Source organism: Sphaeramia orbicularis, chromosome 9 (genome assembly GCF_902148855.1).
Source record: "Sphaeramia orbicularis chromosome 9, fSphaOr1.1, whole genome shotgun sequence".
NCBI classification, from domain to species: Eukaryota; Metazoa; Chordata; class Actinopteri; order Kurtiformes; family Apogonidae; genus Sphaeramia; species Sphaeramia orbicularis.
In genome coordinates, this window is record NC_043965.1 from 18,524,799 (window position 1) to 18,668,977 (window position 144,179).

Here is a 144,179-nt window from a genome sequence, read left to right on the forward strand (position 1 = left end):
CATTTTCTGATAAGCTGGGCCACGGTCACCAAATGTCAGCCAAATGTCCAAATTTATTATGGGATTAAGATAAAGGTTTTCTGAATGAGCCTTTTGATCCTGGCACGTGATCATCATGATGCCTTGCAAAACAGGCGCTGCCAGGCTGATCGAGGCTTCACTTCATTATTTCATAGGGGTACCATATTTTGATTTCCAAATAAGAGGACACTTGGCTCCTCCTCGAGATACTTAAATGATCACACGCTACATAAGGACCATAGTATTCTGTGCAAAATACCTATAACCCTACAGAAAATATTTCAGTGACACAGGCTGCTTGGAATTATTTTATTATTGTAGCTGTAGAAGAGTCATAAAAGCTGTTGTATGTATGTACTCCTGTTCTTTTTTTCTGGACTACTTCTACACTCATGATCTGGGAAGATCGGGTTTTGCTTTACTGTGTGTTTTTATAGGTTTTTACTGAATAAAGCAATTTGGTTTTTATACATTGCATTACGGATCGAATCTGCAAAGGCACAAAACATTTAATAACAGGCAGAATATTGTTAAAATTACACTTTATTTCCTTTAGACGTTTCTGGTTATTCACATTTAATTGTTAAACAATTGTTTGTAGTTTAAATTCTTTCATCATTTAATTTTATTTTTTAGCATTATTTATACACACACACACACACAGATAGATAGATAGATAGATAGATAGATAGATAGATAGATAGATAGATAGATAGATAGATAGATAGATAGATAGATAGATAGATAGATAGATAGATAGATAGATAGATAGATAGATAGATAGATAGATAGATAGATAGATAGATAGATAGATAGATAGATATTAGTGCCGTCAAACGATTAAAATTTTTAATCAAATTAATCACAGGGTTGCTGTGGATTAACTTCAATTAATAACGATTAAATATCATTCATTTTAATCTATATTAATCACGTTTCATTTTGTAAGAGCAAACAGACTCAAGACAGAAGGGAATATACAGTATATGCACTTAACGTGTTTATTAAACAGATTCAACAATTTCAACCAAACAGCTTGAAACAATTGTTCCATCTTGGGTTTTTTGTCCTCATATTTCCATCTATAGGGCCAACTTGATGTTTAGTGTCTTCCATTTTTATGGGTTGGTTCTGCTGCTTGTCACTACCGGATCAACTGCCCATTTGTGAATGCGTGATGGTAACTCTACTTGGACAAACTGCCCAAAATGCGTTGGCAGAGATGTTCAGAGTCATTCTGTGCGGCAGATGGGTTAATTGCATTAAAATTTTTAATCAGATTAATCTTGGTGATTGATTAATCTGCGTTAATTTTGGCAGCCCTAATATATGATTTCTCACAGTAACACAAGAAGTAAATTTGCAATCATTATTTATGAGTTTCTATGCTGTTATTTTACCTAGATCACAGTTGGTCTGTTTGTGACAATCAGTTCATACTGTGGGCCAGATTGGAACCTTGGGTGGGCAGGTTTTGGCCCGCGGGCTGCATGTTTGACACCCCTGCTGTAGTGCATCTATGGACAGGTCTGTCCATCCCCACATCCACAGGCTGGTGTGAACCAGTGCCTTTCACTGCCCTAATGTCTCATATATCACTGGAAAGTGCAAAGTCTTTTCTTTCAGTAGGGTTTGGAACTTTTCTGAGTAAACGAACAGTGACACTGTTATAGTCACTGAAACCTGAGCATTTTCGCTAAAGTATAAACCCGCCCAGACACTCCAGACAGGACATGAAAAGAGGACATGTCAGGGCAAAAGAGGACATTTGGTCACCCTATTGTTACATAACACTGAATGCAGGACAGGTCACCCCATGGTTGACCCACTACAGAGAAAACCTCAAGTGCTCTGTTAAACTGTCTGACACTGTGTGCTTTGAAAAAACACATCAGTGATGAAATGTGGCCCATGACGTATTTCAGTTGTTTGACAGAACTATTGACTTTTGTCTGAGACCAAAAATCTCATCAGCAGACATTGAGGTGAGCATTTCTGTTCTCTCTTAACCAGTATATGCAACCTGACTCTGAATCCTCAACTTCTAATCACTGTACACTTCTTATTACTGAAAACACAAAGATATACCTGCAAGTGGATAAGGCTTATCTTGACAAAAAAATCCACGCAATTAAAAAAAAAAAGTCACAGATGGTACTGTTGATTTTATTCTTATCAGGTTTAAGATGATTTAAAAAAGAGTAATAAAAGTATCCTCAAAATGTGATGCATTGTCTACAGTTACAGCTTCAAGACTATGTTACCAGTAAATCTGCACCATTACAACATAAAGCAATGAATATAAAACACTGGCCAAATTTGCAAGTCTTATAGAGGGCAATGCAAAAAATGAATGTTCACTGTAATGAACTGGTATTCATTATGAATTGTTCAGGCCAGTTATCTTGGCCAGTGACCACATATACATGTTTCTGTCTCCTGATACAGTTAATGTTGATTTCTTGCCAAGGACGTGCCCATTGCTTGTAGACTTTAATACGGTTATCAGTGCACCATTTACTTAATCTATTTATTATTCAAGGCAATGACCAATCAATAGTTCTTTCTAAGCCAAGTGCACACAAATTTTGTGTTGGTTGCCAGGTTGGTGCCAGACAGATGTTATCTGCTTATAACCTGTTATAATAATAATAGTATAATTGCTGTATTGCACTTAGTACTGTTAGATTGCCAGTTAATGGGCCATCAGGGCGTGACAAGGTAATATTCTATACAACAGGATTCAGTGCTAAAACCTACTTCTCTTTTTTATTTTTACAATGATATATGGTGGAATTTAATCTGATGATTCACACTGTAGAGTTCAACAAAAGTCAGCAGTGACAAACCTGCTCTTGCAGGGATCAGTTTTTACATTGGGGGGGGGGTGCAGGAAGTGAAGCAGAGCAAGATTTTTATTATTACACACTAATAAAATGAATACAATTTAACCTCACTAATGTGACCACTTCTGGAATCGAAGCAGAGTCGGCTTTAATAAAGTTGTCCTCAGTTATGGCATTGAATTCCGTTGCATTTGAAATGATTTATAATTAGAAACAACAGGATACAGTAGAGGTATAGGCCTATGTTTGACAGCTCTGTGTGATTCATTCCATCACTGGTTGTGTTCCGCAGCAACTCAAAGATATTTAATATTCAGGCTATGCTGTTCTATAGTTCCCACTGTACAATAGTATATTGCATACCTTCTGTAGCTACGTGTTTATTTATCATGCAGACCCAAATGCTGCTTGAATAGACAGTCTCTTTATGGTTAGACTTTAGTGTAGTTTAGATTAAACTTCCTTTATCATATAGACTCTCGTCAAAAATAGCACCCCCTCTCTAATACAAGAGATAGAAGAGGCTTTGGTGGCATAAATTTGTCCTTCATGCTACATGTGGATGAATAGCTCAGTAAGTAGCACTACAGTCTGTGATGTGGGAGATCAGGGTTTGAATCCTGGCAAGAGCATTTGAACATGGTACAAGTAAATGTTGAGCAAAGCAGTGCACTGCATTTCATTGATGTACAGTAAACTCAAGACAACACAAAGTTTTGTTCTATGAAAGGGAACTGGTGTTTTATTGTCAGCAGTTACAGCAAGATTTACCATTTTCTGAATCACAGAAGAAGTCATGCGCGCATTTGACATTGCTATGTGTGTGGTGCTATACTGCAGAACTACATACGATATACATACAACTACGATTAAAATATGCCAAAATCCTGAGAAAAAAAGGAGTTTTATCTAAACATACTTCCTTCTTATAATACAAAATAATCTCTTTTCAAGGCTCTCTTTGTAAAAATGTTCGTAAGAATACATTATGGAGTAACAGGGCAGCTAGCTGATTAACAACATCTTGCGGTGGACAGAATACCCTGCAAATAAATTACAATCAACAACAAAACTCTAAAGCTTTACATTTTTTTCAAATGAAAATGGAACACATTTTTAATCTGACTGTACAAATAATGTTACACAATTTTCAACAGGTGTTAAGACAAATTTGAGTGGTACAAATCAACATTAAATACAGTTATAAAAGTGCTCCATTGACAAAAACACTATTGATTGCAGATCTGTATCCTTTTTCTTCCGGCATAAAATTTAAGAGAAACACTAAAAAAACAATATTTTTCCTTGCTTCTCTGCGACTATGGGCCATAACTTAACAAAAGTGTGGTGACACAGGTCACAGATAGACAGGAATGTTGTTATTGGAAAAGGGTCTCCTCAGGCCTAGCAAACAAAAGAGAGATTCAATCCATGTCCAAGCCTATTCATGCATTTGCACTGTGCTCATCAGTATTTGCCAAGCTCACACTGGGAAGCGATAAAGCCATTCTAATTACTGGGTTGTCCTTTTGAACCATCCCGCTCCTGATTTTAAATGGGTTGCTTAGTCATAGTACATCCACATTTCGCCTCCCCAGCAGTTTCCCCCTGATTAGTTTCCCAACATTAAATGCAAATGTCAATCATAATCTGGAGCCTCCTTTGGTCACCATTAGTTGTTTTCTTGTGACACTGTGGTTTCCTAGGAAAATAGAGAAAAAAGGAGAAATGCGTTAAGACTCCCCCACCACTGATTAATATCTGTTTGTTATGCAAACGCCTGGTTTTCTGAAGTAAAAACTGGGCATTTCTCTTGAGTAAAAGGGCCTAATCAGATATCCATCACAAAAACAAATGGAAAACAATGAGACAAAAGCATTTGTGCATGGTAAGCTAAGTTCATTGTGTACTCACACTCATGTACTTCTATTATCTTATCTCCTCCATTTGGTGTTGCAATCTAATGCAACTTCTTTGAGTTATGGTCAAGGTATGCTTACACAACCTGCAGATTTTAGATAAGACCACTGTTGTTGACAGGATGGTCAAAGCAGGTAGATGTCCCATCGTCTAGGCACTCATGTGATATTTTATCCATTTATCACCCTGTGTGTATTTTATTGAGCTGATTAAGAAAGCAAATATCCCCCTGCATCTCAATAAAGTTTATCTGTACGTTTATTCTAAATCATGCAGCACATTGTATTGTAATTAACAAATGAACTTAACTTGATCACCAAGGAACCAGACACTACTAGAACTGTTCTCCATCGTTTAATTAATCGCACTTGTTGCTTGTCAAAAGAGGAGGCAGATGCATTAATGGATATTAAGTGGAAAGTTTCTAATAAATTCCAACTCTACAAGGGGTGCTGCCTTTATTGCTTATAGGCACTAGGTAACAGGATTAACAAGGTGCTATAAAAATATTAGACTTCCTGCTCATTACTCTGGGAGCTGAGGAAGTCCATGTGTTTGTACTAATGAAAGAAAAATACCACATTAGCATGTTTGCACTATACAATGACCTAAAACTGTATTTCAATGTAGTTTTTCATTGAACAAATGCAAAATAATAACCATCCTCATCTTAATGGGAGTTAACACACTAATAAGAAATGCAATAGAATAAAAAACCCTTACAAATGGAGTCCTCTCGCCGTATTTGCTCCAAAAGGTCATCTTAACCGTGTTCTTGTGTCCAGTCCGCTGGTCAAAGGTCTGGCAGAGTTGGAATGGAGGGCTGTACAGGTGCAAGCTGACTGCTCCCTCAGTGTGGCTGACATTCTCAACACGATGCAGGCCAATGGAGTCTAAAATATGCACCCACACACATACGTACAAACAAAAAAACACACATTTAGACAGAGTACACCACTGGAATGCAGGGAAATGGGGCTCAAGGGTGTCACAGCAGTGCTTTAACTAACTACTGACCAAGCAGCCCGTCTTTGCCTTCAATTTGGGAGGAGACATGAATACTGTTCATTGTAAAATTACAGCTGGGTGTAACTCTTTGGTTATTTGACTGTTTGAGATTACGCAAGTGTGGGAGTTGCGAACTTCGCTGTGTTGATGTGTCAAAGATGTTTATTACACTCCGCTGAATGTTACATGATGACTTTTTAAGCTGCATCAACACAAAAATGTATAGCATCATAGTAAAACCCAGATTCACGCCTCATACCCACATCCAAATAAACACATATATTAACAGGACTAAGTAGCATAGCTACTGAATAATGGCTACCATTAAAAAATGCAAACATGTATACACCATCTCACCATTAATGTAAGCCACTTTGTTCTCCTCCAGAATCCTCTCTGACTTCTGGACCATATTGCCATGGGATTTTGCTTCGGGCCACTCAAACAGAGTCTCTTTGAGTTGACCCTGCAGCATCTTCATGAAGCAGTGTGAGTTTGTGTGGTCATGGATACTGCTGCAAAGTGGAAAAACACATACATGTCAGATTCTAACTGAATTCAAGACATTTGGACCAAAACAAAGATTATCTTAAAAGTATGAGTTGAATCTCTTTATTCAGTAAGAATAAATTTTACAAACAGATGTATGTATAATGCATCGATAACTTCATTGCCTTTATAATATACAAATTTTCAGACAAAATACTAAGATTTAGAGATGCGGTTGAGCTACTCTTGTGAGAAACAGCTCTTTTATAACTTGACCAGTTACATTTGTTAAAGTTAGACCAGGTTGACTGTCACCAGCACCTGATTCATGTGAATCAATAGCTCATAAAAGTTTTGGGTGGATAATGACCCACAGATGACATCAACAACTGGGTAGCTGTCAACTCCACTGCAGTTAAATAATTGTAACTTTCCACAGTCAGTCAATACAGAGGAAGCTGCTTGGATTAAAAGTGAAACAGCTTCAAGGGCCAATGCCGTTGACTTGTGGGGAGAGCAAATTTTTACATCTTTGCTTACTTAATACCTTAATAACTGTCACTGTAGCACTGTGGTTATGAGAACAGGACATTTTATCACTACAGTAAAGATAGTGTTTCACTAAGTATGTGGTAAACCCAGACAGTGTTCAATCCTGTGAAGTATTTCATCTGTTAGTGCCAACAATTGTCTCCTAATGTATAATCACATAAATACAATTGTTGGGATATTTTCAAACTGACTTTCACTATCCACTTTTACACAGAGGTCCCAGAAAAAAGGTGATATGGTGATGCCACCATCAACCAGTTTCCACAGCCAAGCCGAAGGAGTAACAGAGGTGAGACAGACTGGACTTTTACACAGCGGACCTGTGTTCCAGAATCAAAGGGGCGATGACGTGACGCAGTGTATAGTGTGACGTATAACTTGCACGTTGTAAATATCCCGAGCGTAGAGGTGTTGCTAACCTCTCCAGAGTTGGTCTTTCTTTCACTGTTCCACAAATGTTAACATGGATAGAGTTCTACACCTGAAGTAACAACAGCTTGCAGATCTCGGCGTCTCCCCAGTTTGAAATCTCTCTGTTCAGGTTGATATGTTTGTTTACTGTAGAAAGCCCACGCTCATTTTTAAATCCCCCTGGCGCAGGGATCACACATGCAATATGTCATCAAAACGTCACATCTTGGTTGCAGAACAAAAGGTGTTCCTTTAACATAGTGTTCTGGAATCCTGATTCCACTTTTATCACGGCTCTGTTTCTACCTCCAGAGGTGTTACAGAGCCGTGACAGAGGTGGGACCAAATGATCCCACTATTTCGTTTACATAGACGTCGTTCCAAAATAAAGGCGAAATATTCCCCAGAACAGGAGTGTTATGTAAAAGGGGCTAATGTTTTCTTTAGACAAATGCTAACCCAAGGACAGCTATGTTGTTACAGGTATGGTGAATGCCACTGAATGACATCTGTTTACTCAACCTTTCTGTCAGTCTGCAGACAGAACATTGTCTTCTCTTATAAACATTCACGTCATACTTTAGTTGCCAAAGATGACATGTCAGGTTTTTTTTTTTTTTTTTTGGGTTAACATCTTACCTGCCGTGCCCTTCTCCCCAACACAGGACTATGAGGTTGAACTTCCCATTGCCTTCATCAACCAGGTTCCTTGTGTATCTGCAAAGATGAGCAATGTATTCAGTATTTTGCATCCCAGGTGATTTTAACATGAAGAGGGGGCTGCAAGGTGTGAGAGAGAAGATCTGGAACACCAAAGAGAACTGACACAGTAGACAAATGGCTGGTGGATGACAATGTTGGATTAGTTTGTATAAAATTGACTAAAACTGAATCTTAAAGTACCTATGAATATCAGGTATTACTGATGATGATTACTGTTAATGAAAAAAGGTGGATTTTTCTGCTACTTTTGAAGCCTCTTGGTGACTTTCATGGATGGAGGATTATTTTTTTCTATATAAAATGTAGACTACAATCCTCTGTCCCTGGTTTTACTTGGGTCACCTTTTTCTGTTTTATGAGATTCCGTCAGTGCGCAAATATTTTTGAGGCAGCTGTAGCTCCCTGGTGGGAAGTGCGCCACACACAGGCTTTAAATCTGCGCAAAAACAGCGGGTGTGTATCCGTTCTTACCCGCGATTGGATGTCCCACTCACCCTCCCTCTCTGATCAAAACAGACACACACTGGACCCATTAAAGTCAAACACTGTAACACAGCACCCTAATTTTGCGGTTAAACATCCTTAGTCCTAATATTAAAGCTATAATGGTATTTTTACGCACAAGGCTGTCAGCGACCTCTGCAAAATCAGTTTAGTAAAAGTCCAAATTGACTGCATATATGCAAACAGTGTTTTTTTTTTTATTATTCAAACGAGGTGATTAAAGAGGTGTGAACACGACGGGTTTTCATTCATATTAATTTGTAAATTCCATGCCATTATAAGCATTAGCACTTTGAGTACTCTTATGAAAAAGTTGCAAACTTTAAAGAATAAGATTAATTTTATTCATTGGTTTTGAAAGAACAGCAAGTTTTTTGCACAGCATCTAAAGCAGCATCCAAGAACATTTACAGTACATTTAAAAGTAAAGACAACTACATAAATAAAACACCAAACACCAGTAGAGGCATGAATTGAAAACAGAATTTCAACTTTAAAAAACTAAAACCTAGAAGGCCAAGAGAGTGAAGCGCATCCACATAATTACTGGGTAATAATAATTACAGAAAAAAAAAAAAAAGAAAAAAAAAAGTTAAAGTAGTACATTTTATCAGGATTATAAAATGAAGCCTTTTACCTGAACTGGTCGAACTTTCCGTATTTCTTCCACTCGTGGGGTTTGCTCACATATGATTCCATGATATTTTGCACCTCTTCCACATTGACGTTGTCACTCTCGAAGACCTTGTGGAGAGTTTTTATCAGGTCATCCAGGGTTTCTGGCACCATCACTTCGGTATGTTCCATGATCTCTGTTGCAGCAGAAGTTGTCTAGCAGGTTTTTCTTCTTTGTCGAAGGATTGATTTCTATTCCCAACTTTGCAGTGTGTTTTATAGGCCTGCACCACAAATTGGGGGCGAGCGGGTGATGGACTGTACCATTATGGCACAGGGTGTACGCCCACTGCGCACGGTCCTGTTGAAATGAACTTTGAGCCGCGTGCATGGAGAAAATCAGCGCAAAATACATGGTTTCACCTTCATCAGTGTTATTCTGCAAGGAAATATTTGTTAGACACTGCCTAAAGTGCGGCTGTTTTGAAACTTTCTTTCATTTCACACATTATGAAGTTGGACTAATCCTCTTTGAGCCCAATTCTACCACGTTGTCACAAACACAACCGCCCCCTTTTCCCTTTTTCTTTCTCACTAAGGCATTCCTCCAACAATAGGTGTCCTGCCTCTCTTTGTTGGCCCTTTACCCAGACTCTCAATAATCAGCGCAGTGGCCAAGGTGCATGCACACACAAGGCTCACAAACAACTGAAGATGGACAGGAAAACGTGGGAAAAAAGGACTGGATTATAGGTTATCCAGTGTTTTGGCAGGAAACTACATGAGAACATAGTTTGTAATCCCACAAGTAGGATTAACCTAAGATGTTTACAATCAAAATGCACTTAAAACTCACCGTACTTATTCTATCTATATGTCTATTCTATTCTATTTGGCACTCTTTATTAGGGTGTATTTATATAGTGGCAGCATTTTAACAAAAAATATTAAAAACACAGTGAAAACAGATACACATCAGGTTTCTCTATTCAGCAATACTGGAGACATGTAAATTAACTTAAGGAACATGTCTAAACCAAGCCTAGAGAACATTTGTACTAATGGAGCCCATGAAAAATACGCATAGCTGTAAATGAGCACTGGGCAAATGTTTTGTTTGTTTGTTTGTTTGTTTTTTTCATGTTGGGAAGAAGAAAATAATAATAAGTCAGAGTAAAACTGAAGGATTGCTTTTCACTTTGGTAATTTAGATGTGACAATACATCTCAACAGTGATAAGACTGGTTGTGTTATTGCTTTGCTTCAACCTCTGGATGTGTACATTTTCATTTTGGCAAAAAATTGCACACAGAGTAATTTACAAAATGGGAAACAGACAGAGGACAAAAAGACATAGGGAGGGATAGTCCTGCTGTGTCTTTGATATCACAGCCAATTTACCTTCTACTTGCTTGATGCTCTTATAGCTGTTTTCCAGGCAGACTAGTGTTCACATGTTACAGTAAATCATACATCATTTGTAGGAATGCAATGCAGAAATGAGATCATTCACTCAGGCTGGAACATCTGTTTTCTTCAGTCAGATGAGAAAGCTCACTTACAAGAAGCTTGATGATATTGTGGAACATGTTTCCTATTTCATTGCAAGGGGGGGATAAAAGTGTTTGTCTGTGTATATATGTTTCTTTTTTGCAGATGCAACACCTATGCCTAAGCGAGAACAACATACGACGGCCTGTGCAGGAAATGCACATTTACGCAGAAAAAGTCAGGTTAGCATGGTCCCCTGATGTTGTAGATGCTTTCTACAGGCTGTCATGCACAGCTGAGCAGGGAAACTCCAGCAGGAATCCTGGTATTTGTCTGCAGTCCTGCAGCATGTGTCAGTATGTCAAAGGAAAATCCTCTCTGGCTGTGAGAGATATTCAGGCCTAAACGTTTACTGGCAGCATGAAAAGTAGAGAATGTTCTTTGATTCAGAGGTGGTGCCAAGTGTTCCTCTGAGCTGCCACATCATCAAGACCAGATGCGCCACCTTGTGGCTAAATCCGACATTAGCAGCTAAGATGTGGCAGTAGTGTGACAAATTAAAGGAAAATAAAGTTACGGTACTGAGTTTTATTGGGCTTCCATAACAGATTTGCTAGCTCTTAGCATTGATTCTCCAAGTCTGTGAACTCTGCTAGAAGGAAGAACACCATACTTCAAAAGACATTCACTTATTTGGTGAAGAGCACTGTCAAACATGTCAGTTCAAGTATAAGCCCTAACAAATATTTGTGATGGACTGCAAATATATACAATATGTACATTAAGTACATATTGGAGGTACTTGTTCTTGATTGTTTCTGCTCTTTTATACTAGGTCTTTTGTGCATTAACATACATCATCTAGTGCTTTAGTTACTACTTTGTCACTCCTTTTTATAAATTCTTATTAAAATATATAAAAAATCCACCAACAAATTATATTGTACTATATGGTTCAGTGTAACCAATAGTATACAGGGTGACCTTTATCTATTAAAACAAGCCCTGTTATTATAGCTGCAACACTGAAGATGAAAACATCAGTACATCAATAATTATGACCCAGTCATATACACTCAGTGGCCACTTTTTTGGATACCCCATGCTGGGACCAGGTTAGACCCCCATGTACCTCAGAGCTCCCTTATTTCCTTGTGGAATCAATTCAACAACATACTGGAAACATCCCTCAGAGGTTTTGGTCCATATTGACATGATAGTATCACACAGTTGTTACAGATGTTACGGGTTACACATCTGCAATGTGAGTCTCCTGTCCCACCACATCTGTGGTAGCATACTTGGAGATATTGAGATACTTTTACTTAAGTTAGACTTTGAATGCATGCAGAACATTCTACTTCTAACAGTAGTTTTAGATTGTGGTACTGCTGCTGTTAATAAAAGTCCTTCTTTCACCACTGGATTCACACCCTTTTTATCAAATCATTAAGTAGCCCTATGAATTGATGTTTTGTCATCCTGGAAAAGAGTGCATTCATCAGACTTTTCTTTTTCTTTTAAATCTAATCATTTGTACATTAAATTGAAACACAGGGCAACCGCCAAGACAAACTGGCCAAGTAGTAAGTTACATTTTTCACTAATCATCTGGAGTCAGCAAAGAAAACATCTACGTAACATGTAAATCAAACTTGGCAATGTCACGTGTAATCACATCAATACCTATCAATATCAGTACATATTAATATTATATGTGTGTATTTATCTCATCTAAACACATTCAGTTTCAAAGGGTTGTATTAACTCAACTTTACTCCTTCCAAAAGTATTCTCAGTTACGTTATTGCTATTTTTACTTACCTTACAAAAAGGAGGCAGAGCTGGAGGTGGCAGATCTGATGATGTTGAGATGTTGTATGTGAGTGACAAGGATGGACAGGATTAGGAATGAGCACATCAGAGGGACAGGTCAGATTAGACGCTTTGGGGACAAAGTGAGAGAGGCTGGAAATGAGATGGTTCAGACATGTGCAGAGGAGGGATAGTGAATACATTGCTAAAAGGATGGATGTAGATGGAACTACTAGGCAGTGGGCAAAGAGGAGATTTATGGATGTACTGAAGGACGACATGCAGGTAGAAGATGCAGGAGACAGGGTCAGATGGAAACAGATGATTTGCTGACGTGACCTCTAAAGGGAACAGTTGTAAGTTGTAGTAGTTTTAGTTTTTAGTTTGCAGCCTTATCTCTCATTGCCACATATGGCCCGTGGTCCATCTTAATCCAGGCTGCAGCACCCTCAAAGGAAATCAAAATCACTTCCCCAAAAAATCAATATAAAGCACAGCATTATTTTCCACCACAAGTGTTGTTTCACAGCCAATACGTTTGATTTGTCAAATTTGTGCTGAGGCGTTCACAGAATACAGCATGAAGAAACATTTTTCAGTTCAAAAACAACCACACAATTTCACAAACTTGTCACTGAAATAGCAGAAAAGGCTTTGAAATCAGTTCCCAACTGTACTGTCAGGAAGAGTGTATAAGAGCAGAGAACTGGCCATGAAGGTTGATGGACTGTCCACATTTATGCCAAAATGCATTGTGTGTTTCATCAGTCCATCCCAAGGACAAACTACCCAGGGAGAAGCAAAGCAACATGGTCTATGCCGTTCAGTGCAGTGACAAATGTACAGACGTATACATAGGAGAAAACAAACAACCCTCCATAAACGCATGGCTCAACACAGGAGAACCTCCACCTCAGGCCAAGTCTATCTGCACTTGGAAGAAAAAGGACAGTCTTTTGAGGATAGCAATGTCCAAATATTGGCCAGAGAAGGCAAATGGTTTGACAAAGAAGTCAAAAAAGCCATTTCTGTGAAAGTGGAAAATCCCTCCCTGAACAGAGGTGGTGGTCTGAGACACTACTTATCCAAATTTATAACACTATTTTAAATAACATTTCCAAACAGTTTTCAGCCAACAACCTTCCACACCTGGACTCACCTGAAACCAAGCAACACCCCCCGGAAAGATTTGGACAGTGAGGGACCCACCCATCTGATCAACGACCCTGAAACTCACACACAATACCCACTAACGACCCTACCCCCAGGGCCCCCCAACCCCACCCCTTACGACCCTAACATGTAAGTAGGGAGTAACACCCACACAAACCACTCTCCCTGCAGGTTTATAAATCCAGTTTCCCTGACCAGTTATAAGAACTGAAGAAGTCCCTTGGATGAGAGATGAAATGTTTTCAAAAGACCTACACCAGTCCAGTTGAACCCAGAAGAACTACCAAGAAACACACTAAAAGTAGTAAAACTTTAAGCCAAAAATGCTTGTTGGTTGTAGTTCCCAAGATTCAGTTTTAAGTTAAACTGTGAAATTCTGAGAATTAATGAGAGAATGGGTGTTACTGTTTGTCCCAGAGCTACCACATCTGCTTCAAAACACCTGTCAGCACATCGCAATACATTAACTTTTCATCTTTTTTCTAGTGAGAGATTTATAAATCTATTATGAAAATGTAAACCAATAAATATTTGTAATAGCGCTTTATCATATACATTAAAATCATCATCTAACCAGAACTTTTGTTGTTGTTTTTTTTAAATTGGCTAAAAGTATGTAAGACGTACCACATTTACTCTCTGAAGCAGATTATTTTGTAATAACCCCCTGAGACCCAGAAGGTAAATATTTTCCACAATTTACATTAAATAATTGCCATATTTGGAAACAGCATGATGCAACAGTTTTTTTCAGATACATTTTTAATTTAAAATTTTAAAAATATAAGAAGGTCCTGGGTTCGATTCCAACACCAGTCGACAGAGGGTGGGACCTTTCTGTGTGGAGTTTGCATGTTGGGTGGGTTCTGCGTGGGTTCTCTTCGGGTACTCCGGCGTCCTCCCACCATCCAAAGACATGCACTAATAGGTTAATTGGTTAATCTAAATTGCCCATAGGTGTGAATGTGAGAGTGATTGTTTGTCTGTATATGTTCAGCCCTGCAATGAACTGGCGACTTGTCCAGGGTGTACCCCGCCTTCACCCCTATGTAGCTGGGATAGGCTCCATGCGACCCCCGTGACCCTAGTGAGGATAAAGCAGGTTCAGAAAATGAATGAATGAATATGCTTTTCAATTGACTTTTTTTTTTTTTAAAGTAAAGCTGTGAAACTCTAAGACATTTATACATACATACAATTTTTAATTTAAAAAATTCTAACCTAATATTGTCTGTTCATTTATAAGGAATCAAAATATAAGTAGAGTATATGTACTTTTTAAGTAATATGCAGTTGAATTAAATGCAGGCATTTGAGTAAATCTGTGTGACTTTAGGGTTGAACCTGGACTATTTCTATAAAACAATAGAAATGAAAAAAGGACCATCCATCACACTTAAAGTTAGACGTGATTTAGTTTAATGACTGAGAAGTTGAAAATACATGTTCTACCATTTCTAAATAGAAATTAACGATATGTAATGATGGATAGCTTCATTTAAAATGTATTCCAGTTGGATTAAGTGATTCAACAACCAGCAAAACGTTAAACCCAAACTGTCCACTTAAAGTACTGTGTAATTTTATTGTGCTAGAGCTGAGTTTGTGAATGTACATGAACTGTACTGCAGTTTTGTTTTTTTTTTTACCGCTCCCCCATATATCATCAGCCTGATTTAGATAGATAGATAGATAGATAGATAGATAGATAGATAGATAGATAGATAGATAGATAGATAGATAGATAGATAGATAGATAGATAGATAGATAGATAGATAGATAGATAGATAGATAGATAGGTGTGTGTGTGTGTGTGTGCGCGCGTGCATGCGTGTATGTGTGTGTGTGTGTGTGGCGGATCAAGAAAAATGAAGGACAAAACTTTGTGTATAATTTTATATTCTATAGATAGAAACATTTTTCTCAATACTAAATAAATATATTTTGTAAATATGTTGTGTGCAATTGCTACTTTATTTGTTATTCATATCTGTACAGTTCAGTATGTATGTATGAATGGATGGATGTATGGATAGATAGATAGATAGATAGATAGATAGATAGATAGATAGATAGATAGATAGATAGATAGATAGATAGATAGATAGATAGATAGATAGATAGATAGATAGATAGATAGATAGATAGATAGATAGATAGATAGATACTTTATTCATCCTAGAGGGAAATTTACAGGTTCCAGCAGTATCCACAAACTTTAAGTAAACACTTAAACCACAATAGTAAAAACACTTTCAAACACAATAGTCACTGCAGGTGAAGGCTAACTCAGCCTTTGCTGCCCCACTCAGGAGAGGTGTACAGGTTAAGGGGCGAAACACCTGTGACCCTGAGATACCTGCTGAGGATGCAGAAGGGGTCCCTAGGAACACCGCTACACACCACCAGCTTGAACCACAACATCCTTAGTTGCTACTCCAGTCTCTGTTTGTAGCAAAGCACCTTCGATGTTTCCTTTATCGTAAAAACACTTCAAACACAATAGTAAAAACATGGACGGTGATGGAAACACAAAGTACATAGATTCCCCAAAGTTCCTGATATTTTGGTGGAAAAGGGCCTGTTGCTGGCCCTCAGGAGGATAATGTACATCAGTATTATTTGAGTGTTAGTTTGCGCGTTGAACGGCACATGTTTGAACCCTCTCGGCTACCGTAGGAAGAGGAGGTGGAGAGCATGACTGGTGTTTGACGTGGAATATTTCCGTAAAGAGACGATGGAGGAGTAGGGAGAGTCAGTGAGAGTGTGTGTATGTGTGGAAGCTATCCCGTATTAACCTTAAATCGAGACGGGATTTAGCCGTGGATCCCAGTCGGAGCTGGGTTCACGGGAGTTTGATATCCAACAGTCTGTAATAGACTGATCCCATTGTGCCCCCTCCTCCCTCCGCTCAGCTACAATCATGATAAAAGCCATCCTAATATTCAACAACCATGGGAAACCAAGGCTTTCTAAATTCTACGAGCATTATGTGAGTACATCTTTGTGTTTTTGTTGACATGTTTTCATTTGTGGTTAATAATCTGACGCTCAGTGGGACAAGATGGGAAAAGTAAATATAAATGCATCCATGTCTTTTAAGATACTTTCTTTTTCAATATAAAGCGCAATCATCGCAAACAGAAATACCCCAGTGTTGTGAATATAGTGAATGAGAAGGTGTGTGTACTCTAAAACCACACACACAGGTTCTTGAGGCTGTATTTTCCACGGATGTATAAGATGTCACCGTGTTCCAGACTGTCCCTTTAAAATGTGAATTATTAAACGCATGCAAGCCGAGCAGAGGCGATCGCGTTTCTGTGGAGCAGGAATTGTGACCGGTTTTCTTCCGATGTGGCGGTGCTGAGGAGTACAGTGAAGTGAGTTAACTGTGTTTGGGTCACATGACTTAATAACGCCCTTGTGAGTGACTCGTGCCTTTCACCAGTAGTGATGTAATGAGCTTTATTGTCATCAACTTCACACAAACAAACCTGTTCCTGCCTGAAAAACATTGCACCACTGTGCTTTAGGTAGCAAATGGCACCTTATGTAATATCCTTTGCAGGGCAAGCTGTGTTGGCTTGTTCTCATAATTGGATTTATTATATCTCAAGGTTGGAGAGCTGCCCCTGCTTTCATATTATTGGTACAACAATAGCAAGGTGACGCAGACAGTGGCCCCAGAGCCAGCAGCAACATCAGCTATCTCCTGGAGCTGCACCCATTTATCAGGACAAAAAAAAAAAAAAAAAAAAAATTCTACTTTGATTATCAGTTGTGGGTTTTTTTTTTTTTTTGTCTTTTAAAGCTCAAATGCCACTAGTTGGATTCACCTTATCATGTGGCTGCTTTAGTCTGTTACTTATGCTGTAAAACAGGTTTGGAGTTAAGCTGGATCAGATATCGAATTAACTTAAAGTGCCTGAATCGCTAAATCAGCACTACTGCTTCATCTGGAAACCTTCCTAGCTCAGCAAAAATGTGTGTTTGTTGTGATATGCTAATTTTGAATATGTTTTCCGTCAGGCATGGCCCACCAATATATTTATCAAAATGTTTATCTTCATTCTTTTCTTTTTTTTTAATATACTTTATCTTTATATGCAAATTTTACAGTATACAGAACAAACAAACAAACAAAACAACCACAACAGTTAGAGCATGTACGTTCAACATTTAGACAAATAAAATACAGACAGGTTCAGGACAAATTAGGCAAAAAAGTCAAAATAAGCATATACAGGGTGGGGAAGCAAAATGTACAATGAACATTTAGTTGTTTTTTTCTCAGCAGGCACTACGTCAATTGTTTTGAAACCAAACATATATTGATGTCATAATCATACCTAACATTATTATCCATACCTTTTCAGAAACTTTTGCCCATATGAGTAATCAGGAAAGCAAACGTCAAAGAGTGTGTGATTTGCTTAATGCACTCGTCACACCAAAGGAGATTTCAGAAATAGTTGGAGTGTCCATAAAGACTGTTTATAATGTAAAGAAGAGAATGACTATGAGCAAAACTATTACGAGAAAGTCTGGAAGATACTATTAAAGAAGAATGGGACAAGTTGTCACCCGAATATTTGAGGAACACTTGCGCAAGTTTCAGGAAGCGTGTGAATGCAGTTATTGAGAAAGAAGGAGGACACATAGAATAAAAACATTTTCTATTATGTCAATTTTCTCGTGGCAAATAAATTCTCATGACTTTCAATAAACTAATTGGTCATACACTGTCTTTCAATCCCTGCCTCAAAATATTGTAAATTTTGCTTCCCCACCCTGTATAAGTATAAAATTATACAGGTTCAAGGATTTCTTTGATTAACATAAACATCCCATTTTTCCTAATAGTTTTACATTTGTCAGTAGGGAGTTTTGTTCATTTTCATTTCTAATGAATATTTGACATTAACAATGTTGCAAATACTGCTTTTGGTATTATTTCTGTTTAGTGATATTGTACATGTACTACAGCATACACATTTAGTAAATAAAAATACTTTTGGATCATGTTTAATCCCAAATTCATGTGCAAACAAAACAAAAATTAGCCCTTCCATAAGACTGGAAAGAAATCATCCACTTTGATGGAGTTTGTGATTTTTTTTTTTAAGCTCAGATGCCACTAGTTGAATTCACCTTATCATGTGGCTGCTCTAATCTGTTATTTTTGCTGTAAGATTCTCTATTTGGAGGAAACCTGTGTTAGATATTGAATTAATATATTTGAAAATTATCAAAAATGCCTTAATCACAAAATCATCTTATTGCTTTTCTGGAAACTTTTCTTTCTCAGCAAAAATGTGTATTTGTTGTGATTTGGTAATTGTGAATATGTTTTCACACAATTTTAGTTAATTAAAACATGTATTTGGATTTTTAATGAATATTTCACATTTACAATGTTTCAAATACTGCTTTTGGTATTATTTCTGTTTTGTGATATTGTGCATATACACTGTATACATTTAGTAGATAAAATTAGTTTTGAATTGTTTAATTTTAAGTTCATGTGCAAAAAAAAACAAACAGTTTACATTCTGAATCATCCATAACACTGATAATATAAGAAAAAGAACAACCATAGTCATATTTCCCATCCCTATTTAGAATGGTGCAATGTCGCTGACTTTTTATGAAAATGAAAAAAAAAAAAAAAGATTAATTGAGAAATTAATAAGACCATGCTTCATAATGTATGTGCCATAATGGATGTATTTCATTCCAGGAGGATAAATCCAAATTAAAAATGATTGGATTATGTTAAGACGTCCATATACACCATCTGTTACATTAAAAGCCGAGGTGTCAGCTTACTGGCTGTGTAGGATTTCACACATACGGCTGCTAGCTGTGAAAACTGTTTAGTCCTCACAGGAAAGTCATTTAATTCCAAGGGATGGACTCTGGTTTGCTGTTTGTAAACTAATATTTGCATCGAGAGCTATTCAGACTGTATGGGCTTAGTGAGACGTATCCTATGCTGTTAGTTTAGAAGGCATTTAGAGGCAGAGGCACAGCAGGCTGTGGCCCTATTAGTTATAACCACTCTGCCAGCCTAGACATAAAGTCAAAGCATCTGTCCGAGCTGAGGATGACACGCTGGCAGAGCACGGTGAAATATGAACGCACACAAATGAAATTTACTAGCCATCAATTTGGCTCCAGGCCGACACTGGTGAGGAGCAGCTGTGTGTTCATGCTGTATCAACAGGGCCTGAGCGAGTGCTTCCACATTGTTTGATGGTTTTTAATAAAGAGGGCAGACACATGATGACGAGGGAAAAACTGTTAGTCGAGCAGTGGGAATTAGGGGTGGAATAAATACTGATATGGGATAATATTGTATGAAATTCACTTGTGATATGTCACCAATACCGATATTTGTATTAAAGCATACATCAGATATAGAAGATGTTGCATTTTTTCATTCATAATTTTACCTCAGTTGTCAAACTTTGTGAAACTGACAACACAATGCATCAAATATATGCATAATTCCTGCTTCTTTGGATCTTGAGGAGTAGGAGGAGTGATTGTCTTGAGATCTATCAACTATCTCAGGATCTGTGCTTTGTAATATCATTATTGTAGACAGTATATAGTGATTGTATCATATTGTAAGTTACTGTGATTCCACTGGTCTCAGTTAGCTGAACAGAAGACTGTAACAAAGGACTTGATTCATATATGACAGTTTTGGAAATGGATTAAATAATAATACTTTTTGCACAGTGACAAAGTAATAACAAGTCGATGTTTGTCATAGATGCTGACAGGTTTTGTTGTGTGCAAATATGGGGAAGAATCTGGCAAAAGCTTTTCCATAATAAAGCTGCACTGAAATCAATCACAACAAAACTTCAATTTTCTCAGTATCAAGCAACATATATATTTAAATCTGGAGTCAGGGAGAAGAACTGCAAAAATAAACCAAAATAACAACCCCCCGCCACCCCCCCATGTTACTACATCCATGTTTTCACGGATGAACCAGATCCAGACCTCATCTAAACCCCCGTCTGAGAGCAGACTTTAAAACACCCTGCTGTTACAGTCTCACTGCTGTGCTTATTCTGTATCATTTTAAGCTGTGACTCCCGTGTCTTGAGTCACATGACTGCTTTAGCCTTGTGGGCAGCTACGTTGTGGACACCCTCTCCTCTCCTTGTGCTCACTGACCTGTTATAGACCCCGAGAGGACATAAGCACCCTTTGGTGAGGCTGTTTCAGTGTTAGTTAAGTCTTTAAATATTCTACTCTTGTTTTGGGAGGATAAATGAGCTTATGTTAGATGTTTTACTACGGTCTGAAACATTTCCATCTGCGTTTTACCACCTTTACTCATAAAGCCCAGACAGCCACAGGCGACCAAAGCATCTACTGATCAAACTGTTAAATAACTTCTAAACCACTAATCCTATCAGTCCATGTAAATAATTGGTGTAAAATGCAGTTTGTCATCTTTTCATGGTCATCAGATATGACCCATTTGGACGTTCAGAGGCTTCGTAGTGAACGTGGAAACGAAATCATCTTCCACATTTATTCACCAGTAAAATCCATTGAGTTGGATCAATGACAGTGGATGGAAACACTTGTTCTTGTGTTCACTTACTGATATCTTTGCTTAAAAATAGTCACTTTTTCAGTCAGTTTTCTCTATTTCTGATTTAATAAACCTCAACTTTAATCTGAGCTTTTATGAACATCTTTACGATCAGTGAATTAAATATAAGGAAATGCCTGATTTTCATCTAAAAACCAAATAGACAGAGGATAAGATTATAATAAATGGAGATAAATCACTTAAGAAAAGTTAAATCTAGAGGAAAAAAAACATTTAGGAACTGACACAAAAGTAGCATTGGATCTTTATGTGTTAAATACACACAATTGTCAATAAGTTAGCACTGGTTTTAAAAGGGCTTCTTATTAGTTCAGGAAATCTTTTCCACCCTAAGGCTTTTAGTGAATCCTTACCAAATGCCTGAGGATATTTGAGATTTTTAATGGTCTTATCCATTTGCAAACAATTCAATAAGACAGCTTTGGTTGAGCTTGCACAGTGAACTCATTGAATATGTAGCCTATGGCCACAAGTGTATGTTTAAATATGACAAAGAGCACGGTGAGTAGATTAATCATGCATTGTCATCCTGAGCCCAGGATGTTCTGTTTATGTATAACATATGTTAAAGAAAAAGGAAGTTGACAGGAGCCATTAATTTACCCGCCAACCCAGTATGAGAAAACGCCTCAGTGGAAGTGATTATAAGCACAAACAACACATGATTTAAGTTGTCTGCTTTGTTTAATACTCTTTTCCCTCATTCATTTCGCAGACTGAAGACACGGAACAACAGATCATCAGGGAAACCTTCCACTTGGTCTCGAAAAGAGATGAGAACGTGTGTAATTTCCTGGAAGGTGGAATGTAAGTTGCGAGGTCTGGGGGTGTTTTTGAGCAACTCTGATCTGTTGTAATGTTAAAGGACCAGCCTTAAACTCAACAGGAGTAGAGAACAGAGGAAAGATGAGAGAATGGAGTTCACACTGTGGAGGAAAGCTCAGAGGACTTGGTGAATGACAGCTGATAGTAACATGTGTTTGATGTTCATTTATCATTCATGAATAGGGAACGAGGTGTTGTTTTACGTTGGGAGCCACTAAAGTACTGTATGTGTTCACTCTGCTAGTGTTCTCTCTGAACGCACTTTATCACCTTAAAATGGGATACTGTTAAAAAAAATATTGTCTCTTTACAATTTAACACATTTATTACAAAAGTACACGAATAGACAAATGTGTGAAAGTTATTACAAAATAAAAAGTAGATACTGAAGGTTTTTTTTTGCCTCATTTAATACACCTCAATATGGACACCATTAGTTGCACAAAGCACATGAAGACGGTACTGGATTTCTTCCCATGTTGGCTGTAGCATAGACTCATCAATGTTATCAATGGTATCAGTAATCTTTTATTTCAGCTCGTTGATATCCTGTATCTTTGTCTGATACATGACATCTTTAACATAATCACATAGAAAGAAATCTATATCTGGTGAACTAGTTCTTCAGGGAATTGGACCGTCCCTTCCAGTCCACAGGTGTGGAAATGTTTGATTTAGGAACTCACCAACATGCAGTCTCCAATGTGGTGGTGCACCATCTAACTGGAAAATGATGGTTGGTTGAAGGTCATCCAGTTGTGGTGACACATATTCAGTCAAAGTAACTGATCTCTTGTTGAAGAAAAATGGACCAGTGATTGGATTGCACATGATTCCACAATGTGATTAAAAACTTTGATAACCACTGAGTACATAAACAAATCTGATTAACATATCTCATTAACTGCTTTTGTAATAGTTTTTTTTAAATTGTAAAGAGATTTTGTGGAGTAGGGGAGCATGCAGTAATCCGCAATAGTAAGTAATTTATAGTAATTTTAGAACTTTTTTTTTAAGGATTTTGCAGAATGAATCACATACAGTCATGGAAAAAATTACTAGATCACCCTTGTTTTCTTCTATTTCTTGCTCATTTTAATGCCTGGTACAACTAAAGGTACATTTGTTTGGACATTGTACTGACAAAAACAGTGCTTTTAGGTATTCCATGTTTTCTTTTCTGTCTGTTTTAGTCACATGATATACACAGGAGTTAGTACTTGATTGCATAACTATTGTTTTTGATGACTTTTGATGGTCTAGTAATTTTTTCCGCCACTGTACAGGGTGGGGAAGCAAAATTTACAAGGAACATTTAGTTGTCTTTTCTCAGCAGGCACTACGTCAGTTGTTTTGAAACCAAACATATATTGATATCATAATCATACCTAACACTATTATCCATACCTTTTCAGAAACTTTTGCCCATATGAGTAATCAGGAAAGCAAACGTCAAAGAGTGTGTGATTTGCTGAATGCACTTGTCACACCAAAGGAGATTTCAAAAATAGTTGGAGTGTCCATAAAGACTGTTTATAATGTAAAGAAGAGAATGACTATGAGCAAAACTATTACATGAAAGTCTGGAAGATACTATTAAAGAAGAATGGGAGAAGTTGTCACCCGAATATTTGAGGAACACCTGCGCAAGTTTCAGGAAGCGTGTGAATGCAGTTATTGAGAAAGAAGGAGGACACATAGAATAAAAACATTTTCTATTATGTCAATTTTCTTGTGGCAAATAAATTCTCATGACTTTCAATAAACTAATTGGTCATACACTGTCTTTCAATCCCTGCCTCAAAATATTGTAAATTTTGCTTCCCCACCCTGTATGCTGATGAACAGCAAATCAAGGACACTTTCTTAGCAGCACTTGGCTTCAATTGCCCTCTTAATTCTTGTGAAACCAGTCATTTTTCATGCTTCGTGCATCTTCCCCATTTTCTTTTGTCAAAATCTGATGTGTGTTTTTTTTTTTTAGTCTTGACGTTAGATGCAATTAATTTTTGAGCCAACAAATAATTTCTTGCTAATTCCTGTTAAATAAGGCCATAGAATTCAAAGAGGATGCACTTTCTTTTTCTTATGACTGCACAATATTTCCTGTGACTCAAGCTGTCTGTTAACACACTTATCAAACGCACCGACAGATTACTTAAACGCTATCTCCTATGTTACGTCCTATCTCTACACATTTTTCTCCTGATGTTTCCCTCGTGTTTGTCATGTGTCATAACATTTTATGTCGTGCCACATCAGGTCATGCTAAGGGTCGATTACGGCAGCGACTGCTACATGTAAACGCCCCCTGGCCTTGACCTTTAGTAGAAATGTAGAGCATTACAGGAGTTATGTAAGAGTCAGTAGACAGTGGGGGATATGATTATACTCTAGTTATTATTATTGTAAGCATTTGCATGATGATGATAATTTATTTTTGTCTGTATGTCAGGTTGATTGGAGGATCAGACTATAAGCTGATCTACAGACACTACGCCACACTCTACTTTGTTTTTTGTGTGGATTCCTCAGAGAGTGAACTGGGAATTTTAGACTTAATCCAGGTAAAAGCTTAAAAAACAAATCCTACATTTATTATTATTATTATTATTATTATTATTATTATTATTATTATTATTATTATGTTTGTTAAAGTATGATGAATGCATTTCTTTCTTTCTTTCTTTCATAATTAAGGAACAATGTGCTTTTATTTTCAGGTTTTTGTGGAAACGTTGGACAAGTGCTTTGAGAATGTTTGTGAGCTTGACCTAATTTTCCATGTAGATAAGGTAGGGAACACTTTGTTTTGTCCGTCTGTAAAAACCTGTTTCTGAATGCAGTAAAGTTTGCTCCAAGATGTAACCTCTGACCTTTTTTTGAGATAAAAAGGTACTATTGCTTCATAATATAGTCTGACTCTTAACTAAAGAATGTCAGATTAACTTTTGGGATATTCACAGATTTTTGTGTGAATTATTTTCTAACCATGTTACAAGGAACTTAAAGACCTGCTGATTTTTCTAATGCATGTCATCAGCTGTTATGTTTTTACATTTATGTCTCTTTTTTTTTTTTGCCAAGTCTGATATGGTCACACAGGGTTTTGTTTTTTTTACTTCAGCTCAGTCTTTATCAGGCCTAGACTCACATAACCAGACCTTTCTTTACACTAATCCTGTAAAGACGGCACTGATGTTAGGTCTGACACCATCCATTATCATTCTGGAATGGACATAAACTCATTTGTATTCCTAAAAATGGATCACATTCGTCTTAAATGATGATAAGCACAGAACTTGGTGAGAGCATCTTCACAAAATATTGATTCAGTGAAGCAAGTTGTTTTAAGAATTAGTATTTTTATTATTATTAAAATGATTATATCCCTACAAAAGAAAACAGCACATGAAAAGATATTCGTCTTTGTAGACACTTGCCACTTGTTGATTGAAACACAGAGAAGACTTGAAGCAGTGCATTTCTAAGTTGATGAAAGAACGAAATGTCCAAAATATACATTAAAAACTTCAGAAGTTCTAATATTATCATAATGCAAATTGACGCATAGCTTTAGGAATATGTGCATTCTGGAACACTAACAGTTAACAGATAAGTCATTTAGTTAATCAGAAATAATTTTTAGGGGCAATCAATTGTTTTAGTTCTTTTTTTTTAGGCAAAATGCAAAAACAGTTGAAGCTTTTCAAACAGGATGCTTCTCCTTGTCAAAGCTCAGAGTAAACTCAACATTTGTCAACAGTGACTCACAAACATAATTAAAAACACCATTGCAGTTATTGCTTTCTACATTTTCATTGCAATTCTAATATGAACATGTGCAACAAACTGATTAAAAACTACCTGAAACATGGTGAATTAGAAAAATTATTGTTTTTATGCATGCAATACATTCACACTGGACCATTTGTCCAATCAGATGAAGGCTCTCCTCAGATTAACTGGTGTCACATCGGTGGTGACTGCATCATTAGTTTGTTTATTTATTGCAAGTCATGTCATTATCACAGTAATGAAAAATGTCAACATATTTTCATCATATCGTCCAGGCCAAGCTGTAGTACAGTTAAGATACATGCATAGAAAAACAATAAAATCTTTAACAATATCTGTTTTCATGCTGGACTTATATCTCAAGGTTTTTTTTTAGAAATTCTCTCTGGCTCATTATATCACAATTTTACCACGGCCTCATTCTGCAGGTGCACAACATTCTGGCTGAGATGGTGATGGGTGGGATGGTCCTGGAGACCAACATGAATGAAATCATCACACAGGTGGACGCCCAGAACAAGATGGAGAAGTCTGAGGTAAGCATGGCCCTGCCTGTCCTCTGTATGTTTGACTTGATTCTTCTTCATACCTTTTCAAGGTATCGTGCCCAGTATCCAGGCATGTGTGTATGCTGCACCCTGCATGCTACTCTCCAGTGACCTTGTGGATGCTTCCTACCTTCTCTTCAGTGTTTGTGCTCTTCTTGGACCTTTTCCTCTTGCTACTGCACTGCTCTCAACACAGATCAAGACTTGACATATTCTCTCTTTTACCTCCCAGTATGAAGTACAGTATCACACGCATCACTTTTGTCATTACTACAGTGACTTAGCTGTACCATTGTCCGATGCATTTCAAGAATCTCCTGGTCACCATCTTGTATTTAATATCATTTAAATTTGACATGACTATTAGTGACAGCACGGTGGTTGTAAATGCTTCATTTTGGAGTAAATAAAATAATGCTGTCCGTGTTGCAGTAAATGCTTTTGAAATGTCTTTCAGCTAATGTCCTTGCTTAGATACTTTATCTGCTCTTTGCAAGGACATTGCTTTGCTTTCCATGCAGCTTCTGCTAGCAGATAAACATGTATTTACTTTTTGGAACACTTTGACAGACAGCCAGAGACAATTTCATGAAATCATCTCTGCTCTGCGTTATATGGATTTTGGCTCTGATAGCCTAAAGCTAACCTGCACTAATGATTTGGCATTGTTTTAAAACCACTAAGACAATCCAGTGCATCTTTTATGCAGTGTTTTTGGAGTATCCTTTGTAATGTTGCAGTGAGAAATGCTGACAGAAGGCCTCAAGGGTGTTTATATTCTCCTGATGGCATTTTGTGGCCTATGATGAAGAAAAGGTCGTCAGGTCGTCTGCTTTTTCTAACTGGCTGACATCACTTGTAAACTTTAACCTTTCAAATGACAACATGTAGAAATATCAAAGTGCACTTTTTTCTAATAATCTGAGTTGCATTGTGTGCTTTTTAACCAGACAATCTTTTTTTTTGGTAATTGATATTCTGTAAGCAGAGTCTTTTACTGTTCTATGATCATCAGAGCTGCTCTGTCTCCTCCCTCTTGGACCTACCCTAGACTGCAGTGTGTTTGTATCTGTGTGTTTTTTACACTGAGGCTAATTCAGAATGACATTGTCCATTTATAGGGCAGTGTCTGGGGAACAAGGAATGAGCTGTTATTCTTCCAAATGGGAACAAACTGATTAAGCTGCATTAATGGTCATCACTGTGACACTGCTTAAAAATCTTTCATTTCAGTTAAAAAATCAAATTGCGGGAGAAGCTTAGGAGGACTTTTGGTTCCTAGTTGTGGTCTATGATAGGTCCTATCACTATTTCTGTGGAGATAAACTGTAATTACTTAATCTGCTTTAACATTCCTCATTCCTCTTTTTCCTGACTCTGTCTAGTTCTTTCCATTCTTCTTTCTCTTTACAGACGTTTATCTTTCAGTCTACCAGACAGGACAGGTAGACACAGGTACTGATAAATTTACAACCAAGTACTGTAACCTTAACTGAAGTTGACTCCCCCTCGGTCTCTCCACACGGCCCTCCATGTAATAGTAAACCGATGTCACTAACACACAGTAGGAATCTTTCACGGCAAACCCAAAAATGGTATCGCTTTTCTCTGAATGTACAGGAGTTGAACCAGTTAAAAACCTGACAATATTATGCAGAGTTTGCTGTTTCATATTTTGATGATACAACATTTAGAGAAGTTACTATAACTTACGATGTAGTTTGTCATGTAAATTCCATGTACTGTTAGGTCATTTTGTTCAGCCCCTGTCATTCAAATGCATATTGATCTATCAGGTCAGATGTTTTTCTTAAACTGTCTTGTCATTTTTTTGTTTTCTACCACCGTGTGAGAATTCATCTTTCATCACTAGTGAATTAATTAAAGAGATTTTTCTCTTTCTGATGTTACAGTTATATTTAATTATCCGAATCTAAAGTGCTGCTTCTTCTAAAACACAATTTGTCCTTCACATCTTTGTCCTGTGTCTGAAATAATAACAGGTGATTAACAGTTGTTATATCTGGGTTGTATCTGGAATTTATTTAACAGGATAATAAGGCCAACATTTAAAGTTAATAAAGAAGGAAAAATACTGCAACAATATGTTAAAATACAAACAATGAAATATTACAATAGCACAATATCATGATATAAAATGTTAATATGGTGACATTAACCTGATAATAATGCAGTAATATAGATTGCTGTTGTTACTAGCTACACTTCTGTATATTATGTTATATCAGAGTTTTCTAAATTTCAACAAAACAATTACTGATCAGTTCAGTCTGCCTTTTCTGTGAATTGTGGGCAAAAAAACCCATATATATGCATAACTGAATGTTCCTGATAATCATTGGTGGAACTTTTGCATCACCTTACATTATTTCATGAACAGATAAACCAGCAATTTTAAAGAGACTTACATATATAAATCCCTACATTGTTTTATGTACATGGAAATCTCATTGTCTCAGTGTCAATAAAAAATTATACTCATCAGAAAAGCTCTATTAATGACAAAAAATAAATGCATCCACACTGGATTAATCAGCTTCTCTATTGGGCTTCTGCTCCACAACTATAGCCAAGTTTATTCACTTATTTAATCCCTTGTTTTATGTTTGGTGTACGGCACTTTGGCCAGCTGTAAAGTTCTTAAAGTGCTTTATAAATAAAGTTGGTATGGTATGGTATGGTATGGTATGGTATGGTATGGAGTTGTCCGACAGGGAAAAAATGTGTTTTATTAAATAAACTAAACCTTCACAGTTGAGTGAGCTGTCATACAGACCTGTCAATCCAAGCCCAACATAGAAGCCATCAGAGCCTCCTATTTGACCTGAGATCTGATCAATGGAGCAGTTATCTAAATAGATACCACTAGAACGCAGCGTGTCAGAGAGTCCAAATAAAACAAATGAAACTGAAATGTCTTCTGGGAAGAAAATGATCGACTTTGTATTTATAGACAGAAGTTCAACTTAAGCCTATGGGCACTAGGACTTTTTGGAGCCAACCCCAGTCGCCATCAGTTGTCTTACAACTTTAGGAAACTTGCTCATTGACTTATACTAAATTGAATAGTTGTGCTTCATTGCTATCTTTTAATGTGTTTCCTCATTATCTCTCTGTTTTTGGCTGTTTATTATCCTATTTGATAAATCACCCAGACATAACCAGCAATTATCTGGTCATGACTCTAGCTAATAAAATAGCATCACTTCATTATTGTATCTATTACTGTCAAAGTATTACTCCACTATCACCGTGTTATTATTGTGCTTTGCTGTAACTGTGTTCTGCACGAGGCATATGTCTATTTTTGTACATATTAGTTACTCAGCATTCAATTAAAAACATAATGGACTGGCACAGTATGTCTCCACTGTCCCCACTGTGAAGCAAAAAATATCTGGAGCCTGACTCCTGAATACTGAGCCCATGTGCTGGATCAGCATTCCTCTGAGTTAATGCCCCGGTCATCTTCCGTCTAACACAAGTCTCCTTGATTCTCAGCAGACGGAGGAATGCCCATAAGACAAACAGTCCATTGAGATCGTCTTGTGAAAAATATCTACATTCCGGACATACTCTGTGTCATATCACCCAACGTTTTGCGAGGCAACTCTTTGTGAATTTGTTCCTAATCGAAGCAAAGGGCTTAGAGTCGTCTGTGTTTTCCAGCCTTTTTGTCATTTTTGGGTTTGTTTGCTAAAGATTCTTTGTGGGGGATCTCTAACCACAGTGATTCTCAAACGTCTGCTCATACTTTAAAGATCACAGACTAAATTACTTGATGCTTCTCGTGCTGATGCTAAAATGCTCTTAAGCGGTTTGACACTGAGATTCACTGTGTTAGAGAGATACATCTCCTCAGTTCCTCAGAATAGATGTCCCATTGTAGTTCAGTACTAGGCTTACAACCTCCTCATGTCATCAGTAGCATCAGCAACACCATAGACCTGCTAGAGTGTACAATCATTTTAGTCCTACCACTTAAAAGTATTTATTCAGGCAGAAAAATGTTAGCTACACCACTGTGTAGTCTTGGTGTTTTGGTGGTTCCAGAAGTATTTCAACCCCACTGGAGGTACAGTATCACCCGTATTACAATTGCTCAAGCTTATATTATGTTGACATGTTCTTAACTTTAATTTGACACACACATTCTTTACATACCTATCTCTCCACACATCCATTTATGTCTTCATACCCAAATCCATTTTTCTGCTCTACACGATTCTCTCCTTGCATTTTGACCCTTATCGGTCTTCAAGAGTCCGGTGGGTTCACCTCTCCAAGCATTGCTGCCTTTGTCCATCAATGAATGTTCAGTTACTGCTCAGTATATCAGACTTAGTAAATGGTCTAGTACAGTATGTCCTCACAGTTGATTCATAATTGGCTCTGGTTGTGATGTAAATCATTTTAGAACCAAATAATGCATGTGCATATGACGCTCTGAAGGCATCTGAATGTACATTTGCACATGTTGTCTGTCTTAGTAGCTGTCAGTGCTTTTGCATTTTGTCAGCAGTTGACTGTTTTTGTCCACTAGTGACTCTGTTTAGCTCTGTGTCGTGTACCTGTATGTGTCCAGTGTTCATGTTCAGTGTGTTGTCATGTAGCATGTTATTGATTTGCTGTTTTGTATCTTATCAACCCTCTTGTGTGTGTGTTTGTGTGTGTTTTGTGTGTGTGTGTATAGGCCGGTATTGCAGGAGCGCCTGCTCGTGCCGTATCAGCTGTAAAGAACATGAATCTCCCGGAAATGCCCAGAAACATCAACATTGGTGACATCAGCATAAAAGTGCCAAACTTACCCTCCTTCAAATAATGGCAGCGAGATCCCCAGTCTGCAGATGTCAGCCAGTGTTTACAGTGATGCAATCTGTTTACCAAAACCTCAAATAACTAACTTTTATCAAAAGTATACTTCTTGAAGGTACTGTGTGATCTAAAACTCCTTTTTTTGGTGTTATCTTTTTGTTTCTCCTCTTATAAAAAAAAGAATGTTTTACATGTTTTTTTTCTGTTTCAAAGAGAAATGAAGTATTTATTTTATCAGTGGTACATTCCTGCTGCCTCACTGAGGTCGGCCTTTAATGTTCAGCTGCTACAGTACACATCTGTGACAGTTTGTACCTGAAAAAATGTTGCTTACTGAAGTGTTTACTGAAGCATTTGTGAAATGAAAGCTCAGCAGGTAGTGAAGTTTGCATTCAGTTTTATTGGTTTGGTTATTCCAGATCAGAGAAATCAATCATAGATCGTGACATAAATGAAGTAATTTCAAATACCAAATTACAACATCTGCTCGAGTATTGAAGTCATACATGACAGCTTGTTTGTAAAATCAGTACAAACAAATATTATATAATAGATATGCTGTGTGATGGAAATATGGATGTGTATGCTGAAATGATTCTTTTGTTTTCTTACTTGTCTACACAAAATATTTTTAAATGATTTATCATGTCTTATCAAATAAGTCTCTCACATTCAATCTCTGCATGAGTTTATTTTCTCTCCTTTTACAGCATAATAAACTATTGAAATTCAATATCTGTGACTTTTAATATTTTTATTGTCATCAAATTGTTTTCATAAATGGCATTGTGAATGGTGCTTCTCTTGATACATTTGGATAGTTTATTAATGAAATGCCAAAAGTTGTACAATTCACGTTAAAGAGCTTGATTAATGATATTGCATGCAGCAGAACTAGTGACATGTCATCATTTTATGAAAGAGTTATTGCAATGCAGCATATTATTATTAGACTGTATCATGGTTTGTTTTAATAAACCCACATGAATGCAGGGGTTTTGCTACCATTAAGAGGTTGGCAACACCTCAGCCAAATTCATGTAAAATCAACATGGAGAGCATGAAAATTAAATGTTTCCAAAATGTTTGTGTACCGTTATGGTACAATAATAATTGTAAATAATAATATAAGTTATGTTAAATTATAGAGTCAAAGGTATTATGTTACCCTCAGCTTTGTTGTTTTTCTAGGATTTAAATGGAAAAAAGGAAAAATGAACAAAACAGGCTCTAAAGGTTCAAGTCACTATTTAGTGAGACCTCTGACACAAAATATCTAATGTGTTGAATGAAACCTGGTATAAAACATGAGAAAATGAATGCAACAAATTTCATTGTCTGATCAAAAGAGTTAAAAACATGTTAACTGCAAAGGGAGGTCACACTAAATACTTTGATTTATAGAAGCTGTTTTTTCCCTTAAAGTTTTGGTTTTACAGCTGTACATACTTCTCATATATCCAGATTGTTTCTTAATACAGAGACTGAGAGGTGCGAATGTGTGGTCAGAACTAAACCAACAAGCTTAATGTTGGCCTAAGACTTTTGCACAGTACTGTATATTCTGATTGAAAAAATTAACACATTTTTGCCTCAAGTCCTCAACAAATATAGACAAAAGCTGGAACCCAGATCCACCACCTAAGCCTTCTGAAAACCAGTGAAAACCCTGCAAAGGAATTTATTGATGGATAATTTACTTGTCATTTGCCACTGAAAGACAGATAGGATATAATATACTAATAAATAATTTTTTTTGGTGATCATTTCACTGCTCAATTGTACAAATGGTCTGCAGTAAATATGGTAACTGAACCAAATAACCACAATCTTGGCTGTTTAACCTTTTCCAAACATATTTCCCCTCCTACCTACAGACCCAACAAATCATTTTAATTTTTAACATAAAATCAAAAAGATAAAGACAAAAGCCCAAAACGATGTTAAGTTATTCATATTTATTACTACAGTATTACCATAAAAGAATAAAACTGACATTATTTTTTTCACAACATATATGTCACTTGTTAGCAAGTGAATTGAAACACTTAGTAGTAATGATTGATTGAAACCCTTAGTAGTAATAAAACTAGTACTTACCAGTTAGTTACTTCTTGTAAGATACCAGTATGATTCCCGTGGTTGCGCTTTTGTTGTCCGCTCTGTTTGTCCATCGCCTTTTCCGTAGTTGATTCTGATACATTCGAGTCATGTGCGCAGCTTTTGCGCAAGAGAATTAATGATGTACAGTTTGTATAAGACCATTATGCTAAAATTACAACTAGATGTACAATATGTATTTCTATGTGTTTTTTTTTTTTTTTTTTAATGTTTAATCTATTCTGTGGTTTATACTAAATTCAATACATGGTGCGCAGTTCTGGGTATGCGCTCCGCTGCGCAGCTTTGACTGTCACGTGATCGCCTTGTGACAACAGGAAGTGATGAACAGAACAGTGAGAAAGAAGATGCTGCAGTTTTGACATTTTATCACACATTTCCTACAAACATCGGGCTACAATGGCTTCATTTATTAAAGAAACACGAAGGTAAGTTGTTTCAAGCTGAGTATAAATATGAAAGCATATTTTAGAAGTGTAGCTAACGTTAAGCTACCTTTAGCAGCTTGACTCAGTACATTAAAGAGCAACAACATTATACAAGTCTGAGCCAAACTTAATGTTAACAAAGCCTCCTTTTCATCTTTAGATCTAAAATACTGTCCATATTCTGTCTTTAGTGCAGTTTAATTTCTCTGAATGTTTAAACCAGTTTCTTTCTCGTTTTTTGGGGGGAAACCTTGAGATATATTGGTCATTATTAAATTTTTATGTACAGTTTAAAGTCATTTCAGAGGAAGAGGGTGACATAAATAATAGCAGTAGTTACACACCATACAGTTACAGCCGATTATAGTCGAATCAGCAGTAGGAGCTGTTACATCAAAAGCACATTAGCTGTAGCTGTGATTTACAACATACAATTGGTAGCAAAATATACTGTACTTTAAAGCACTGTCAAGGTTTTGTAGAATTTCAATGTGAATGTTTTTTCAGTGGAGACTGTTTGTTCCTGTTGCATTATTCTGCCTGTAGTTCTAAAAACTGCTGCAAAATGCAGGCTAATAGCCTACTATATTTATTTTATAGTTGTAGTCACTATATTACACCTTATTACTGCACTTCAGATGTGTTATTATATGTCATTTAATGTTATTGTGGAGCATCATGGACACAGAATGTAATAGAGAACAGTAGTAACGTCATGTTTATTCTGGGCATGACCATAAATTATATGAAAATCCAGAAAAATGATAAAGTAACATATATGACATTGGGAATGCCAGTTTTACTGTACATTCGCTCACATAATTTATGGAACTGTGGGTCTTAAAGGATATGATGATTTAATTTGTGCAGCCTATTACAAATTTTTAACTAAATAATGCTTTATGTTGTCATTACTATGTTTATAACATGTGTCATAATGTGTGTTTGTTCATGGATTGCTATTAATAATTATTATTAATGGATGGAAGCTTTTGAAAGTCAGTAACACAAAGGTAAATTTATTCCTTTGGGTATTGTTGGCCTCTAAACATTGATTCTGTGTCTGGAATAAATGATGTAAGTACGCTCTTCACCGCTGTCATGAACTTTGATGTTGCTTTTTTCCACACAGCATAAAAGAAGCTGTAACTTTCATTAACACGATTGATGTGAACAAGTTCTCCAGGTTGATCTCCCGCATCATACAAAAGCTTCATCTGAAGGTACAGACACCGTGGAGTGTTATCCAAGCCAAAGACAAGAGGCTTTACAGGCTTTTTCAGTAAAGCTGTAGTGCCAGAGAGCGGAGTGCATGCATAATGACTTATTGGAGCATCAGTCAAACTTGGCTCTAATGAATGCACACACATGACTGGCCCTGTTGATTATTCCTTCCTTCCTTCCTTCCTTCCTTCCTTCCTTCCTTCCTCCTCTCCTTCTTTCCCTCCTTCCTCCCTCCTTTCCTTCCTTCCTTCCTTCATCCTAGTTCATTAGTTAATTGCATTTTTACTTATGTGAAATTAGATTCTTTTCATGGCTGACATTTTGATCAGCCAGTATCAGAAAAAGCACTGCTGTAACCAAAAACATTAATAATGTTGAAATATTGTTTAGCTTAGCCAATTCCATCTCACTGAATTGTTTGTGATTGCTCAGTGTCATGCCTTGTTAGGAAATACATGCGGAATTTAGCCATTGTTGATACTTTATTAAAATGTCTGCTACAGTTCTATTCAATTTTAATTTCAGTGCGGTTCCTTTCATTGTGCTTTAGTGGATAAATTTGATGAATATCAGATGAACAATATTGACAAAACATCCAGGGCACATTTCAATAATGAGATGAGAGAAGAAACAGGTAAAAGAATGAGCAAACCGCAAGAAAAGGAAAATACAGATTTTCAATGTGATGGGTTATATAAAAATATTATTTTCATATTCAGTGACGTTTTATTTATCTGTTCCTCGGTTTGTGACATGGAGGCACATATTGCGCAGCTAATTGTGATTTAAAGATTACATCAGTTGGAATGAATTGGAAATGTTGTCCATTATAAGGATACATTTCTTTGACTCTCACTTGCACACAAAAGATCAGATTATTGTAGTGTATTGATAAGAGTCCTTCATTTTAAAATGCTCACATAATATTTTTCTGTAATTTATTAAGATGATTGATAAATAGAAAATATTAATTTACAGACTTTCTCTAATTTGAGATATTAATTAATCAACTGACTGACCATTATGCCTGATCTGGTGTTGACAAAGCCTTGACTTCTTCTTGGCATCTCATAATATTAAAGACTTGAATAGAATAGAATCTGTTTTTAGGAGTGAATATATACATCACAGTAAAGAACAGATTTGGGAACTATTGTTGTTCTGCCTCAGATGAAAAGACATTACTTTGCTTCTTACATACTAACTCTAATTTATAAGTTATATTTTGACATATTATCAGCAAAATGTCTTTTCTTCACAGGGAGAGCGGACATTCAGTGAAGAAGAGGAACAAAAACTTGAAGCTGCTCTGTCATTGGATAAACAGGCTCTGAGCCTCGTTCTGGAGACAACTGCCTTTATTCTAGAACAGGTAGTGGATGTAGTCCTCTGTATTTTGCTCTGTGTTATGTAATTTATGTTAATGGAGTAAATGAAATATGAATATATCTAGAATGGGTATTGGGTGTGTGATGATGTTTTCATATCAAGTTTTTTTTTTTCTCCAGCTGGTGTCACTGTTGTATTGTGAATGATAGTGTTATGTGATTTGTTGGGCTGAGTGTTGGAGAGAAGGTACTGCTACCAGAGAGTAAACCATAAAAATAGCTAAAGGTGGCTTTATCTAGACCTAGTGTTCTGTATGTGGACTGTATCCCCTTGTGTCTCCTCTTTCAGGCCGTGTACCACAATGTGAAGCCGGCTTCCCTGCAGCAGCAGCTGGAGTCTGTTCATCTAAACCCAGACAAGGCTGAGGTGTTTTCTCAAACCTGGGCTGCTGCAGGCCCTGAGCTGGTCGAAAGGCTAAAGCACAACATCTTTGCCCCAAAGAAGGTCAGGAGAACAACTTTGTTTATCCACAACTTGTCTACACAGCACTAACACATAACTCGGGGACATGTAACACAGCAGTGTTAATTTAACTGACTATATTTGTAAACCCAGGTACTGAATAATTAGGGGCTACTTATTTTTCTTTACTCTATGGTGTGTTCCACATTACTTGTTACTTTACTCTTTATAAAAACATTATAACCATGTGATACTAAAGGGCCAATCAAAATTAAACTGACGATATTGACAAACAAATACATCTGTGGCATTTACTTTGGTGTTAATTCAATTGATCAACTTTTTGCTATATAAAAATTCTGAAAAATACTTAAATTGCAAAATTTAGCACAGGGCTCCATCTTGACACTGTTGTTCTCAACAAAATGTCAAAAATGCAATGTCTGTTTGTCATTATACATTTATTGTGAATTTCCCAGAGGTGGGAAAGGTTTATGTAAAATTAATTTGTTTTAACGAATAATTTGTAGACATCCATGCAAGTTCTTTTTGTTGTTGGTATTGTGTATTGATATTGTGCATACTGTATATGGTGTGTAGTTTTAGCAAAGGCTGTTTTTTCATTAAAATCATATCTTGTCCAGAATACTGAAAAAAAGTGAGATTTACCTTTTTAGCTGCTTGTGTTGTACCAGCTGACTTATTCTCATCATGAATTTGCTGCTGCCGGCACACAGCGATGAGCACCATTGATCTACAAAAACGACCTCTACCGCTGCTTTGACTTTGGGAAACAGCCAAGTGACACAAGACACTGCATAAAACTGATACATCTGTACATTTTCTTGTTCAAGTCTGACATGAGGAGAAAAAGAGGTAAAAACAAACTGTATAATGGGGGAAAAAGTGGTAAAAGATGATCAGTTACTGTTAAAGAGTTGCAGTGTTCTATAGATCAGCAGAGAAATTAACAGATTATTATTTGTTAAATATTTATTAATTACATGTGCATTTACTTCAGTGAATTAAAGGGCTTCATTCACATATCCTGAAAAAATGATTCATTGTACTATGAGGTTCACTCATGCTAATGTTATTCTAGTACTGACTAATGTGGCTTAGCCTTTCTTCAGTCCACATCTGTCGACCAATGATGTTGAAGCATCTAGACCCAGTAAGTCACATGTAGCTTTTTTTTATCATGGCCTCTCTCCCTCTATCATAAAACACTTAACTGGCCTGCCTTGACTCAGAGCTGCAAATATATCACTGCTGCACCGCTGATGGGGTGTCTGTTCGTAAATCAGCCAACAGGGTACTGAGCTCGTTGGATTGTGTGAGGAGACACCACAAGTATAAGACCTAGAAACTAAACATCCATTTTACATTTTACATTTAACAAGAAAAGAACTGTAGTTTGGCAAAGGAAAATACTTGGGGATTATGTATAGGTCTATGGTTTAAAATTTTCATGAGTATGATAATAATCTAGGGAGAACTTGGCTGGTAAACATCATTAGCAAATAGGTGTGCTGTCTTAAATTGAGAAAATGGGACTACATATGGGAAAAGTTCCTCTGCTGAACATAATTGCACTAAGAATTTACATCAAAACATGTTTCTTAAGATCTGTAGGGAAAAAAACTTTAGAAAGTTTAAATCCTCACAATAAGTGTAAGTTACTTCAGTTTAATGTTTTTAGTAACAGCACTAGGGTGTTTGAATCTATGTGCACATAATTTTTAAATGCAGTGACATTTATCCAAGAAAAATGACCCTGAAGACACCATAAAGTACATTATATTGTGTACATTATAATATTTGAAGTGGTGCTTCTTTCACTCTTACTTTGTTGGAAAACCTGCTTTAGTGTTTTTATTAAGACTGTGAAAATATGGGCAATATTAGCATTTATTTAAAATCAGGTTTTGGTGTGTATACTAATCATGACCATGCTAATATTTGTGTTTCAGCTGGATTACGTTGGTTGGCAGTTGAACCTGCAGATGGCCCAGTCCAGCCAAGCCAGACTGAAGTCTCCGAGTGCCGTCCTCCAACTGGGCCTCCGCAATGAAGACTCTGAGGTAAACACAGCACCACTAGTGCCATTATTTTTTCTAGCCATCCTTGCCTGTATTGTACACATACTAAGTGCAGTAATTGCACTTATTATCCGTTTTAACTAGCTGTCTATTCTCTGACTATGCCAAATGAGGGGCATCTCCAGTCTGCCCCTTTTTCTTTGCTAATAGATGGTAATCCCGCCAGTGTCTATCTTGACCCAGAGGTAGACAGACATCTGGCTCCGGAGTAACTGTAGTGTAAAGACCAGGGATGAGGGAGCTTGTTATCTGAAACCTCCAGGGTCTCTTTGTTCTCTTGAGAGGTTCACTCTTAAACCAGAATTGGACAGTATTTGCTTTTGTTGGTGGGGTTTCATTTTATATCTACTACTGAACTGTGTCCTTCAATGCACAGTGTTCACAATTTCTGTTCTTTGCTTTTTTGAGCTTATTAGTGGGGAACATATATAGTTCAGTGATTAACATTGCTAATACATTGACAGTCATCATAGATATTACTATCATGTTAAAGAAAATCATGAATATTGTTGTCTAATAAGGCTTACTACTTCATATGCAAAATTAGCAGATGTGCCACTGCAGCTTTATTTTCCACTTCATTTGTATTCAGTCTTATATTACTCTAATAGCAGGACTTCATGAACCTTCCCTCTTATTTCTTTTCCACTCAGAGAGCTTTGTAGCCAAAACAGTGTGAGATCTAAAGCCATTTCTGTTTCATATTAAATTCTTTTCCAGCTTTTAGCATGAAATACCTCATCCACTACTAATATTTTGTTTCTTTTCTGCATTCTTGTGATGTTAAGTACAGCTTCGTATCAGCAGATACTGTTGCTGTTTTGCAAAACAGATGCTGCATAACACTATAGTTTATAGATTTTACACAGGGCTGCTATTCATTGGTACTAATGGTGAAATGTTTAGTTTTAGCCTTTAGGCAGTTGCAGGTTTCTTTCAAAGCAGTTTTTTTGTCATAGAATAGTGGGACTGATTTATCCCTCTTGCCTAGAGAGTGTTGTTCCAGCTGACTAGTCAAGTGTCTTTTCTCCATGCTGCTTTATATTCTGTCCCGAGAGAACGCCGGCTCAGCCTAAATGTGGAATTAGGCATGGCATATTCAAATTGTTTCCGTCTTAAATGGTGGCCTATAGGCGTTAGCTATGAAAAATATATATATGTTTGTGTTTATCTTTGCGTATAAGGTTTTTAAGCAGAAGGCTTTTTTGTTCTGGACTGTTATTTTGCTGGGTTTTCCCTAGGCTATCAGAACTGGCATTAATTTATTTAAATCCACTTACACATTTCCCCTTGTGGGAGGAGATAGCTGGGGGGGTGGGGGGGTAGAACAAGGCTGGTACAACATGAAATAAGATCTACTTTACTGAGCATCCCTGCAACACCCACACTGCCCATGAAACAGCAGGGGGCACTGTTGTCTCATAGATGATGAAACATCCCTCAGGGCCAGTGAAGTATCTGAGAAATAGATAGGATACATCGTTTAACTTTGTATAAGGCAGCTTTAGTGTGCATAGTTTTAAAAAAAATTCCATCAGTGCACTTGTGATTAGAGCATCCTGCCTGTAAGTTTGTTGTCTTTCGAACTCCCTGAAAATTGCTCCGTGCAACTTCTACAATGTCAAAACACTGTGATGACTGAGAAGTAAATTAGTTTTGAATAGAAATGAAATTCAGCTCCAAGTGTCACACTAATTACAACGCAGATTTATAACACCCTCCCTGCTAACAGTCTACGAGAGAGGGGAAGGGGGGAAAAAAACTGCAAATAGGAGAAATTAGCGGATTAAGGGTGACAGAGGACAGGGGAAGTGGGAAAAGAAAGGGAGAGAAGAGGAGATAAAAGGCAATGGGAGAGGAGGTGAAAACAAATAAAAAACAGAACATGGAGAGTGAAATAATGAAGATGAAGAGGATAAAGGAGAGAAAATGAAAGAAAGGGAGGGGAAGGCAAGGGTGACCGTCTGTATGTTATTGATTGCTTGGAAGCCAAGTGGAGAGTTAGAAACTCTCCCATCTGACCAGCCTCCTGCTTCATTAGCACTCTCCCTGAGGAGGAGGAGGATGATGAAGAGGAGGAAGAGGACTGCCAGGGTGCTTTACATCTCCTTCACCAAACATTGTATGACATACAGTATATGAACAGAGAATCACACTGGAGAGGAGCTGTGTTTGGTGAAATGCATTTTATATACTGACTCATCTATTATGGGGAAAACCTTTTACATTTTGCATTTCCCTCCCAAAATATACAGACTAAAAGCATCATGTATATTGAAAGTATGGGTCACTTTTTTATGCTAAGCTGCTTACCTCATAAGGTTTCTAGAGTGCGACGCCCAATTTACCCACTGATGGATGGAGATGGCCTCCTGACATGTACACACCTCAGCCACTTCAGGGATAATCTGAAACCTGTTGCAGAGGTTGTTTACTTTCTTAAAGGGTAAACAACTGAGACAGAAAAGGACTTGGATCACCTGTCACAACAAAGAATGAAAAAGAGCAGATTAGAGGGTGGAAGGAAGAAGGAGAGACAGATGCAATGAAGGTGATGAGAAGGACAAAGAATGCGGGAGAGATGACACAAAAGAGCAGAAATGTGTAAATGCAATGACAGGGAGAGATTTAGAGGATAAGTCAGTGACGTTTGTGATGGAACAGGTGGAGGACACACATTGTAATTCCCTGTGGGACGTATGAAGCATAGAGGGGTGGAAGTTAGATTTTTAGTGTGCACAGTGAGATGAAATGCTAGTATAAGTAAGGACTGTCCTTTTACTCAGGCGATTAGAGTTGTAGTTATTAATGGTGTGCAGCACTTTCCATTCATCATCATCTGATTTGGAGAGACTTTCTTTTGGCTACCCACGCTGAAGATAACCAGATTTAGTGTTTCTTCAACTTGCACAGACCTTGAAACAGAAGTGCACATCTACTCATTTTAATTTTGAGGTGTGCTGTCTGTAGTGGTTTGGTCTTTGTGGGATAAAGCTGTGCTGGAAGAGAAGAGACTAAAAAAGCCCAGTGGTGGCTTCCTGCCCAGTACCTGTGTGTGTGTGTGTGTGTGTGTGTGTGTGTGTGTGTGTGTGTGTGTGTGCACGTGCATGTGCGTACCTTCTGTTTGGCTGCTGGATTGTGTAGCAAAGACACTTCTCCTTTCTGTTTAGTTTCATGTTCTGGTGTAGTTTATTCCTCATTTTGTGACTGCTTAAGGTCTTTTGCTGAGGCATAAGAGGCTCCAGGATGTGATGCACGAACTTCCTGAAAAAAGGCTAAATAGTCAGGGTTGTATGTGTTTTCTCCTGCTGTAAAATTGCCAAGAAGATGCTCCAATAAAGGCTCCAATAAACTTGAGTGAAAGCAAGTATAGAAGGCTTTCCAAACAGGGGAAGTACGTACTTAATACTAGTAATAATGCACATGTCCTGCATCTAATAGTAGTGATGCTTGTCTTATTTTGTTAACTGATGGTTACGAACAATTATTTTTATTATCGTCTAATCCAGTGTTTTTCAACCTTGGGGTCAGGACCCCACGTGGTGTCCCCTGGAATTCAAATGGGGTCACCTGAAATTTCTAGTAATCGATAGAAATAAAAAAAAGTACTAATAAAAAATATATGGTGAGTTTAGAGAAACAATCCCAATACATAAAAGACATGACAAACTGAAGTTGAAACTGAAGCACTGTGGTACTGTATATCTTTCAAATGTTCATTGTGGTTGGTTTAAGATGCTGCAGCGCTTTCATAATTCATAGTTACCTCCGCCAAGGAACAACAGAGGTTATGTTTTCTTTGGGGTTTGTCTGTTTGACTGTTTGTTTGAGCAAGATAACTCAAAAAGCTATGGATGGATTTGGATGAAATTTTCAGGAAATGTTGATACTGGCACAAGGAACAAATAATTAAATTTTGGTGAGGATCGGGGGTGGGGGGGCTGATCTGCCTTGGCAGCTTTTCTGGTTTGAATTATTGTTTGTTCAGTATTAATTGTCAGCCTTGTAAATACAAGCTGGACTGACTGTACATATCCTGACCAAGGAAAAGAAAATTCTCACTTTGTGCAGTAATCTACACCTGGCTTTTCTGCCTCCATCCATAATAATATACATTATAAAACCTATTTGTCATCTAAAATTAACATTTATTTGCAACATAGTATAGCAAACTATTACATGATCAAAAACAAATTAATTTTAGCAAAAAAAAGTCTCTGTTTTGAATGTCTGGGGTCGCCAGAAATCTGTGATGTTAAAATGGGGTTATAAGCCAAAAAACGTTGGGAACCACTGGTCAAATCTGTAGTATATTTTCCCAGCTGGTATCTAAAAATGGTAAGAAATGATGATGAATGTTTCTAAGATATGTTGTTTGGTAAAGTCATAGAGGTGTGAAGAAACTAGAAGATATGTACATATAACAAGCAGAAATCAGAATGAAAAAAAAAGCAAAACTCAGACCAGTCAATTGATTATTGAAACAGTTACCAATTAATTTAATACCTGACAGATAATCTATGAAAGGACTGATTGTTGCTGGTTTTCTGAAAATAAGTCTTAAGAGTATAATCATTCATTTATGCTGCAGAAAATTGCAGATGCTCTATATCTCCCAAAGACTGGGTCATGACCCATCAGTGGCTCTCAGGAGATTTTATTGAGGTCGACAAACACATTTGCATTTCAAGGCCTTCAAAAAACATGTCAACAACAAGCAGGAGAGGAAAAAAGAGAGGAAATTACCTCTGCGTATCTGCTTTCATTTAGCCTCATTTATTAAGTATTTGACCTGAGAAAATGTTTTCAATAAAAATGTTTTTTTTTTGGTTAAGCTATTCAACATAATCTTATAAGGCCATGTGGTAATGACACTTAAAATGGTCAGTATTTTTCATTGAAGTACAAATCTGATGAACGGGGTTGCAGTGATCTTTTTTTTTTTTTTTGTCAAGTGGGTCCACAGACAAAAAAAGGATTTCTCTATAAAGAATATCAAGATATCAGTGTCAGACACAGATGGAATAAAAATGTTTCCATTGAGTGAATATCCTCAAAGTTACAAACTTAGTCTGCCTTTGTTGTCTGAAAATGCAGAGCATTGACAAATCATTTAGGACAGTGTCATTCTTGCTACATTGTTAAAAGTAAAAGTTGATCCAATTGTAAACGCTACCTCGCTTTAAGTGTGTAACAGTTTGGTATTCCCACATGCTGTGTAATGTACCATTGACCATAGGCTTTAAAATGATTCAGACAGACAATGATCGATCTACAGTCTTATGTGCTTGTAATCTTTTCCTGCAAATGATGAAGAAAATGGGCAGTGATGGGCTCGGGCACAGTTAGCACATGGATAGAGAGGAATGGCTCACTATCTTTATGTGATTTACATCTGTGAATCTCAACATGATCATTTTCACTCTGTTTTTACTTTTCCATTTGTATTGGAAACATGCAGGTAGCCGTCCTGATGTCACTTTAATGAGCGTGTGTGTGTCGCTCCTGCTGTGTCTCTGTTCTGTGGCTTTACGGTGAACCACTGCTCTGTCGTCTGAGGGTAGAATGACATTTATAATACAGAACATCCACTTGCAAGCAGCCACTACTGATTTCAATATTTATTGTGGACATGCCAGGCTGCAGAAGCACTGAGTAAGAGCCAGTGAGCTAATACTGCATCTGCTCGCTGGTTCAGGCTTCAAAAGGCTATCTTTTGCTAACAGCTTCAGACCAACTCAGTGTGAATTGATAAACCAAAGCTTTTTTCAGTTTCAAACCACAAAAGAGAAAAAATGTACTCTTGCCTCAAAACAAACCTCCAGACAGATTTGTCTTATGTTTCTCCTGTGACTAACAATCAAAGCTGTGTATCTGTGTTAGGACAACTGTCTCACAGATGGGAAACTCCCTGTTTACTTATCAGGACATGAATGTTCTTAGGACATTGTGAATCAATACAAGCAATCTAATATGGTAAGTGCAAGTTTAGTAAGATCTAGCATTGGAACAGTGAACCTTGTGCCTGTTTGCATGGGACTAATATAACCCGTGGGCCTTTAGTGATTTGGAAATGAATCATTAATATCTGTGTTTTACGTTACACATTCACTTGGAAAAAGCATAGTCTGTTTTTGTTTTAGTTTTTTGCTTGGATTTACAGACATTATGCCCTGTTTCTGATGGCAAGTGGTTAGTGATTTACAAATAACTGTTGAAAGACAGAAAAATGTTCCTAACCGTAGCTGCGTGTTGACAATCTCATCATTTTTTAAAAAAGGATCTAAGTTTCCACTGTTAGTGAGTAACCGTGCTAGATCACAACAAGACCCTCCTGAATTTGCTCACTAAACACATGTAAAACTCTCCTTTATCATCACCACGGCAGCCTCCATTATCCTCAACTAGGAATTAGACTGAATACATGCACAATGGGCAAAAAAATGTTCCAAATCCCATCAAATCACAGAGATGTCATTTTGCGCTGGACTAAGATTATCACTGGACCTTTGCATTTGCTGCAATAGGTCAGTCATTTGTGGTGTAACTTTTACTTTACAAGTCACAGACATGACAGGATTATGATCACAGATGAGCTCTGCAATTATTAAAATTTACCAGAGGACCTTACATAGTATTAGCCCCATATAAATACGGACTTTTGGAATCAGAAAAGCATAAAGTCACTGCCAAGCCAAATTTCTGCCACTATGAATGTGACATAGGTCTTAAAGTCCATTGATGAGTGTCTTAAAGAGATCTTAAAAGTCTTAAGGTTAAGTTTCTGTAGAAATCCTAATGGAGAGTACATCTTTTCTGACATTTTAGTAATCAGCTGATGAGCAAACAGTCTTTGGCTTCATTTCACATTGACCCCTGATTCAGAGATCTGTCCTCTGACTAACAGTGTGTTATTGTACCATCTGCCCTTATTGTTATGTCAAGTATCAAACATCCTTCCTGCAGGCCTCCTATGTACATTTCTTTCTTCAAATAAAAATAACAAATAAAACAGTAGCACAGTTTGTCAGTTGTTAACAAAATGGACAAATAGATTGATAACTTTATTTTAACGTGTTCGTGTCAGATATGATTTCTGCGTAGATCATTATGCATTCAGTCTGTGGTTTAAATAAAAGCTCCAGCTGTATCTCATTTCAGTATTTTTCACTGGATGAGTGTGTGTAAGCGTCACAGAAACCCTGCTGTTAATTGCTCTCATTCATACACAAGTGCTTCTGAGTTGTCAGAAATCTAATTTTTGCACCAGAATTGAATGTAGCAGCTTCTTTGACTCTTTAACAATTTCATTTCTCTTTCTTAACACATGCATTGCCTCTTTTATCTCCATATTGATCCCAGAACTAAATATCATAATGCAGCTCTTCTTTTATTATGTTTGTGACTTATTCATGAATCTTTCTATTGTTGTTTGATTTTTTTGTGTCAAGTCCTCCCCAGCTAGCTCTGAATTATAAGCCAACTAAATCTAGTTTGTGGAAACCTGCTTGTTTTTGTTATCAAAGCATCAGACATGAAAGACTTCTCTTCTTGTGATACTAATTTATTTTTTTCTGTTCTGGCTTACAGCAGCAGTGCTGTAATCACGGAGGAACGAGTGCTCTTTGTTTGAAACCAAACACACATGTACACCCGTTCACACGCAGACACGCTCGTGTGCACGCATCAGGCCCTCCGTGGTGAGGGCTGTGACTTTATTTATTAACACCGTGTGATGAGGAATGCAATTAAACATCCCGTTTTGACTTCTGCGAGGAGGTGCTGTGATCAGAGCCTCCCTGAACATCCTTGCCTCACGTGTCTCTGTCATCACAAACAGCGGGCCAAACTTTGAACGCAACTCAGAGCTCTCCTCAGGAGTTATGTAAATCCCGGTTCTTGCCTCCCACATGCTCCTGTCATGTCAGGCAAACAAACAGCACTTCCAGAGGAGATCTCAGCCTTTGCATTTATCATTGGAGGGGATTACATGATCTGATCAATATATTGGAGAGCCCTGATGTAAATGCTACCACGTTGAAATCCTTCACACCAACCACCCACCAGCCAGTAAGGACAAAGGCAGCTTTGTCTCAATCTCTACTTGCCTTGCTCTACATGTCCCAAGATGCTTTGTTGCATTGTGTGCACATCTTTTTAAGGGTCTCTCTTTTCTCTCTCCGTCTCTCTCTGTCTCTTTCTCCATCTCTCCCTCGCCCTCCCCCTTTCCCACTGGTGATTTGTTTTTCTCCTGTGGGATTTGGGATCCCATTCATTGGGTGACCATTGTTCGGCTCTTATCCATTCCAGAGGACGGGCCCCGAGCGGCAGAATGGGTGACTGTGGGTGCTCTACCACTCCTCGCCCACCCCACTCCTCGCTCCTTGCCATGCGATGATGTCATGGCTTTTATTTGCTCCGGGGGTACCCATTGATTCCCTCTCCCCATTACACACTCTCTATATCTCTCTCTTCCACCCACCACCCCAACCTCCACTCCTGTTTTCCTCAGCCAGTCCCTTTTCCCAGATTCTTTTGCCTCTCAAAAGGCGCCTGGGGGATTTGAGGATGTTTGGATGTTGTTTAGCACACCCACGGTACATGCTTGACACCCAGATAGGGAAGCCATCAACCCCGCAAATCCAACTGAAACTCCTATTTAAATCTCACAGATTTAACATCCCTTTTATTCTCACATCTCCTTCTCTTGTGATCAGCTTTTATTTCTTTCTGGTTATTCAACCCTGTTTTGTTTCTCACCCAGTTTTTGAAGTAATCATTAATCCTCTGATAATGTGGTGCCGTTTTGCCATAGCCGGTAGGGATGGTAAAAGAGTACTTAAGACTGAGATTTTCAGATGTGCATGGGTTTTTTTTTTTCTTCTAGGACTTTATTTTAGAGAGGCTGCTGTGCCTCTTGGCTGAACTATGCTGGGGTGAGAAATCTATTTCAGTTTAAACAAGACGTACTGATTGCAGAAGCACGGAGCCAAATCGCATCCATTCATTCCAGTCAAAGTTGGTTGATAGGCACATACGAGGGGAAAAGGGCTGAGATTTTGATTCAAACACCAAATATTTATAATATTGCAAATATTTCATCAAATCCAGAGGAGGTTTTTGACATTAATTTTACATTTCGGGATTGTTCTATACTTCTCTTTTGTGATGCATTGTATCTGTGCATGTTTTTCCTTGTCCACTCACCCCATACTTGACAGGATATAAAGAAAATGAAAGGATATGAGCTGTAGCCTTCTTTCCTTCTTAGAAATAATGATTATGATGAGTGGGTTGAAGCTTGCCGCTGTTGTCATCCTCTGTGCGATGACAGGGCAAACACAGAGGGTTTTCTCCACCTGTACCAGCAACTAATGTCCAACACAACACGCAAAGGCTTTGATGTTTTATTGAAGGTTTTGATGAAAGGTTAAGTGTTGTTACAGAAAACAAGCTGGTTTAAGAGTGATATCACCTGGATTTCTCTTACCTAGAGGTTTAGTGTACTGTAAACATATTTTAAGTTAATAAACACAGTTCAGTTGAGTAGTTGTGTTGCACTCTGATCAGCAATAAAATCATATTGATGATGTCATTGCAATGGTACCTTTCACTTGGTTTGACATATTAGGCAGCAAGTGAACATTTAGTTCTTGAAATTTCATTCATTCATTTAGTTCTGAGTGACTTTGACCAGGTCCATATTGTAACGGCAATGACTGGGTCAGAGCATCTCCACAACTGCAGGTCTTGTTGGGTGTTCCTAGTCTGCAGTGGTTAGTACCCACCAAAAATGGACTGAAGAAGGACATCCCAATCTCAGAACAACTGAGCATCTGTGGGAGGTGTAGGACAAATAAATCTGCTCCATGGAGATCCACCTCTTTACTTCCAGGACTTTAGGAATCTGCTGCTGACGTCTTGGTCCAGATACCATAACACACCTTCAGAGGTCTGGTGGAATTTAGGCCTCAGGTCACAGCTGTCTTTGCGGAAAAAGAGATAGATGATCAATTGGTGGAGATCCAGTTGTTGTTCTTTAGATACTTTTGGTCGATACTAACCACTTTACATTAGGAATGTCCAACAAGATGGGGAGATGCTCTGACCCAGTGACCATCACAATTTGTCCCTTGTCAAAGTTGCTCAACACATTGGCTTCGAGGGCTAAATGTTCATTTGCTGCCTAATGTATTCCACCCACTGACAGGTCCCATTGTATTGAGATAATCAAAATTAATACCACTTAACCTGTCTTTGCTCATATTTTTATGGCTGATCAATGTATAATAACCTAATGTTGCCAGCATTTAGATAGACAGACATATGTACTTTTTTTTTCTTTTTTAGGTTAGAATCTGTAAATATCCAATTGAATAACTTCACATTAAACATAACATTTCCACATCTATGTTTTATATTTTGATGTGTTACGGATTCAATGTAAGAACCTGATCCATGTGGTTCTCTATTAATGGTTTTATTTGGTTACTACAGCTGTTACTTGCCACTATTTTGTTAGAATTAAACAACATAATATGAACTTACATTGCTAAATGTAATACATTCAAATTAAACTTTTATACTTTACATACATATTTTCATAATCATTGGTGAAAGCATCTCCAAGGGATGTTCCTACTTTCCATCTGAACATCATCCAACTACTACTTTGATTGTTTTTTAGGCTCCAAGTGGCAAAAAAATAAATACTCTTTTACATCTCTTTTTAATGCCCTGCAGAAAGAGATATGTTTTGTTCTTGCAGTATTTCCGTTCTATGGTGCGTCACAGATACACAGATATCATATAGTAGATACTTCTATTGAAAAGATGCAGCTCTTTATATTAGAATTAGTTGTAGACTGAAAACCCTTTTTAAATAAAAGTCAGTTCTGATGGAAAAAGTAGCTTTGTGCAGTAATAAAGAAACTTGACGATACAGCACACTGAATTGAAGCATGAGGCTGGTGAAGATTCATACTTGTGTATAGATTTAGCCTCTCTGTCAGACTTGGTGCTCTAACTAGTGCACATCAGTATGATCCAAGTTAAAGCACAATGAAACTCAGTTGTAAAAGTTATGTTATTGTAGGTTGTTGTGAATGACACTTTGTATGTTTAAGTTAAAATGTTTTTGAAAGGTTATTTGATGGCCTCTTTCAGGCTGTACTGTAAAGTCTATCTAACTCTTCCTCGCTCTCATTCTATCCCTCTCACACACACATTTCAGTCCTCCCCCTCTCCCTCCTTGTCTTTGAAAGCGACAGTGTCTACATACCACGGGGGCACAGGCCGGCTGCCTTGGCAATCCTCAAGCTCTGCCACATCGTGGAAAAAAATGGGCCTTACAGTCATGAATATAGCAGCCGTTACTTGTCTTGTTTAAACCACTCTTTTTGTCTCTCACACACACATGCATGAACACACACAGCTCAGTTGCTCGTGACCCCTGCTCCAACCTCGTGCCAACCTAATACATTAAACTGCATACTGTTTCAAAATGGAGGCCCTGGCTCAAGGGGTTGAGTGCGAATTATCTTCGAACCTGGCACCGTCATGGTTAGTCAGGGCTCACACTACAAGCTGCTGGCTAGCTTCGGCTTCTATTTCAGATCACACTTAGAAGATTAAGGCGAATATCCTTTGACACAGCTTTTTTAGATGCTTCCTCACGTTGTAGTAAGCATATTCAGAAGTGAACATGCAGTTTCAAAGAGGCAACCAGAAACCTAAACGGCTATCTATAAATTTACTTCATTGTATTCCATACATCACAAATACAACGTGGCTGCTTCTCATTTAGAACATCAATTCCCAGTGCTGTTGGAAGCTAAACAGAGTTTATGAGCTTGGCAGTAGAGGCTGGTACATGACATGGCACCTTCCCTCTTCCTCCGTATCAGGCAACGATAACTAGCTGCCACCACCATAATCATCTTGTTATGGCTCACACACAGCTCATGTTCCTTGGCTTGTTTATCTTGGCATTGGAGCTGTTGAGTGCCTCCATTCTTGCTCTGGCTCTGCATCATAAAGCTTCCTGATTTACAGGCTCCTAAACGTTAGTCATAATTTTTGCTTAAAAATTACATTGCAGCACGTAGAATATGTGAAAAAATGGTTACTTCTTCACCAATAGAAGGTGACAGTCTCTTATTTGATCAAAACAAGCAAGCTCCTTATGAATCTATGAGTTTTTACTGGGGACATTTTGTGTTTTTCATTATTTTCTGTCACATACATAATGTCACGATATCATATAATAAGTGAACCTAAAGTGCTTGATGGCCCCTCCAAAAAGATGTTTCTGTCACCTTTACTTCTTTTTGGATCATTTGGTGCACAAATTGAAAGGCAGACTTAAATTGACTGCAGGTAAAGCCATTTACATATCTCTATAAGTATAATATAGTGATGATATCAATTAATTAAAGACCTGTGCACTAATCTTATCATTTCATTGTACTGACGATGTCTGTATTTTGTCACTTGCTTTACTGAAAGCCCCAAAAAGCAATTACAGGGAGTTAAAGTAAGAAAACAAACTTAATCCAGCTAAGACCCAAATGAAATGCAGCCTTTCTTGTTATGTGGTTCCCATAAAGCCCAGTTTTGTTGTCAGTGCTGATCACTCAGCCAGTAAGAGCATTTTAAGGATATTTCTGCTATTATTGTGGTCGCAGTATTTTGCGGAAAATTCTGTGCTAGAAACCTGTTTTTACATTTTTAAAGATTTATTGACATTGGTGTGTGCATGGCCTAAATTCAGTGGTTGAAAAGCTCGAGGGTTGAGCTCAAAGTCTTGTAAACATTAAGCCTTGGATAAATAGTCTGCAGAGGCAGAGCTTCCTCTGCCCACAGATAAACGGCTGGCTGTAGTCATTTCAGTTCAGTGGTGGACAGTTTTTAGGTGCTTAATGTGATTTGTCTTTTTTTGATGTTTGCAGCCTTCATTTAGACGGTGTAGGAAGTGTGAAGAAAGAACACGAAAGCACTGGCCTACTTCCAAGACAGATACTATTAAAAATAATACACTGTACATGATTTGTTAGACCTAGAATCAGTGTGTTTCTCTATTTTTATTGTATGCATTTTCTCTTTTCTCCCAGCTTGCTGTTTTTATTGGGTAGCTAAGCAGTTTGTTTGAGGACTGTTTCTGTCCTGATCAGGTAACTTTTTATGCTTTTTTTGGGTTTTTAACCAATATTTTTACGGCTTAAATTAGGCACTTGATCCGCTTTAACATCACTGTACAAACTTTCCTGCTCCACTGATATTAATGTTAAGTGGGCTGAGCACCAGTGTAAATATGGTACTTCACAGAGAGTGTTGCATCATTGGGTCATTTGTAGAATTAATGATGCCAGGCTAATGAGTGTACTTAGGTTCTTTAGAGTCTGTCAGCATTAAAAGTCTCCTTTAACCTGCAGGAGTTTGTGTAGTATGGTTTAGTATCACTGAGGAAATAAAATGGTAATTCAGGCAGCCAAAAATGACAGCTGTCAGATGACGGTCTTGGATAGACAATGGCAAAAGTGTGAACTATGAGACAAAATGATTCTGACAGCATTAAGGGTGAGGGGAGTCGAGAGTAACACTACCTTATATTCAGGAACTGGCCGTGGCTACAGGGATGGCTGCAACTCTGAATTCCAAATTTATCGTGTGAGTTAGTGAGGCCACAATCCAGAAAAAGTGACGAAAGGGGTGGCCAGTTTTGCAGGTGATCTACTATCAATCCATCAGTTCAACTAATAACAAATTAACACAGAACTAGATTGCACATAGTCATGACATTATATATCAAGACCAGGAACAAGATGGGTGAATATCTGGGCTGTTTTTAGTCCATCCAACATGAGATTAGAAAATTCTCTTCCCTACCACCTGCTCCCTGTCTCGGCAGCGCCTCCACTGTGTGGAACTGTCACAGTCATGCCAGACACATTTGGGTTAAGACATGCTTTTATGGTATTATATAATGGCGCAATTAGCAGTAAATCAACAACCACAAACCTTGGTAAGACACACTGTCAAAGTTAGCACTTTGAAAGGGAAACTCCGACAAATACACATGCAATTAGGCCAGGTGCAAAAGCAACTGTGCCCATGCCTTTCCACTGTTAAGTTTATTCTGCACCCCTTCTTGTGACTCTCTACTGTATTTTTTTGACACAAATGAAGGTGTGTGCTAGTGCAGAGCATTAGTAAATTTCACCCTTGGACCCTTGTAGTCAAATGACAACAATTAAAATACCATCACACTGCCTCAGCCCTTTAGAATCCTATGGTAAACTCTTTTAGAATTTGCGTGTAACTATATCCTATGATGCAAAATTGCAGTTCAGATCATGGTTTGTGACTCCACCCTAGAGAGGGTCATATGATCTTTTGGTCACATTGTCCAGCCCTAATTTGAACATTACTGAATATAAGAATATAACCGAATACAAGCATAGCATTATCCTGGCTCTGTGGTTTAAACATATATACTGTGTGACTGCAACAACCCTGCTTTGTTTTTGGCATGAATCCTTAAGGGGACATTAGTGCTGATGTATCTACTAATGTGGTGTTGTAGAAATACTGGGAAACAGAACACAGTAGCGTTCAAAGTCTCTAAAACAGAAGAGCCTTGTTATGAACTGACAAAACTAGCAGTATATATTGATTTGTATTAGAAGTCTTATTGCAGTTACGTGACAAACAAAAGTGTATTTTTTCAGCAGTGCATATAGTATAACATTAATGCTATAGATGAGAATGGTCAGTCATATCATTGTGCAGGTAAGAGCAGTCTGAAGTGGACAGATCCCTGTTAGCCTTCTTTCATAAGGCTTATGTTGCTGTCTCTTATCTATTGTATTCATGTAGTTTTGATGCTGAACCACATATGAGACTTAACTCTGTACACATTCACACTTTCTAATGTGCAGTCAAAACTTCTCTCTGTCTTCCTTAGCCTTTGTAGCTAATGTCTGAATTAAAGAGTGTGAATGAGAAGAGGAACATCCTGTGTATGCAGTTGGTGAGAAAGCTATTTTTGGTGTCTCTAAAGGATGACTCACAGTGACATATGAATAGATAAGAAATGATCCTTCCATCAGCTATGAAAAGCCACTTTTACTGTTCCATCATTGCCACATCCGCACCATTTCTTTTTGTTGTTATCTTTCCATTTCTGCAATTGATCATTCTTCTTCTTCTAATTTTTGACATATCTTTTTTTGTCTCTCCTTGCTTGCCCCCCCCCCCCTCCCCCCCCATTGTAATGAGCACACACCCCATCTGCTTGTCTCATTTGTTGTCATGGTAATTGGAACAGGTATCATATTGATAGCTAAAGCCTATGACGGTTTGTGTGTTTAGAGCATCACATATGTCACCTGCAATTAACAGTGTATAGGTCTTTAATTACAGTTCATACATGTCTGTATGAGGCTCACCGGAGCAGATGTGAGGTATACCCAAAGGAAGCATCCTAACATGCCTGTGTGGTGAATACATTAAGAAGTAACCAGCCTCTCTTATTGGTATTATCAATCTTTCCTGATGTAATAGGCTGTCAGATTTTGTTAAACATTGAACAACAGATGAGGTCAACATTAAGCAGCTATAACTGTCAGAAAATATGATTTATGTTACATGCATAGTGTACTAAATGTATAACAGAGAATGTTTCATAATTCCAATTTATGTGGGGTGTGTATATGTATTTAAAACATCTTGAATTGTCTTAAGTTGATGTTTATAAGACTTCAGAATCCATTAACTAATGTTAAACTTTTACTTTGAGGTTTAAGTTGTCACAAGCATTTACATAATTTAATTTATCTAATTAATTTCTCAATATCACTCACACTCTTCAACAAAAGTTAATATTTATGATATTTAAAAATTTTAAAGCTACGGGAGCTGAAGTCAGAGTTTGAAAATACACATTTTCTGTTGTCATCTTGGTACAAATCAAAAGACTAAATGTAAATACGTATGACCTAATGTCATTTCATGCTGTTGTGGAAAATCCACTTTTGTTATGTTCAAGTTGCTTCTGACGGGCTGTGATTAACAATTGGTAATTACAGCTGTCAATCACATTAATCCTCATACCTGTAAGATTAACCAAAATCTGCATCATGAGATAGATTTTCTACAGCCTGAGGACTCAGGCAAGTTGTAGATGTCTCCAATATCCTGAAAGGTAATTATGGAGTTTTTGGCCCAGCGCCGCAAAAAAACTCTCAAGCGCTGCAGCTTTAAACCTGTTTTCTTTGGCACAATATTGATTGATCTAACGCTTCTAATAACCATATTTCTACATAAAATCGACTTCTGCACAGTACCACATACACTGCCCGGCTCAAAAAAAGTGTAACACACAATATTTCATGGACGGCTTTTAGTACTGATTATGGGATTCATTTGTTTTGGTAGTATTAATGCCATGTGATGCTTAGCTGTGCACAATAAATGTCACAACATGAGTTTCCACCCAGACTTACATTAATTTTTCTCCCTGATCTTGTACTGATGATGGAATGTGTCTATGTCATCAGAGACGAAAAAATCCACTAATGTCCAGACCTGGTCATTCAGTATATTCAGGTTCAGCTGACACATAATGTTACTGAGCCTAGATCTGACCAACAGAACCAACCCCAGATTATAACACTGCCTCCACAGGCCCATACTGTAGGCACTAGGCATAATGGGTAATCACTTTATCTTTTTTTTTTTTTTTATAATAACTTTTATTTAATTGAAGGAGATTTTACAAAGTATTACAAAACACAAAAACATACCCATCTATACTTAATAACTGTGTACATATTTCCCCATCCGTATATACACCCACTCATAAAAATACACACTTGCCCATGTTTATAATAGTGAATAGAAATAAAATATCTGCATAGATGTTCACACATATAAATATACACCAACACATATGTTTACAATAACAAATGCATGTCCGCTTAGACTAATATGCATATATGTCTACACACACACACACACACACACACACACACACACATACAAACTTACACCCTACATACACTTTTTCGCCCTCTTTTTTTTTATGAGAAACGTGTTTAAAAGTCTATAATATTCCGTGGGAGTGTCTGTAATCAGTCCAGTGTTCTTCCTCTTAATCCCTTTATCCACCCCTCTTCCCACCCTGACTTGCCCATCACTCTAGAACAAGGTCAGTCTGGACTCATCAGACCACATGACCTTTTTCATTGAAACACAGTCCAATCTTTATGCTCTATATCAAACTGGTAGGTGTTTAAGCAAACTTTTTTTTGGCCAGACATTGTATATACTACCTACTTTTATATTTACCTGCCTTGCTCGAATATGTAAAAGATGAAAGATTTGTCCAAAAATCAATCACAAATGTGGCTATAAATGTAGTAAGGTCTTAGAAACATTTAATTTAACTATCTGATACCTGTAGACACCCTGTAATGATGTGAAGATGAGAGAAAGCTGCAAGCTGCCAATCCTCATTTGACAAAATCAAAGTGATAGATATTAGATGTGGTTTTATTGTTTGGCAAAAGACTTTCCGTTGTTAAGATGATTTTTATGTAGACAAACTTCAATTACTTTGATAATATATTCAGCAATAGAACCTGTCACACTGACTATTTATTTAACAGTTTCACGGGACAGTCACAAAACTATGTAATTTAGCAAAGGCAAGCAGTGAGAAGTTAAAGTAATACTGAAACAGCCAGATTTTGCTCATGCAGTAAGAAGACAACTCTCAGGAGACAACAGGTCTAAATCTTGCATCCCTCTTCTGGAGTGATTGGAGCTGGAGTTTCTAAATATTGCACGATTGTCCTCGTAGTAAGCAGTGTGTGATTACAGGTGTGTGTCACAACAAAAGAAATATGGGATGGTGTTGAAAGAGCCTTTGTTTCAGCGTAGACAGCAGACTGATTCATATTCAGCCTGTTTACATGTTTGCCTGTCTGTTTCCTGATAATGTGGGTCAGAGAAAATCCATCAAGGCGGAGAGAAAATAGTATCCCTTATTCCACACGTGGCTGTCAGCCTGCCTGCCTGTCAGTCTGTGCTTTTTTTCTACTATCACAGTGTGTAATACCTCTTATTAGCTGCAGGTCTTCGCTATCCGGCTGTATTTTGTTTGCAGCTTTAGCGACAGTGTTGGTTCCCCTGTAGCATGTCTGATGGGAGCCAAACACTCTGTTCTTTGTTTAGAACCTGTGCAATGAATTATAGATACAGGAAGCTGCTCTAATATGTCATTTTGTTAAGCTTGGCACACACCCACACTTGAGAATATTTGACACAATGCAGTCACGTGCATAAAAACACACATACCGCAAACCATATCTATTTGCGTAAATGTACGTAAGTTGAGTTTATTAAAATAGACAAGTACATAATGTTTACATATGCGTACAGCTGTCACCGACACATGAGGTGGCATCTTGGGAAACCGCTTTTATTTATTTATTTTTGATCATGAATGCATTTCAGAGTCGCCCACAGACATTCCAAATTCATTACATACACCCTTGGAATTCTGTTCTGGTTTCATTTGTTTCATTTAGTTCTGTTGTCAGGTACAAACTCAACTCGAACACACACATACACAAACAGATGCAGAGTGTGGGTTTGTTACAGACAGTCACATCAGTACAAGTACAGGCACACATGCTTCATATCAATCAGAGTGTACCTTTTCCCTGTAATGATCATCATGCTTTTTTGCTATGTACGTATAATTGTATTTTTTTTTATCCCAGGGATACAGAAAAGTTGCACAAAGTCACAGCAGTCGGTATTCACTCATATTTTCACAAAGTTTGTAGTCTGCTTTGCTGTCCCATTGTCTTTGGTTATCTCGTGTGTGGATATATCACTGGAAGTTACAAAATGTATGTTGATCCTAAAAGGGAAATTCCCATCTCCTTTGCTCATGTGACTTCTGTAAAGTAGCAACCAACTGATTATCATCCTAACCAAGTGTCATATCTGAAATTCAGCAGTTTTTCAATTATTGCTATCTTTCGTTCCCAAATCCAATATCTGATCAAATCAATTTATTGCTGCTTTGACTCTGATGCTGCTGCCTCTGTCAGTCCACAGTCACAGACACTCAGCTCTTTCACTTCATGTACTTTATCATACTTTGAGGAGCTATTTTGTTTATTTATTAAATTGTTCTGTGAACTTTATCAGAAATGCTGCTGGGAGCTTCCTCTACTTTTGGTCTTAAGATAATGCTGACAAATTGCCTTGCAATTAATTAAACATGTGCTTAAAGGCACTTCATTAAAGTTTGGATAATAGTTTATGTTATTCTAAATTCTGACAGCAAACTTGATGTTTTTCTTGGTTCCAAATATGAATTATCCAACTAATAATACATAATAGTACACATTGGCTGACCCCGTCTTTAATCACAGTATCATCGCTACAACTACATGCTTCAAGAACCATAATTAGTCGTGTCTGAATAAACAGCGCACACATGTATTTGGAAGAGAAAAAATGTAATCAGTGTCCAACATTTTTGTCTAACGTTTTTCATTTTCACTCTAGCTGTGAACAGTTTTGATTATTAAGGGATTATTACTGATATTTTGGTTGTCCTCATTTTTTTTGCACTTCACTTAATGTGTTTAGAATAATGTGGTTAAAGTGTAAAATTGTTTACAGTCCTTGCATCATCATTAGGTTTGCTGTTATAATAATCACACATATTCTCTGTATTAATACTCATCCAGGATATATTGAAATATGTGTAGCATTACGAACCAAAGTGTTAGGGAAAAAAAGCTTATACAAACCAAAGTCATATGCACGTAATGTGACATTTCTTTCCACTTAGCACAGGGGTGGGCAGTCCTGGTCCTTGAGGGCCGGTATCCCGCATGTTTTAGATGTGTCCCTCTTCCAGCACACCTGAAGATCATTATCAGGCTTCTGCAGAGCTTGATGATAGGCTTATCATGTGAACCAGGTGTGTTGGAAGAGGGAAACATCTAAAATGTGCAGGATACTGGCCCTCAAGGACCAGGATTGCCCTCCACTGACTTAGCATGTCTGTAACGGTTTAGTTCAGACAATTTGAAATTTACTGGATTAATTTTCAAGTTTCATTGAACATGTCAGATGTTTCGTAGGCAATGTTTTTACATGTGAACAGGCGTCGCACAAAATTATGACTTTAGCCTGTAGTAGCCACTTAGGTTAGAGTTTGGTTGTTTTTAATACTGTGATTTGCTATCTCCTGTATTTTCTTGTTATATCTGAAGAATTAAGAAAGAAAAATAAATATGTATGCTCATTTCAAATGTACAAAAAAAAAGGTAAAGGTGGCTTAAGGCTTTTACACTGTGCTGTGCAGCCTTGTTGTAATGTCATAAACAATACAAGTGTAACTAGACAGTATGCACTTCTGCTGCTAGGAGTCTCTCAATCAAAGCAATAATAAAAGATCTAGTAGTAGCTGATGTTGTGAAGTAGCGTGGGATCATTGGAGATGTCTGGGTTTTTTTTTTGTTTTTTTTAATGCTGTTTTTAACAGATTTTAACTTGTCTTTGTTTTTATGTTTGTATTGTGTTGTTCTTAGCCCACTTAACACCCTGTGTTTTCACTAGTTTTATTTACTTATTTGATTCCTTGTTTTATGTTTGGTGTACGGCACTTTGGCCAGCTGTAAAGTTCTTAAAGTGCTTTATAAATAAAGTTGGTATGGTATGGTATGGTATGGTATGGTATGGTATGGTATGGTATGGTATGGTATGGTATGGTATGTTTTCACCACTGTTACCAAAGAAAATCTATCTGACATGACTCTGGTAGATATGATGTCTACAAATGAGGTAATGTATTTCGATTATGTTGCCGTGGGTTATGAAGTGGAACTATACTTATGAGAATTATAAAACAACTAGCGCATTGACCTGCAGGAATCCACAGGTTCTAGATGTGGTTGTTTTTATGCTGTTGTGTATTCATGAATGCTGCACTGCATTTGTCCATCAGTCACCACCAAAGCGTTCTGGGTACAGCAACTTGTATGTAAGGCTGTTGTATTCCAAAATTACTAATAGCTCCCAAAATATTGGTCCTATCAATTTGGCGTTTTTGCTAATCTGTTCCTTGACCAAAAATGCATAAGTATGAGAAACTGCAGCAGTCAGCTCTTTCCAGATTTTGTGTGAATCGTGAGACACACATACACGCATGCACACACACACACACAGAGGCCACTTGGTTTTTATAATATAGATAACATGCAAGCTTGCAGAGCTTAGCAAATGGGATGTGACACCAGTGAGAGGCGACCTCATTAAATGGGAAAACATTGAATAAAATATGCAGTATCCTGAATGCAACAATTGGAAAATGTCTAGAACGTAGTTGGAGTTTTAAAACGTGTGAAAATGTGTCATAATGTCACAAGTTCTACATTTAAGCAGCATCTCCAGCGAGGTTCTTCTTACTCTTTTGATCAAACATTGACAAGTCGAAACTAGACCAGCACATTGCACTAAAGTTTGAACTCAGAGAAACTTAGACTCATCTCCTCAACTCCATGATGTCAGCAGGTGTGAAATCTGGAACTCCTCCAAAGATAATAATTCGGGAGAGATGATTAATGTGTCTGGAAAATCACCCAGGGGTGTTTTCAGAGAACACAGATACTGTACGTGTTTTGGTTGAGAACTGCGAAGACTAGCGCACAAACAAAAAACAGCTGTGAGTGCATGAACAGGACATCTCAATCTTTACAGCAAAAACTGGGCCTTCATAGCTCAAGTTTAACTCTGCGTAATTTGTCTCTGTAATTTGGCAGCTGGCTGTTGTGCATGATCACGTTTATTTATTGGTGCCTGGTAGTGCAGTGCAAAAACAGATACATTCTTAAATTTAATGATGTTCTTTTTAATGTCTGTACAAATTGAGTAATGGGAAGTGTGGCTTACCGTGGCAGCAGTAATATTCTAAGGCCATTAGCCAGCCATGATCTGCTGCTGCAGTGCGACTGTTTTCTAAATGATATAGGAGGAGAGCGGGGAGAACAGAGGAGTAAGCATTTTTGTTATCATCTCCTTGTCAGATCCTCACAACCACAGCCCTCTATTACGCTGCTAATAATAGAGGCAGACTTTATCGCTTGGATCACTATCGCAGTAGGATAGAGAGGAAGAATGAAAGGGAGGCTGCTGTGCAATATTGACAAAACTCATATTGTGATTCCTCTTTTCAGAATATTGTAAGGAAGAAAGAGAAACAGACAGACACACAGACAAAGATGTTGTTGTAGAAAGTCCAAAAGCAAGTCGTTATAAATGTTTGATTGGCAGTCTAAAGGGGGAACATGGCTTTGATAAAGGGGATGGTGTGTTGCGTCTTGACGGTGTCTATCTGTGTACGTGCACACGAATGGGCTTTGTAGTTTTTGGCTGAAATATGTGTGGGTGTTGAAAGAAGGGGAGCCAGGTTCTCTCCTAGATTGAGCTGTTTCCAGTAGAGCCAGTGGAGATGGAGGCCAATCAAATGGGATGCTTTGCTGATTTAAGGTTCAATCCCTACGCTATCTGGTTCAACCTTGATGGTAACGTCAGGGAGATAGGTAGAGATTATCTGGATTAAGATGTAGAAATGTGTCTGGCAAAAACAAAGCCTGTGGGATGAGATATGGCTGTAGACGCTTACCTTGTTTGTTGTGGTTTGCATAGTTTCTTCAGTTCTTACCAGACGTCTGGATGTGAAAAAGGCAGGAGGCTCTTTGTTTAGCTACGTGAGAAGTTTCTTGATGTTTGGTCTATTTGTGGAGCAGAAAAGCTAATTTTGAGGCAACATATTTAGAAACTCAGTAACATATTATTTTTGTTTTCGGCTTTGTGTCAAACGCCTGCGTGATTTAAATTTAACATTTACGCCTCCAAGTCCACAATGTGTTTGACATTTGTTTTCATGCGCAGCAAAGTTTAACAAGAATTTATGAGCCTATTTTTAATGGCTGGGATTATGCAGTGATGTTTCCTTGGGTTATTCTACAACTTTGATCACTTGCATGAGCCATTTCTGTATTGTTTGGAGCAAAAACTCCCACAGAACTTGTATCGGTGTTTGTACTTCTGCACTGTCAGAACACTTCTACAGAGTCTGTGCAGGCTCAAGATATGAAGGCTTTGAACATGCAAATACGCACACACACGGATACGCACATCCAAAATCTGTCTGTCTTTGGTACTTTCTGAAGCGCACTCATAAACACACACTGTCCATCTCACTTTTCTTTTGCCAAACACATATCCGAGTGTGTACACACACACACACACACACACACACACACGCACACACACACACACACACACACACACACACACACACTGACTGATACAGCCTCCTTTGGTCATATATTCTCTTTGCTGTGTCAGAGTGCTGGCTCACTTCCTTCTCTTTGAGTGCACTGTGTGTGGGTGAATTCATCTTAGCATATGTGTGTTTGCAGATGAAGTGCGGTCATATTAAGTGTGCATACATGAACACCTAAGAGTGCTGTTCAGAATGCGTGCCCGTCTGGATTGCCACCCATGTATTTAAGCATGTATTTCAGAAAGTTATCTTGTCAGTTATAAATAATAGAGAGAGCTGAATCTGAAAGTAAAAGCAGTCAGACTGACAGTTACGTCTTTGATGGTTTGGTCTTTTATACACTGAAAACCAATTAGATGGGTCAGGGGCCTGGGGAGCACGACAGAACTGTCATCAGCAGCGTCAGTCAGAACTCGGGGACAGCTAACACACACTGTATTCCTCAAACACACTCGCACATGAAAGAGTACCATGCACACATTCAGGAACTACAACAGTTAACATTTGGGTTATCTCAGTATCTGTGTATACATCTCCATTAAGCTGTCAAATGACTTGTTAGCAAGCTTTTGAAATGTAAGAAAAAAGTAAAATGCAAATTAGATTTTAGTTGTGTTGAATCCCAATTGCGCAAATAAATAAAAAATCTGAAAAACTCAAGCAAGGCATTCAAGATTCAGGAAATGCGTTTTATGGCCTTTATGTTTTACTTATGCTTGCATTTAAAAATCATGATGGGTTGGATTTGTGTTCATGGGCGGCACCCGAAAAAATGTTCAGAGCCAACATTTCAGATATTTTTTTCAGGCTCTTGCAGCTCATGAAACTGTCAGAAGTTGGTCTGGAATTCTATGCAGTGACACTGAAATATCTGTTATTCATCGACATTTGTTCGATGTTTATCATTCAGTTTTTTTGTCTGTGTGCTCTGGGGCATGAATGTTAACATAAAGGTTCAGATTCCATCTCACCTTAACACTAAAATTCATTGATAGTTCTTCCTCTACTTACCTCATTCAGAATGACTTAACTACTACAAGGCTACGTCATACTATGTTGCAGTCATGCATGTTCCACATCAATTTCAGGAAAAATACACACTGCAGTTTGAGTGTAATTAAGACTCTTACCAACCTATCTGTTACCTTTGGCATTCTTATTCTCATCTTAAGCTTTTTAACTTTTATAATTTGCCCCCGCAGCTTATTAAAGAAGATCAAATGTTAACTGAAAACTGAAGACAGTTGTCTGCCATCTAATTTGCTCAACTAGACATTAAACTTTTATTACACTGGCAACACATTCTGGCTTATACAGCACATTCATTCACACAGTATGCAGTTTCTGTTGAGATTGACTGATTTCACATAGTGTAATAAAGTGGGATGGTATTTATAATTTTACATCAAATACTTAAGATTTAAGTGGATTAATCACAGCTAGGTATGTTTAGGACACTTATCCTTTAACTGGTGTAAGAAGGGGGGTGAATAATGAATGAAATGTGTGCTTTTATACAGTTAATGACTTTAACTCCAAATAATAGTAGATTTGCATTATGTTATGTGCCCTAGATCATTCAAAATAACTTCAATATATCTCAAAAATATCTGCCTCGCCGGCTGTAATCTTAAAGTTAACCCACATTTGAGTTCATTTCCTTGTCACATAACCTCAAGCTGAATGAGAAGAAAAAATCAGAAGGTTAGGTGATAAGGTGCAGCTTCCAGACAAAGCCATGGAGGCAGCTCAGCTCTGAGCTGCTGAGATAGCAGTGGCCTTTTTCCTCCTCCCTCAAGCTGTGTCAGTTCGACCATTCAGCCAACCAAATGTGCCAACCTCATCAAGGTGCTCAGCGTTGCCCTTTTCAATAATTCATCCCCAAATTTGCAGGGAGGAGTTGAGGTTTGTCTAACAGCTTGCTATACAGCAGAGTGTTTCTTTTAATTGGAGTGACATACAGTCCCTGTCGGTCAGCGCTAAATGTCATTAGACTAGCAGCCAAATACCATTTTGAGGCGAAGTCATACCCAGTAGATTGGTAGTGGCAGTATAAACTGTGGCTGACCTGACAGGGATAAATATGATTATGAGTGGGACATTCAGGTACATTCACTGCCAGGCATGTCTCATAAACCTGAGTGATTCACTGATGATAATTCAATTAAACAATTAAAGACAATTAAAGCCTGTGAGTTTGCATATATTTCTATTATTTTCTCTCGTTGGTTTGTCACACATTCAGTTTGCAATTTTCCTTAATTTCACAGAAACACAACCAAAATCCACACAAATTGTAACGAACTGATGCAACTAGAGTCTTGTGCTACCTTCCTCATCCCCTGCTTTAACTAATGCAACACTTTAATAGTCGCTGTTATTCTCGTGGAGCTAATTAGAGATTATACAAATGCACATACACATAGACATGCATGCTTATCCTGCACTCATGCACATACATGCGAAGTGCACCCAAACTACCGTGGAGAGGTATAATTACAAAGTCTAATTTCTGTACAGTTTTACATTATTTATGAAGTAGTGCTGGTGGAGTCACACTGACCTTCTTCTAATGATGCTACACACATATGCACATGCACTCACGTGCATTCTGTTGTGCACACAGATGTGCAAAACACACAAAGACTTGTTTATACACTCACACAAACATATGCCCTACAATCCCTTTAGTGATCTAAATATTTCCTCACACTTTAAACCCACCTTAAAAAGCTTCCAAGTCAGTCCCAGCTGTGTACACGTTCAACAGCTTGAAGGTTGGATTCGTTTTCATCTTGAATAATTGGTTGTTAAAAACCAAGTACAACTCAAACTGTAGCATTAAGCAGAAACAGCATATTGTCTTAACAGGGGCGGAAACTCCTGGCACCACTTTAGGCAGTAGCATTCTGTATTGTATGTGAGTGATTGAGGACTTTATGGTACCCAACAGCTTCAGTGACGCTTTTTAGTTCTATATTTGTTAGAGAAACACCAGTGTAGGTAGATTCGATACAAATGGCTGCTCACATTATTGCCAATGGCAGAGATTATATGGTGCAGTATGACATTTTTTTTCTTAAATCTGTGCCATTCTCCTACACAAACAGTTTTGTTCATACCATTTGTCACTATGCTGCAGCACAGAGGGAACAATGCTGAAGATGACAGCTTGTCAGATAGGCCAGAACATGCCAGTGGTGGTGGGTGTAGAGAAATAATCCTCATTGTTCCAAGACTAGTACAAGTGTCAGAACCCACTTGTTTATGTAGGCGTCCTCTGCCACAGTGTTTCAGAGGCTTTGGCCCCGTTGTACACCCAAGCAAAAACACTCCAATCGTGATATGCACACTTTTTAAAACACTTGCTGCAGGCTTGATATGAGTGCTTTTGCACACCATTTTACACAAACATCCCCACAGACTCTTTTACGTGGATGTATCCTGCAGGAGATTTCCATCCCATCCTGTTGTGTGTGTCATGACAGCTGGACTATAGTCTCAGTACAGCTGGGATTTACCTTTGTCCACAGCTGTGAGAAAATATCCACTGAAAGCAAAGGTTAACAGAGGTAAATGTCAGAGTCCGGGACACCAAAGTAATAGTTTTCTCATCTTGGTGACAAAGGCCAATTTTTCAGTTCTTTAAGAGAAAAGTTACTTCAAAGAGAGACATTTTAAGTTTTCAATAGAGAAGATTTCAAGTATTAAAACTCATGTAGACAGGACTCCAGAGCTTGTTACTCATTTCAGATTTTTAAGGAGCAAAAGAAGTCAAATTGATCAAGACAAGCATGGAAAGCCTCTTTTGCACAATATTTTGCAGAAATAATTTACTTCTCCCTCCCTGAGGGTTTATCTGGGGTATGTCATTTTTCTTTCACACCCTAAATATTAGGATAACTCCTGCTCTATTTCATGAAACTGAACTTTGTCATTGGTTGTTGCTTCTAATTAGAGACATGTCAAATCAAAGGCTACTTTAGATTTCTCCAAGGGTAAGTGAAACATATCTAACATTACTTTAAAACTATGATGACTTCACACATCTTACTCACGTTAAATTAAAGTTGCTTTCTATTAAAGGATATTAGAGACAAACTCTCTCAGCCAAGACACACTGATGCCAGCATTATACAGATAAATGATGCCAGCTGATATTTCTGCCATTAATATTAAACACTCTCTACTTACCAAAGCTTATTTGAGTATAACAATTTTAATATTTGGAAATGTGTTTCTCCGTCATGCTACAGCACACCCACCTTTACCTCCTTCCAGTACTCACACACTTTACAGACATAAATATGCAAACTCTTGTGTGTGGTTTTGCAAATGCACACTTTAACAAGGTGGCACTGAGATATTTTCATCTCAGAGCACATAATAAGTTGGTTTACAGTGTGTGTGTGTGTGTGTGTGTGTGTGTGTGTGTGTGTATGTTGTTGTGGTTCCTTGTCACAGAGTAAAGCAATGCAGGTGGTTCAAATCTGGTCTACTAATCACACCTGCAGCACCTCAGAGTACAATAGACAAAGAACCCAACAGCCACATGTCTTGTCATGTTATCTCATCATTTGCTTCCCCTGTCACTGATCTAGGCGAATCAGTTTTGCAGGAATGTGTTTTCTTGTAGATTTTTTTTGCTTGATAATGACTCATTCACCATTCCTGTTTTTGCCACTTTATAATAATAAACAGTCTCCAGTTTTCAATGACTGTTATTGTCTAAAGCTCGTAGCTGTCGACGGAAAATTGACAGGAGCAAATTGATTGAAAATAAATTTATGTTTTATGATTCTGGTTTATGGTTATGATTCAGCTGATCATTTCTGGAGATATTACTGTTGCCTGACATTTACATTTAAGTTTTTTTTTTTTTTTCAATGCAATTATTATCTATTCCTCAAAATCACTTTGGGAATAAATCACTTCATAAACGTGCTTTTCACAGGCTGGATTGCATTTAGATGTGTTCAGCATCTTATTTAAAAAAGCTGTCAGCTTGTTGTAAGCCTAACCCAGTCTCTTTTTACTGGTCTAGTTCCTCTCGACAGTTTTCATAAAGCATTTTTTTTACAATTATGTCCATTAAGCACAATTTTTCTTTCTGCTGAAGCCCTGAAGGAAATTGACTCTGGTGTAAATAGACTTTTGTTTGGGGTTGATAAACCTGTGTGTGCATGTGCACTTCTGTCTGTGTGTATCTGTGTGAATGTGCTTGCTTGAGTATGCATGTCAGTTTCATTGTGACTGCTTCGGGGCTGATAGCAGAGAGGGAGGTTGACAGTAGCTTCTTCTCAGCCTCGCCTGTAGACCTGGAAAGCCTCGATAAGACATCCAGGCTCTGAAGCTGCTAAAAAAGACACATCGGTGTGGAGAGCAGAATGAAGAGATAGAGCGGTGATGAGGAGGAAGAAGTCAAGAGGAAGGTGGGGTGGGGATGGTGAGGTTGTTAAAAATCCTCCTCTGCCTTTTGGCACTTGCTCCCAACTAGGCAGTTTTTTTTCTTCTCTGCCATTACGTCAAAAATCCCCACAATCCTTTTAGTCACAGCGGGGATGGGAGAAGCCCTCAAAGGGAGGTAGTTACCCACATGCACGTACACATGCCATCTTTTTAGAGCTTCATCTTTGTTACTGGTGATTTGAAACTTAGTTAATTCCATCTGAAGGCATGTTTCAATCTTGCCTGCAGCTGCAAGTCCTCATACAGTATTAAAAACTATCAAAGTTATCTGGAATATCCCAAATTAGGTGCCTTGGCCACATACGAATTAGAATGTTTAAAAACATTTAAAGTGGTTCAACCTTTCAACATTTTCTTCAAATGTCAAATTTGGCAGATTTAACGCTAGAGTTATTTGGGATTTTCTAAATTAGATGTCTGTCGTATTGGCTGACATGTTGGTTCACTTACCTGTTTTAAGAGACAGTTTATTATTAACACAGGCACTCTGGGCTTTAAACTTGAATGGCACCATGCTGTATCCTACAGGTAAAAGTTCTACTTGCAGTTGCATTTTCAGTGCAGCACTTAAGTCAACAGATATCATCCATTTTTGAGAGCGATGGCACACAACCTCCTTTTGAAACATCGAAAATCCTTTAAAGACCTTTCCAAAGTTTTTGACATGATGAGTTTCCATCAACAAAGCACATATTTGACCTGAGATAGAGAAAGCATTTGCTGAAAAATAACTCTAACATTTCAGAAAAGCTTGGCAGAGGCTATGATGCTGTCTCTGACGTCTCGGAGGCTATCACGAATTTAAGGTGGAGGGGGGAAGGGTTAAAGGTGTCAGTGTTGATGTGTGCCTTGTGTACGTGTAAGCGTGCAGGTATTTGTAGTATTTGTGTTTGGAAGTGGATGTAGGCTGAAATGGATGGACCAGTAGCGATGTGTTTATATAGTCTTGCATGAACGTGTGCATACTTTCAGGTTAGAAAAATGTTTTGAGAGATGGATGGCGCAGCCGGGGCAGTAAAGAGGTTGACAATGAAGAGGAGACACACACTGAGTTTGTTATGATTTGGTCATGAAAGACTAAAGGATATCTGTGGAATCTGGATGACACCTGAAGCTTCTTTTCCACAGCTCGCTTCTCTCTCTGTCTTTGCCTGGGCTTCGTTACTTTTCACACTTCAAGGATAAAATACAATCAAAGCTTTCATATCAGGGTTTTTTTTTTTTTCCTATGTAAGATGTTGAAAGAGAGAAGAAGAATCTAGGCGACTGCATTGGGATGAAATATGTCTGTGATGTTACTTTGCAGGGTTGAAGTTTATTTCAGGAATGTGTTGCTTTATAGCAGTCATATAATGTACCTTCTGCAGTGACAAAAATGTGGCTCACGTTCTCAAATTGAGTTTGTCTGAATGACACCAATTATGCTGACTCTTCATCTCAATATTCATAACAATACTTATACTGATATCATTATGTGATATATTTGACAAAGCAGATATAATTAAAGTCATGTACACGGTGAACAAGACGAAAGTATTTAAAATATAATCCTCAGACATTCCATTACTTTTAAAATTAAAAGACGTATAATTATACATTTGTAAAACAATTTAACATAAAGTGATATTTAGTTATGTTATCATTGAATTGTATTATGCAGCTAAGTTAAACTTAATGAAACTTAATGAAAAGCTTTATTTTGCTTTTTCTTATAGACTTAGATGCAAGGATCACTTTCATGTTAAGTATAAAACCAAATCTTGCAGAGCTTTGTATATAGACTGGAAATAGGAGTCTTGTTTGATCAAAGATACAATTATAGTTCAAAGCTGCAATGCTTGACAGGTTTTTTTGCATCACTAGCCCAGACTTCCTTAATTACTTTTCAGTGTTTTGTAATTCGAACAATGTGAAATGACACAAGACAAGCCTTTACTTTTTGCATGTGTTTTCAGGCTGTTGAAAAATGTACCCTGTGACGTCCTGATTTTGTCTAATCACAGATGTTTTCAGATAGGTGGTGGGGTTAAATACAGAAATGACCAAAAATGGATCAGAGGCTGTGGGGGTAGTGTTATGATCTGGGGTTGTTTCAGTTGGACAGGTGCCATAAAATGATGGAATAAATGTGTAACTGATCAAAATGATGCCAGGGCAAATGTGTGTTGTAATTGAAACTAAAGGTGCTCCAACAAAATATTACAGCGAGGGACTTTGTTTAGTGTTTATTGTAATCTAATCTAAAACCAAATCATATTCCTATTCCTCATAAAATGCTTCTGTGACTACTGCTTGAATACAGTGTTACATCAGAATGTTCTGTGTTAGTGATTTTTTTTTCTCACCTCAGTTTGCAGCCTTATATCTGACTTCGACACCTCAGATATCCTGCAGGCTAATAAAAGCTGATTGCGACACATGTGACTGAACCTCACAGCACAGGTTGAGCTCATTATGCTGTAAGTCGGTGTTCTCACTGCCAGTAGTGTTCCTGTGTGCATGGTTCATCTATCTTTTAAACCTATACTGTACAGGAGTTTCACTGAAAGAGGGACAGACCTCTACTAGAGCACTGGTTATTTCATTCATGTAAGCATGAGTAGAAAGAGGTTTAATGTTTAATGTACAGTATATAGATATATTCATATATAAAGTTAGAAGGGTGTTGTCTCATTGAAACTGTGCCTTGCCTGGATCCACCTGTTATCCTTTTGTCATGCATTTTGTCAGTTTAACATTGGTATTTTATTTTCATGCCAAAGCACTCAGGCCCTGTCCATATGAAGACGGTTTCAGTCATATCCACAAAACTTTTGTATCAGATAGGCCTTTTGTCCGCAAGAAACCAGCGTCTTCAGTCACTGAATCCAGGTCCCAGAGTGGATAAATTTGAAAACACCAGTTTCGTGTCTTCATCTATACGACCAAACTGCAACTTTTCTAAACAATGATATCATAGCCCCACCTCTCTAACCTTTCACCCCGAAAGCAAGACGCCACTTCACAACAACAACAACAATGGTGGACTACGGAGTAGTGCTCGTGCTACAACAGCTACTGTTGCTTATTATTGAGCTTATTGGAAATATTGAATCAAAATCTTCAGCTACTCTTTCATTACAATGAGCAACAAACAACCATAGCTAACAATATTCACTACATGCACCTGGATCTACCGGGGAGGGGCAACCAGAAGGAAATATTGGATCAGACCCGGTAGAACTGAGCAAGCTTTATACGAATGCTCCACGTCTTTTTCTCTGTTTTTGCGAGAACATTACAATGCCACATACAGGCCTGGCATTTGTACTACATCGTTTTCAGTGGTTTCAGGTGGACGCAGATATTTCCTGAAATGACTCCTTGTTTACAGAGCACTTTTTTGAAAACGACAAAGAAAAAGATCAGATAGGAAAAGATGCAGATTTGTGTGGACATGGCCTTTGTTAAAATTTCTGAATTTCAAAAAAAAGCACAAAAAATTGTTAAATGTGCAACTAAACTAAGCTAAAACTAAACTAAATAATGAAAAAAATCCATCACAAAATGATATTTTTAACTTAGCATGTACAATGTAAAGAGAAATACTTAGTGTATTGATGCACAGAGCCTGAGTGTCCTAAGTGGGTGCCGTATTCCACTGAAACACAGCTACTTCACACATTCCCTATGCTTTTATTTCATGTTAAACATTTCCTCTTAGTATGAATTAAAGCAAAAAAAGAAGTGTATTCAGGTTTAAATTTCCGGGGAATAAAAAGTGTAACTGTTACTCTAGAGATTTTGCCAGTGAAAAATGAGTCTCCTGTAAGGTTAATGTGGCTTCAGTAAGCAAAGGTTCGCAGAGGTTTGACACATATTCCTTTTCTTTAAAGAATGAAGCGCAGCTCATTAGCCTTGAGCACATTGTTCAGTCCGTGTGCCTCCTGGCCAGAGTCACCTCAGTCTGTGTAGGTGATAATGACCTCGGCAACCTTTAGATAATCAGCTTCCCTGAAAGTGCCTAGGAACGACAGAGACAAGGTGTCAGTGGGGCAGAGTGAAAACGAACAGAAAAAGACGATGCATTGAAGGGAGCTGTGATTCAATAATAGCATAGTAACAACAAAGAAAGAAAGGAATAGGTGGCTGATGGTGATGGTTTTCCATTATTGGCAAAATTTCATGCAAGCATTTGCTGCTAATTATAAGCTAAGGTCAAAAGAGTTTGATTTTTCTTCACTATTACTGATCCAGCATGCAGGTTTAGGCAGATTCAAGAGGACAATTCAAGTTAAGATCTCATTGTTTTTAATGGGAAACAGTGTGGTGACAGGTGCTCTCCCTAATTTGATACCTTTACAAAGGTTAAAAAGTTTTGTTAGGGCCATAAACAAACTGGGGACGGCAGTGTGTGAAAGTCTCCAAACAAAGTGTTGGGGGTTAGGAAAGTTCATTTCTCCTTATGAATGTGTCCAACTGCATGTAGTCTTCCAATTATACTGATCCTAATATCCTGAGGCACCATTTTTTAGCTTCAGTTTGACAGTTTCACTAATTAGGTCCAAAAAACCTAAAGGTTAAGCACATTTCAGTGGAATCCATGACTTAAAGATTAAGATAGAAAAAGGTGAAGGGCATGCAAACACCACAGGACGTCTTTTATCTTAACACACTCATGATTACAGTCCCTGTCTCTAGCTTTGTCTTCTTTTTTAATAACTTAATCCTGCCATATAATTTTTATTTAAAAACTTTGTTACTATATTATATCCAAGTAAACTGAACTTCAGTTGTTCAAATAAGCCTTCAGTAGCATAATATTTTATGTACAGTATATTTATTTGAAATAAACTCTTGAATTGATAAAGAAAAAAATAGTATGACCTGCCCTGACAGCAGGTTGAAGCTGTTAAATAACTCAGCACACTGTCCTGCTGAGCTTTTTCCCCTTTAGTGTTAGCCTCATTAGGAGCAGGAAAAGCTAGCTTTACTGATGGTTGGGGATACATCTGGCGTTACTCTAGTCACACACATAAAAACCAAATGTATATGTTTGATCCAAGCTAACAGAATACTATCCACAAGTAGAAAACCTTTCTTGTGGCGGAACGTTTCCATCCCATTTATACAAAGCAGCATGTTCACACAGTGGGCATTTTCCTTTGAAGTTACACTCAAAGTTCAATATATTGCTAGTGGAAGATTAATGTAATTTAAGATGACTTCTGAGCCAACAAATTGTGATCATTTCACTGCCACCCTATTGATCAGCAACTGAACAAACAATGGAGACTGAAAATCTGGATGGAGATCAGACAAAACTTTTAAGTAAAATGACATAAAATGATCGGTAGCTAATATTAGCATTCAACTGCTTTCTAGCTAATATTACTATCTGATAATGTTAAGTAAGGTTTAATTCACTTTTACATTCCTATCCCTCCCAGTAATGTTCAGTAATTTTCACTTTTCCTGCCACATAACATAATGGTATCAAGCAGTAATGTTAGCTAACAAGTGGTTGAATGCTAATATTAACTGTTGTCTGATGTAGTTAATGGGATATGAAATATGTTATTTTCATTTGGAATATGACCCAATATCCCTCCAGATGTGCAGTACCCAGAAATATAATAGTGATTTGTTACATTTTCTCTTTATATGACTTGACGACAGAAATATAACATTTCTAGCACGTTAACCTGTGGGGAACCACGGGTCATAGTAATACCGATATCTAGGAACTGAAGTTAGTAAATGTGTTGTTCCTGTTTTTAACTTCATTTCCTGCGATGAAGCGTGGTACTGTGCTTCTGGTCAACTGAGCAACGTGATTGCGAGGCTATTGTATTCCAAAATGACTAATATCTCTCAAAATTTTGGTCCTATCAAGTTGCCAAGATATTTAATGTGGAGATGGGACTATTCCTCAACAGTAGGTACCAAATTGGCCTGTTAAAAACATCTCAGTGTCTTAGAAATGTGCAGATACACACACACCCACACACAGAGACACTCAGAGACCTTCCAGTATTATGATATAGATATAGATCTTTTGATACATGATGGCTGCTGTGAGAATATTGTCTGTTTTGGATTCATGCTTTTTATAGCCTTTTGCTTTCAGCTGCATGTTTGGTAAATTGTAAAACTTTATAGATGGAACAGGAACTGCAGTGATTAATTTATTACATGTCCACTATTAAATTCATCTGCAGCTATTCTGATAATTGATTTACCAGTTGTCTAAATTGTATGATTCCATCTAAAACTTGGCATCTTTTACTTTATTTACACTTTGTTGACAGTAAATGGAATATTTTCAGGTCTTGGACCAAATAAGCCATGTGAGAATGTCATCTTGGGCTTTTGGAAAGCACTGATCATGTTTTTCATCATTTTCTGGCATTTTGTAGACCAAATTGCTGATTGATTAATAGAGAAAATAACTGCCAATTGACTAACAGCACAAATTATCACCTTTCTCATGAACTTAATCATCATAATATTGTATTCATCATGGAACCACTTTTGTAACATTATATAAGTTATTTTTACACCATATCCCCAAAGCTGTATATGTTTATGAAGGAATAAAGATGATGTACTGCCTCTGTTCTTGCCTTTGCATTTCAGGGCTTGTTCTCCATAAAATAAATGATTTCAACTGACATTTTAACAGCTATCTTGTGTTAGTGTTTAATGGACCACATATTACCGACGCATTTATTACTCCGATTCACTAAAATTATATAAAATACTAGCCTAATAACTATAATGCACAATTTGGCATGCAGCTAACAGTGGAACTTGATTTGGTTAGTCAATTCATTATACTTTGTTTTAATTCTTGTCAGTGATTTTGCTGCCAAAACAAAGGTCAAAGGTCAGAGATGGACAGAAGTTTTTGGTTTTTAAAAGTAACCAATCAAAGGAGCAGAAGTATCAACCAACATCTACAATTCCAAAGTCTGTAAAGGAAAGTGCTGTGAGCCGTTTCCTTCACTCAGGACTGCATTTGTGAATGTGGAACAGAAATAGTTTTCGACTCACTGATACCGTTTGCCGTGCTCGTACATGTAAACACAGCTGATGTACAACTTTTGAAAGTATGAGAAACACCAAGGACTTTTTAGTTGTAGAAAAAGAGGACAGATACAGCCCAAGCTGGAAAGAAGCGCAGTCAGGCCTCTGTCTGAGAAATGAGCAGCGGTGGGAATTAAGGAGCAGGACATGGATGGTGAAAACAGAATAACACAGAGATTGTCTGAGGATGTAAAAAATACGGGTACAGAGACAGAGAAGTAAGTCTGTCTTGCACATTTGGGGGTGTCTTATTAACTTTTCCTTTTTTTTTTTCTTTTACCCTACATCGATTTTTATCTTTGCCCAAATTGAGTCCATCTTTTCCCCACCACTTATCTCTAACTCTGGTCTTTGCCTGCCTTTCAGACTGTGAAATGGAGAGTGGTAATTTCCCCCGCTTCTCTCTGTATGTTAATGAAGCGCTAATCTGTTCCTGAGCGAGTGCCTTAATGAGGGCGACGTGCCCCTCACTCAGCCGGCTAGCTCCTGTTAAGCTACCATTATGGAAATAGCTCGGTACCGTGCGTCGTCCTGGGACCGGACTGAAATGTATGCCTTATTTCCACTTTTAAAGCTTTCTTCTCCCTCTTTAACAAGGCTGGGTGTTCCTCTGAGGGAGAAAGCAGTAGATAAACAAACATGGTAATGACGAGCACGGGGAGAGGCTTCACACACTTTGAGGTCTGGTCGTTTTCAGATGTTGGATGTTGGTTGGGCTAAATAGGCCACATAGGACAGATTGTTGGCGATAGAGAGCACAGTGTGAGCCAAGCATCAAACCACTTTCTGAGATATATATGTAAGTTAGCTGCTTTATTATTTAGCAGCATTGGTGTATTTTCTCAGGTGCTTTATATGTTCTAGTCTCTGGCATAGTTAAATATGCAGGTTAGGAAATGGGATTACTGGTCTTATTTTCTGCCAAATTACTTCTTTTAATTGATCACATCACATCCTCCTATCTATAACGCCTGGTGATGACGATAATACTTGGCTGTATTTAGAAAAACACCCTAACCAGATTAAAAGTGGGAACAGATGCTGCTTGGAGCTGTACACATTTTCAAAGACTTCTATCAAAGGATATTATGGCTTTATTCATTTTGCATGTATCTAGGCCAGCCCAGCCCTTGCCACTCCCACAGACCACATATGAAGGGTGGTGTGGTGGGTGACTATGAAATGGATTAACGTCTCCTTCTTGCTTGAAATGAAATTGCTCATCTTAAGGTGGCTTTTCTTTGTCCCCTTCCCTCATTTTCCTCCGTTATTTTCCAATCCTCTTCCCCTCTTTGTCTTTATGTTTTCTTCATTATTGGAATAGCTCAGGATTTGTGGGTGACTTTTAAAGTAACCAGGCCAGGTTCAGAACAGCTCTCCCAACTTATCCTCCCTGCCTTACAAAATGCTGAAAGATAGAGATTACGTTTATGTTAAACTGTTATTCAGCCAACTTTCCTATCTAGGGAGACTTCCATCGCTTTTGAGAATCACAAAGTCATGAGCACGATAGATAATAAAACAGCATGAAGCAGGAAATAACACCATTAAGCACCTTAAAAAGTGCTAGTTTTTGTGAGAGACAAGTAAGAGTGAAGTTACAGTGTGTGAAATACAAGAAGGAGGTTTCAAGAGAGGAGGAAGAGAGGTGTATTCATTTTTGTTGCGCTCTTCTGCTCACATTACACAAATTCACTACAGGGGCTGAAACCTCAGGATTCCTCTTAAGATGATGAAAAGATGTCTGTGCCTTGTCTCAGATGTGTCTTTAAGGGTGTGCTTGGATTTAAAGACTCTCTGGAGGTTTTTGTTATAACTTTTTAAGTTCATACATCAATGAAATAGTCATGAACTGCAGCAGTTTGTCAGATTAAGATTGTCAAGATTATGTGGATGGGGGACTGTTTTGATGTAGGCAATACTTAATGGTCTGCACTGCTTCCTCATCTCACCCCATATGGAGATGTTTAATCAGAAATACAAAAGACTTCTGCATGCATTTCCTTTTTATTATGAGTAGTTATCAGTCTTGTGTCTTGCATTGGGTTTCAGTCATGAGGTATATTGTATGTGCCACATACACAGATGTAAAATCAACAGCAATAGAAAGAAGTTACTGGGACAGTCCTACAAATGAAGAAGTGCTCTGGATTCACCTGTTGAAAATGTATTATTTTGTACATAGCATGATGTGTGTCCGTCTGTTCTTTCTGCTGTTGGCCCAGCTTTGGGCAGTGCTAGCTGGAACTGTAATAGAATCTATAGAGAACATAAAGTCAGATGAAAGAGCAGCTGTTATAAAATCCCCAAGTCTGTGCAAAAATGTGTAATATGACTTGTAAACAGACCAAACAGACTTGTTTGGCATTCAGGTATTAAGGCATTTAGTCACTGGGAACAAGATAAATAAACAACATGAACATGCAAAATACTTTTCCTGCAAATATTTTGCATTGAAACTATTAATTAATGGTTGTAAGGTTTATCTCTTTCTGCAAACTATAACCCATATACTTCAACAGATATACTTAAGCAGTGTTCCATTATAGTGCTACACCTACTTTATTATTATTATTAAAATTGTCACTATTCTGAAGGCCTAGTTGTTTTGCCTCCCCACACTCCTCCTTGAGATTGTATTGTAATTCTGTAGCCTTGATATTATCCATTTAATACAGGGTGACTCGAAACACAAGGAACTGAAGGCCAAGACATTGCACATTCCCATAGTAAATAATGTTGTTGGGTGTCAGCTAATTCAACTATCAGCAACAAAACAAGAAAAAATCTCCACACCAGTGTAGTTCACAGGGTCGGGTTTAAGCCAGCCATGATGTTTCAAACACACATAGTTTCTGTTCTTCATGTTTTAGTCAAAAGCAGGAGCAACACTGGTGTGCAGTTTTCTGTTTTGTTGTGTTCTTGACTATAGAAACACAGTCATCTGAGTCACTATTGTTGCTCCTTAACCTCATAACAAAAAGCAAACTTGACCTTGTTATGAAAAAAACATGAACATGCAAATGAATCGCATGAAAAAACACACTCCCTGTATGTAAAGTCCTGTATTTCTAAAACAGAAATATTAAAGTGAATTTCATCCTATTATAGGATATTTCATGTCTAGATTTATTTCCTGTAAATTTCATGAATAAATACTTTATGTACAATGAAGATACATTGGGAAGGCAACTGTTGTCTCTATCCATCTTTGTGATTCTTTGTCCTATGGTGTTCTGTGGGTGAAAACCTCTTTCTTGCATTGTAAGAGTCTGGGGATTGTTTTGAACACTCATCTGTATTTTTGTCGCTCTCATCTGTAGTCTCTTCTTGGACTATTTGGTGTGATTGTTGTGCAACGGGTAAAAGCCTTGGTGGTGTTGGAGACTGTTTTTGGACCGGTCTGTGGCAAAATTTAAGTCCGGTTTTCTGGTTTGTATCAGACTTTTTATACCTAAACCAGGTCCATGTGACAGATCTAACCCTTATTTTAGGTACAGTCTCCTTGTTTTGTTTTAGGTTGCTGGAGTCCTTCTCCTGTTCATAATTACCCCTGTCTGTGTCACGTTTACCCTCCTTCATGTTTGTTTGTGTTGCCTTCATGCAAATTTCCTAAAATTCATGAGAAAAGCAGTTTACTTGTCCTCGTGTGTTGGTATTGGTTTGGGGTTAGAGACTGACTATAAGGCCATTGAAAAACAGACGACCGCAGCATATGGCAGATGACGCATAGCAGACGTGCCGAGGAGAACTCTGATCAGAACCAGGTTCTGCTTCTATTCAACGCTGACCACAGCACTGAGTGCAGAGCACGGAGGGGTTGAGGAACTGTCATCTATCCCCGGGTAGGGAGGAGGAGATTCCCTTGTGGTTTAATAATAATGTGGCTCTACCTCAGTACACTACAGAGGGATGTTTTAGGGAGAACAGGGTACAGAGAGAAGGGAAGAATTGGTCATAGGGCATTTGTCATAGAAGTTCAGAAGTGTCACTAACACCACAAAAAGGGATTCCAGTGCCTGTAACCCCATAAAATTTGGGTGTGTGCGTGCATGTGAGTGTGCATGCTTACTTGTCAGTGTTTTTCATTTAACTTAGGGCTGCTAAGCATCAACATCCTGGCACTGAGGATGTGGCATTGGTGCAGTACTCCCAGTCATCGTCAGTTAGCTCACAGAGGCCACTGACGAGCACAGATGTTACCATGCTGCTTCTGAAGCACCACCAATGCACGCATCATGTAAAGCCAAATGTGAGCCAAATGTACCCCAAATTGCAGTAGCAATATATTTCAAAAAGTGTGGAAGTGACGGGAATGTTTTTTTCTACTGATACTGGTGGTTTATTTAGTATACTTTTATATGGAGACATTGGGAAACCAGAGCCTCATCACTAGCTGACAAATGGCTCTTCTAATTTGCACTTATCTTTGTGTCAAATCCACATTAAGCTTTTGGAGCTTTTGGAGCCACAATGTGAATCTTTGACCCCCATTAAATTAAAGTTAATATAGGGATCGGGATAGTTTCTGCTTTTCAATTAAGTCATTACTCACAAAAAGAAACTCAAGCAATAACAGTCAGTCATGTTTTCTTTGGTGGTCCACTGCTTAGGATTAGTATCCATCAATTTATTTCTGTAGAGGCTTCTATAAAATCAGTGCTTGCTGACAACAGAGGAAAGAAGACAGGAATGATGGGAAATGAAAAAGAGAGGGATTGCGAACATTCAAAAGGAAACAAAGCCTATGCACACCAAAAATCTGAATTAAAATAACTCATTTTACTCTATTACATCTCTAGATTATTTATCCATTGTCTTTATTCCTTCCAGCATAGTTCTGTCAGTCTGCAGTGTTTAATAAAGCAAGACAGAATCTTTAACTAAGAAAATGACAGCCGGCATTGAGCCCTTTATTTCTGTGAAGTCTCTGAGTGTTGGCCTCTCCTATCTTTTATAAATTAATTGATCAAAATGCCACAAAATCTCTTTATGCCACCACGGGAAGCCGTCAAACTGGAACAGTGGAATTTGCCTCATATGGCTGTTAACTCAGCAAATGCTTGATTGCATGCTAATAAAAGTAAATTTAATGGCTCTATGTAACTGATTTAGTTGATCTTGAAGCAAAATGTATAGCCTAATTTTACATCGTAGCAGTAAGTGCTTCTCAGATAACCAAAGATTGTGAGTTATTCAGTTAGGCACTTGTAGTCTTTTTCTTGTTTTCTATAATAAATTAGTTCGGTGGTTAGTTAGTAAATCAGATAGTGACTTTGTCCATCCATGTATTTGTGCTGGTTGTGGGCCCCAAGAAGACAAAGTGACAGCTCTGTAGGATACTGCTTCTCAGAAATAACTCTGTGAATGCAGTGTGTGTTTGTTTGTTCTGTGTGCGTTTCTCTGTGTGTGAGTGTGTGTGTATGTATGTGCGCGCGCATGCCCGTAGGCAGCCTGTCCATGTATCTGCACCCATGCGTCCATGCGTTTCTGTCACTCTAGTTCAGTGAGTGTCCCACTGGGTGCAGACAATCCCAGGCTTTGTGTGCATGTCCTGCTGCCATGCTGCGTACTGTACTGAATGGGCTCTGGGGGCCGAGGCGTGTGAAAATCCCACCCTTGCCCACCTAGACACAGTCAGCTGTGTATGTGTGTGTGAAGAAAGGAGGAAAAAACTTGCATGTGTGTGTGTTGGGGCTGAAATAGTGGGTGAAAGAGTATACTTCACACTGAAACCACTAAAGTCTGTGTATAGTACAGAGAGATTCTTTATTATTCTTTTATTTCATTAACTGGAGACCCTCATGACCTGACAAATGACCCCAAGCAGAGGCCACTGTTCTCTCAGACTCAGCACCTCTACTGAGGTTTGCCTTTCTCTTTCTGTGTCTCCCTAGCATTTTGAATACCATAGCAAAAAAATGCACATGTGATACTAATAACACTAATAATGGCTATATTCCATTTGGGTGTACTAGGTCACTGGTGTGACTTATTGGGGTTTTTTAATGAAGCAAATACCCATTAAAATTTAAAGAGCCAAAATCAAAGGGAAAATGCCAGAATTGGAAAATGCAAGCCTTCTTTCTGCAGCTCTGTCCTCTGGGCTCAAATCAAAACACTAAATATAGATGACCTGACGTCGTTTCACACCACTACAGCAAACTGAAGTCACTTTTTCAAGCCTCTGTGATGAGCTATGGAGTAGAGCAGTTGAGCCACGTCTGACTGAATCTTAACAGCGATCTGTAATTACTGCTGTCAGTCACGTATTTAACCTCCTTCCTCTCTGATATTGCTTATAAACCTCCCATCACAGAGTAGATTGTCTATAGCCCAAGAGTCCAGAGGCGATTTCAAAACAATGGAGAAGTCTCGTTTCCTGTCAGACCATTTTCTGCAAACAAAATCCAACCAAAAGTGAGCCGCACGATCTCCCACTGTCTAACACGATACTGCGACATAGTAGGTGAGCCATTACTCATGGCTCGTTTTAGCAGGTTGGCACCACTACTGCAGAGGCGTGTGACGCTCATTTCATTTGGCAAGTCACCTCTAATGATTTTCTTCTGTATGTCTTCTTCACTCACACGGAAGAACTTCCATGTCGACGACACGTTAGTGCATTTGTGTGTGTGTGTGTGTGTGTGTGTGTATGTGATGTTACCTTCTGTGTCGCTGTGCGTATGATGTGAACTGTCATGTGGCTCGTGCATGTTAATTGGAACTAAGGAGAGATTTATCTGAAGACATAGACAGATTATGACAGATGACACTGTAACATGGTAGTGCATCCCTACAAAAACTCACATTTACTTGCTGTTCGCACATTTAGCACATTTACATTTTTGCATCTAAAACAACTATGAGAAGCGGTAGTGATCCTGTTTTAATCATGGAGCTGGTTGAAAGCACTTTTATTTCAGAAGGGGAAGTTATTTAATGTCTTTTCCATTTACCCTCAAATTGCGTGAATATAACTTGTGCATAAAAATTTACCTAATGGAAAAACGACAATTTCGCCAAAACTCTTGTTTTTAGATTAAAAGTTTTTGCATTGGCAAGAGGTGGTTTTTCGGGCATAACACAATTGGTATATCACGCAAAACTGCAATGGAAAGACCTTTTTCTACAACTAGAGTCACGTGAATTTAAAAAAAGAAAACGAATGTCACAACAAGCGAAGAAGAAGAGTTTTAAAAGAACCATGGCGCAAGTATGTGTGGACACACCAGGAAACTGAATCATTTTTTAAAATTTAGTACGCGATAGAGGGGTAATATATAATAATAATAATAATAATAATAGATATATCTGTAAATAAAAACAATATTTATTTATTTTCATGTCATCTTGCGATAATAAATAAACAAATCATTGCATTTGTGATTTAATGGAAAAACCGTCACGACGCACTTCTGTTTTTTCGACATTTAGTAATAAATATTGGTAAAGTTTTGCGCATATGTCCAATGGAAATGCGACTATTGATCTTGATATGGGACTATTTTATTTTTCTGACAAAACAGTTCAGATTGTTCAAATTCTATTATGATGCGCACATACAAAAGCCTTTCTACATTTTCTGCATTGTGTTCCATGCCACATTATCATGCAAACATTTCATTTCTATTATAGGAGTCCCATCTCAGCCTGGAACTTTTCCAAAGTGGAAGCCTTTGTATGAAAGCCAAAAAAATGTATTACTTTAACAGATGTATGAACCCAGCGACTTCCACTTTCCGTGTCTGAAATGTGCTTCTGTCTCTTCTCTCAGTCATTAATAAAGTATATGAATGGATCCCTCAGATGTAGGAAATTATCCTCATCAGTAGTTCCCCCTTGTGTTATGCTGTGCCTTTGCTCTGTAGCATGTGAAGATGCAGGAGACGGATGTGGGAGCTGTGTGCTGTGGTGGAAGTCTAGTCATGTTCCCATTGTCTCTAACCACAACACAGGATGTGGTGGATTCTAATAAGGGAGGTGACTCAATGGTGAGCACAAACAAATAATGAACAATGCCTCACACACAAACTGGACAGACAGGACATAGGTGACCTCTTCAATGTGAGCCAAAACCAATAGGCAAAATAGCTGTCATCCCATTCAGCTGAGCACTGAGGTATTCATTTGGTTAGCCAAGCTAGCCGTCCCCTGCTGCTCATAAATGTCAAGCTTCATCATGGCTGAACAAGAGTTTGCTGCACCATTTGCCTGTGCAGGGGTCCCTTTGTGTTTAATGTCTTGAATAAAGGTGCTGTGTGTTTATTTAGCAAGTTTGTTATGTCTCTTCTACTCACAATGCACTAATTGTCTTCCACCTTTGTAAGACCATTTAGCGCAGTGGGTGGTGTTCCCATTTCCCTAAAAGTTTACTGCTATTTTGTGTTTCTCAAAGGAGGTTTTTCAGTATCTGAATCTCCTCTGTCTCCTTGTTTCTGATCTCTGTTTCTCCTCTCTTGTTTTCTCTTCTTCTTTGCTCTCCACTCTTCTTCTCGTTTCTGCTTATTTGTCCTCCTTCCTCTCCTGTCCTTTTTCTCCTCTTGGTCTTTCTTCTTTTCTCTTTCCACTTCCCTTCCATCCTTGTTTTTTTCTGATGTCCTTGTTTCACCTCCTTGATCGTTGTCTCCTGTCCGATCCTCATTTCCCTTGTTTTTTCTCTTCTATCTTCTTCCCATTTCTCTTTGTTTCTCCTCATTTCAACTCATTTCTCCCCTCTTTTTTCTCCACTTCTCATTTCTCCTCTTTCTTCTTCCCTATTCTCCACTTTTCTCTCCTGATTCCTTCTTGTTTCTCCTTGTTTCAATTGGTTTCTGCTCTTCTTCTGCTTCTCCTCTCTTCTCCTCATCTCTCCTCTCCTCTGCTCTCCTTGTTTCACCTCTCCTCGATTCCCCTCTCCTCATTACTCCTTTCTTCTGAACATGTAGACATATGCCCTGTTCCTCCTCTAATTGGTTCTCCGTACTCATGCGAGGACACAGATAGAGGCTTGGAGAATGCAGGTAAAGCCGACTTTTAATAAATGTCAGTCCAGATTCAGGATACGGATGGACAGCTGGCTGATGGGATGTTTATAACGAGGCGTCATTTAATGCAAAGAGAGACAGGAGCATAGACAATGGAGAATACATCATAAAAAGGTGATAGATGTTTCCAGTGAGAAGACGTTGGAGAAACAGAATCGCTTGAGCAGACAGACAGAGGCAGAAAAAGGCCTTCCTTCATGCTGCTGCAGCCTGAAGTCAGTGATTGTGAAACAGCATGGTGTGTGTGAAAGGAGGGAGGTCACAGATGGGTATCAGTGTGTGTGTGTGTGTGTGTGTGTGTGTGTGTGCGCAGCCTTGTGAGTTGTGTGTAGCAGTACAACTACTCTTAATTGCTTGTGTGTTGCTCGCCCTGTTGTGTGTTTAAGTGTGAAACTTGCATGTGTTTGTGAATACACTCCCATTATGTGTGCAATATGTGTAGTTATTTTTGTGTGTGGCACAGTTTACCCTGGTGTATTTTCAGGAATTCTTCCTTCCAGGCCTGGAACCTGCTCCCTTCTCCTAACTCCTGTCTCCACACAAAACAAAAGCAAAAAGCTCCAGTTTGTTTATTGTTTTGCCTGCCTTGTTTTTCTTTTGATTGTTGTCAAAGTTCCCACTGTCTCCCCTGGCACAGCAGCGTACACTCCACTCTTATTTACTCCCTCCGGTTTTCAGGGTTTAGATAGAATGAGAGCGTTATCAAAAGGGCTGTCGAATAGGAAGAAAAAGTTAAGAGGGATGAAATATTCAGACTGATGGAATGTTCTAGGCCGGTCCATTCCCAGTTGATCTCACCAGTCAGGATGTTAGGAATGACACGGAGTCTCCTGGACACTGTTTGGGAGGGCCTCGACTGTACACTGAGGAGAGGGATGAGACCGATTTACATCATGTCATTGTAAATGTCAGTTTGACGGATGTTTTAGAAGATCTCCTCTCCTCTCCTCTCCTCTCCTCTCCTCTCCTCTCCTCTCCTCTCCTCTCCTCTCCTCTCCTCTCCTCTCCTCTCCTCTCCTCTCCTCTCCTCTCCTCTCCTCTCCTCTCCTCTCCTCTCCTCTCCTCTCCTCTCCTCATTTGTTCTCTCCTCATTTCTCCTTTCCTCTTTGTGCTTATATCTGCTTGTGCTCATTTCTGTTATAAATACTGGGGCTGATTGACAGTTTCTAGTGTTTGGGTTTGACAGCTCTTATTTGTTGTAGTCGACAGGCTTTTAGTGAATGGCTGACGTTTTGAGGTTCTGTGTCTGTCACCATGCGATGGCTATGGGGCAATGTTGTGTATGTGGATATACCAGCTCATCATGCCACCCTTTCAACATCAGTACACAGAGCATATGTGGCTCTTAATGGCTGTTTTTCAGCCTGGCTCAGAGCTCAAAGGGTCATGGGAAGATTAAACATGGTTGCTTTTTGATCTGTTGTTTTCTTGTTGTTGTTGACAACACATGGTATGGCATGATGTGTGTAGATCTTTCTCTATAGTAGCTGTTGAATATTTGAAAGGAAAACAACAGACAATAATTATATCAGGGTATATTTAATAGATGATGTGATGAAATAGATCCTTTTACACTGAAAACATTGATGGTAAACACCATGTTCCACAATCAAAGTCAAAGGATGGTGAGGTTCAGTTTCAGAGCAGATGCAGTTTCTTCTCTTTCAAGCTTTCTTTACTTTGGCAAAGGTTCAGAAATCTCTGAAGATGTGAAACTTCTCTAGTACTGCTCTTCTCACTTTCTTTTCCTTAGCTCTGTGAGGTCAGTTGCAAAAACTCTGGGATTTTGGGAATTCAAAAAACTAAATTTGTCTCGCGAAACTAAATCACAAGTAAAAAAAACTTTTTATCTCCTTCTCTAGAAGAATATTTTTTCATATGTGCAGCAGAAGCATAAGGGCAATTGGAAAATTATTAAACTCTTACACATTAATAATACTAGTGGCATTGTACCCGTGGTGCCATTGTATGATAGTGCCCTCCCGTGGTGCAACAGCGGCATTGCACCCATATGCCCTCCTGTGCTGCAACATCGGGACATGCATCGGACAAAGACACGCCAGACACAGAATGTCCATTATAGTAGGATTAGGATGTTTTAAGTGTTTACAGTCAAGTTCACAGCCTGATGTATTTTCACATTGCAGTGCACACAGTACCATGAGGGAGATGTGTTTTTAGTAACTGTCAAATAAGTTTAATTAAACAAATCTCTACAAATATCAACTGTTTGATTCCTTATAGAATATGAGAATATAAACTATTGAAAAGCATTAGTTAGTAGATACTGTGACATATGACATTTGTTTCTTACCTGGGAAACAAATTACATTTATACGTACATGACACATTCTGCTAATAGTTGGCCTTTATTTTTAGAACGCATTTTAATCTTATGATCCCATGAGGAATTTGGTATTTTTAATTCCGCTCAGATAAACCTTGAACATGTGTCCAGTTCCCATCTGTGTTCATGCTCTGCAGTGAATCAGGTTCAAACTAGTCAAACCTCAGCAGTGTTAATGATGAAGTACAGACAGATGGAAAGAAACACTCACAACATTAAAGAGACGCTGCACACCTGTAGCACTGAAGCAAACACCAAAAATCTTTATTGAGGCATTAAAGTCCTGTGTTTTGACAGCGCAGCTGTCTGTGACAAAGTGTCTCTTTTAACGACAGACAGCTTTGCAGCTGAACAAACTCACACACAAAAACATGCATCCTCAAAAAAACAAACAAGTTTGCCTGATGTCCTCATTCTGTAAGTTCTCTCTTTTTATCCCACACTCCGGTGAAGCAGAGTATTATTTTTCGCTCATTCATATCTGGATGTGAACACCATAACTTTCAAATCAATGCACTGACATTTATGAGACTTAGCAGGCGTACTGAGTAAGTCAGTGTCTACGAGTGATTAGATTGTGGTACATGTGGAAGGAAGGAATCCGCATGTGGAATACTGTTTCAGTTTCACTGTAAGAGAAGAGTATTGATTTTATGTGCAAGGTTTGACTCTCCTTTCAGATTCATTAAGATTGAAGCTACAGATGGTATGGTTTCACATTTATACCAGGTTTTTTCTTAGTTAGCTTGAAGTAAACGAGAAGATGTGTAATTTCAAATTAAAACATGAATGCGGTTTACTTCAGTTGTTCTCTGCTCCATGTCGTTCTCTCTCCATCCCCTACAGTTCCCATCTCTACTGTACATAACACAGTAAAACAGACAACACCCAGAAAATCAATGCTGAAAATCCAATTTCCCCTTTGTTCTATATAATTACCTGTTCACAGAAAATGTTACACAATGTGTTCAGGCAAGAGTTTAATTTAGGTTGTCACCTGCATGTTTCCCCAGTGACAGACCACCATCTTCACCCACTCCACTGTGGATCACTCTTCAATACGATGGCAGAATGCAGCTCAGACAGCCGGGGAAACATGTGAACGTAGGCTGGCACAAAGACAGAGCGAAGGATAGGCAGACAGGTTGGCAGACCTGTGTGTGTTGTCAGCTAACTGACAAACAGTAATGACACATACATAGTGGTTTGGCTGACCGACAGACAGATACACAGAGAGCCAGTCAAGCATGCAGACGAGCTGATAGACGAGAAAACCAGATAGACCAGCAGTCGTCAAGTTTAGAAAAGATGATGGTGGACTTGAAGTAATTTTACTCATGTTTTGTACTTAAGCATAAATTTCAGGTACTTATGCTTCAGTATTTTCATTGTATGCTATTTTAAACGTATACTCCACTACATCTCAGAAGAAATTATTGTACTTTTTACTCCACAACATTTGTTGGACAGCTTTTGTAATTCTACGTTTTTTACCACCTTCTTGTCCATACATCCATCCATGCACTTAGTCCAGTTCAAATATATGAACCAACTATTCACATCTCATCTACATTCACATCTATTGATTGAACAATTATCAAATATCCCCAGATAAGTTGAATTTGAATGTTTGTGATTAAGTACATACATTATGGGCAGAGTTTAAAATTCTCAGCTAACTCCTTGGATTCACTGGATGATGCATGCAAAGTTTAAAACAGGCCTGCAGGACGCACTGGACCATGATACTACAAAGGTGATGGTCTTCTAGATGTTGATAAATTGCTTTGGATTAAACTACTAACAGCATATGAAGTACTTCAAAGGTGCTGGACTGTAAACATCCACAGCCATAAAGTGGGACATACACATGAATATGAATACAGAGGCATCATGTATAAAAGTGAAACACTGACGGGGGCCATTTCACTGCCCAATAAATACTTTTACATTTTGCTGTAAAACCTGACATCTTTTTGCTTACGTAATGTACTGAATGCAGAAGTTTTACTTGAGGCAGAGTATTTTCAATGTGTGTTATTAATACTTTTGCTTAATTAAAGGATTTGGAAACTTCTTCAAAGAATTCTCTAACCACTTAAATTATTCTGCGCATTTATGATTAATAATGGTCAAAAAATGTGTTGATACCAAAGGGACAAAGCAGAGTTCTTATTATAGTAAGGCGGTTAGGAAAGGGAAGGGTGTATTTGTCATGTATGTGTGTGTGTAGGTGCACATGTGTGTATGTATTAAGAGTAGGAGGGATAAAGGGTTGCCAAAATCCGACAGCTCAGCCTCCTGTGCATTCCTTCTCACATTCAGTGTCTTTGTCTTTCACTGTCAAAACTTCTCTCTGTCAGGCAAAAGTCAGCGACCAGGCATCAGCAGAGTGCTCCAATTGGATGAACTGTCAAAGAGCTCATAGTCACACAAGACATATAATGTAGCAAAGTCACACAGAATCTATAATGCACCATGCTTTTTTTCTTCAGCCTTTTAAATTACAGCAACCCTCTCTTTTGTTCCAGTTTTAATGTTGTCCTGGTGCTGTATTATTAGAAGCAGAAAACCCTAATCATGTGTCTCAGTAGTGCATTACAAACAATCTTTTTATTGTATTGTGTGTATTAATTTTAGTCCAGCAGAGATAACTGTAGTCCATTTATTTGGAAAATGGTGCTTATTGCATAAGCATGAACATTGTTTTAATGAAAAACGTAATTAGAAATAATGTACTAACATCGCTCTCTTAAAAAAAAAAATCTGTTGATATATTGATATTTGTAAAAATTTTAAAGTGCAACAACATGCACATGCACACATAACGTGTAGTTATCATCAGTGCATGGATCATTTCTCTGTAATCAACAGGTCTGATTCCTGCCTAAGATGACTTGATGTGACTGTAACATGATATTTGGACATAACAAGCTCGAGGTCAGGGAAAAAAAAGTCCCCTATGATGCATCTACCCACGCTCCATCACATTAAATTTGCCCTGGTTCACCCTCTTGGACTGTCCTGTCACTGCACCAATGAATGTAGTAGACATGAATCTCTACATGTATTAGACCCAGTGGAGATGTACAGTCAAACAGCAAAAGACGACAGGCTTATGACCATGCCTTTTCTGCAGCACAGTGATATGTCATCTAATAATGCAATGATTTATTATAATAAATAAACATCTGCCAATAGATATTACTAATGCGCTTTGCTGTGTGTAGTTATGTTCACAACCTAAAGGATATTTTTTTTTACCTTAGCACGGAGGTGATGTAACCACTTATTTCTATTTGTTGGTTGGAAGGAATGAGGAGGGGCCCATTATACTCAAGACAGAGCATTTGATTGAATTACAGGCCATGGAGGTGTACTTTCTCCCAGGGGCTCATTCCTGTTGTGGGTAGTGACTGAATGAACAGGGTCATGGAAACAATGGGCAGCGTTGTGATGTAGTGGTTAGCACTTGTACTTCACAGCTAGAAGGTACCGGGTTCGATGGATTTGGCCCTTTCTGTGTTGAGTTCACCTGTTCTCTGGTTTTATCTGCCATTTAAAAAAAACAACCACAACAAAAAAAAAAAACAGATATACATAGGTTAATTCTCCTGTCAGTACCCTTGACCGATGTATTGATGAAGATCTAGAGTTTGTCCCCGACCAGCTTAAATGCGCTGAGTGCTAATGCTAATCCTAGGTGCTGTGTGTGTTTTAGGATGGGTACAATGCAGAGGCCAAATGTCCTTATGGGGGAAATTGCCATTAACCTTAACAAGTGGCAGACATTAATGTCCTCCACCAGGTGGCTGGGGTCTCCATTAGAGATAAAGTGAGGAGCTCAGAGTGGGAGTGATTGGAGTGGACTGGAGGGATTATACATCTCAGCTGACCTGGGACTGCTGCCCCTGCAACCTGAACCCAAATAAGCCGTAGAAAATGTATTAGTGGTTGTAACATTGTGAGATGGCAATAGGAAGTTTAGTTTTCATAACATCTCTTGATGGAAATACAGACTACTTAGAACTGTGTTTTGCCTAAGAGTTGCTTCTATTTTGCAAAAACAGAAATGGAACCAGTTTTCTTCCTTATTTTGCAACATGCTACTCAATCTAAAATAGCTGATTTTAGCAATTATACTAATATCTATTTAGCAGGACTTAGAAATATAAACTACACTTCTCTGTATGCAGAACATGAATAGAAAAGACTTTCACTTTCAAACATTCCATCTTAAATATTCTAATAGGGTTTTCCCCAGGATTATCACAGATTCTTCCAGGATTATTTCTGGACCTGCTGCGGTGGTCCTGCCTCTCTCCTGCCTTCATCATCACCACTCACTTATCCTCAACTGCCTCCATGTGTCTCCCCCTACTCCCCCCATCTCCCCCAGTCTCTATCTCTATTGCTCTCTCTTTTTCTCTTTCTTTACCCTCTCTCTTTAACCCCAACTGGTCAAGGCAGACGGCCATCCTCCAGGAGTCTGGGTCTGCTCCAGGTTGCTGCTGTTAAAGGGAAGTTTTTCCTCGCCACTGTCACCAGTCACAAGTGTTTGCTCCTGGAGGATTCTGTTGGGTTTCTGTAAATTGGCTTCGAGTCTGGTTTTTGACCAACTCTATATATAAAGTGTCATGAGATTACTTTTTTTGTGATCTGGCATTATATAAATAAAATTTGATTGATTGAGTGATTTAATTGGTTTTCCCCTGTAAGTCGCTTTGGAAAAAAGCGTCTGCCAAATGCATAAACATAAACATAAACATAAAAGACACATGTTGGCTGTCAAATATAGAGGTACACAATATGTCAGTGTGAACCGAAGCTCAGAAATGGCTGTGCATACATTTCTGATATCAAAAACTTACACACACACACATACACACACACACACACACACACACACACACACACCCTCTCCCTCGAAGGCACACACAACAACTTTTACATTCCCAAAAAAGTCCACATCTTTTTACAACATTGCAACAGATTGATTGATACTTGTCAACACTTGAGCCTGATTTGCTGCCTTTATCTGACGTATCTGACAAGTGTGGACTTCATCATGCATATTTTAAGATTGCTTCACCCAGTAGACAGATTCACCCAGACACTGACAGTGTTACCCCATTTCTCCCCCTCTCCCTCAGCTTTTATGTTACTTTAGGTCTGAAGCTAAACTTCTGAATGCACGACATTTTCTGTCTGTCTGTGAGAGCTTTATAGTGTGATGTTTTAGATAGTTTTTGTTGTTTGTTACATTAAATGCCCTCTTGCATTATCACAGTTTTTCAGGCCCTTTCTTAAGCTCTCATTCTCTCAGTCACTGAGTCTCTTCACTCCCCTTTCTTCTCTAGCTTTTCTTTGCCTCTCATTTGTCTCATGTTTATTTCTTCCCCGCTTTGTGTTTTTGCAGATCTCTCTGTTCCTCCCTTTTCCTCTCCTTACTCCCACTTTGTCTCTTTGCTTTTATCGGTGAGAAGTAAGAAATTGAGTTTTTGTGAAGCACTGAGGGGGAAAAAAAAATCTCACTTCTCTGACTAGTGTTTCAAATCCAAGATACCCTGTACTGCACTGGCCAAATAATTGATGAAAAGTGCCTTTTGCTTCTATTCAACCTCATTCACACAGAGCTATATGCAGAGGTCTTATAAAGCACACTTTACTGACACCAGTAACTACATGATGGGATAAGTGCACCGCTTGTTGAACGTGTCATTTTTATATCAATCGGGACACATCGATTGGCTCACACTGTAACACTGAGGCTCTAAAAGATTAAAATGACTGTGAAATGAAAACTGACGCATGGGTTAACGTCAGAGCTGCAGCTACAGGTGCAAGTTTTTCAACTACATAACACTCAAAAGTTGTAGAATGTGTTTCTTTTTCCTTGAAGACTTCAAACTTCAAATTTATCTTGAGGAAATGTTCATTGCATCACACTGGAAATGTACTTTATTTGAAAATTCGGTTTCTTTTTGTACAGTTGTATCTCAATTGCTAAAACCCATTTTCTGAGATTTATGTCCAATACAATTATATAACTAAACATTCATCTTATCAAAACCAAGTTCTTCTCTACTTCAAAAAATGTAGGCTTATATCCAAACCAAAATCTCCTTTTGAATCTCATAAAAAAGCCATCAAATATACAACAAAGATACAAACACTACACAACAGCCATTACACACTGATGAGATCGAGTCATAATAAAGCAACAAAAACCTGTTAGTGCAATGAATAATGGTGCTCATGGTTTTCCTTCAGCCAAGTAAACTCAGAAGTTGGTACATCTGAAATGTTTATTCTGTTACTTAGTTTTTATTTTACTTGTGTGACTACACTGATAACAGGAAACTAAAGTTGAATCTACGCAGTTAGTATAAAACTTAAATCACTGTTTGACTGTTGCTCATAGTTGAGTAATAGACTGTGGGCGAAGAGGTTGTAACATCACCCACTGGCTTCTGAAGTGCTATTCTGAGGCTGATAGTTTGCGATTTGGCCATGAGTGACTATACTTGGACAATAGGAGCTGAGCTACAGAAGACCCAGGGGTCAGAGGTCAGCTAATGCTAAGAGCTAGATCACTTAAGTTGATGAAATGGTCGACTTCATCAAGCTCTGTGCCACTGAGTAATTGTACAGTCTTGTTATAGGAATGTATTAACAATAACTACAGTGAAGCTGTCTGTTGTGATTTATTAAGTAAAACTAAACTCTTAAAGTCCAACTCAGCAGGTAAGTAGCTGTCATACAGACCTGTCAATCAAACAGCTTCTATTTCACCTGAGATCTAATTAACAGAGGAAACATTTAATGATCGGCCTCCAGATCACTTATTAGAGGTATTAGAGATTCCTGCGGAAAAAAATATAGATTGGTGTAGTCTGGGGTACCGATGAGGGGGGGTAAACATGACAAATTCATGGAGCCCAGCATTTGTGGGGGGCCCATAGAGCAGTGGAGGGGGTCCAGTGAATATAGACTAGACGTTGTGAAAATTTTGTGTAAGATTTGCTGTATAAGAGAGGCGTAGAAGTTGGGAGTTGGACGTTGAAAGTATCAGTTTTGCTTTCACGCTAGCATAAGTGACATTATGTACAACCCCCCCCCGACAGATTGACAAGATGCTGAATTTTATGAAAGGGTCCACAACGTTTACCTTTCATGGGGCCCACAATTGGAAGCGGCACACCTGGGTGTAGTATTTTTAGAAGGAAGTTCAATGCAAGTCTGTGGTAGCCAGGATTATTAGAGTCAATCAGGTCATGAGCAAAGTAGATGTACAACAAGAATAATGGCAACTGCTTTTTTTCAAACATTCTGAGGTCTTCACTGATTGATTTGATTGCGTTGACTCCCCTGTCCAGCAATCTGTTGCAATTTGAATCAAGATCTGGCAAAAAGTGTATCACCTAAAGCAGGGATGTCCAATCCTGATCCTCGAGGGCTGGTTTCCTGCATGTTTTAGATGTATCCCTCTTCCAGCACACCTGACGGTCATTGCCAGGCTTCTGCAGAGCTTGATGACAGGCTTATCATATGAATCAGGTGTGTTGGAAGAGGGATACATCTAAAACATGCAGGATACCGGCCCTTGAGGACCAGGATTGGACATCCCTGCTTTAGGTGATACACTTTTTGCCAGATCTTGATTCAAATTGCAACAGATTGCTGGACAGGGGAGTCAACGCCCCTGACCTAAAGGAAATGCTTGAAAGACTTTTTTCCAAACAACTAATGGTAACAAATAAATCATTACATGCCCTATAATGTAATTCTAATCCTACAGTTGAGGTCATGACTGGTCTGGAATTGAAATCCCAAGTAGTCTTTGAAAAATATGAAACAGCTGGTACTTGAGAATAGTCCTTGGTTTTGACTGACCTCGAGTACTTCAACATTTGTCCTTGCACATCTTTTTATTCCGATTTGCCTTCACAGATCTCAGTTTTGACCCTCATGAGTCCAGACTAACTTTGACAAATAAGGAAAATCGCCAATACTACAAAAAATATTACTGTTAATAAGGAATGAACTGTCTTCATTTAGGATTTTAAATCCACTTTGAACTTCTCCCACTTCTTTATTTCCCAGATATTGGTGGTTTATCTGCATATTGTCCAAGCAACATTGTAAAGCTATCAGTTTTGCATAAGTTACTATATTTGCATGAGAATTTATTCAAGAAGTAATATAATATTTAGAGTTTATTTTTCTTTGTTTATTCTCTCTTGTGTCTTGGGTCTCCCTCTGTATGCAGCCTATATTGATATAGTACACTGTAACATATGGAACAGCAGATGCAAGTGAATTAATGATTATCGTCATGTGTTAATCCAGTTTCCTTTATCCTGTATGTGTGTGTACTGGTGATATAGGGCTGAGATGATGACGATGATGCATCCTATCCCCATTAGTGTTAGCCTAGATCTGTCAGAGTCTTGTTGGGTTACTGCTTGGCAAAATCTCAACCCTGAGGAACAATGGGATGGGCCAAACACACACACATCAGCATCTGGAAAGTCTTCTTAGATCACACTGTCAATCTTACTATCGCATAAGCACATACACACTATAAGAGTCAACCCTTGGGTAACACACCACAAGTGTTACACTCTGCTTTGTAGTGTTTAACCTTAGTGAAGTGTAGTTTTGACTGGCATCGTCTTTTCCAAACTGCATTTTCAGCTGCCCTCTGTCTCACCTCAGTTGTACAATAACTGAGATGGTGTTTTCCAACTGTTGTAATTGTTACCGGTTTGCAGATTAGACCGTGGCTTTCAGGGAAGTTCAGGTTCTTTGCTAATTTCTGGTGAGAAACCAAGAATTCCAAAGCACTTGATTTTACTTTTTCCTCCAATATTCTCAAATATTATCTGTATTATTAAAAAAAAAAAAAAAAAGAGAGACAGATGGAAAAGTAGTAAGTGCTGCCTGCTGGGCTTGTTTAGTTAGAAATCTGTGGAGAAACAGGCAGACATTGTTTATTTCAGCAACAGTAATTCAATTTATTCCTAATTGAAAATGTGTTCAATAGAAAGATACTTAATTTTCTGGTGTTTTTTTGCAGAGGCAACAAGGAGAAACAAGCCTTTTCATAAATGTTGTATCTTTTTATTGGGGAATTTTTAAATAAAAGTCAAATCACTAATTATGTGTGTTTCTAAAATATGGTCAAATCTCTGATACAGTTGTAAAGTGCTTGATTTATATTTTATTTATCATTATACATATTAGTTAGAATAATTCATGAATCTTAAATCAATAATAGACGAGTGGACACGTGATCTGTGGTGGTGAAAATAAAGAGAAATCAAAATGTATAACAAAGAGCATCTTGTTCATATTTTAAAGAATCCAATAGACCATAAATTCAATGGGGTTCATGTCTTTAACATCCAGTTTTTACGATTTAGATTTATTTGTGATTTTCTTTTCATTTTTGTGGAATCACACAAATTTCATTGGCTTAGAACTGTGTTTTTCAACCTTGGGGTTGGTAACCCACGTGGGATCACCGGGAATTTCTAGTATTTGATAAAAATGAAATTAAAAACTTAAAAAATAAATGGTGAGTTGAGAGGGACAGTCACAATACATAAAAGACATGACAAACTGTGAAGCTGAAACTGAAGCACTGTGGTCCTGTTGATCTTTCAAATGTTCATTGTGCAGCTCTTTCATAATTCATAGTTTGAGTTCTTGTTTGTTCAGTATTAATTTGTAGCTTTGTATATACAAGCTGGACTGACTGTACATCCTGACCAAGGAAAATAAAATTCTCACTTTGTGCAGTAATCTCAACCTGGTTCTTCTGCCTCCGTCCATAACATACATTATATAGCCTAAATGTCATCTAAAATTAATGTTTATTTGCAACATAGTATAGCAAACTATTGCATGATCAAAAACAAATTACAAGCCAAAAAAAGTTGGGAACTACTGGTTTAGAATGAGATGTTTTTTACACCCTGCTGTTTAATCATATTTCTATGGTATCTCAGAACAGAACTGAGATCCAGTGACATCCAGTGTTACAGTGTGCTGTTATCACATGCTTTGTTTGAGTGTGGATGAAGTTAATAACCACAGAGCCCCAACAACAACAAAAAAAACTCGGACTCCAACAAGGGTCAAGTTTTTAATGGTCAATGTAGAGCGCTGAAGTCCTTGCCCTTTCTAGTTGAGTGCCATGTGACCTTATTTCAGGAAAAAATTGTATTGCAGTCAGTCCTGTTTGATCCTCTCTGAATTATACCATCATTTACACATGATTATTGTCAGTTCTCACACTATGAAAATATGTAGTCTAAACATAATGGCTACACACCATAACTGTCCATGTTCTTATCTGTTCAGATTCAATGAAGATGTCTCTGCAGCTTCAAAATAACAAGACTGTATTGATTTTCACCTCTTTTAATATTATTTCACCTCACTCTTTAAGACTGAGCAAGGAGGCAGTGACTACTTTCATGTCGGTGATGTGTATCATGTGTGAAGAGAAATGAAATCCATTTCCCTTTTAAACACAAAACTGTCTTTGCTACAAACCTTGACTTTCTTGGCTTGTAAAATTATGCTTTAAATTGACAAGTATCATATGTGTAAATGGAGGCACTATTCATACAGGATCAATGAATAACTTGAGTTGTGTCACTGACGACTGTTCATATTTATTCATAAATTAGTTTCAAGGGTAACACTGGAAGTTCTAGGTGAGGAGAACGTGGTATTCAGGTAATTGTAATCTAGAATCTCACCTTAAATTCACTTGACTGAACTTTAAATACTCCATTAAGAACAGCCAGGCTAGTACTGTAGTTTTGCACCGTGATCGTGACCCCGTCATAACAATTATACGATATTACTTTATATTAGTGCTTAACATAATGCGGATCAATAAAAAACAGAACATGAACTGAGACTCAGATCAGAGCTCATCATTCAGCTGAACTTGACTGCATCCTTGTGTTTATTTTAAGTCAGATTATATGCCCGGAACATCCTTATTTTTTCTGCTGTTACCGCCTTGTATAACTACATTGATTTGCATGTTCTTGTTATTTTTTTTGATCACTTAACAAGGTGTTTCATTACCCGTCATGCAGAGTTTGTCCTTGCAGTGCTCCCTCCGCTGTAGCTAAATTCAAGGCTGTCCTACATTCTCCTTGTGCCGTGGAGCTTTGACAAGAGATAACATTTACCCTCTGTGCTCTCCTTTATGGACTTTAAATGTTGCTTCTAATTAATATCTCTGCCATTAATTTGCTGTGACACCCGGCCTCCACCCACCCATCTAGCCAACCCGCTAGTTAGCCTCCAGTCCCGGAGCACCATTTTACTCTGCAGGGAGGAAAACTGTGGATGAGAGCGTCCAATCAAACAATGCACGTGTGGTTTCACAGTCTTTCTGCACAGATTCTTTTCTATTTGTGCGTTTCTTTATCTTTGTCAAGCTACTTTTCTTCGATGGTGCTTTTACAAACACTTTTCGCAACAGGTATTGAGTGCTGTAAGACTGGACATCTCATTCTGTACGGCTCAGAAATCATTTGACATATTCCAGTTATTTTCTAAGTGATGGGTGTTGATAAAGTGTCTTGCTGTTATATTCATGTGGAGGACTACTGTTAGCCTGTATTTCTGATGGAGTGATGATGATGATGATGATGATGATGACGAGGATGATGATAACAGTTGTGTTGGCTGCCCTTGAGTTCTTGTGTTTTCCTGTAGAACCTCACTCTCCTGATGTTTTGTCAAGCTTGTAGTCATTTGGAGAATGGAGAAAAAAGATGAAATATCTCCCTAGTCGACAAAAAAATCTATATTTGTTTCACAGCAGATTTTTATTCAAGAAAATCACAGTATTTGTGATAAAGCTAATAACTGTTATTAAAAGCAGATTTGGCCCTTTTAGAGAGTTTCTGTGGGACTCTTTTATAGATTTTTATTTTTTTTTTTGTCGTTTTTCCTATTATGTTTAAGTCTTCTTGATCAAATGGAAGAGACGGTCTTAAGATAACTGCAAAATGTACATTTATTTATTTTCTGTCATGCTGTTTCTATGGTGTGCAGTTATCAATTCCCTTCATTTGTCTCATTTGATGTGATTATCCATGTGCATTGTTCACTGTTTTCTTTTTCTTTTTTTTTTTACTTTTTATTTAGATATTTTTGTTTTTCCACTAAACAGAACATTCTCTGACATAGGATCCTAAGAATTAAGGCACGAGTAAATGGAATACAATAGAAATACCATAAAGGGAAATCACATGGAAAATAAATGTTTGTTATTACCGGAGAAAATTACAGCAGTTCAATATCAGTCATAGAGAAACAATCTTATAATAGCTCTCATTCCTTCATCAGTCACCCAAATATAGAGTAATACAGTTCAAAAGTGTCCATCTTTAGTCGTAGACTTGCGGTCATTCGCTCCATAGTGTAGACCCTTTTCAGTCTCTGTGTACCCACTCAGTTATGGTCGGTGGTTTTGGATCCTTCCAATTGACGGTTATCATTGTCTTAGCGATAAATAAAAGTATCCGTAACATGTGTCTTTGATCTGAACTAAACATGTCCTTAGGTATAACTCCCAGTAGGAATATCAGTGGGTCTAATGGGGATTGTTCCCTTTTTTCAGTTCACTTTTATCAAGCACTACAGGTGATGCAGAGTGGCTCCACTTTGTAAAAGTAAAACAGAGAAGGAGTGATGGGTTTTCTCGATATGAGATGGTGGACAGTGACTTTGCCTTTGGTGTATTTTTAAACCCTCTGATGGATAAACCTAAGAGGATAGTACGTACTGGCCAGAGCGCTGCAATAATTAATGAAGGTTTTTATAGAAAGCACAAGAAGCCGGCTGACGAAGAAGCTGTCATGACTTATACGCATGTCCTCTTATCTCTGCTTTTTCTTCTCCTTTGCGTTCTTGTAATTCTCTTGGCTTTTATTTTCTTATTTATTTGGTAACGTATTCACCTCTCTCTTATCCTCTCTCTCTCTACAGGCTCAGGAACATGTCTTTGTGGAGTTCAACCACCAGGAGCTACTGGAGCTCTACAACAAGGTTTGTTTGTTTTATGTGCAGGTATATCTATCTATGTGGCCACATCTTGCTCCACTGCATCCATACTTTTGTGAATCCCTATCCCTCTTGTTGCATTTCATCTTTATTGCCTGACAAAATCCATCTGCCTGCCTGTCTCCTTCAGACTTTGATACATGTTACCTCTCTCTCTTTTACTTTCTATTTCTGACTTTGATTTCTATGGGCTTTTTTTCACAAACTCAACCTTGTCTCTTTCTCTCTTCCAGCTCGAAATTGTGCAAGGCCAGTTGGATTCCCTGACTTGATGCCTGGTGCTCTTTGCACAGCCACAGCACACACACACACACACACACACACACACACACACACACACACACACACACACACACACACACTGTTCTGTTAGCATATTGCTGGCAGCTATGCCAGCTGTGAGAGTCCTAGCAATGTCATTCTTACTCTGATTTATTAGAGAGAAATGTTAAAATCTGAATACAGAATATCCTTGTTTGTGCATTGTTTTCATTGAGGAAATGGTGGTCTAAATGCGAATGTTTTTGAGGTTTACAGTAATGCCTTTTAAACATGAATTGTACTTTTTCTGTAATCACATTTTGTATTCTTTTTTCAAGAAGACGTCATAAATGTAATAATTAGCATTATAAGTACTGGTCCTGTAGCTCCAGTAGAATAGTATTTGTATCCTGTGGCTAAATCAAAGTAAAATAAAATGCTAAAACATCTTCAATTGAAACCAGTCAATCTGGTAAACTGCAGAATGATGTAGTGTCCGTGCAACCTCAATAAAATCTGAAGTGGAGGTGAAATCCGACCAATCTGTTGTTATTTAGTGAAGGCTCATTATTTCTCATTAAAACCAACCTGGACTGCTGGTTCAACAGATGGGAGTTCTGGGAGGCACAGCGGACCTCCATTGTGTGTGTCTGAACCTGTTTCTGTGTATGTGTGCAGATTTTGTGCAGTAGTATGTCCTTGTGCATCTGTCCTCACTTTTGTTTTTGCATTGAATTCAGAGTTGTGATGTCCGATTCCCAGATGTTATCCTCCTGGTGCATTTTTAGTGGAACGATTCCATCGCTTCACCCAGTTTCTTGTTCACTTTTCTTACTGATCAGATTAAAATTAGTTTGAGTTTAGTCAAAAATAGCAATTCAAAATCTTATGTCTACGCACTTTTTTAAATACAGAAAATATGTTTGTTTTACAGCATTAACATGTACAATGCATGCACAGCAATCAATGGTGTTATGATTGGTATAAATCGATGCATCGTATATGTTGTTATAATGTTATGATCACTGATAGGTGAAATAGTCATAAAGATAAGTATTTCATTACAGTGGGACCTTTCAGTGATGGGATACATTAAATAAATATTTAATCTTCATAGTTGAAGCAGATGAAATGGGCAGTGGAAGGATCTGATTGACTTTGACAAAGGCCACTTTGTGAGTCACAGCATCTGCAACTGGTCTTCCTGTTTGGTGTTCCTGTTCTCTAGTGGCCCAGCACCTGTGGGAACCTAACATTATTACCACCTGCCTTTTATTATTATTTAGGTTCCTGTTTAGCTGCCAAAACCACTCTGATGCGAGGTCCAGACCTCACCACACCTTTGAAGGTCTTCTGTGGTGTCTGGCCCCAAGACATTAGCAGCAGATCCTTTGAGTCCTGTAAGTTCCAATATTGGATCTCCCTGGGTCATTGTGTTTGTCCAACATAGATGTTCAATTGGTCTGAGATCATGTTTTCCTTTATTAGTCCATTTTTTTGTAGGTACTAACCACTGCAGCCCAGAAACACCCAATAAGACCTGCACATTAGAGATGCTCTGACTCTGGACCGTCAAAAATTGACCCTTGACAAAGTCACTGAAATTGTTCCACTGCTCATTTTGCTTCTTCCAGAACAGTAACTTCAAGGACTAAATGTTCTTTTGCTTCCTAATATGTCCCACCCATTAAAGGGTGCTAATGTAAGATGTCATAAAGTTCATCAGTGTTATTCACAGTACAGTCACAACTTGGTTTGACTTGAATACATTTTTATTTGCTAACATGCTTTACAGTCTTCAGCAAGAGACGCTGTTTTTTTTTTTTTTTTTTTTTTGTCGGTTATTAAAATCTGTTGGATCATTAGTGTTGGTAGTCAAGACCACATTAACTGACCAAGTCAATACCAAGACCAGAGAGGAATGAGACAGGAGAAGACCAATACTTTGTGAGGTATCGAGGCAAAGTCAAGACCAAAATCAAGGTAAGGTGAGACCCAAGACAGAGACCAGAGCAAGGATGGTACAGGAACCATGTTTTTGTAGATATTACAGATTGATAGGTCATGGGGGTTGAGATGATTTCCCTTTGCCAGTGAGTAACATAATGAGGAAACCTGATCAAAGATGAATAAAGAATGGGCAAAATGCTTTACACCTAGAAAAGTGTCCCAACTCCTTGTGAATCGAGAGTAAGTAAAAATCCATTCAAGACCAAGACTTACCAATGTGGTCTCAAGTGTGGTTTCAATACCAATGATGAAAACAACACTGCCACTTGACAAATTAAAAACAACATGCCCAAATACAGAATTAAACATCCAGCATTTACTAGCCTCATTGTTTAATCAATCGCAAACATTATTATCAAACTAAATTCTCTTTCTGAAAACTTCTCCTAGAATCACTCCAGTCAACTTTACCATGTGGTTTTGTAGCTTTTTATGTCAAACCATAGTGGGTGGCAAGCTGTTCTAATGGGATAATTGGCATGTAGTGGAGCATAAAAACACACACAACCAAACAACAAAATCACACCCACTTCCACCTTGTAAAAACAGATGATTTCACTCTTCATTTTACTATGGGAACCCTTGTTACAGCTGCCACTCTCTAAGATACTGAAAACATCTGGATGTACTGCAGTACTCCTTTGTCATGGTCAGTTAAAGAAGAAGACCTTGAATGAACCTTTCTTTAAATATTTGTATGTTAGTGTACATCATTTACTTACTTGAAAACTTCTGAATATCAAGCTGTCCTTTATTGAAATGTTTTCCATTCAACTTTAGAATGAAGTTATTGGATGAGTTTATTCATGCTTTATGTGATCCAGCTGAGCACTGAGTCAACTTTAAAACAGACTATTTATCTTTTCAGTTCTCTGAGCAAATAATGACAAAAACAACAATTAATTTACAAACAAAATAACCACATCAGGAAATAGAAAATGTTCTTGGCTTCTTGATTTTAATAGTGCCATTTCACTGAATGATTGGTTCACAGTAGAAAACTTACAAAATCAAACTGAAAGAACCATCCAAATGTAACACGCAACTGGACAGTGGTTGTTCCTTGGTATCAGAAATCAATAGGCTCAAGTTACTGATGAACCAATAGACCTTTGTTGTTGTTTGTTTGTTTGTCTTTCTTTTTTTTAAGTAACTAGGTGGACTGGGCATGTTGCTGTGCATCCAGGGATCAACAAAAGATCTAAGTCAGTACTTTGGCCTGTACTTAGGAGATATTTCATGTGATAACTGGACTCTGAAAAAAAAAAAAAAAAAAAACCTGTTGTTAATGCTTTTGGCAGCAAGTAAAAAGTCTATCACTAGAAAATGGTTAAGGCCCAAAGCACCCACAACTGAAGAATGGATCAATATCATAAAGGACATCTTCTTTCTGGGGAAACTGACATTTTGTTTTAAGGGTCAAATGGAATCTTTTTTCACTATTTGATCAAAATGGACAAACTATGTAAAACTTGGAATTGATGTGAATTGAATGTATCAGTTATGTGAATACACATTTCTGTTTAGGTTAATGTAAACATACACACCTTAGTGTGTTTTATTTTGCTGATAAAGTAGCGGAGTAAGCCCTCTTCTCCCGAACACTTTTCTTTCTTTCTTTTTTTATTTGTTCTATGTTCGACTAAAAATATTGGATTAGCATCTTCATTCAAATTTGATGTGTGGATATTGAACTGTACGTGAAAGGGAAGTTTTGTATAACATGCTATTACAAATAAACAAAGAATGAAAAAAAAAAAAAAAAAAGCAAAGTCAGTACCTTGGTGAGGAGCAAGGTAGAGCAATTACCTTAGCACTCATGTTTTCATGGCAGAGAAACTTTACAAAACACAGAGAGAATACAGACAAAATTCTGTTACACCAGATATCATAACTAATGTACTGTGTCTATCAGGTAAAACTAGATAAAATACTCATACATGAGCTGGATCCCCCAATTATTTGTAAAATCGCAAAACATTTTGCAAAACTTTAATCACCGGAATAAAATTAGAGCAGAAACAGATTAATTGTAAAAATCACAGGGAAATTATGATTGGAACACAGGCGCACACAAAAACATCACAAAATACAGCAAGCCATAAACAAAACTGCTAAATGACTGACTCAGACTTACAGTAACGGATTCAGCTTACCCACTTCAAAGCAGTTTTATTTGATTTGATTTGATTTTCCTTTCTTTTCTTATTTTTACTCCAATTGACAATTTTTTTGCCACCAAGTGAAAAATGCCTGCAGCCAGAGGGAGCGCCGTGTTCCACAGCATGGAGAACAGATGGCAAGGCCAAGCATAGACGACCGCCTGGAAAAAAAAAAAAAAGAATTAAAAAAAAAAAGTGTCACACACCGAGACACACGCCGAGATCCGGCAGAAAACAGCAAAGATAGTCCCATTTGAGAGAGACACGAGGAAAGTGTGTCCATGTGTGTTTATGTCTGCTGAGCTGTGTTTCAGGGTGTACTTGTCAAAGCTGTTTGCATGCTCTGGTGTGTGTGACGAAGCAAAGTAAGTTTGGCTGGCCATGACACAAACATACACACCCAGAGTTCTGTGGTGTTTTTTGCTGAGCGGCCAGTCGAGGGGTGCTGTGCCTCTCCAGCTTTAATAAGTGCCTAATGGACTCACCTCAGTATGTGGCTGCGATCCCACAGGGCTCACAGAACTGGCTATACATGACAGCCACTGGTAACTGGCTGAGGATACACAAAACCAGGCAAACTATGCAGCCCCATGTTCACTTACAATGTTGTGGATAAATTTAAACACATACAGTATGTTTCTTTGTTCATTCAGCACAGTTTTCTGATGTCTTCCTTAAAATACATAGGTCTTTGTTTGAGTATTTCAAAGGGAATACTTGACTTGATATGAAAAAACTGATGCTATATGCACACATTCCTAGTACATATAGAATATATCTAAAGTAACAAATACAGGGTGCCCCATAAGTCTCCATACATAGGAGACATAATACATATGGTTCTAACATGTATTTCTTTATATTTCTTCTTTATAGTTCTTCAGCAGTGGAGGACACGCATTGAAATGTGTTCCCGACAAAATGGCAGTCATATAGAGCATATTATATAAATAAAAATGGTTTATGTCCAGAAACGTTTATTTTTCCTATGTATGGAGACTTATGGGACACCCTGTGGAGATGAATGTTAATGTTGTGTTAGTGGACCTTTAAGGTTGATAGAAGGAATGCAATTCGTCACTTCCTCTCTGGGCCACGCCCCTCTAAGTCAGACTGAGTGGCAAAAACAAACCGGCTCAACATGGCGGAACTTAGCAGTAACTACAGTGAGACCGGGAAAAATGTGGAATATAACAAGAAATTAAAGACAATTGGGCTGGACATGGATCCATACAAGCTACCAAACAACAAGTGGTCTACGAACATTGATATGTGGCCGGAAATCACGTATCCTGACATTTATATGAACCTTATTTCAACGCCGGGAAAATCCCCAATGCAAAGGCTGAAAGCATACAGAAGCCAAAGAGTTGTTGACATCCTGGTCATCGTTAATTAGAGGATTACAGCTGGTGAGTGCTTTCAATTCAACATACTATTGTTTTTGAGGTTTTATGTCAGTGCAGACGTATTTTCTTGGCGGTGATTTCCAAGGTAAAGGCCCAGCAGTAGTGCTCACAGTTCACTACTGATTTACTGGAGTTGAACCCTTAGTATTGACCCAAGTGAGTGGATGATCTACTGGTACTGTGGAGATTTAAGTAGAGTTAACATCAAATACTTGATACAACACAGCTACAACAGCTTTGTGCTAGAGTACCCACTTATTTGGAAAACTAGGTTAGCCTCAGTTTAAGCTAGTTCACAAATCATGTAGAGCACAAGGTTCAGAATCACACAATTGAAGACAAAAACATTTCAGTTATGAAATATAGAACTAAATGACAGATGCTAACATTAAGAGATTTACTAAGAAGTAACGTTAGCTAAAACAATATTGTAACGACTGGGGGCTTTGATGTTTAAAACGGACTGTTCCACTTTAAAGAGATGTCCCAGAATACACTGCATGTTTAGGGAAGTGTTCAGAAATTTTGTTAGATATTACGACTAACTGTGTGTGTTTTTTTATCTGCCAACCAGTCTCCTACATGTGCTTTTCTGATTCTGCCACGAGTTTGAGTGTTATCTACAGTTGTTCTGGATAGTTAATACGGCTGTGGAATGCTGTACGTTTGCAGAACCCATGTTTGTGAAGGAGTAATTAAAAAGAAACAGTAAGAACGAGAAAGTTAATTGGTTAATCTAAATTGCCCATAGGTGTGAATGTGAGAATGATTGTTTGTCTCTATATGTCAGCCCTGTGATGAACTGGCGACTTGTCCAGGGTGTACCCCGCCCTCGCCCCTATGTAGCTGGGATAGGCTTCAAGCGACCTCCGTGACCCTAGAGAGGATAAAGCGGGTTCAGAAAATGAATGAATGAAAGAACGAGAAAATCTGTCCTACCTCTCTCTCTGTTGCCAGCTTCACCACAATATGTAATTTAAGGTATGATTTTACTCAAGAACACAGCATAAATTAACGTTACCTGACACGAAATGGCCACCACACATCCAGGTTTCGTTGCCTGGATTCCAGTTATTTCTATGAATTGCAGTGATCCATCTGCTTCTTCTGTCTTTGGCTTTAGGTCACCGGTAAAATGATAGCTCCGAGTGCTTTTTAAACCTATTTGTGCAATCAATGGCACAACAGCTCTTCCCCATTTTTTTTAGATTGTTTTAAAGTTTTCGCAGTATTCAAGCCAAAGCTGCTACTCATGTCCTTCTTTCTGCCACTCAGTGGACGGAACCGCGGTGACTTCCGCTAGCGGTGACGTCACGTGCATACCCTCTATTCACTTAATTATCCTCAGGAATTAGTTAAATTTTTTTTTTATTTTATTGGGTAAATATTTTATTCATAAACAAAAATTTTCAGCCTCCAAACCAACCTTTCCTCATTTTTTAATTGAATTTAATTCACTTCATAAATTATTAACCCTTGTCAATAATAAAAAAAAAAAAAAATAATAATAGGACATTGCTTGTTAGTTATGATAAATTATTTAATGTTTCCTCTGACATTTGATGACATTTTAGGTGAGAAATTATTTATGTATTTATTTATTATTTATTTATTTGTATATGAATTATTGAAAATGTATTTCTTGCATATATTGATTTTATGTTTGTAGTTAATTTTTGTATATGTATTCTCTTGTATGTATTGTGTTATATGTAAAATGTTTGGCAGTTTGTAAATTGATATTTAAAGTTGAGGAACAAAAAACAAACAAACAAACAAACAAAAAAAATATATATATATATACACACATATATATATATATATATATATATATATATATATATATATATATATATATATATATATCTCCCCTCAGGGAACTCAGTCTATGCATTTACCAATCCTAAAACACACACACACACAGCACCAAGCATTAGTACTAAGCCCACTGGGAGCAGGGAGCTGGCACTAAAGGCGCCCAGGGACCAACTCCAGATCTTCATCAGTACCTTGGTCGATGGTACTCCCAGGGGAATTAACCCATTTGTACCTGTAATGGCAGAGGAAACCAGTGGACCCACAGGAACCCTACAAGACATGGAGGGAACAGGTTCACTCAATATAGAGCATTTACTGGAACCTTCTAACAATGAGGCTGGAGTGCTATCCACGACACCATGCCCATGCTTATCTATGTTTGTTTATAGGCATTTCTACGTCATGTAAAATTTTGATCTCAAGCGGCAACTTCCAGGGCTAAAAAATTAGGTCACGATTACATATCTTTTTTTTTTTGGTCTTAAACTTTTGAAGTGAAAAAGAAAAAACAACTAAAAAACCCCCCAATAAAATCAAGAAGTCAATTACATATGCACCCATCAATGGTCAGTAATCGCAGAAAAAATAACAAAGTGTACATATGAATAAACTCGTAAACACAGTTTGCAGTATTGCTGCTTTGTGTTATGAACCTGCACCTGAAACATCAAATATAGGTCAAAGTCAGGAGGAGATTGAGATCAGCATGAGCACATTTGGGAGACAGACTGTACTGGACATGTACTAGTGTTGTATCAAAATTTTTATAAAATCAAGAGTGCACTTTGACAACTCAAAACAACATTTGAAATGACAGACTGGAGATTGTGACTTGTTGCTATTAAACAACATAATAGACAAAAGCCTCTGCATCTGCACTGACCAACATTATCTGAAGGTCCACAGTGTCCACAGTTTATGTGAGTGCTTGTGCTGGTTTGTTGCCTTTCTGGGTTGTGGTGTGGACAGAGACATCATGTAAAACAAAGGTGCTGTGGACAAAGGGGAGGCAAGGGGTACTGTTTTTTGGTTCAGTTTTGTTTCTTTGTTAACACTCTAGCAGCAAATCTATTGGTTGAATTCATACCAAATTTGGTTTATAGATTGCCAGTGACCCAGAATAGATTTGATTACATTTTGGGAACAGTAGGTCAAAGTTCACATTTTTTATGAATTTTTTATTTCTTTTTTCTTCTCCCATTTACTTATAATTGACGAAATTTCAAATATCTGTAACAAAACTATTGGTTGAATTCACATCAAATTTGGTTTATAGATTGCCAGTGACCCAGAATAGATTTGATTACATTTTGGGAACAGTAGGCCAAAGTTCAATTTTTTTAATGAATTTTTTAAAATCTTTTTTCTTCTCCCATTTACTTATGATGGCCGAAATTTCACATGTCTATAAAAACAGCAATTTTGTTTTAATTTACTTCAAACTTGGCACATATATAGAGGCAGTTGACATGATGACATCAGCTGGATTGATGTCAAAATAAGCTATGGGTTTTGTTGTGCCTGGCACCACTTGTTTGTTTTTTTTTTGTTTGTTTTTTAATGAAAGAGAAAATACCCTTAAAAAATGTCTGTATTAGAAGGATCAGGGCAAATGAGATAAACATGCTTCCATCCTGGTACAAAATACAGTTTTCAAATGATCCTGTCCATGACAGAATTATGATTTCAGTGAATTCTCTTAGGGCTTTATGTTGTGTACATCTGAGGGTGTGGCTTCAGTGAGTGACAGGTGGATGGTCACAGAATATGTCTAACAACTTGTTCACCAGCTTTGTTGCCTCTGGTTATTGCTAAAAACATTTTTCATTTCTAACAGTTCTGTGGTAGTTGCAGGTTAAAAGTTCCACAAACAAACCCCTAAAATGTTTCATGTTTACTCTTACTTAAACTACTGTGTTAATGTAGCCACATAGCTATTGTTAGCCTCATGTAATCTGTGAGCTAGCCTGCTAATTACTGTTTACACATTATGCACAACTGATATAGCTGCTATCAAACACAAGTTCATGTGAAAACATTTAGAAAGCAGCTGAAATCTCTTGGTGGTGTTTTAGCAGAACTGTTTCAATTAACAGTGTGGCGTGGAAGCGTTATCTTCTAAACTTTGGCTCATTCACTATGTTAATGTAACTACATGAGCTAATGTTAGCATCATGTAATCTGTGAGCTAGCCTGCTAATTACTGTTTACACATTATGCAAAATTGATATAGCAAGTCACTGCCAATAAAAATAGGCTGAACACAAGGCCTCAAAACAGGTGGCACCATGCTACCTATAACATCCACATCTATAGTCTGTGACTGAATAGAGCGTTGTACATTGGTAAGTGCTTTGTGTGTCAGTGTGTGGTATTATTGATAATGTACTGTCTGCTACAGTATTTGTGCATTCTATTCATCTCGTGCTTATTTGACAGCAAATGCTTTTTCAAAAGACAAAGAGAGACACAATTATGAGTGTCTTGTATAACAGCTTAGAGTCACAACAGTTTTACTAAGCTGAAAAGATAGCACCGGTCTGAATTTATGAGGAAACAACTCTCCACAATGGAAAAGCAAGCTGTATGAGAAGCTAATAAAAAGTGAACAACAGCACAGAGGTTGTCACGATAAATCTGTGTTGCGCCAAGAATAATCTGTTTGCATACCATTGTCTCTTATGTGTGCCTGCTTATTAAAATATTTATCACTGTGCTCTCTTGCAGAAAGTGCGTGCCTTCATAAAACTCTAACTAAATCAAAATTTGGCCAAATTGTTAAACCTCCTGTCAGTGTTTTCCGTGTTTCCAGCTCTGTCTCAATCTTTTAGTCATAATGCACATTTTATTGAGAATAACCAGAATAAGGTAATATTTCCTCTAACCATTTTCATGGTTCACAGGTTTCTGGATTTCCAATTTCCCCAATATTCTCACTTAATATGATGCTTGACAGCTGAGTTAATGTCTAAAAGGATGTATTGTGGCCTACAGGAAACTATGAATACCAATGTTACTTTGAAGTCTTCTGTAGTTAAGGCCTGTTAATCATGTTATTCTAACTCTGATAAAACTTTATTTGATAGAAATAACACAGGTTTCTCACTTCAGAAACTAATTTCCTGTGGACTAGGTGAGAAACTGAAATGTCAGTGTAGGATTATGATTTGAGATGTATTTTGCAAAACCTGAACTTGCTCCTGAAGTTCATAATACATCCTCTAAAGCACTGGTACATTTTGAGTCACTATACTGTAATGTTTTATACATGTAATTTTTAATGGCATATTGTATGCCTACAGCGATCTCAATGACTATTTCATTTATTTTTCTAATCTTTTAGACCCCCGATCCTTTTAGTTTTTTAAGTATCATTTTCAACATTGAAATTTCTATTAAAAAATAAATAAATAAAAAATCTCTCACATCAGCAGAACATTACCCAGCAAGCATCAGTGCTCTGTGAGAGCTTTATAATAGGGCATATTTATTTTGACATCACTTTTATTCATCATTAGCTGAGAAAAATGGATACGAGAGTGATGGAGTTGCTGCTCTGACAAACACTGCAATACATTTTCTCTTAAATTAGTTCAATAAATTATTGAGCAAGTTGCTGTTGCATTCACCGTCCAAGTTTTTTTGGCACAACACCAGCTCTTTCCAGCGAGGTTTGGAAAGGAATTGGCATTGCAAACACTGGAGTTAAAAAAAAAAAAAAAAATTGGTTATTCATTGTTGAACTTGATATACATTATGCAGAGGTACTGTGCTTTGGAGGCTGTCTCCTGTTTTGGTGCTAACCAAAATGTCACTACGCTACTGTATCTTGTTTAAGCCATTTTGAGGGAATGTGATTTTTGTGTAAAATGTCGTAACGTGAAAATCAGTTCATGCTACTTTTCCTGAATTAAAATGTTGTCAGTGAAAACAAGCAAGACACTTTGAATTGGTTCATTCTTAAACAACAGCTACCGATGTTAGAATTTATTGTCTTATGATTTGCATCATATATAGGAGCAGGATTTGACTACAAAGACACACAGATTCAGTTATTTTTCACGGTGCAGGTGGATATGGCGGATGCGTATCTGTATTTCCTTTGAACTTTGCATCCCTGTCATTTGCTCGACACTTGTTAACTCAGGTTGTTAACACAGGCTTCTCTGTGACACCTTCCTTTCCCTTTACATTCTCTTCTCATACACTTTGCCTCCAGAGCATCAGCTGCACAATTGGCACTGCATACCAAAGTTCTTTCACACACTCCTGATGGCTGAATATAATGACACAATTTTTTCATCCTTGCTTTGGTAGTGTCAGTGGTGTTAGAATCTGCCTTTAATCTCCCTGCGACGGTGGTTTATTCCCATCTGAAAAGTTGCATCAAATTTTCTGTTTCCCGTCCTGAAATTACTAGTCTGCTCTTCGGCCCCTTGCTGGTTGACACACAAACAAAATGTTTTGCAACCCTCTCGTCCTTTTACAAAACTGTATTCTTTTCAGCTTGTGCATGTCTGTCTCTTTTTACATCATGTTGTTTCCCTTGTAGAGTTGCTTCTTGCTGCAGGGCTCAGACAGAAGAAGTTCTAATCCCAGTGTCTCTGCAGCATGTTGAATGCATGAAGGTTGCTGTCTGAATAATTACACTTTATTTTTACAGATGATTTGGAATGAACTGGTTAACCTAGCCTCTCCCCACACGTGTCTTTTTGATCCTACCAACACTCTCCTCCAACTTTGCAGCTTCACTATCTGTACCACCCAGCCATGAGCCCCACATGATCCAGCAGCTTCCAGTTCCTGACAGATAAGGACTCTTTACCCCCAGCCCCTTAAAGCTTCTTTACTCTTCTGTATCATCAGGACCACTGGTCAAGTGTTATTATAGCTCCTCCTCCACCTCTCCACTTTAGCCGAGCTGTCCCTCTTTACAGTGACCTTTAACTATCTGCCTCAGTACACTTCAGAATTCGTTTGGTCTGTGTGTTCAGTCAACTTCAGATTATGACTACATGAGACATCTGCCAGTATTACAAATGTATTTCACTGAGATACTAAACATGTCCCCGGCATCAGATGTCTGTTCATTAAACAGAAGCCTGCTTTTAATTTTTGGTGGCATTTTGTCTGGTGGTTGCAGCATGTTCTATACTTATCTCATGTTTCTGTTTTCTCTGCCCCAGGAGCTGCTCATCCATCCATAGATCAGATGGAGTAATGGCTTGTGAGTTCATACACACCAGTGTGATGTGCAATATAAATATGAAGATAAAAAGTTGAAAAGTTCTAACAGTAATCTTGGCATCATGCAGGTACTGACATTGCTAGATGTGTTGTTTTTCTACAGGGGATTGCATTAAAGGACTGTTATAGACCATTAACCACAAATCATGTATTCTAGATGCTTGTTTATTTGTGATGTACCTTCCAGGTAACCATCAATTTCATTCATGAAAGTGGAAACTGGCACTAGATCTATCACAGATGGTAATGAGTCACTTATATTTTCCTGCCAGAAAATGCATTGTAACAGGATCAGATTTTAACCATATTACCATCAGTGATAGTGACTGATATATAAACCAAGACTCTGTCAGTTCTTTCAAATACTGCACTGTCATGAACTGACATGAATTGAAAGATAGAAGTTAGTTTATGCTTCGAAAATAGCAGACTTATTGCTAAAATGTGCAAAATATATGGATTTACATGTGAAAACTGCCCAAAGTTTTCTAACTAACAAGAACAGTGTTGCTTTTTTCAGCGTTCACTTAGAGGTCATCCCACTGCTTCTGAGTTCAGTGTTTCAGGCAGATACCGTTCATCATTATCTTCCTCAACTCAAACTTTTTCTCCACTTCTCCATCCCTTCTTTCATTTTTTTCAAAGCCTTTCCTCATCCAAACCCTTGCAGCCATTGCCATTGTGTCTCATCTTTTTCTATCTCTCTCTCATTTCGCTTCCATGCTCTGCCTAGCTGGCTACACACTTGGCAAAATGAATCTGTGCACACATTCAACCTGCACATCTTTGTTGGTCCATTGCCCTAGGTGGCAGTGCCGGGTGCCCGGCCTAGTCTGGCTCAGTCTAGTCTGGTTTCCACTATGGAGCCAATCAGGACTTGCCAGACCTTACTCATGATTCACGTTGTTTGCTTTCCCTCGTTCCCCAACATTATTTCTGTGAGTCATCTTTTCATCTTCCTGCCAGCTGAGATGCTTAGCCAGATGGGCAGATTTACCAATAAACAAGTAGCAGTTTTGATCTCGCGTTATAATACTATGGAGTCGACCTTGGCACAAAGCATACCTGGCCCAAATGAGGGAAGTTTGCCACTGTGGCACAAAACAAGCTAATCACTAACTGATTTCTGCTCTCTGATGTTTTATATATTCTCTAAATGCAGGTTAATCCAATATACTGTTGAAGACCCAGTAAAATACCCCCTTTGTTCCTTCTTGTGGTAGTTGATGACTAGTTTTATACCTCTAAAACTTTTGGGGTACGCTGGGTCGACTCCTGCCTTTTATACGTGATTATGGCCTTTCTCTGGACATTTGTTCTGTTCGGGTTTCACACAAAGAGGTCACATTCTGAGTGTCTGGTGTCTGCCGAAGACATCTCTTGAGTCTAACTGGCACTGCCAAGACATGACAGCACTGTCAACATGCACTCTCTGTCTCCCTCGTTGTTGTTGGTGGCCCTTCTTTTACCCCTCTTTGCTCTCTCTCTCCTCTCTCTACTTACCCTCTTGCAAACCTCATCATCTCTTGCTGTGTCTTGCCTGTGTCTGTCAATACATATGACATCATTTGTTGTTTGCTCTTTCCATCTTGAACTCATGCTCTTTCTTCTCTTCCTTTGTTTTCACCGTGTACTTGGAGCAGATACTTTGGTTGCTGTGTCGTGGCCCCATTGTTTTCAGTTGTAATACATTTAAATTTGTTATGATTAGTGCTTGCATACTACTCAGAGTGCCATGACAGGGAACAGTCAGTGGTTGTCATTGTTATTTAGGGTCACATTGAGTTGCAGGGTAACAAATGACGACATTAATATGCTGCCACGTTCCTTTCATTTTTATTCTTAGTCATGTCCCTTGCTATCTCTAAAGTGAATACTTCTTTCTTTTCCTTTGTAATAAGACTGAGTTTGCATGCTATTCTTTCCTTCCTATCCTTCCACTGTTGTGCTGTGCAGTTTTCTCTACTTTCTGGATGTGGTATTTGAGTCAGATGTGGCTAGGCCTTTCCCTGACTATTTTGTTTTCTTCCCTTTTCGCTGTTGTTGTTATTTTCGTTCTTGTTCTCTCTGCTGCACGAAGCATGCCACCACTCTGCCCTGTGATGTCCTTAGCAAGGTGGTATGGGGTGTGTATCTGCAGGGTGTCTGCAGCAGCGGTGTGTTGCATAAACAGTCTCAACACAGATGGTGCAGCATGCCTCTACACATGGCAGGTTCGCAGCCTGGGAGCTCACCAGCCTCCTCCTCATCCTCCGTTCCTTCTCCTTCTCTCTCTCTTACTTCTAATGTGTCTGTATGTGTCTGTCACTCTCTGTGCTTCTTTCTGTCTTCTGCACCTGCTGCCCTTGTCTCTGCAGCTCTGGATTTCTGTCTGTCTCTGCTTCTGTCTGTCTCCCTGCGTCTGTGTCTGTCTGTGTGTGTTTACTGTCCGGATGCTGCATCGTCGAGCGTGAGGGCCCACCAGCACTCGAAGATTAATAGTTTGTTCCAACTTGTCTGTCTCAGTTATTTCTATCAGTGAGTTGTATTCACCAAAATACTTTCTGGAATAGCTACTTTGTAAAGGCAACGGATGACTCCTAGGTAATCACAAATGGATGCATGGTCCGCTTCATCAGAGCTTCACATTTCAGTGCATAGAATAGATGACAGACAGACTGCTATATTTATAATTTGGTTAGGTTTATGCATAAAAACAACTTGGTTAAAGGGGAACACACTTACAGGTACCAAAACCACCAATGGATCAACACTATGTCACAGACTATCACTCATCGAATAAGTATAAAGCTCATTGTTACATCTGTATTATGGTATCATCAGGTTTTCTTCAAACAAAAGCTCACAGCGAGTTACTTTGACAGTTAGTAAAAATAAACATGGTCTCTTATATGTGTTGTATCAGCTTATAGTTTACATTGTGGCTCTGTTAGATTAGTTCTGTTTTCAGACAGAAAACAGCCATAGTAAAACCGTTGATTCTACACAGTCTGTATTGTTGCTGCACTGAAAAACTCTTTTCAGTTGTCCAAACCATGTCAGAACTGTCACAGTTTAATCTGAACCATGGCAATGTAGCAAAGAAAATAACATCACATAATAACTTTATACCTTCATAAGCTTCATAACCAAACTCAATCGTGTAGAAGAAACATCAAACTCCATTGTTTTCATTTAGATCTGTGTCCAGTGGTGAAAACAACAACAACAGTGCTTCTAGTTTTTATTACTTTGTCAGTTTCTTTCTAAAAGTTGTTTCTTAGTGGTTCTCGTCTCATCACTTTCTGATGCTTTGGTCAAAAGCCCTGTGGTGATAGTTTTCCTTACCATGGGAGACCACCAGAGTTACTCACTACTCCCTCTAGAGGTCATTCCACCTGCCTGTCAGTGTGAATAGTCTACAGTCCCATACATTGGTATCTTTGGCAGAACTTCAGAGTTCTTTATTTCCTCCAAGGAGGTTATGTTTTCATCGGGGTTTGTCTGTTTGTTTGTCAGTTAGCAAAATAACTCAAAAAGTTATGGACGTGTTTTGATGAAGAAACAAGGAACAAATGATTAAATTTTGGCGGTGATCAGGGGGGCGACAACACTGATCTGCCTTGGTGGAGGTCTGTCCTCTCTGAGTGCTTTTCTAGTGTAAACAGTCGACTTCGGATCAACTTTTAATATCAGAGTAGAGATACAATATATAGCCCCTTTAAAGTTAGAAAAAAGATCTGGGTTAGGGTTTTGGAAAAAGCATTACAGAAACAAAAGACAGACCAAAGACAAAGAGAGACGATGTGAAAACAAACAAAGCAGTGAATGGGACATGAAGGTCTCCACAAACATCAGTGTTCCACCATAACCACATCAACCATCTCCCGCTAAAGTTTATGCTACTTAATGATGTAACTTAGCACATGTCATCAGTTTCTGATGTCTAAGAACTTATAGCTTGTACTCCACATATCAAAGTATGATGCTGAAACTAGATGAGTTGAACACAGACATCGAAGGGTCATGACCAAGCAGCAGCATGTAACCAGCCTGAAAGAAACACCCGTAGTTAAATAATCAGAGACTTCAGCAACAGTTAAGACCTAGACTACATTAAACCCTTCATATAATTGAGTCAGTACACCCAAAAGGTAAATATTAATTCTTCATTAACAGAGTTGTTCTTTTGTTTTCTCTCTCTCTCTCTCTTTTTTTTTTTTTTTAGATATTGCCCATTCCTATACGTTATCATTTATCTTGTTTGTCTACCAAAACAAATAGCAGTCTGAAAAAAAAACAAGAGCAGAGGCAGAAATAACTTTGTGGTAATAAATCTAAATCCTGGATTAAATCATTGACCTATTTCATTCTGACACATAAATACACACATTGTTATCACTATCCCGTGGGGAACTCCATTTCCATAATACATTCCCTAGCTCCTTATCATAAGCTGAAGTATCACAACTAAATACTTATCTGTACCATACGCCACATCTTAACCTTCTAAACACTGTCTGGAAACATTTTTTAGTGACAGCAGGTCCTCATGGGCTAGTGTTGCAGTAAATATGAGGATGTAAACACACACGTCATACAGTGGAAACACCTTGAGTTCAGGGATAATACATTGACTTATATTCATTTTACAACTGTAAGCATGGACTTTGTATTTACTAAAGTGCTTAATTACAATCTACTTAAATGATTTAAGTTTTATTACATTACTATAAAATGCTAAGTATATTCTACTAATTTGTAGGCATAGTCGAAAGTACAAAAACAGTTTAAGTTGAATGGAGTTAAATCACTAAGTTTTAGTCATGATGACACTTTTTTTTTATCTCCGCATTGCATTATGGGTATTGGGCATGTTGTTGAAAATGTGTTATTTTTATGTGCAGGGGTTCAGTGGGGTTGTGGTGTTAGTGTTAATTTTAACTTAATGTGTGTTTGGCAATGTTTGTTGGCCTTTTTGTGCTTTTGTATTTTTGTACAGTTGCACCATGAGTGAGAGCCATAGGCTGAACAATGACTTTCCTGTTCATCTCAGGTTGTTCTTGGTCACTGTAAATCTTTATGCCTTACCAAATTGAGAGCTCTTTCTGTACTAGCAATTTACAGTGAGCAGTTTTCCTGCCTAACTTCCACCCAAGCTACAGTATAAGAAGTTGAATGATTATATAAAACAATTTATATTGCCAAGAGATTCTAATTTAATCAACTTGGAAATGAGTACAATGAACTGATGATGTTAAGTCTAATGGTTTACAAAAGCAACTGACATTGAGACAAATTTTAAGTTAAATTATCTTGGCATTTAGTGTGTTGAACTTAAAATAGCAATTCCATTCAAATCAAGCATTTAAGTTTAATACACTGAAGTTGTCATTACTCATTACTTAAATTTTTTAAGGCAACCGGTTTACTCAAATTTTTTAAGTAAACTCAACTTATCCAGTCTTAACAGACTTATGCTGTAAGTTCAACCATACCTACCTCGAATTTAAGGATTTATGGTTAAGGCAATATGTCCTGCATGAGTCGATATACCATTGATTCCCAAAATGACATACATGTCATATATAAAATTCTAGACAAAATTTGTGACAGTCTGAGGTTTGTTTAGGTTCAGGCTCCGAACAGCTTAGTTAAGGTTAGGATAAGGGTTCGGGGAAGGAAGAATACAGTTATACGATGATTGTTTGTATGGCAACAGATACGTATAGTTATAGTTGGTTTTAGGCACTGAAACAAAGTGCTTGAGGTCAGCAAATACTTCACAAGAAAGGCTAAAATAACCAAAGTTAAATGACAAAATTACAAAACTATACGCAATTTTTCACCTTAGGCTGGGACACAGGATGTGGTCACCTGTGTGTAACGTTTGCTGCATCATCATATTATCCTTGGACTATCTCGTTTTGAGCCTGAAATAGGTTTGTTTTTATTATTTACTTACATATATACTTATGTACATACGTACTACTGTTATCACTTTATTATAACTTTATCCTGTGATTATTAAACTATATATTCACACATACACATATAGTATATATAACATAATTAGTTATTTATTATTATTATATCATAAGATAAATAAGGTTCTATCTAATCTCATCTCATCTATTTTACAACATGGAGGCAAGACCAACATTTCTTTCATTTTTACATGCACTTAATACACATGCACATGCAAGTACAATAGGAATGTGGATACAGGTCAGTAAGCCTGTTGTTAAACTGACCCATATCATTGTTTTCCCATTTTCTTGTTGTGGGGAGCAACCTGCATGTAGCCCCCACAAGACACTGTAAATAGATGCACATCCCCGTAACATAACAAATACCTAGACCACACACACCGTCTTTGTGGAATTCAGCCAGGTGCTAAAAGTGTAACTCAAATGCAGCCAAGTCCTGTATTAGAAGAAACCGATTGAAGAAGTGTTTTGCAGGCATGAACAAGTTGAAATATAAACTGTAAAATATGTCCAGTCATCTTTTTTTATACCTTGCAGGCCTGTGCAAAACACCCACTGCCGTTTATGGTTTCTCTGCACTTCTTTTTTGCTTGGGTCTGCTTGTCAACAGTAATAGAACTGAGATCAGAAAATGGAAAAAGTAGAAGCTTGTTTGCTTTTACAGCATGTTCAACCTGAGGTATATCAATTTTGGGGGGTTGTTTCAGGTACTGTTTGGTTATCCCGTGTTCATTTGTCATTTCATTTCCTATGTTCAAAGCTGCTCTTATGAAATGGAAACTTAGAAATAGTAAAATAAATGTGCTCTTCTATATGGTTGAACTGTAATTTATGATATTCAATGATCCAAACTAGCCAGAGCAGCTTCAATCTTCCACTGAATTTTCCCAGATACATCCAGAAAAGTAGTGTGTTTTATTTTTATCGATGATACTTTACAGCAATCAGAGCCTGCTGCCTATTTCCTTTCTGCGATGGAGGAGTGAAATGGAAGGATGGAGTTAGAGGGTAGAATGATATGAGAGGAGGAGGAGGAGGAGGATGAAAAGAGGGAAAGTAGGCCAGGCCGATGACTGACTGTTACAGCCTTCCGGGTAGTTTGTAGCCGTAGCTGGTCTTGTGTTGAACCTGATGGGGAGGTTCTGCTCCCCAGTTCAGTGAACACGGTGTGTTACAAACCAATTCCGCCAATTCAGCACAGGTGTCCTGGAGTTATGGATGGAGAATAAAGTTTTCTGTCAGGTGATGACTTCTCTTCCAGCAGCACTTGCCAAGTCTGACATCATGCCACCAAGGCTGATCTCTTATTTTGTTGTTGTCTCTTTAATGAGGACAGAAGGATGCGGTAATTTTAGAAACTTTCATGAAGCAATAGTTAACAACAAAGGCTATAAAAACAATACAAAACAGCACATGCAATACATTATATCTAATTATGTTTATTGTTAATTAAGAAATGCTGAAATCCACTGTGAATATAAAGTACTAGGTCATGTTTTCATCAGCACAAAACATATAATACACATAAAACACGTAATACACACATATGACCTTGTTCTTTGGCTATTTATAAACAGGAAATATATTAACTTAACAAACACAGCGTTGAACTTCATGATAAATAGTTCTGTTTACATTGTACTTGAAGAGCCTAGATTTGAAGTAGAAGTTTTTTTTAAAGTGTTAATTATCTAAGAAGTCCACAGATTTGTTGTTTATTTGGATTGTTTAGATTACACATGGGAGGATACAACCCAAGAGCCAGAACCAGCCTGTGGACCATCTCAATATCCTCAAAACAATACAAAGCAACAACACCAACAACAACAATAATAATAATAAAGTTTCATCTTAGCAGTGGCAGTGATATCTTTTGACCAAGTGTGTTAACTATATCACAGACTTGCCACTGTAGTAAAGAGAATAAAAACTATCCTCCATTTTAATTGCCAATATTTGTGCAAAGCAGTCGACCATCCAGGACACAGCAATGATAGTCAGGTACATGCTGTCACAGAACCTCCAGAAACAGAGCCTTTCCTTGACGTTTTAAAAGACTGTCTATGTTTATAATATAGTGCAGTGTGTTTCATCAGTGACCTACGCAGTGGCGCGTATCAGACAAGACACAGGCTAATGTAAAAGTTGTTACTGCCTTTAAATGTGTTGTTTTCTTTTTATTGTAACCTCAGAGTCCACTAGACTGATGTCAACAGGTCCCGGTACTCCTATAAGGGCAAACACACAACCTGCTGAAGAAAACAAAAGTCTCCACCTGGACCAACTCAGCAAATAGTACAGATCCTTCCATTGGATATTTACTGTGGTGATTAATATGTTTCAGCTACAACAGGTTATTTAACTCTTTAACTGATGCAGTGAGTAGCTTCTCATTTCTTAAACAACCATTAGTTTAATAGAAAGCATAAAAACTGGACTATTTCAATGGGAAGGGGTCATGTGGTCTGATGAGTCCAGATTGACCCTGTACCAGAGTGATAGATGTGTCAGGATGACAAAAGAGGTGGAGAAGTGATTACCCGTCATGCCTAGTGCCTACAGTACAAGCCTGTGGGGGCAGTGTTATGATCTGAGGTTGATTCAGTTGGTCAGGTCTAGATTCAGTAACATTTTGTGTCCATAAAATAAGGTCAGCTGAACCTAAGTATACTGAATGACCAGGTTGAACATCAGTGGATTTTTTCTTCCCTGATAACACTGACATATTCCAAGATGACAAAACCAAGGATTCATCAGGATCAGATTGTAGAAGAATGGTTCAGGGAACATGAGATACCAGCCCCTTTGAGAAAAATTAGGTGAAGAATAGGGATGCACCGATCCAACTTTTTTAGTTCTGATGCCGATACCGATGCTGGGTCCTTGCATATCAGTCGATACCCAATACCGATCCGTTATCATTACCCCCCTCAATCCCGACTGAGATTAGTTTTCGGGGTTTCAGCAGGTATAGTCAGTGATAAGGTGAAGGGAGCTCACTTTCACTTTCACTTTCTCACAGCTTTATCTACAGAGCTATATAACCCACCACATCCTCCACAGGTCCGTTATGTTGCTTTTAGAATTACATTCAGCATGCACATAGCCAGTGTCACACAGATTTAAAGAGGAAGGATCAGTCTTATGGATCGGTCGCTTATACCAATCATCGATCCAGCTAAAATGTGGATATTGGGGCCGATATCCGATCCTAATATCAGATTGGTGCAACTTTAGTGAAGATTATGTTGCATATTATTGTGACACTGCATATGTATTATTTATGCAATGGTGAATGTTTCCTGCAATTGAAGCTAAAGGTGGTCCAGTAAAATACTGGTTGGAACTTTTGTGGGGGGGCAGACTGTGTCGCATGAATCTGCAATGTCCACCACCGTGTCTAGTGTAGTGTTTACAGTACAAGCTTGTCTATTTGAGCAGATTAACATTATTCAGCGCCACGTGATTCATTGTTCAATTTGATTATGTGTGGTTTGTCATTTACTTTATCTGAGTCATTATGTTCTGTTTGGATTATTTACCAAGCAAACTATCTAACACTTGATTCCAGCTTCACATTTAAAAGTGTCTTGATATTAATACCGTTTACTTGTAATTCTAGGATATAAAATACAATTATAATCAACAGTTTCATTAATAATGAATACAAACACTGGTTGAATCTCATCATCCTTAGTCCTGACAAACTGTCTTGTATTCAGAATATTTACTGAGAGGAAGGACGCTCAGAGGGTTTAATTATAGCAGTGATATTAAGGAACGCACAGCAACTGATGAGACTGAGTGAATGGCCGCAATAAATAATGTAAATGTTTTCTGCAACTTGGAAGAGAGAGTTGAAATAAATGTGGTCCAGAGGATGACATGGCTTGTGCGACAACTGAAAACAACATACTGTCAATCAGAGGTAACAGATCAGAGATCAGGGCAGTAAGCAACAACAGGAAAGTATTCCCTTCCTCACCTGTCACTCCAGATCTGTGTTTGAGGTGCAGCCATGCAATACCTCAGCCCCTAAATTCTACTCTCTGAAAACACACAGTTTGATATTAAATGGAGCACAGATAAGGACAAAGGTAGATCCAGGGACAACTGTGTTAGTGTTGTGGGGAGGTTGTTAATGCAAACTGACACGCTTTCATTTGTTTCTTCCCATTTATTTAATTCATTTTTGTTTCTTGTGCCTGTATTTGTTCAGTCTGCAGGTGTTCTGAAGTAAAAAATGTAGTAATACCAATTCCATCTGCAGAGTTCCTCTTATTTTAATATATTTTGTTCAAAAGAGAAACAATAGTAAACAGGAATATGAAAAGTGAGGCAGAGTGGTGAGATGATTTTTAAGATTAAGCTTTTTCCCAAGCATTGCATTTTTATTTCCATTCTGAAAACGAGTGTAGAGAAGAGATAGCAACATGCAAAGGTCAAAACTTATGCATGCTATAACCTTGAAATAGACAGGTCATAGTTTGGCTACTACTGACTGCAGAAAATAACATACTGCTTAACCCTCAAAGACCCAAACAGCCACTGGCAACCAAAATCATCTACTAATATAAAATGGTGAACCCTGATCCTATCAATACATGTAAATAATTGAGCTAAAGTGCAGTTTATCATCTTTTGATATGACCCATTTGGACGTTCAGAGGCTCCGTAGTGAACGTGGAAACACCGTCATCTTCTACAACATTGATTCATTAGTAAAACTCATGGAGTTGGATCAATGGCATTGGTTAGAGACAATTGTTTTATGTTCAGGTATTGATATATTTGCTGAAAAAGTCATTTTTTCCTGAGTTTTCTGTGTTTTGTCACATAATAACCCTCTACTTTACTCATAAAATTAATTCGGGAGTTGCCACAAAAGTAGCACTGGACTCTTTATGGGTTAAGGCTGCTGGAGAAGCTATTTGGGAAATTTTTGGCAAATAATGCTTAAATGTGGCGTGGATAAGAACGTGACCTTCATCACATAAATGTTTGATATTCTCTGTAAAAAATTCAGGAGTTATGTAAAGATGTAAAGTTGTGTGAGATTCATGCATCACTAGAAAAAACTTTAGTCATTAAATTAATGTAGTTCGTGTCCTCTGTTCTTTAATCAACTGCATCGTAAAAGTGCTGCTAATCTGTAAAGGATGCAACCTTCCCTAATTGGTTTTAAGTGCACTTGAAGTCAAGAGGCTCTGCATATTGATGATGTATTGTTCACATAATGTAATACACTTCAGTTGAACCAGGATGTGTTGAGTTTGTGGAAGTGGTGGTGGTGGGCTTACGAACGTCTGATGCCACTGAGATTATTATCTGGTCCCAAAAGCACTGGTGTCTTTCTTTGATGGAACAGTCACAGTTTTAAAGTGTCCACTACAACCCAGAGCCATGTGTGTAATGAGTACAGCAGGACCGGAGTCTAATTTGTATTTTAATTTAAGCTTTTATTGGATTACTGGAAGAGCTGAAAGTTTTGATTAAATTTTTGTACCATAGTAAGCAGGACTTCTGTATCAACGGGACCTGCTGCTGCTGGAAAATACAATTTTTCAATGGAAAACATAAGATTCCCAACCTGTCTTTTCTGGTTGCACACATGGGGCCAAAGTGTATCATTGTCCTCTAACCTGAAAAACCATATTACTGCATGTTTCTCATACCTTCAAATGTGTACAAATGATAATAAACCTGTGCGAAGATTTAAAAAAAAAAAAATCACACCTTTATGAGACTCTGTTCTTCTGAGGATTCAACACATAACAAAATGACACAAACAGTGTTGAAATGTAAAAAGTCAGTATTGTATTTAGGTGGTGAAAATACGTAGATTGGGGTTTGGGTAGGTATAGGTAAAAAAGCTAATTAGTTTTAGTTCAAATAAGTTCAGATCACAAATGTCAACATTACACTGACCCTTAAAGGTGGGGTAGGAGATCCTGGAAAAATGGTTCATGCAAGCTACATTTTGAAAATACACAATTCAAAAGTCCAAACCCCTTTCTTCAGACTTCCCCCTGAAGCCACGCCTTCAGAGTACTGGATTGTACTCGCAGAGGGGGGAGGGACAAATGGCAATTGAGTTTGATAGACATGTCGCCATTCAATCATTTCGATGGGCCGGTTAAAATGATTGGATGGTGTTTTTTCAGTCCTGTTCATCCCACAGGTAAGAAAATTTTTTTTATTTTTGTGTTAGAGCATTTAATTAATTAGTTGCAACCGGGGTGTGAAGGGGATTTTAAGCAATATAGTAAAAAATGCTCCAGGAAAACATCTCCTACCCTCCCTTTAATAACATTATGGTGGGCAGTCATGGCAGTCTCAGGTGGTAGAGTGGGTCGTCCAATAACGGAAGGGTTGGTGGTTCGAATCCCGCTCTATCCTAGTCAGTCCGTTGTGTCCTTGGGCAAGACACTTCACCCTCCTTGCCTCCAGTGCCACTCACTGGTGTATGAATGCGTATGAATGTTTGGTGGTGGTCGGAGGGGCCGTAGGCGTGAATTGGCAGCCACGCTTCCGTCAGTCTGCCCCAGGGCAACTGTGGCTACATATGTAGTTTACCACCACCAGAGGGAGAATGTGAGAGTGAATGAATAATGGATCAATAATGTAAAGCACTTTGGGTGTCTAGAAAGCGCTATATAAAATCTAATCCATTATTATTATTATTTCTAATTTCCCCTTCCATGTTTAAAGTTATGCATGTCTGCTCTTATTGATCAGTATCACATGAATCTATCAAAATCAAGCCAGGATCCTGACTCCAAAATGAAGCGATTCATATGTTAATATGTTAAAGTTCTACAATCAATGATCACTGATGGTCCTTCTTTAAATTACTTCATTATGAATTAGATGTTAGGTCAAATAGAAGACTGTGATGTCCACTATGTTGGGCTTTGATTGACAGGTGTGTGTGATGGCTTGCTCATCTACCGATTCTGATTTTCTGAGTTTCTGGGATTTTAATAAAACACTTTTTTTTTCCTCACACACTGCTCCTTTGTAGCTGTAGCACTGTAAGCTACACTAAAATACTGTAAAATGACTTTGACCTGTGAGGCAATAAAGCACAGAGACAGTTCTAAATAATACCAAAGGCACCAATTAGTGATATGTGAGGTATTTAGGACTGTTTCAAACCATCAAAGTCCTTTTCTTGTTTTTTGTATTTTTCCCATAAAAATTTTTTCCTGTTGCTTTTTTTTCTCACAAAATCTTTTTCTGTTTTTTTTTTTCCTATTTTTTTCCTATTTTTTTCCCCTCTTATTTTTTTCCTATTTTTTCCCCCACAAAATGTTTTTCCTGTTTTTTTCCCCCACAAAATTTTTTCCAGTTTTTTTCCGTACTAATTTTTTTCCTGTTTTTTTCCCCCAACTACATTTTTTCCAGTTTTTATTCCCCACTAAATCTTTTTCCTGTTTTTTTTTCCCCACTAATTTTTTTTCCCTATTTTTTTCCCCAGTAGTTTTTTCCCCCACAAATTTTTTTTCTCCTGGTTTTTATTCCCTCACCAGGGCCAGGACCACCACAAGTTTGTTGTACTAAATCATACAATGAGAATAAATTCTATTCTATTCTATTCTATTCTATTCTATTCTATTCTATTCTGTGATCACCAGTGGAGTGTGAGTGTTTTCCTGCTTCCTCGTTTGGCACCATGCAGGAGGCAGATGCTAACATATATGCTGCTCTCAGAGATACTTATTAATTTACTCTTACTCCTCATCATTAGGGTGAAGGCGGGCTACACCCTGGACACATTGCCAGTTCATAGCAGGGCTGAAATATAGAGACAGTCACAGAACCTATTTGGGTGCATGTGGGCTGTAGCCAAAGTACCTGAAGAGAACCCACACAGGTCTGGGGAGAACATGCAAACGCCACACAAACCCCTGCCTTCTTGCAACATTCCTAACCACTGCACCAGTATGATACTGGTACCATGGAGTCTGTCCTGTTTCACCACTGACTGTAAACATCTACTCTTTTAAAATTAATAATCTGGGCAACCCTAGCCGGTTGGCTGAGCTGCTCTGAAGGAGCCTGGGGAACTGGCCTGGCCTGAGTGAACTGGTCTCAGGGAGTAATGACAGGACCCTGGCTGACGCTGTGTTAACCTTACACTCCAGGTTACAGTGACCCACATAAGCTTAGGTCACATTTCACTTCCAATGCAACTGGCAGGAAGAAGTACTAGGTCACATGCTGGCTATCGGTAAAGTTAGGAGGTAATACAAGCCACAGTTAGCGTGGTAACGTCGTAATAAACAGACTCAGGAGGGTCACGATGTTGAAAAATACTGTCATTTTGCTTCGGTCTTGAAATAGGTAAGCAGTTCTTTCAATCTAGGACAGTGTAGGTCAGGCTTTTATGTAAGCACAATGGTAAAATGATGAGATTTTGATGGACATTATAAACACTTTTTTTGTAATGTGTCTGTTATTATGTGAAATAGACATCAGTCAAAGTGAGCTTCTTTCTCTTCCATTGTGCATTCCACAGCAACACACACTTTCTCTGGTCATAAAAGGCCTTTCTTTGGATGATTGCATCTTTCGGGAAATTTATGTGTTTGTGTGTGTGGTATGAGTGAGAGAAAAAGAAAGAAGTCCCATACCTGCTAAACCAGCCCAGCCTCATTCATGTTTCATCACAACACTGAGTCTTAAATTTAGGATGGTTGCATCAAAATCTTGGGGTGGAAAGAGAGAACAAGAACATTTCATTCTTGGGACCTTCCTAATCCATTTGACTGCTCTCTTCAACCCCCCTTACCCTACCGCACGCACACACACACATATAAAACACACCACATGGGCGTACTCTTCAGAGCTCGCTGCCCCATCACATCCACATTATTACACAGCAGCTAATCCTGGTTCCCAAATCCCAGTACCTTGGACTCCGCAGAGAAAATCCTATTGGTGCTGCACATTTCTCCGTACGCTTTAGCATACAGAATCCACTGTCCTCCAGAATGCCTTTGTCTACTTCCAGCCTGCCTTCCCGATGTTTTCTCCTGTAAATCACCCTCCAAATCCTGCACTCCATCCATAATCAACAGTGTTTCAAGTTTATTATTGCATGCATTGTTGTGTGGAATATCTCGGGCAGACACAAAAACACACAGACAAAGGGGACACTTGCCATCTTTTTCTGCCTGCCTGCCTGCCAGTCTGTTGTTTTGTTGTAACTAACTTAGTGGTTTATTTATTGCTCTGTTTGTTTATTGATAGAGCTGTAGTTAAGAATTCATGAGACTGTATTCTTTTCTGTGAAACTTGAGTGTTTCTTGCGAAGAGAACAGAGAGAACGGGCTGTCAGATCATCTCCACTCAATCTGTATGGCTTACTTCATAATTAATTATTGTGACGTGTGTGAGAGTTTGTGACTATATTCAAACCCAGGATTGGATGTCTATCCAGAGGTGTGACGAATGACCGCTTTTCTCCCATATCTTGATGATTCCTGTTTCACCGATGTAGCTCAGCAGCTGCTTCAGGACTCATGTGCCAAGTATAGATTAAGTTGTCCTTCTGTTTGTGTCTAAATGAGAATGTGAGATGGATATTTTGTGCTATACGCTTAACTGACTACCTGTAAATGCTTTAGCAGCGTCGTGGGATTTCACTAAGGTTGCATGTTTAGTTGTGCACTCACAATTAACCATCTGTCTCACAGTGGAAGTCTGCCTGTGGTGGTTGAGGAGTCCAAATTGTGTGTGTGTGTGTGTGTTGGCATGGAAGAAAGGCTCCCGTGTTCAGAGAGGATAGGTATAAAGATATGTGGTTAGAAAGCATGGGTGCTGTAATGTGATTGACAACACTAAGAGCTGCTGGGCGCTGAGGTAGCGTCGACACAGTCAGACACACACAAGGGCACGTTTATTTGTCCTCCCATTAACCTCCAGTCTGATCCCCCTCAATCCCTTTTCAGTCAGAGGTTGCATTTTCTAAAACAGTGCAACAGTTTTTGTCTCATGTGGTTAAAGAAGAGGAAACGTGCGCACACACGCACACACACACACACACACACACACATACACACAGATTTTACCATACTAACATGCTGAAAACATTTCATCAACCCCTGCAAGATTAATTAATTGGGCGCATGGCAGCTGCTATGGAGGTACAAAAGCCTTACTGATAACTGGCAGCAAATTGAGAAAGATAAATGGACGTGTGAACTAAATAGTATAAAGCAGAGTTTGCTTCTCCATCATTAGATCAAAGTAACACTTGGTGGTGTCAGCTACAATCAAGTCATCGCTACACTTCCTTTTTTTTTGGTGTAAATTTATCACACATGAAAGGAGGATACAGCGGTTAGAGAAAATTGTGTGGGTTTGTATACGAGAGGGAAGGATTTTTGGTGTTTCTCCCCATTCATCAGTGCTACCGTGCTGCGATCCTCTTCTCACACTTGTCACAATATTTATACGATCATGAACTACGTGAGACACAGTAAAAGCCGCTTTGCACTCCTTGTTGATGAGCTTGTCTCAGAAGGGTAAACATTCCGTAACGGTGCCTCATTCTGAATATAAGTGAGTCTTTTAAGTGTACATGTCTGATCAGATGTTTCAGACAAAGCTATTTGTTCTCTCGGGCTTGGCAGATGTGTAGCATGCAACTATCGCAGGGTTTATGATGATGAAAAACACTTTGCAACATGCATGATTACCACCCGTTCAACCGGTGTGAACCTCTGTAATCGTGTGATCCATCGGCTAATGTGCAGCATGTGCAGGAGCCATGTGTAAAACATGAACGGGAATGCATGCTCATATGCCTTTGAACATCTGCAAGATGGTTTAGTTTCCTCACATCTATGCTGCTGTTAGCTGCCACTAACACTGAAGAGTTTCTGGCTTCCCGTCTACAAGGTCAATCTATTCATTTACAGCATCTCTAGAAAATGTGCTTAAACATTAATCACTCGAAATTTTAACAGCAGTTCAAAGTTCTTTGGTGTTGAGGAATAACAGCACAAAGTAGAGGCACTCAGACACATTAAAACTCATGACTAATGCTGGGGATTATACATTTTTAGCAGAAAGTTCTTTTATTGTTGCATGAAAGTGGAAATAATCACTGATTTATAGACCTTTTATATATTGAAGTTGATTGTTTTTACATCTTCCAGAACTATATTAGATTTTCCCAGATGATTATGATAAAAACAGTTTCAGATGTATTGAAATGCAACCCATGCACACCCATAAATGCAAAGTTTATTCACTTTTTTAGCTTGTCTTTTGAGAAATCAGTTACTGAGATATTAATGGTGAACCCTGAAGAGCAGACCTGTCATTTGACTCAATCCCAACATGAATACATTGACAAAGGTTCTTCAAAATGTAATTAGATGTTAGCACTTAAATTTGTTTAGCATCTTAGCTGAACTGTTAACTGAAAGTATGTAATGTATGTTTATTCTGAGCTATTATTCATTATAATTCTTTCAACTGTTTTGTTTGTCTTTGGGTTGGGTATAATCAGGGACATCATCATTGCCTGAATGTCTGAAAGTATAGCTCTGAATTTTTCTTTCCCTTCTTTCTTTTTCTTTTTTCTTTCTAAAAAAAATCAAAATCAATAACAATAATAATAATAATAATAATAATAGCAATGATAATAAATGCATCACATCTATTCATCTGCCCTTGAAAAGAATATTATATCCTCAGTCATAAATGTACATTTTAGGTCCTTGTTGGTGTGTGGTGTTTGCCAGTCGATTCAAGGTAAGACTCCAACACTGTGGATAAAAGAAAAATGATTTCACCTCAGTGATTCTCAAACTCATGATCCACACACTTATGAAAGCATTTCCATGGCACAGTTTTTCATATGACTACCAAAAATCAAACATAACACTGGCAATAAACAATCTAGCTTTGTTACCATCAGTGCTTTATGTTTTCTAATGGTTTTATTCCTGCTACTCAAGTTTAAAACCATCATTGAGTTGAATGACATTGCAGATTGTGCTCATTTTGTTCATTTAAATGTAGTGGGAGCCTTTTGCTGGAACCTGGAATTGGAACCTTTAGCTGGAGTGCAGTGCTTCACATCACATATTCAGTTCACTCTGAAATAACATGGAATGGTGCCGTTATTGGGTGAAAATCTAAACACTTCTCTGCATTTGGCTGAGCCATCGGTGTTTCAAGATCCCAACTATGCCTCTGGGTGTGTTGATGGTGAAAGAGGCTGGAGACACAGCTGAACACCATTTGCAGGGACCAAATTACTCATAAACACAGCCAGAATAGCTGAAGGAAAGACTTCACAAAAAAAAAAAAAAAAAGAGTGGAAAAACAATGTAGCATGTATGAAGTCAAACCAATTAATATAGACTTTTTGAAGCTATGGCATTGTCAAAACTGAAACTGCCCCAGCTTTAACCCTGCCACATTTTTCCACTATAAATTCTCTCAGTATCATTGGTCTGAGTTGTTTTCTAACTCTGGCGATATATCCCATAAATTAATAAGTGCTTGTTTTTCATTTTTTGAACCAAAGTAGGTCAAAATCATTGACATCATTCTGTTAAAATCCATAACATCCAAACTGAAAACCAGGCTCACTGTTTGAAGTCGCAACACTTGTATTCACACAGATCAGAATTTTTTTCCTGTTTTGACAGACAAAACCTCATGTTTGCTGTGTTCAATGTAAAGACTTATACTCCTGGGGAATGCAGGTTTGATGCGATCTTGCAGACTTTTTGTTTCATGTCTCCCCTGCCCATTTTCCCTGTCACTCTCACCCCATGCTGTCTAGTATTAAAGTAAGACATCTTAAAATAGAGCTTTTTTTTTCTTGTCAACTGAAATCCGTTCAGTATCCCTGCTGCATTTAAATCCATTCAGCCTCTACACTATTTGTATGGTGTGATTTATATTGAAGATCTTTTTTTCTGAAAAGAAAAACATGTTGCACAGAGAAGTCAAATAGGAGTCACAGCCCCATGTTTTTATTCATGGTAGCTCATCTGTATGGCCGTGTTTTACTTGTATGGCTGTTGTTTTTATAGACCATGTCCATGCCATCAGTTCCCCGTCCTTCACCATCTGCCAATGGGTGATTGGAGGACAGTCAGGTGGTCCTCGGGGAGCAGGGGCCCTCTTCTGGGCTCCAGGCGTGCCTTTGAGGCTCCCTAACCAGACAGCACCACCAGACACCCTCCTCGGGCAACTGCCTGACCCATAACACCCAGGGGCTGATCAGACACCAAGCTCACAGCGGACTTTCATTAACCTCCTGCAGTTTTACTCGAGTGAATGTTATCAATTCTAACTTTTTAGAACCCTTAAAAATTCAACACAGCACGTTTTTATTCAGTCTTTGTAAATGAACCTATTTAAAGCAATTTTATGTTACATGTCTACGCTGGTCCAGACGTCATACTGATGTCTTTTACATATTATTCTCAAATCTCAATCATGAAAGGACACCTTAAAGACTATTGAAACTCTGTAGATAATGTCCTTTTTATAGACAGGTCCAAACATGTCGCAGCTGATGCAGGAAATCCAATGAAATCTCAGCAAACATCATAGGCAACAATATGTGTTGATATGCAACTAATAACTCACAGTTACTGTGTGTTGTTGTTGAACCAAGTATAAATATGATTTTTGGGCCATTATGTCTTCATTCATTCTAAGTTTCATAATGTCATACAACTCCTGCATATAATAGTTACAGAACATAAAGCTTTGCAAACACAGCACTGAATGTTTTAAACCAAAGAGTAACGTATAGTAGAGGGTTTTTACATCAATCAATTTTTAATCAATTTTAAGATATTTATTAATGCATTTATTATACATCTTAAAGAATTGTAAAGGCTCTATAAACTTAAATAATTATGAATTCTAATTAAAAAACATGCCAATATATTTAAACCATCTAATTACATTATATCTAATGTTTTCAATGTTGTTCAAATTCAGAGAAATGTTGGTTTTATTTAAAGTAATGGCCTGTTTTAGACATAGGTCAGTTTCCAGTTTTGCTGGTCTGGTCTGGTATAGAAGATTAAAGCAATTTGATTTATCCAAGATGACTGAACCAACATGTCACTCTGACAGGTGGAGACAAATTAACAAGTGTCCTATGCCGATGGTGTCACAGCGCTAGTCCTAGTAGTTTCACATCAGAACAATAACTGTATTTACAGCTGAGTCAAAGCCAGTGACATGAAAGAGGATCCCATTTCAGCAGTGGGAGGGGGAAGACGCACATGATGTTTTAGAAAGTTCATGTGCTTTTTAGGGTTTGACATGAGAGACTAAAATTGAAGTAATATATATGTCAGCATGGCCAGTTGAAAGCTGACAAAAGAGATGAAGCAAAAATGAAGACAGTGCAACATGTTAACGCTGCAGGAAAACACATCAAACCTGATTATGGTGCTTTAGTCTCACATTACCTGTCCTGATTCTACGTACCGTAGATAGTCCTGCTTCGCTCCTGCTTCTTCTTCTCATTATTTAGTGTTTATTGGTGAATGGCAAACCAGCCTAGCAATGCATTACCGTCACCAAGGCCTCACCAAGGTCATAGTGAACCAGTTTGAAAAATGTTACCCTGCCCCGTTTCCTGTGGTCACCAGTGCCATAAACTCGTCTTTACTAACTTGACTGTTACTACAATTTCACTAGAATGAAAGTGACTAATGCAATGTGAATCAAATTTTAATGCATTATCTCAACAGCCAACATCATTTCTGCATGAATTACTTAAGCATTAATGGTGAAAATAACATCTCCCATGATCTCATCCTGCTGCTGCTCCACCCACCTTTTTCTTATTGTTTTAACTTTAGTATCAGAAAATGCAAACTGAACTTCTGAACAGGAAGACTTTTCCATTCATTTTTCCAGAACTCTCCTTAAAGTCTCACATGATGGTGTTTTGCAGTTATCTGACAGTTTGATGAGCTCTTGCGGTAGACACGTGGATTACATTGGAGAGAGAGACAGAGGGAATGAAAGAGAGAGCATATTCATAGAGCACTAGAAGATTTTATGGAGTGTGCAGGTTTTTTTTGCCAATAAAAGATGTTCTCATGTTCCATAACTGGGATAATAAATCCAGTGAAGAAAAATTTAATGCTGCATAACGCCACTTTGTCCCACAATTACCTGGAACGAGTGTCATATTAGATAAATGATAATACACTGTAAATTCATTATGTCAGGTGAGATATACTGCCTGTATTATATATTAGAATATGAGATTACCGAAGTGAGCAGCAAAGTCTAAGCCAATATGAACTTAGTGTGTGTGTAAATGTGTGTGTTCAATTTGGAGGTGCTGCACAGGTTTCTTCTTTCCATAATCTCTATTTCGTGTGTGTCTGTGTGCATTTTTATACGAATGTGAGACTGTCTTCTCTTTACTATCTCCACCAGCCAGGGAGACACTTAACATCTGGAGAGGGACCCGGGTACTATGCGATAAAAGCCTCCGAGGGAAAAAAAAAAAAAAAGCAAGACAGAGAGAGAGAGAGTGAACACAAGGTGTACAAGTGTGTCTGCAAATTGCAAAGTGGAGGTTGTGTGGCCGTGCATTTGGGGGAGGGGTAAATCTGTGCTGAAATACAGATATAGGTACAGGAGGAGGGCAAACGGAGGAGAGGAGCAAAAAGAAGGCATATTGCAGTGAGTGGTTTGTTGGAACCGAACCTGTAACCTCCAGTTGCTGTCAGCGTATTAAATGGATGAGGGCCAGCAGGCATGTAAATGGATGGACAAGATGAAAGGCGGAGATGAAGGGGTGAAATGAAAGAAGAGGAAGAAGGAGAGGAGAAGGTGAGCAGGAGACAGCCAAGAACAGCTGGGGAAAATAGGAGGGGATGAAGAGAGTGGAGATGACCCCTGGGGAGACTCATCTCCCACATCAATTATGAAGGAGAGAGAGAGATAGAGAGAGACAGAGTAGAGCGAGAAAACACTCTTACAGCTGGAAAATGGCTCAACAAATGCACTGGTCATGTTCATATAACCCACTTCATACAGACGCAAACACTCTAACCAAACGCAACCCAGGATTCAAGTCAGTCTCAGAAAACTCCTAAAATCACTCATACAAGTGAAGTGTTGAAAGAAATAGAAGACGTCTGATGCTGTCGAAGATTTCAGTGCTCGGTGTTGCATAGATGGGCATTTATTCATAGCCACGACGTGTCCGTGTGGATGTTTGTGACCACTAGAGGGAGCAGTGAGTCTGGTCTCTCATTGCACTGAAAAAGTGAGAATGAGAAAATGAGAACCAAGAAGAAACAACTTTCACAGTTAAAGACAGTGAAAGAAGCTACTATTATTTTATCACTGGGTGCAGCTCTAAATTAAAAGAATAGAGTTTGATGTTGAAATCACAGTGTTTCTTCTCCACAGCCAGGTGACTTTTATTATAAAGCTGATTTTAATTTTTAATTTATTTGTTTATTTATCTGGGACAGTAGACATAAATGAACATTTCTGTTAAATGTGCCACTATTAGCAAAAAATCGGTGTTCCTGGGTAAGATGTAAAGCACCAGCATTCATAAAATTAGAAACATTTTAAAAATGAAGGCTACACCCACACATTGCATAGCATTAGTTCACATACACAGTACACACAGTTAACCTTTAAGTGTTAGTAAAACACCTGGAGAGACACTGGCGCACGGGCAGGTGGTCATGCAGCGCAAAACAGAGAAAACTTGATTCCAGTGAAGATGAATATGAACATGAACAGTTTACCTTGTTGCAAGCAGCTCTTGTTGGTGAGGTGCAGTAGTGCAGATTATCCGGACACACGGGAGAAAATATGCAACATGCATCAGGAGACCTGTAAGGCCCTAGTGTGTACAATGTTGATTTGATTTCAGCCAGTTTTTAAGTTCAGTTCAGATGAAGGTATAAAATTACTGTTATGTTATTTTCTTTTCTGAGTGCACTGCAGACTGAACTGTGACAGCTCTGACCTTGTTTGGACGATTCCAAACAGATCTTTAGTGCAGCTATTGACAACACAAACCATACAGGAAACGAGTGATTTATGTTGTGACAACCCCTTTGCTCCTGCTTTCCTGGCCTCTTTCTCCTCTTTGTAGGTGACCAATCAGATGTCTTGGTCTCTCCTGTGTTACCTTTCAAATTCAGCAGCTTCTAGGTCTTCCTTAACCTCACTGCACCAGCATCTCCCTCCCTTCCTTTGTTCATATTTTGTTGGTTTGGATTAGGGCATTAACTGAAAAGTCGGTTTGTTGATGAAATTTTCAGGAAATGTTGATACTGGCACAAGGAACAAATGATCAAATTTGGTGGGGATCGGGGGGGGGTGATCTGCCTTGGTGGAGATCTGCACTCTACGAGTGCTTTCTAGTTGTTTATGTTTTATTGATTATGTTTTAATTGTGTGTTTTTAACTTGTCTCTTTTCCATTTTTGTAAAGCATTGTGCCCTGTGTATGAATTACAACTACTATACAAGTAAACTTGCCTTGCCCAGATGCAAAACTATTGTTCTATTCCATGGCTTGCCAGAGAAGCAACATGGCAGCTGCTATATCCGTGATATTTGGCTTCACAACAGCACAATATTATCTTTATTCATTTTTAGTGTTTTGATTTGGACAAAGAGGAGAGGAAAGGTGTGCCCTTTCAACTTCTGCCATAGGAACACTTGCAATACCACCTATAAATATATCATGTTATGTATAATATATGATAAAAATCCAGAGAAACAAAAAGAAAAAAATAGCTTGACAATGAAATTATACATTGCCGATCACACCCAATGGATGGAAAGTCATCACGTGGCATGACGCCAAATGAAGCTGTCATATGCAGTCCAGCTTTTAGCATAAATATGTAACATTGATGTCACGACTGACGTGACTCCACTTAGTCAGCTCTGACCTGTCACTGGGAATGAGGCTGTTTAGTACAGCAGTAAACATGCATTAATGGCAGCGCCCATTCAGAAATAATGTTCAAAGCCTGCAATCACTGCTTGCAATAAAAAGCTTTTTAAACATGTGTGTGAAGGATGGGAGGAGCTGTATGGTGAAATTGAAGTGTGTGCTTGTGCGTGTCCCTATAACATGCCTCAGCTTGTGTCTGTGTGTTTCCATTCATTGCACCTTTGCAGATGAACTGTCAGCAGCTCCTCAGCTCTCCCCCCCGCCGCATAGCTTCAACTATGCACACTCTTTGCTAGGGTCAATACGAAATGTCAAGTGTGACGGATGCGCCTTTCAAGAGATGTGCAACCCTTGACCCTCCACATAACGAGGCCGGGTCAGCAAGGAACCCAAATAACATTAAAAGTCCATCTAGTGTGGGTGTAAATGCTTCTCATTATAGAACAATTGGTTTCTTGGTCCAATAATCACAAATGGGGATCAGTACACAGATTTGGGCAATTCATCAAGTCTTCTTCTCTCATGCATATTAAGGAAGAATCAGATGGAGGCTATCACTCCATTCATATTCATGCAGCAAGATTGAGAAATACTGGGAGGTGGTCATTTGAATTTCAATAAAACGTCAGCCGATTTAGAATAGGGAATTAGAATTCCACATGAAACCTTTTCCTATAACCTCATTTGACAGTTCATCCAGATCCCAAAGAATACATTTGCACCCGTCCACTGGCGCCATCAGTGACCTGTCACAAACACAGCCTGATCCCTCACCTTTTAACCACCAACTTTGGGATCATTCATCAGTTTGAAGATGATTAATCTGTGCGTGTGCGCGTGCGTGTCTTTGAGGGAGGAAGAGGAGAGATGGTCTAATCTGGCGTACTGTATGAATTTCCATCTGGAGTGACAGGAAATCAATGCGGAAGTGCAGCCATTTGTGCTCCAAACCTGCATTGAGCTAAAGTATAATCACCTCTGCACTGACCTTCAGGAATTGTGCGAATACACCCACACACGTGCAGTACACTCAGGCAAACACACACACACAGCTTCCATACTATATGCACAGACTGACAAACACACACAGCAGCTGGCGGATGTAGTGTACACACATATGTTGGGCTGTCAGTCACGAACATGCACACAAACACACATACATACACATACAAAACTCATATTATTCAGCTTCTCTCGCTCACATACAGAAATGCACACAATGTTGGTTTAAGTCTCCTTGGGGGCAACTGCATTGACTTTTATGTTCACTCTCTGGAGGAATAACCAGAGCATGTGTGGAAAAATCCTGACGGAGAAATAGAATAAGAAAATATGATGACAAATAATTTACTAAGGCTGGCTCGTAAACCACACAGATACACCGTACCACTTCTCACAATATTCCACGTATTTTACCAGTGACATTCATTGATCTGGTCAGTTTTGTAAACCAGTTATTAGTCCAAAACTACAGGTTAGCCTGGTGCTATTAATAAGATACAAACTCTGCTGTGAAATTTAGGGGAAGAGATTTTTTAAATTTAATTTTTTAAATTTTATTTTACATATCTTCATTATCATGGATCATGAGTAAAATGGGTGTGAGTCATCATTCATTTCAATAGCAAAACTGTCTCATTTACAAAAAAAAATCTAATAAAGGCTACAGAGCACAAATGAAAAGAGAATTGTTTTCCTGACCAGACAGCGAACGCAAAATTTATAACAAACTTAATTTTCCTTGTTGCCTGTGTGAAAAATATAATGTTTTTTTCTAATTGAATATATTTCCTATCAACAATACAGAACACTACCACTATTATTATTGAAATAAGCAGCACTTTCATTTTTCTCCACTCCTTTGTGCTGCTGAAAATTTCACAGCAGGCCGCAGCCTTTACTTTTCATCTATTTCCTTATTCGTATTCTTAATAACAGGAATAATATAAAAGCTAAATCAAATGGTTTTCAAATGTGTGTCTGTTGTTATGACCATGAAAAAATGGAAAAAAGGCTTTATAAAAAAAAAAAATTATAATTCACACGTTGCATATCAGTGCATGAAACAAGGATATTTGTCTGCACAAAGACATTAGAGTCAAAGGAGATGGTGCATTATTACTCATCACACATACTTGAGCTAAGTTTTTAGTTTAATGTGTTTTTTTTTCTGCACGACACACCTCACACTAAATGCAGCTGCAAAAAAAAACAAAACAAATTGAAGACTCAAGTTTTGTCCCTAATTAGACAAACCGTTTCCAATGAGCTGGTATAAAATCCAACGTGTCCTTCAGTGAAATGAAAGAAAATCCAGACAATCCCACACAAACACACACACAGAAACACACACATGCACACACACACACACTGCAATCCCTCTGGAGGGCTGACTGATCTCTCCAGCCCCCGGAGAAGAGGTGGCCTGAGCAGCAGCTGAGACCCCACTGATTATAGTCCAGAGATACAGCAGGGGACCGTCATGTGTGTGTGTGTGTGTGTGTGTGTGTGTGTGTGTATATGTGTGTGTGAATGCATAGAAGTTACTGATATCTGGCAGCTGTGTCCTATAGCTGCAAGGTTTAAGTGACAGGTTGGTGGTTGAGATGATAGGCAGGAGGAGGAGAGAGATGAGAGATTTGATAGCGGGGTGGAGGCGAGTGGAAGGAAAAAAAATGTAAGATGATGCAACACTGGTGGGGGAAGGTGAAAAAGAAACAATAGATGCAGATACAGTCTGTGTATATATCTGGTATCTCTATATAATGTTGATATGATACTGCATAGGTACATTTTTATCAGTGTTATTCGACATGATCTTTACATTTACATGGACGTGTCATAGAGAAAAGAGAAAGAAAATTAAAAGATAAACTAAAGCCCATGTTAATAAAACGTGGTCTCTAATATTGATGGGAATTGATAAGATTTTACTTAAACCTTTGGGATATGCTGCGTCTTATATTCCTCAAATCTTCTTTTAACAGCAATTTTAATTCCACTAGTCATTTTATAACCATGTATTAATGATTCAAGTGCATTAAGAAAATTAAAAGATTCATTAAAAGCACGTTAATAAAATGAGGTTTCAAATACGGATGGGGATTAATAAGATTTTCCTGACACCATTGCCAGTGATTCTGCTTATCAGTTTCCATATTGATTCTCAATCTGTGTGGACAAATGTAGGTCTACAGAGATCATAGATAAAAGTATGACATCATCTAATGTTATTTTAACATCGAATTTTTTCTCCTTAGTAATGGCTGTGCTGCTCATTTGGAAAGCTGGAATTTGACATGTTTTCAGCAAATCGCTGATGTGTCCGGCCTTAGTTGATACGGTCACTTCAAAGACATTAATCCAGCAATTTCACCGTCATTCATTGTCAAACTGAGACACGCTTTGGACCATTTCCTCCTTTTTGTTATGACACCTTTTTTTTGTTGTTGTTGAGCAACTTGAAATGTGCAACTTCCAGAAAAATGCAATATGACAGCATCAATAAAAGGAAATGATAAGCTAGCAGACAGTACAATTGTGATGGATTGGATGATTTGGAAGCAGTTTTCAGTTCTAGTTTGGAGAGACGACATGGAATGACCCGCCTCCTCTTCACTGTATGTCGCTGTATGTCAGTTTTCGATGGGAGAAAAATAGAACATGATGATGATAAACTTTTAGTACTACTTCTTACTTTAATATCTGGAAAATGTATTTATACAGCTTAATTAACAGGTTAATTAAAGCCAGGGTTATGATGTTTCTGCTTGTGTGTGTGTCTGTATTTGTGTGTTGCCATCGGCTACTCCTGTGTAAACCAGATGGCCTCTACTTTACCTTTTGCTCGTCACCCATCATATGATTCTGCCTCGAGGTAATCTGTACATTGTTTATGTGCAAAGTCTTGTGGGTGGTCTCAATTAAATATGAAGAGGCAGCATCATGCCAACAGCAGCAGGGTGTGTGTGTATGTGTATGTGTGTGTGTGTGTGTGTGTGCCACCATGGTCTGCACAACGTCAGCCCTCAAACGCTACAGGTGAGCTTGCGTACGCGATGGAAAAATAGCAGCAGATTTATTTTTAGCGCACACTGCCTCATTATGTGTTAAAGCCTTAAAGTGGAATCACAACTGCTCACATAAACCAGGTGTTCACAGAGGTTAATAAATAACATAAGAGGAAAACTACGTGTGGGGCTTTAAGTCACCATCTGTTTTCTCTGTGAAACAACAACTAAAACACGCTCAAAGTGAAAAAGCAAGTTTACTCAAGCGATCATTAAAATTTTGAAATAATTCCTACATATTAAACATGAAAAATCTTGATTATGCGCCGTGTTGTTTCACTCTACTTCTTCATTCTATTCTAATTAGAAGTTTCAACATTTATTTTCAGCTTTTTCCCCATAATTACAGCTCACATCATTTTTTAATACAAGCTAAATTTTTTGCTCATCTCCTAATATGAAGAGTTAATGGACTGAAGCTGAATTATGAATCAGAATTTATTTATTTTTTCACGGGATTTGTAATGTTTTTTTTGTGAGGATTTATAATTTATGGATTCACTGCTGATTAACTTCACCAACACAGAAACAGAAAAAGTTTGTCCAGATGGGGAGTTGGTCATCCTCTGGCTCAGTGGTAAAGGATGAGTGAGGAGGGAGGGGGGTTAATGGCTTCGACTCAGGCAGTGGCAATTAGCCAAGCTGTCCACAAAGCCACGAAGCCTCAGCTGCTAAAGGTAAATTAATTGGATGGACATTATGACAAGGAATCAATTAGTTCAGTTTGGGAGCTGCTTGAAACAAGGCTGAGTTTTCTGTTTTTATGCTATTTGCAATTGCAGACTCGACTGGCAGTTACAAGTGATATTCACTAGTTTGAGATGAGATCACTTGTTTTAAGTGCTTACTGGAATGCCAGTTGTATGCTGAACATCTCCAGGACTAATTTCACTACACATGACACAAATCATCTGCAGCAGTTCAGAGCCCAAAGGGAGAACCTGTTCATCGTGATCACGGTTACAATGATTAATTGCTCACATGCATCAGAAAACCTGGGACAGAATCATTACATTGTTCATGTGGGACTTGAGGATGATGCTCCTGCTCATTGAAATTAATTGTTTCAAAAAATTCTTTAAAAAACTTCCTCTTGAAAGTGATGACAAACTGCCAAAAATGAACCAAGGAGTTGTACTAGTGAAACTTGGTGTTCCTCAGGCTACTATGGGAAGTGTATTCCAGTACACAGTCATTGCTACTGGGGACGGAGACAGAAAACTGGTCACATAATGTGCACTGAGTGGGTCCTTGGTGAGGGAAAAATGCAGAGAAATTGGCAACAGGGGTGCAATATGTCAGCTTTGAGATAATGGGAATTTCTCACAGTTGTAACAGTATTAAACAGTTTACAGATGGCAGTCCAAAATCCAATGTTTGGTTCTAATTATCATCTGCTTATAGAGAAATAGAGAACCACTCAGATTATCACTGTAATTCACTTTCCTCTGTATTTAGATGACATATAGAGAAGAATGACAACCCTCAGTAGATATCAAACATTACTAACACAATTGGCTCTTAGTGGTGTTTCCTCTCATGTTAAATATACATAGTTTAGATATACTTTTACTTAAACAGAGGTAATGCATCAACATACATTTGTTTTTACCTTGTCAGACCCCAGTGATGAATTTATATAATCCGTGTTTCTTGAGGATGTCTATGTGAGGACAGTCAGTGTGTGTGTGTGCGTTGGTGTGTCTGTGTGTTTATGTCATAGGTGACCTTGACAAACCAACAGGCTATAAGTCACAGCTGTGAGCTGATGGATTGAACATAGCTCGTCATCTCAGCTGATGTGAAAGTAGAGGACACAGAGCCAGTTCAGACACGGACACACACACACAAACACAAACACACTCATAATCAAACACAACCACCATACGATGCTAAATATACATCACAGCAAAAGAATAAGATGGCAGCCGTCAGTCATCATTGTACTACTTTAATGCTTCTGTCACTCATTACCGTCACCAATGACAGCCAATGCTGAATTATGACAAATCTGCCATTTACGTACATATACAGTGGATCTAAAATCCATAGATGTCAAGTGTACAGCAGTTTGGGACTAGGAGAAGGCTACATAACTTCAATGGTCTAATTTATTCAAACTATAAATTGAAAATCTCACTTCCACTTGAACAGTACTTTGCTGTAACACTGCCTAATTTCCAGTTTTAAAGGTGGGTGTACACTGTACGATTTTTGACTTGTGTCCTCGAGCTATCTTTCCGTAATTAGCATCCCAAGTTGGCCTCTTTTCCCCAGACACGACCAGATCCACATTCAACCCAGTCACCAGAAAAAATTTTGTCATTGTATGTCTCTGTAAACCACACTGCATTTTCTACATCTGTGAAGCAAAAATATGTTTCATATCAACATTCCTGGGTATGTTTATGTCTGTGTTATAGTGTCTCAACTGATCATAGCTTTTCATCAGTTTTTGTCATATATCATATTCATATGTATCTACTTAATGATTTTGTTGTTGTTGTTTTTTTTTATTTTTGGCACAGACAGAGTGTGGTTTGGGTAGACCATGGTTTGATACAGAAAAAGTCTTTGAATAGGATAAAAAATGTGTCATGTTATTTAATATTTACACCAAACCACATATTTTACTGAATCAAACCAAAATACTTGCATTCCAGGTGTTGGCATGCAAACACCAGTCTCTGTTGGTAAAGTACTAGATCAGGGGTGTGTAATTCATTTTAGTTCAGTGGCCACGTACAGTTCAATTAGATTTTTTGATTGTATTTGTTTGTTTTTGTACAATAAAGTTAAAATTACAGTATGAAAACATTTACATTTGCAAACAAAGATGTGAATAACCTGAGCATCCGTGAACCAGAAATTTTTTAAGTAAAATAAGTGCAATTTTAACAATACTATGCCTCAGTTTATCATTTACACATGTACAGTACAACTTCCAGATCACAGTGGGTCTACTAATACACAAAACATTTATTAACAGGCATCTGGAACTGACAAATACAGCATTTAACTTAAAATCAAAACAACTTGTCAAGACTCAGTGACTCTCTTGACTGTTAATGTCCTAACTTCTGGACTTTGACAACTTGTGGGCCGGATTAGACCCTTCAGAGGGCCAGTTTTGGCCCACAGGCCGCATGTTTTACACACCTGTACTATATTCTGTAAAGCCACTTTCCACCTCAGCCACTGCCTCCAAAAAGTAATGGAGCAGGTAAAATAATAAACACTGATATGCAGTATATAATGGTATACCATTTTTTCTTAGCTAATGGGTTTCCACTCCTCCTTCCCATTCCTCTTCTTTGGATGGTTTTCCATTCTCATAAATACCACTATTATTACCACTGTACATTTTTCATGCAACTACTATAATAAATAGTATCCTGTCCTGATCAATTAGACTCCAGAATACTCCTACGCTGCTTAAAGAAATTTTCCCCATAGGCAAGTACAGTATAAACCTACATTGAGCAACATTTTAAAGACTTCTATAAAAGTGAAGTTATTTCCATGATGCTGACAGCATTAAAATTAAGGTGTGTGACATCTTCATCCTTTTTTTTTTTTTTTTTTTTTTACATGTCTTGTCCTGCATCATAGCAGTAGAATGGTTGTCTGGCTGCCTTACTGCGCTGAACAAATCTGCTTTGCCAAGGGGAACTTCATAAAGTATATGAGGCTCCCCTTGATATTCTACTGTCTTTATTTTGGGTTTTGTTGAACCACATTTTGATGCCGGACCTGAGAGGAAGGAACCGGGGGAAGGAGTAGAAAGGGGGTTGAGAGAAGGGGGGAGAAAAAAAAGAAAAAAAGGTGGCAAACAGTCTCACAAGAAAATATTAACAATACTAACAATAACAACCATGGTAATAAATATAACAATAACTAGAACAAGAACAGAGTAAACTTGGAAAAGGATGATGCTACTGTTTACTCAGTGACATCTTCATCATCACGAGTCGCTTTTCCATTTGACATTTGCGCAAAACTT

General features: G+C 38.1%; 3 protein-coding genes and 1 long non-coding RNA gene across 9 annotated transcripts; 3 read left to right on the plus strand and 1 right to left on the minus strand.

The window, feature by feature from the left end:
• Positions 1–3,586: 3,586 nt before the first annotated feature.
• On the minus strand, positions 3,587–9,353 carry cdo1 (cysteine dioxygenase, type I). The gene is made up of 5 exons (XM_030143900.1): positions 9,112–9,353; positions 7,887–7,964; positions 6,153–6,310; positions 5,511–5,680; positions 3,587–4,569 (listed from the first exon to the last, which is right to left on the minus strand). The coding sequence occupies exons 1-5, from the start codon at positions 9,279–9,281 to the stop codon at positions 4,540–4,542; spliced, it is 606 nt and encodes a 201-aa protein (XP_029999760.1). The 5' UTR covers positions 9,282–9,353; the 3' UTR covers positions 3,587–4,539.
• A 6,898-nt stretch (positions 9,354–16,251) lies between these two features.
• ap3s1 (adaptor related protein complex 3 subunit sigma 1) lies at positions 16,252–31,954 on the plus strand. Of its 2 annotated transcripts, XM_030143004.1 has the most exons (7): positions 16,252–16,561; positions 21,930–22,021; positions 24,495–24,606; positions 24,763–24,834; positions 26,266–26,373; positions 27,799–27,840; positions 31,100–31,212. In XM_030143004.1, the coding sequence occupies exons 1-6, from the start codon at positions 16,493–16,495 to the stop codon at positions 27,832–27,834; spliced, it is 489 nt and encodes a 162-aa protein (XP_029998864.1). In that variant the 5' UTR covers positions 16,252–16,492; the 3' UTR covers positions 27,835–27,840; positions 31,100–31,212. The 2 variants fall into 2 exon arrangements, with proteins under 2 accessions (XP_029998864.1, XP_029998863.1); XM_030143003.1 differs by lacking the exon at positions 27,799–27,840 and having other exon boundaries at positions 16,253–16,561; positions 31,100–31,954.
• Positions 27,847–28,647, plus strand: LOC115425427 (uncharacterized). The gene is made up of 2 exons (XR_003936233.1): positions 27,847–28,104; positions 28,135–28,647. It is a non-coding gene; the product is annotated as an uncharacterized LOC115425427 (long non-coding RNA).
• Positions 31,955–33,642: 1,688 nt separating the features above from the next.
• commd10 (COMM domain containing 10) lies at positions 33,643–100,090 on the plus strand. 5 transcript variants are annotated; one of them, XM_030143001.1, is made up of 8 exons: positions 33,643–33,770; positions 34,903–34,993; positions 36,256–36,366; positions 36,672–36,827; positions 38,759–38,869; positions 99,207–99,266; positions 99,515–99,581; positions 99,617–100,090. In XM_030143001.1, the coding sequence occupies exons 1-7, from the start codon at positions 33,742–33,744 to the stop codon at positions 99,551–99,553; spliced, it is 597 nt and encodes a 198-aa protein (XP_029998861.1). In that variant the 5' UTR covers positions 33,643–33,741; the 3' UTR covers positions 99,554–99,581; positions 99,617–100,090. The 5 variants fall into 5 exon arrangements, with proteins under 5 accessions (XP_029998861.1, XP_029998858.1, XP_029998862.1 ...); XM_030142998.1 differs by having other exon boundaries at positions 99,515–99,580; positions 99,611–100,090; XM_030143002.1 differs by having other exon boundaries at positions 99,515–99,580; positions 99,621–100,090.
• Positions 100,091–144,179: the final 44,089 nt, after the last annotated feature.

What these genes read in the sequence shown, in the direction of transcription:
- cdo1 (XM_030143900.1), bottom strand. Translation starts at nt 9,281, where the DNA reads ATGGAACATACCGAAGTGATGGTGCCAGAAACCCTGGATGACCTGATA. An exon ending in GGAAAGTTCGACCAGTTCAG is followed by an intron (nt 7,965 to 9,111) that starts GTAAAAGGCTTC and finishes TCATCTTTGCAG; the next exon opens with ATACACAAGGAACCTGGTTG. An exon ending in ACGGCGAGAGGACTCCATTT is followed by an intron (nt 4,570 to 5,510) that starts GTAAGGGTTTTT and finishes CTATTTTCCTAG; the next exon opens with GAAACCACAGTGTCACAAGA.
- ap3s1 (XM_030143003.1), top strand. Translation starts at nt 16,493, where the DNA reads ATGATAAAAGCCATCCTAATATTCAACAACCATGGGAAACCAAGGCTT. An exon ending in AATTTCCTGGAAGGTGGAAT is followed by an intron (nt 22,022 to 24,494) that starts GTAAGTTGCGAG and finishes TCTGTATGTCAG; the next exon opens with GTTGATTGGAGGATCAGACT. An exon ending in GAATTTTAGACTTAATCCAG is followed by an intron (nt 24,607 to 24,762) that starts GTAAAAGCTTAA and finishes TTTTATTTTCAG; the next exon opens with GTTTTTGTGGAAACGTTGGA.
- commd10 (XM_030142997.1), top strand. Translation starts at nt 33,742, where the DNA reads ATGGCTTCATTTATTAAAGAAACACGAAG. An exon ending in TTTATTAAAGAAACACGAAG is followed by an intron (nt 33,771 to 34,902) that starts GTAAGTTGTTTC and finishes TTTTCCACACAG; the next exon opens with CATAAAAGAAGCTGTAACTT. An exon ending in TACTGGAGCTCTACAACAAG is followed by an intron (nt 99,267 to 99,514) that starts GTTTGTTTGTTT and finishes TCTCTCTTCCAG; the next exon opens with CTCGAAATTGTGCAAGGCCA.